Here is a 144179-nt window from a genome sequence, read left to right as displayed (position 1 = left end):
TATTCAATTAAGTGGATCACGTTACTGCTATTGCAGTTGGTATGGGAAACTTGTCTCCATACTTTTCCTACTTCAAGGTCCAGTGTTTTTGTGTTTCTCGTCAGATGGCATACGCTACAGTTTCCGCAGCGGTAGTGTCCAGTGACATCAGGGAGGCCCCAAGTTCTGGTGATGGATTGATTATCAAGAACTGTCTTTGTTTTGGGCCTGGTGTTAACCAGAGTGTCCTTTAAACTGTGAGACTTTTTAAATGAAAACAGGGGTTTCTCCCAGTGTAGATTTCCAGTGTTTATGATCGCCCAGTGTTTATTTATACTCCTGGTCACTTGATTTGATACTGCGTTGAATGTGGTCACGCATGTCAATGGTATAGAGTTGTCGGCGGTAGTTCTCTCTTCAAGGAGCGCCTCTCTGGGCTGATTTCTGGCCCTCTTCTGACATTTGATTACAATTTTATTTGGGTATCCACGCTTTTGTAGTTTCTCAGACAAATCTTTGGCTTGTTCTTTGTATTCGGAAAGTTTACTGCAGTTTCTGCGTAATCTAAGAAATTGTCCATACAGCAGGTTTTCCCTGAGTGGGCGAGGGTGGAAACTCTCAAACCTTAACAAATTGTTTTTTGCAGTTGGTTTATAGTGAGTTCTTGTCTCTAGGCGGTTGTTCTCCTTGCTGATGACCACATCCAGGAACACAATCTTTTCTTTGTCATAGCAGTTTGTGATCGCAGGTATTTATCCAGGTAATGAATTGGTTCAATTGTTCGACTGGTCCTTGCCAAATTGCTAGGACGTCGTCGATATAACGTTTCCAAAAAGTCAGATTTTCGCGAAAGGGATTAGCATCATTTAAGATAAACTTTTTTTCGAAGTCGTATACATACAACCCGGCCACGCTGGGGGCAAAAACGCTTCCCATTGATGTACCCCCCGTTTGTAAATAGAGGGTGCCTTCAAATTCAAAGTAGTTGCATTTCAATGCCATCTTAGCACATTCCAGAATGAAAGCTCTAGGTGTATTGCAAGACCAATCCGTGTTTTCCAAGGTGTTTTCAAGGACTTGGATGGTGTCATCTTGAGGTATGCTTGTATAAAGACTTTCAATGTCAAAACTTAGTAGGACAGTGTTTTCATCTACCACTAGATTTTGCAATAGGTTCAATAGATTCTTAGTGTCTTGTAGATAAGTAGCCGTATTTTGGACAATAGTCTTTAAGAAGAAATCACAAAACCTAGACAGAGGTTCTTATAAAGAGCCAATGCCTGAAACAATAGGGCGTCCTGGAGGGGGTAACCTGCCCTTATGCATTTTAGGCAAGGTATAGAAATATGGGATTTTCCCTTCTGTGGTACATAGGTAATCCGCTTCCTGTTTTGATATCCTGCCAGAAGTTTCTGCAGTTTCCACTAGTTGTTGAATTTCTGTTTTCAGTTCATTGGTGGGATCTGAGTCCAAAATCTGGTAATTTCTGCAAGGCTAGGCTCATGGTGGCCCTGTGCAGGAAGCGTAGGTGGGGGCCCCGGAAGAGGGGGTCCGGACGGGGCGGAGCCAAGTCTAAATATGGTTATTATTTCTATGCCTATACACAGTGGCGTCACTAGGGTTGGTGTCACCTGGTGCGGGTAACTCATGGGGTCACCCGCTCACGACTTACCGCATGGACCAAGGATACCAGTAAAAACCCTGGGGCTTATTTTATTTACAAGCCCCTTGCACCGCCGTTGCGCCACTTTTTCCCATATTAAAAGTGACTCACTGGTCGCGCAAGGGGCTTGTAAATAACCCCCCCTGTGCTCCTAGAGCATGATGTATCACATATCTGAATGCAATGACAGCAAAATACAAGTCAGTTGACACACCATGGTAAACACAGCTTTTTAGTGTGTTTTAAAACCACGCCCTTAATTAAATTTAAAATTAAGATGCGCCATGTTATGCTTAGCGTGTACACACACTTTTAATGGCAGCTGCACCCAGTGCAATAATAGCCCCCCAGGGATCCAGCACAACTCCCCCCAACCACAAAAAGCGTGATAATACTCCCCAATCAAAAACCTTGATTTTACATATTGCTTCATGCCTCGCTTATGCCATTTCAATACCCATATGTGACTGGGGCAGGTTACATAAACTTAAGGTGCAGATACCAGTGTCCAATTAATTTTGTACAATGTTGGCACTTTTCAAATATGAAATTGTCCCCAAAATGTTTGTCTGAGTCCACATTACAGAGAGATCTTTGTACCAGGGAAACGATTGTGGAACCATTGCTGACCATATCAACTCACTTTTTTTGCTTATAAATCAATTCATGCGATCATTGAGATTTTAACAGACAAGCCATTGTCCATGAGCAATTCTTCATTTAAAAGAACGAGCAAAGACACGTTAATATATAATATATATAAAATATGGAGCAGACTGATTTTCCTTCAGATGTAGTCCTAAATCGTGCACATTTGAAAAATGCTGAAAATGTTTTTTTCTTTACACATGCTTTTTAGAAAATAGTAACAACTGTGACTTCACTTTGTGTCTTGCTTGTCCTGGTGAAACCAGAATTTATCTGAATCCCTATCACAAAAGAAGCAAAAATGGTGCCAATAAATATGCTCTGATTTTGGGGTCTCAGTGGGGTGTTTCTGCAAAACGGTCAGTGATGTTTCTGTCATTTGACTTAATAGTGCTCAGTTTACTCACTTTAGGAAGATGGAACGCTGACTCGACGTTTCAAGGATTAAAACTCGTGCCCTGGTGATCATTGCAGAGGGCAGACGGAAACGCCCAACTCACTGGACCATCTTGACGGCTAGTGCTTTAAATGAGACTGCAATGTCGGGTTCTGAGTACCTACACTTATTTATTTGGAGAGGGAGAGTACCTGCACTTCATACACTTTATTGGGAAAGAACCGACCCTTTTCATAAGTAAACAGGTACTGTTGTATATAGGGTACCTGCACTTATTTTTCTTTTTAAAGCACTGTTGGCAGCATATATGAAAACATAAAAAAGGATGTCCCAAAGACTTTCTAAAGGTGGCATTTTGGGCAGCAGTCACCACCCCTATGCAACATACGCTTGCTACCCTTTGTAAACTGCTTGCATGCTCTGTGGTTTAACCCAATTTTATTTTTAATTAAGTGTTCAACTTTTTATAGTTGCAGTAACTATTTTGTCAGTGCCTGTTGTCAAATATTAGCGTGCTGCTGCTTCGTTTCACAAAACTTTAAAACAGTTATGTCGTCCACTGGTCAAGTGTTCTGTGATAAAATCAGAGAGTTTTTTTTCCGTTTTATATAGCGCGAGCAAGACCTGAAGGTATTACATGAGCACCAGTTATATTACACAAGAACACAATTTTTGGTAGGCACGGGGAGATTAAGTGATTTGCCTAGAATCACTGGATGTTAGCCGCTGCTGAGACTCGAACCTGGCTCCCCAGTGCCAACGTTGGCAGCTCCCTCTGGCCATTGCGCCACATCCTCTCTCCACATCCTCTCCTATAAGGGGCCTACAAGGTTGTTTCCGCTCCCAATTATTTTGCTAAAATGGTGTAGCCGAGTCTAGTCCTGTCCCCCCTCACCCTTCCCTTCTTATATGTTGAGAGGCCCTTCCAACAACAAGCAGAAGGCGAGAGCAGTGGAGCACACGCCTGGCACCATGCATGTTATTGTTGCCTCCTTGAGTGGGCAGGGAAACCACACCAAGTTCTCCTACATTATTTTTAAATCTCATCAAATCCTAGACAGAGTGAGCATGATGTATCACATACAGGGCTGATCACATATCCGAATGCAATGACAGAAACAGCAAAATACAAGCTTTTTAGTGTGTCTTAAAACCACGCCCTTAATTAAATCGGCCACCCGCCTTTGAGAGAACCCCCCCCCATTTTTTATATCCCACTTAAAGCCCTGTTGGTGTCTATACTACCCACTGAAAGCTCTCTTACCTTACTCGTGAATGATGCACTCCAAAGTCTGTCTCTATACAAGGCAGCCAGGGGTGGTTGACTAGAGAGCAGAACAGCGCCGACTGCCCCAGGCCAAAATGAGTGCGAGAGCGCGTAGCGGGGAAGCGCCTGACGCCAACTGCTACGTCCTACTCATCGTGACGTGGGGGCAGGGCCAGAAAAAATAATACATGATTTATTGTCGCCCCAGGGCCGTCATTGGTAGCGCTCGGGCGCTACAAGTCTGATTGACGGGCCTGGAGGCTGGGACGGACAGGCGGACAGTAGCAAATTAAAATGCTGGCAGCGATTTAAAACGCGGGAGTCGGGACCGGGATGTTGCGACCGCAATTTTTGAAGAACAGCTGCGCGCACTTTCAAACTGGGCCACCGTCACGCACAGCCTTTCTAATTTATTTGTGGACAATACACAGTGTCCCAAGGCCCACATAAGTAATAAAGGCCGCAAAAGGCCACAGTGCCACGCGACGCCCCCGAAATTGTGCCGCCTGGTGCGGACCCCCCCCCTCCTCATACTCATTAGCAGGGGAAGCGGCTGAAGCTGAAGAGATGGGACGGGCACCCCCTATGCAGATTGGATTCCAACTCCTTCCATAGGCTCAATATCCAACCCCTCGCGCACAACTGCAGTGAAGATGGTGACATGCAAGTCTTCATAAAACTCCAAAATAAAAAATAAAATAGACTCCGCCCAAAGGGTTTCCACTATAAAACCTCTAATGCGTGATAAAGTTTCCGTCGATGTGCACCCTGAAAAGATAGAGGTAGGGAACGATAAATCTTTACCATGCATGCCAACAATGCAACTGAAAATGGATGCTAAAGTAGTTTTGTGTACAACCTATCGGTGAAAAAAAAGCAGTATCCTGATATAGGATTAGGGTGTGAGGTGACTGAGGTCAAAAGTTAGGTCTCAGGTGATTCCATATCACGAAGGAAACAGTGTTATAGTACTGGAGTGGAGTTCAACCCTGTGCGTACTGGGATTCTCTTCCTGGTTCACGTCACTTGTCCCAATTGAACAACAAGATTAGAAAAAGAGCGATTTGCTCAAAAACAAAAGCGCAGGGCAGGAGCACGGCTTCCGTGGCGAGACATCATCTTGTAAGCATAGTCAAAGTGGAACAGAAAGAGAAGCGTGGTTTAATTGTTGCTGGTCAGGAAACCATCACATTAAATATCACAGTGTTGGTGTCGCGGAGGGGAGAATCAATAATTAGACCGAATTCACTTTGCACGATCGATATTTGTGCTCTTGAAGCAAAACAAAAAAATCCTATTTCATGCCTGGAAATAATGCCTGTCAATGAGCTAGCTACGCGGCTGCAGCAGTGAAAACAACAACATTGCCCGGAGGCCGCCAAATCCTGCCAGGGGGCCGCCAGTGATCCTTCCGATCCGATCCTCGTGGCGGCCCTGTGCAGGTGCACAGTTTGCACATGCCTTGGGCCGGCCCTGATTTCGGGTGTCACTGAGGAGTCGTTTGCATTCCTCGCGATATGTAGTTATATCCATAACCACCAAGCCTCCACCTTTGTCGGCGGGTTTTATTATGATGGTATCACAGGCACTTAGTTCAGTTAGTGCTGTGTTCTCGGCTCTACTCATATTTTGAAATTGGGTGGAGACCTGCATTTTTTCAGCATCATTATATACGGCCTGTTCGAAAGCGATCAGTTCAACCGGGGTAGTATGTGGGGGAGGCATGAAGGTAGATTTGACTCTTAATCCACTTTCATTTTCAACTTCGTTTTCTCTTGGAGGGCCCTGCTTCTCAAAAAAAGCTTTCAGTCTTAGTTTTCTGAAAAAACCTGCCAATTCGCAATGTAATTGGAATTTGTCCTAACGGGCTGTGGGGACAAAACCAAGTCCCTTATTCAAGACACTCTCCTCTGTGGTTGATAGTGGTCTAGAAGATAGGTTAGTAACTAGGGTCTCGCACTGCTTGGCCCTGCCTTGCTCTTGGTTCGGTTGCTCACTGGATCGTCCTCCTCCCAGTGTACCTGATTGGGTTGTCTGTTTTTTCCTCTTCCCCGTCGGCCCCTGTGAAAAAAAGGAGGCCGAAATTGGTTTTGTTGAAATGGGGGTGGTTGGAAATGTGGTTGAAAAGGGGGTTGCCATCCATACATTGGGAAATGTGTTGATTGGTTATAGGGGTCTTGAAACATTGGCAGATTGAAATTAGGCCAAAAATGTTGTCCTCTTCTACCACCTCTGCCTCGCTGTTTGTTATTGCTGGTATTTGACCCATTGCTACTGTTCGATGAGTTACTTGAGACATCAGAATCAGATGCGGGCTTCTCAGGTGGTTTAAAGTCTGGGTCTGAATAAGGATACGTTTTTTTAAAGGAGAACCTTTTCAGATCCTTCTGGAATTTCGTGACTTTTTGTTGAGTTAGGTTCTCCCTATATTCATTTATCTCCTTATTTATTTCGTCAAGTTTTCTTTTGTACCCAGTGATGCTTGTCTTGATGTGTGTTTCAGTTTTTTTGATTTCAATCTGGATAGCTTCTGACAATCTCAGAGCAGTTTTTAAAATTAACACAATCCAATCAAGCGTGCTGTGCCATGCTATTGGGGCCCAATCTTTTCTGAATGTTGGATCATTCAGAAAAATCTGTGGTGCATTCGTCACCAAAAGGCCCTTCGGGCCATGTTGTTTGTTACATACTCCTTTAGGATGGTACCATGTAGTATAGTTCTTATGCGATCCCTCTTCATCTCTGTCAACTTTTCCCAGTCGCCTGTCTGTGATATTGTTTGTGAAATACTTGCATCTGCAAATCCAGAAATTTCCCCCATGATGGTGTCAATCTCTTCTGTAGAATATGAAAGGCCTTGATTTTTTCCCATGTTGTCTACTGTGTGTTAGGTGAAGTGTTTAGAATGTCAAAGGATCAAAGAAGGACAAAACTCTCGCAGCTGTGCGCTGCTAAGATATACAATAAACAAATGGAGAGAGTAAAGGGATTTTATCCACCGGAGTGGACGGAAAAGTACTCCTGATCCCCTAGGCTAGGAATCTATAAAACAGAAAGGAGGAGTACCACCAGAAAAAAAAAAAAGGCTCAAGAAGCGATTTTGGTGGGATGGTTTTCTAATGAGAAAAAGAAGAAAGTCCTTCTTTGGTTTTAATAAACCCCTCACTCACCGACCTGGTCGGTGACATGCTTCATCATCGGGGCCACCTTGATAGCCGAGTGCCATCAAGGTGTGCTGCGACACCTGGAATACAGTGGAGCTGGTATATGAGTGATGAGTGCAAGAAAAAAGTAAGTGTGTCAAAAATTGTCCTGGTATGGCTTATAGGTGAAAAATATTATTCTTAAGACTACTGGACAATATTAAAAAAAGTGTGTGGAGATACAATAATAGGCTTAATTATGACCAAGTGTATCTGTAATATAAGTGGAAGGTCTACATGTTTCAAACCGTAATGGAAAATGCCGGTTTTTCTTCAGGAACAAGAAAGGAAATGGGTGGTCAGTGTACACTAACGCCCTGTCATACCTGCATTCCTTTGTTCCCTAGTAACAAAAATGGTTACAGGGCGAATGGAGCTGTAACCCGGGGGTGGTTAAGCTAGGAATAAAAAAAGACCTGTAAACAAAAAGAGTATAAGTCACAAGAAAACTCGTTATGTGCCTGCAACGTAGTGAAGTGACGAAATCTCTTGTCTCTGTGAGTCATCCCACACTGAATTAATGCGGACTATTTAAGTGCGTTGTGCTGCTCAAATACATGGAAAACAACTTCTTGGCGCAATACAGCCAGTGTGACTTCCTGGCACACCTATCAATGGTTGTGTGCTTGGTGAGAAACGATCCGTGATTCTTTTGTCACTCGCATCCATTAATTATAGGTGCGTGACTATGCAACAATCATATCCTTATAAGTGACAGGAATACCGACGTGCTATTGCTTCATCATGATCCAAACAAGACAGTACGAAACAAACACAACATGTAACACACAGTATGTTTAAAAAAGTGCTTACTCCTAATTAAGGGTCATTAGGCTGCACGTGATTAGAGGGAAGGGAGGCCACTGTTGAAAAACATATTCTGCAATGGAAAGGGAGAAAAGGCTTAGTACCGGGTTGTATACTCAATGGTACAGGAAAGGTTCGGAAAAAGAAACGGAAGGGTTCGCGTTTCACCCGGGGACAGCAGAGTTCTACTTACAGTTTTCGAGTGGCTAGTCAAGCCGTATACCTAGTCAGCCCCTCCATGCGCCCGTAGTGAGAGCGAGTGGCAAACCGGGTTAGGACTGCTGCCATCGCGGTCGGGGTGGGCGTGGTCTCCTTACCGTGATGACGTCACACGCTTCCCGAAGCCTTGGTACGGAAGCCTGTGAGGCACACGCCGGGGTGTTACTATGGAGACGCTGCCGTGTTTGGTAAAACAGTTGACATTGCGATAGGGATTAATACTACATTTTAGATCGTAATGGAGCAGTCAAGTGCTAGTTATTGGTGAAGTGTCTTTCACGAGTGGAGGATTTAAAAACGATCACGTTCCCTCGGTTGATGACCACAAAAGGGGGGTATAGTAACTTTTGCTTATTCAGTAAAGCAGTGTTACCTCAGGCAGTAGGTCAAAAATGTCAATAAACCGGGGTGCGCCTCATTGTGTGAAACTGGGCCAGACAGAGGTAAAAAAAGGGGGGGGGGTTGAGTTACAGATTTTTTGGGGGGATAAGCCCATGGGATCTTAGAGCTGGGTATAAATTGGTAAAGAGGAAGTGTCACAACGTTTTTTGAAATGCAGGTTTTCAAAGAACATTCGCCCATGGTATGCTATCATTTAATCCATTGATATGTGTAGATAGTCTGTAGACCCATCTTTGTTCCTTTTCATACAGACGTTTCTGTAAGTTGGGTCCAGGAGATATCTGTTCAATGATTGTCCATACCATGTCGTTAGGTGTATGATTGTTCTCTATAAAGTGGTCTGTTAGCCTGGTCGCACTTTTCTTGCAGGGGATGGTGCTGCGGTGTTCACCAATTCGTTGCTTTACCTTGCGGGTATTCATTCCTATGTACTGTTTTTTGCATGTACATTCAATTAAGTAGATCACGTTACTGCTATTGCAGTTGGTATGGGAAACTTGTCTCCATACTTTTCCTACTTCAAGGTCCAGTGTTTTTGTGTTTCTCGTCAGATGGCATACGCTACAGTTTCCGCAGCGGTAGTGTCCAGTGACATCAGGGAGGCCCCAAGTTCTGGTGATGGATTGATTATCAAGAACTGTCTTTGTTTTGGGCCTGGTGTTAACCAGAGTGTCCTTTAAGTCCTGTGAGACTTTTTAAATAAAAACAGGGGTTTCTCTCAGTGTATATTTCCAGTGTTTATGATCGCCCAGTGTTTATTTATACTCCTGGTCACTTGATTTGATACTGCGTTGAACGTGGTCACGCATGTCAAGGGTATAGAGTTGTCAGCAGTAGTTCTCTCTTCAAGGAGCGCCTCTCTGGGCTGAGTTCTGGCCCTCTTCTGACATTTGTTTACAATTTTATTTGGGTATCCATGCTTTTGTAGTTTCTCAGACAGATCTTTGGCTTGTTCTTTGTATTCGGAAAGTTTACTGTAGTTTCTGCGTAATCTAAGAAATTGTCCATACGGCAGGTTTTTCCTGAGTGGGCGAGGGTAGAAACTCTCAAACCTTAACAAATTGTTTTTTGCAGTTGGTTTATAGTGAGTTCTGGTCTCTAGGCGGTTGTTCTCCTTGCTGATGACCACATCCAGGAACACAATCTTTTCTTTGTCATAGCAGTTTGTGAATCTGAGGTTGTTATCGCAGGTATTTATCCAGGTAATGAATTGGTTCAATTGTTCGACTGGTCCTTGTCAAATTGCTAGGACGGTATCGATATAACGTTTCCAAAAAGTCAGATTTTCGCGAAAGGGATTAGCATCATTTAAGATAAACTTTTTTTCGAAGTCGTATACATACAACCCGGCCACGCTGGGGGCAAAAACGCTTCCCATTGATGTACTCCCTGTTTGTAAATAGAGGGTACCTTCAAATTCAAAGTAGTTGCATTTCAATGCCATCTTAGCACATTCCAGAATGAAAGCTCTAGGTGTATTGAAAGACCAATCCGTGTTTTCCAAGGTGTTTTCAAGGACTTGGATTGTATCATCTTGAGGTATGCTTGTTTAAAGACTTTCAATGTCAAAACTTAGTAGGACAGTGTTTTCATCTACCACTAGATTTTGCAATAGGTTCAATAGATTCTTAGTGTTTTGTAGATAAGTAGCCGTATTTTGGACAATAGTCTTTAAGAAGAAATCACAAAACCTAGACAGAGGTTCTAATAAAGAGCCAATGCCTGAAACAATAGGGCGTCCTGGAGGGGGTAACCTGCCCTTATGCATTTTAGGCAAGATATAGAAATATGGGATTTTCCCTTCTGTGGTACATAGGTAATCCGCTTCCTGTTTTGATATCCTGCCAGAAGTTTCTGCAGTTTCCACTAGTTGTTGAATTTCTGTTTTCAGTTCATTGGTGGGATCTGAGTCCAAAATCTGGTCATTTCTGGTGTCACTGAGGAGTCGTATGCATTCCTCGCGATATGTAGTTATATCCATAACCACCAAGCCTCCACCTTTGTCGGCGGGTTTTAATGTGATGGTATCACAGGCGCATAGTTCAGTCAGTGCTGTGTTCTTGGCTCTACTCATATTTTGAAATTGGGTGGAGACCTGCATTTTTTCAACATCATTATATACGGGCTGTTCGAAAGCGACCAGTTCCACCGGGGTAGTATGTGGGGGTGGCATGAAGGTAGATTTGACTCTTAATCCACTTTCATTTTCAACTTCGTTTTCTCTTGGCGGGCCCTGCTTCTCAAAAAAAGCTTTCAGTCTTAGTTTTCTGAAAAAACCTGCCAATTCGCAATGTAATTTGAATTTGTCCAAACGGGCTGTGGGGACAAAACCAAGTCCCCTAACCAGGGTCCCAGGCTATCTGCTCTCGCTGTAAAATGGACTCCATGTACCTTAGGTACATCTCCAATTGGATATTGGGTCACCTAATCAGCCCCTGTAGTGTGTACTATAGGTACCCAGGGCATAGGTGCATCCAAGGCCTACCAGGGACTGCAGCATATCTTTTGCCACCCTGGCTGCCATCCAAATTGACACAACTGGCTGATCACTCAGTTGGGGCAAGGTGGTGTAATCACCCCTTGCTTGGATATAGTATACCTATATCTAAACCTATATCTGGACACATATATACCTATAAGTCACTCCTATGGCAGGCCTTAACAATTCTGGAGGCAGAGTGCTTGGTTTTATGTGAGATGGTGCTCTAGCATGAGCTGAGCCTGTCTGCAGCTTTTGGAACCAAGTCCTTATAGCTGTTCTGGGATATTGCCATACCATATACTCTTAAGTGCATTATGAACCTCGCGGTTCACTGCTAACTTTGGTTTGGCTTTATCAAAACATGTCGTGTAAGGTGTCATTCGCTTTGGAATACTACCCCCTCGCCAGTCCTGGCAACGGGGGTAGCATTCCACCCTTCTAGATGGAGAAGACATGTGACTTTGCTTAAACGCGGTTAAATCTAACCAGAGCCTCAGCATCACAAAATGGATGCTGCTGCCACAGACACAAGTCTGGCCTCCTGCTGCTGACCAAAACTCCGGCAGGGGAGGCCTGTACAAAAGGTTTCCTGTCACAGGGAGGAGTTACTCCACCCCAGACAGGAGATAGTAGATTGGGGCAGGTAGGGCTGAATGAAACTAGACACTGCCTGGGGCGCACAAGGTGTCCCAGGCAAAGCCCAGTTCAAACCAGTGCTGGGGCACTCCAGCCCCAGCTCTGGCGTGAAACTGGACAAAGGGCAAGGGGTGTAACCACCCCGTTCCAGGGTCCCACCCATAGGAGGGACCTAGGAGGTGATCCAGCCCCTTGATTTGGAATAAAGGTAGGGGCTGTGCCAACGCACATCAGATCATCCTGACTGAAACTTTGAAACATAAATCTGGACCCTTCGACATCCTACTCAACATAGAAGACTGAAGAATCTCCCTTGTGGTCAAGGAGTGGCCACCTTATGCAAGCAGGCACCATCATCGCTCAAAGGTTTTCTTTGCCGTTGCTCCTGCCGGAGCTCGAACGACAGAGACAGATAAGACCTGGACTCCCAGACTTCCAACAGCCCGATCCACACTCCTAGTAAAGCTGAGACCCGTGGAGGCGACGTGAGACTTGGAACCGGCCATCTTGTAAAGCCAGGGAATTGCTTCCCGTGCAGCTCCTGAGGTCTCCTCGAAGCTGTGCATTGGGGTTTGAGAAGCCCCAGCCCCGAGCAGCCTGTGTACTGAAGATCACCTCTCCACACTCACCGAGTGCTGCGTGGGGCCCTTTTGCACTTTTCCTGCTCGACGCTTTGTCCAGTCATTTGCCAGTTGGCTAGTAGCCTCTGTAATGACGATCCATCAAAACTACACTGCTGGTCTGGTTTCTCCAGACTGACCCCAGCTCCCCTGAAAAGGCGCCACCAATCTGACCTTCCCGGTCCGATCCAGAAGATATTTTCGAGTCCTGCGAGGGTTGCATTTGCCAAGGCTTGGTGACTCCGATTCCAGATCCGACACCGCTGACAGTGAGAGCCTTTGTGGGACAGCCTGTGATCAACTTCTGGCCATCCTCGATCTTTCCTGGTCAACATGGCAGCGGAGACAAACTACTCTACAGCACCTGATCGCAACCCGACATTGCCTGGTTCCGTCCTGGTTCCATCATGGTCACTGACTAGTGACCTAGACTCTATCCCCTCTGCTTTCAGGTAATCTACTTCTTTGATCCACCCTTGGATCCAACCGGACGCTTCTCGCCTTGCCGCCTGCAGCATCTTTTCCTCCAGGCTCCATAGAACTCCACGAAGAAACCTGACGCACTTTGGCACCTATGCACCCGCTTCCTGTGGGTGAGGTAACGAGGGTACTCCGGGGCCCCTGTAGTGATTTACATCCCTAGTGTCCTAGTTTCAAGTGGCTAAGTTATAGTCCAGTCGGAAGTCTCCTAAACCTATAACTTTCTGATTTTTACGCACCATTGACTTGTATGGTAAACGCGGTTGCCTATAGACACTGCACCCGCATCCTGTGGGCCTCCTATGTCCTAACCTTCGTTAGTCCAGTGTAGGTCCAGCGATTCCCAAGGCCCTAGGCTTCTTCATTGTTCGTGACGTGGTACTTATACCACTTTCTGAATATATGGTTTGAGTGGCCACCCGGCAAATCCATAATTGTGCAGCTTATTGTATGTTATATTGACTTCTTTGTTTAATGCTTGTGCTTCTGTGCTCATAAAGAGTATAGGGGATTATTCTAGAAATAAATACATATATTTTGTAATATATAACTTGTGTGGTGTCCTTTCATTTGGTATTTAAAGGATTGCATATGGTAAAACAGCTGGCTTCACATGCCCTCTTGAGTTAAAGCCTAAGATTGCTTTTTGTCCATGCTACCCAGCTTGTCTATAAGGTTGACTTATAACCAATCACCATAAGGGTCGTTCGGACTGGTGCAAGGTGCTCATTAGAATTAGTGATCATCATATAACAGGCCAACTTCTCACAGAGGGGGAAGAGAGCTTAGCAGATAGCTCAATTCTGCTCAGCTTTAGGCAGTTTAACAGTTCAGGCAGAAAGGCAGTTAGACAAGGCAGGACAGGCCACGCGACAGTGGCAGTTCAGCAAAGGGGAACCAGGTGGAGTCAGGGAGTGCAGGGGTGACACGGTGCCAATACCTGGTTGATCCCCAGTAATCCTGTGGGCAGTTAGAGGGTCTTCTCGGTGCTTGATGGTTCCTGCACCCTTGGTAGGGGATTTCTTAAGGGGGGGGGTTGAGTTGTAGGCTGCTGCCAGGATTCCTCAGCAGGTCACTGCAGGTGGTCCCTGGGTTCCCCTCCTGCCGGGCCAGATCAGTGTGCTAGTTCAGTGTTCCTCACACAGCTTGGTGGGCAGCGCCTAAACCCTGTCACCCCCAGTGGTATAGGTTCCTGACTAGGCCCTACCGCCTAAGTCTACTGCGTAGGTTCCCCCAGGTCAGTGATGCCCCAACTGACTAAATACTTTCCCTCCTTTCATTATGTATGCCCCGGTCAGGTGACCACACTCTAAGGCGTCAAAAGCAGACCGTACCCCTATTCTATAAGGTTCCAGGAGCTTCCCAACTCCTTCTATGGGCAGGCAAGGCAGGCAAGTATTGCAACAATGTTTAAGGGTTCCAGCAAGCAACTAGGGTGCTACTAAAAAGACCACTCCGCAGTAGCAGGGGCCTGTGGCAGCCATGTTGGAAGTAGAGAGCACCTGCACCTTAGCATTGGTTAGCAATGGGAAGGTGCTCGGAGACCTAAGGCCAAATACATGGGAAAAACCCAACTGGGCTAGTTTACTTCGTAATAGATTGTGTGCCCCCTCAGAGAAGGGGTGGAGATAGAGAAATCTTACTGCGTAAACTAGAAACCAGATATATTATAATGCTCGATACAAAGATGCCCAACGGGTTGAACAACAGCGAGGACTGTCATACTTACCTGTAATATGTATGATTTGCCTTCACTATCGTATCATTTTATGATTAAGCCTATAGATCTAAAGCTGTACTTAAAATAACTATTGAACTACCCTTGTCCTTCACATTTTGTACTAATTCCTTTTGAAACATGAGATATTTTATCTATTTCTCTTACTGTGATTCACACATTTTTATTTTACATTGGTAGCACATTGATTTTACTGTTGTGTATTTTGCACATATAGCAGAGTTTGCACAAATAATAGGAGTATCCCACATGGGCAAGATTGTTTTCACGGATTATAACGATGTAACGCGTTATTTGGCATGTTTTGCACTAAAACCCCTTTTTCTAAATTACAGTATATAGTGGGCTTTTTTAGCATTTAGTCAAAACCGTGACCTATAAAGACATCAGTACAGATTAGTAATATTTATACGTTTTAAAACATTTTTACTATTTATGTTTTATCGTGTTTATTCTGTATTGTCAATATTGTCTGTAACTCTCCATTGTGCGATAACTTTTACTCTGTTTGTAGCGTAATGAAGTGTTATTAATGTATTATACAGTTATAAACGCTTTAGAATTGCAATTTGCACACTACGCTACATGCATTGATGCAAGTATTTTCGTAGTATTTTTACCATGTCTATTACGCAACAGGAACTCTTGCACTTTAAAAATAGGTGGCCAGCCCCATGACTGTGTCATGTGATCAAGGCTTTTGGTAACCAAAATGCGTCATGGCTGACTGGTGTTGGGCATTAAAATAAAATAACTTCATCAAGAATTGGGTCTCGCTTCATCCTTCTGCTCGGCTGAGTAGCTGTGTTTGGACGACTACATACAGCAAATATCTCTGGGACTGCTTACCTGGACACAGCGAGACCCCTCCACAATTGGGCAAGTACGGCTTGAAGCAACGGTCCCATTTTCTTGGACACACCCTTTCAAGACTACGAGGAGGAGACGCCGTCAAAGCCCCAGGAGTAGCAGAGGCTCTGATTGAAACGCGGGAAAGCACGGGAGTGATTCCGGGTCAGAGGTCGGCGTTCGCTGATCGAGAGCTGGAGTTGCACCGATAGTACCTGCGACGTTATCGGAGCCCCGCAGTAAATCCTGTGTGGAGTCTACAAGGAACAGACTCCCCAGCATTGTCGGGTAGGAGTATTGTTTTTCCTTGCATAATTTTGCGCCCATATCTAACGCCATGTCAGCGGACACTGTACGGTGGCGTGTGTAGGCATCCAAGGGCATGTTTTCGGACTCCCCGGCTGGGGAGTCCCTTCCGAATACAGCTTCGAGTTCGGTACCTGAACCGAGTAATACCACCAAAGATCTCTTTAAGGCTCTGGAGAAGTGCTGTAAGAAAGAACAGGCGAAATGGTGGGAGCACAGCTCCCTGTCTGGATATCTAGAGTTGGGCAGGGTGCCTCGTGGTCTCCGAATAATGCTTGCTCCTTCTTATGAAGATCCTGACCCCAAAATGCTCTCGGACTAGGCACAGTGCAATTTGGACTCTTCAAAACGTCTAATAGAAATCCTAGTCCAATATGCAGAGAGTGACAGGACAAAATTGCTGGTGGAAATAGAATGGATTGAAGCCGAAATAGAGAAAATTCCAAGTTCACCTACAATTACTAAATATCGTGAGGAAATGAATGCACGATTAAAGCGTGAAGAGGAAGTAATAAAAAGACGCAAAGCCTACAAATTCCAACAAGATCGTTTAGATTATGCACATGGGCAGATATTTACCTTCTCTAAAAAATACGATAGTATCAAACAGAACCAACAGAAACAAGATACTGCAAATGCTACCTCGTCAGGGGCAACCTCTAGCAATAACCGCCCAGAAACCCCATCCATTTCAGGGGATAGCTCGCAGGTGGACAGCGAGTCTGATACAAAAGCCAAACGCAACCAGAGGTCGGGGTTTCGCAAATTTTCCCCGGCCCAAGAGATGGCAGTGGTCCAGCAGGACCGAAAATTAACTCTTCGTTCAGGCACGCAGGGAGCCGCCGCCAACAACAGAACAGAAAGCGCTCAGAAAGGAGGAAGCGCAACAAGAGGTGGAAATGCAAGAGGGAGGCAAAGGAAGCAGAAAGCAAAGTGGCAACAAAACCAAATTCCAAAATAGTAGATGCTAAGATGGTGTTTAATCTAACGGACACAGTGCTCACTCCTGGTGAAAAAGCTATCTTGTCGCTGGGTCTCTCCTTTAGTGCACGGGGAGACTTCGACTATGCGGGCACAAGAATTGTCTTATTTATATATGTCCGAAAATTAAAATTGAAAAAACATCACAGTGTGCACAAAACTTCTGTAATCACCCCAGACCTCGAACACAACTCAACATCGAGCAGTCCCCCAATCATGGGACAAGCCTTAACTCAATAACTTTTGAAATTACAGGAAGTAGATATAGCAACTACACAACTGGCCCTAGGCGGGGAACCAGCGCTAGCCCTTTGCAAAACTCCCTTTAAACCAAAATCTGAATTTTGTCCACTGATGCTCAAGGACAATTTGGACATATTTCATGATCGAGTGGCATCTGAACTCAAGAAATTGCAAGTAAGAAATGCTAATGCTACAAAACGACGCAACTATAGAGACATGCAGTATCATAACCTGATGAAAAAATTGAGAAACAACAAACAACTGGTGATCAGACAATCAGACAAAGGCGGCAACTTCGTACTATGGCCACGGAAAATGTATTTGGATGAGGTTCTAAAACAGTTAAATGATAGAGACTGCTATAGAAGAACTAGCGCCCTGGAGGTACAACAAGCCAAAAATGAGATCTACTCCAAACTAATGGCCTGGAGAAGTAACGGCTTATTGACAATAGAGGAATTTAAACATTTGAAAAATGATTTCCCGGTAACTCCAGTGATATACTTCATCCCTAAAATCCATAAAGTTTGCCAACAGCCGCCTGTTCAGCCGATTATTTCGGCCCGAAATAGCCTCTTGGAAAATGTTAGCAGATACATTGACTTCTTCTTGCAGGAGCATGTCAGAAATCTGTCGTCCTTCATCATGGACACAGGAAACCTTTTGAAAAAACTTTCTGGTTTTGTGTGGAAACCAGGATTTCTCCTAGTATGTTTGGATGTAACCACCCTCTACACAAGCATCCACCATAGAGACGGTATCAGGGCCACACAACATTTCTTAAACAAAAGACCAGTAAGATACAGTGAACATTCCAAGATGATTATTTCTATGATCTCTTTGTGTTTGGAAAATAATGTGTGCTTATTCTCTACTCAACTGTTCATGCAGACTAGAGGTGTGGCTATGGGGGCCTGCTTCTCCCCGAGTTATGCCTGTTTACATATGGGCTATTGGGAGGAGCAGGTCCTTATGACTAACCACAATGCCATCATGAACTCTCAGGTTAAATGTTGGCTCAGGTATATTGATGACCTGTTTTTCATATGGGATGGTTCTACAAGTGAAGTGACCATGTTTATTGAACAGCTGAATATTAATGACCTGAATCTTCAATTCACCAGTACTATCAGTGCGCAGTCAGTGGTATTTTTAGATGTGGAAATAGTAGTGGAACACAACAAACTACAGACCAGGGTCCACAGAAAACCTACAGCTGGTAATACGGTGTTGCATGCCACCAGCCACCACCCAGCCCATCTAATAAAGAGCATCCCCTACGGGGAAATGCTCTGCATCAGGAGAATCTGCAGCAGTGAAGCAGGATGTCTTCAGGCCCAAAATGAGAGTAAGACCAGATTCCTAGCCAGAGGTTACAACAGGGCTACTTTTGATGAGGCCATCACTAGAGCCAATAGGCAGGATAGAATGAAGCTCCTATGCCCAGCGGACAATGGTGTTAGAATGTCTAAATTGAAAACTGCCAATGAAACACGCTTAATCATTGGTTACAGCAATCAACATAAGTCAATCCACAAGATAGTTAAAGATAATTGGTCATTAGTAACTAGCGATCCAATAGTTGGTAATTTGGTCACTAAAACACCTAGCATAACATATAGCAAAGCTAGGTCAATGCAGGATAGTTTGGTCTCAAGTAGCCCCGAAGTAGTCACGGGCTCGTGGCTAGGAGGAAGTAAGGGATTTCTGAGGTGTGCATCCTGCAAAGCTTGTAAAAATGGTGTCAGTAGAACAGAATACATGACACCACTTTCTCCCAAACCTATGAAAATGAGAGAGAAACCAAATTGCAGGTCAGAGTATGCAGTGTATGTTTTAGAATGTCTTTGCGGTCTAAGATACGTAGGGAGCACAAGACCTCAAGTGCATAAAATAATTCTGCAGCATTTAAGAGCATTTAGTAATGCAGACCCTACTTACCCGGTGGCGAGGCACTTTGAAAAAATACATGTGAAAAACCCAACTGGGCTAGTTTACTTCGTAATAGATTGTGTGCCCCCTCAGAGAAGGGGTGGAGATAGAGAAATCTTACTGCGTAAACTCGAAACCAGATATATTATAATGCTCGATACAAAGATGCCCAACGGGTTGAACAACAGCGAGGAATGTCATACTTACCTGTAATATGTGCGATTTGCCTTCACTATCGTATCATTTTATGATTAAGCCTATAGATCTAAAGCTGTACTTAAAATAACTATTGAATTACCCTTGTCCTTCACATTTTGTACTAATTCCTTTTGAAACATGAGATATTTTATCTATTTCTCTTACTGTGATTCACACATTTTTATTTTACACTGGTAGCACATTGATTTTACTGTTGCGTATTTTGCACATATAGCAGAGTTTGCATAAATAATAGGAGTATCCCACATGGGCAAGATTGTTTTCACGGATTAAAACGATGTAACGCGTTATTTGGCATGTTTTGCACTAAAACCCTTTTTTCCAAATTACAGTATATAGTGGGCTTTTTTAGCATTTAGTCAAAACCGTGACCTACAAAGACATCCGTACAGATTAGTAGTATTTATACGTTTTAAAACATTTTTACTATTTATGTTTTATCGTGTTTTTTCTGTATTGTCAATATTGTCTGTAACTCTCAATTGTGCAATAACTTTTACTCTGTTTGTAGCGTAATGAAGTGTTATTAATGTATTATACAGTTATAAACGCTTTAGAATTGCAATTTACACACTACGCTACATGCATTGATGCAAGTATTTTCGTAGTATTTTTACTATGTCAATTACGCAACAGGCACTCTTGCACTTTAAAAATGGGTGGCCAGCCCCCATGACTGTGTCATGTGATCAAGGCTTTTGGTAGCCGAAACGCGTCATGGCTGACTGGTGTTTGGCAAAATAAACGTTTGAAACACCTAAGAAATGGGTCTCGTCTCTTCCTTACTGTTTGGCTGGGCATGCTGAATTACCAGGACGACACATACCGCATGTATCTCCAGGATTGCTTCCCTGGACTCGACGAGACCCCTCCACGCTTGGGCTAGTGCGGCTTGAAGCTACAGTTCCAGGTTCTGGAACATTTCTACAACTCCGTGAAGGAGACACCGACGGAGCCCCAGGAGAGGCGGGGATTTCAGTGACGACGTGGGGAAGAACGTGAGTGGTTCCGGCTCGGAGGTCGGCGGTGGCTGATCGCGAGCTGGGACTGCACCGGGAGTACCTACATCGCCGCCGGAGCCCCGGAGGAAATCCTGTGTGGAGTGGAGCAGGGGTCGACTGCCCAGCATTGTCGGGTAGGACAAACAAACGACTTTTCCCTGTTTAAATTTTTGCCCCAAGTTTGACACGCCATGTCTGCTGACACAGTACAGGGCCGTGTGGAGGCTTCAAAGGGAATGTTCACGGACTCCCCGGCTGGGGAGTCCGTTCCAAGTACAGCCACAGCCTCGGTGCCGGAACCGAGTAGCAATATCAAAGAACTTTGCAGGGCATTAGAAAAATGCTGCAAGAGAGAGCAGGCGAAATGGTGGGAGCACAGCTCCCTGTCCGGCTATTTGGAGGTAGGGAGGGTGCCCCGCGGTTTGAGGATAATGCTAGTGCCCTCATACGAAAAGCCTAACCCCCAAATGCTCACTGATTGGGCACAATGCAATTTAGATTCCTCTAAACGCCTAATGCTAATACTCATCCAATACGCGGAAAGCGATAGAGTTAAACTACTGGCGGAAATAGAAAGACTAGAAGCAGAAATAGCGAAGATACCTAGTACCCCCCCACTGCCAAATATCGTGAGGAGATGCTAGCGCGATTAAAACACGAAGAAGAAATCATCAAACGCCGCAAGGCTTACAAATTTCAATGCGACAGGCTCAACTATGAGCACGGGCAGATCTTCACCTTCGCCCGAAGGTATGACAATTTAAAACAACACCATCAAAAAAATGACAATGAAAATACCACAACTGGCACACCTACTCAATCAAGCAGCAACAATCTATTAGATGTCTCTTCTGCATCAGGAAATAGTTCCCAAGTGGAAAGCGAATCTGACAATGAAGCTACACAAAACAAGAGGTCGGGGTTTCGCAAGTTTACTCCCGCCCAGGAGTTAGCTGTGGTTCAACAAGACCGAAAGCAAACCCTCTGCTCTGGCACGCAGGGAGCAGGTGCAAACAAGCCAACAACAAACGTGCAGAGAGGAGGTAATGCAGCAAAAGGCGGAAGCACAGGAGGGAGACAGAGGAGGCAAAGATCAAAATGGCAACACAATCAAACACCGAAGTAGAGGGTGCCAAAACTGTGGTTAACTTGAGCGATGTAGTATTAACCTAGAGCGAAACTTCCATCCTGTCGCTGGGGTTATCCTATAGTGCCAGAAGTGACTTTGATTACGCCAGCACCCAAATTGACCTATTTAAATATGTTCGGAAGCTCAAGTTGAGAAAATACCACAGCACACGAAGATCAAATACCACGACTCCCTCCAGTGCACCCGCCAGAACTTTGAACAACCCACCACAAATAGGACTATCACTCACTCAAGGACTATTCGAGCTACAAGAAGAGGAAGGGATAATTTCAGAGCAAGCCTTAGGTGGAGAACCGGCACTCACCCCCTTAAAACTCCATTTAAACCAAGATCCAAATTTTGCCCTGGGTTGCTGAAAGACAATCTAGACATATTTCATGATCGGGTTGCATTGGAATTAAAAGAGTTACAAATCAAGAATGCGAATGCAAATGTAAGAAAAAAAAACTCAACTATCGTGTCATGCAATATCACAAGTTAATAAAAAAACTGAAAAGACACAAACAGCTGGTAATTAGACAGTCGGACAAGGGTGGAAACGTTGTGCTCTGGCCCAGAAAGATGTACCTGGAGGAGGCCTTAAAACAATTGAATGACAGGGAATGCTACAGGAGAACCAACGCACAGGAAGTGCAAGCGGCCAAAAACGATATCTACTCCAAATTGATGGCCTGGAGGAGTAAGGGCTTGCTTACACTAGATGAATTCAAATACTTAAAGAATGATCATCCTGTTACCCCTGTAATATATTTTATTCCCAAAATTCATAAAAACTATCAGCAACCGCCAGGAAGACCAATAATTTCGGCCAGGAACAGTCTCCTGGAAAACGTCAGCAAATACATTGACTTTTTTTTACAAGACTTTGTCAAAAATCTACCATCATTTATATTCGACACAGGGGACCTGCTGAAAAAACTTTCCACCTTTGAATGTCAACCTAACTTTCTCTTAGTGTCTTTGGATGTTACCTCCCTGTGCACAGGTATCCATCACAGGGATGGGATAAAGGTGATACAATACTATCTTAGTAAGAGACCTGTTGAATGTGTAGAACATTCCAAAATGGTAGTAGACATGATTTCAGCGTGCTTGGAAAACAATGTATTCTTATTTTCGAACCAGCTTTTCTTGCAAACTAGAGGGGTGGCTATGGGGGCCTGCTTCTCTCCCAGTTATGGCTGTCTCCACATGGGCTTCTGGGAGGAGCAGGTCCTCATGCTTCACCACACTTCCACCATGAACACCAAGGTCAAATGTTGGTGGAGGTATATAGATGACCTCTTCCTCATATGGGATGGTTCTACAGATGAAATTACTTCATTCATTGACCAACTTAATGTGAGCAATCTAAATCTACACTTTACCAGCACTGTCAGTACCATGTCCATTGTTTTTCTCGATGTAGAAATCTATATTGATAAAGGCAAGCTACAAACTAGGCTACACAGAAAACCGACGGTCGGCAACACTGTGTTGCATGCTCACAGCCATCACCCAGCACACCTGATAAAGAGAATCCCCTACGGGGAGATGCTCCGTATCAGGAGAATTTGTAGCAACGACACAGATTGCCTGAGTGCACAAAATGAGTGTAAAACTAGATTTCTGCCTAGAGGTTACAACATGCATACCGTTGATAGTGCGATGAGGAGAGCGAACATGCAAGAAAGACAGCAACTGTTGTGCTCCTCAGATGATACTGTCAGGGCCTCTAAAGCTGACTCATCCAATGTAACCAGATTAATCATGATTTACAGCAATCAGCACAAATCTATTCAGAAAATTGTTAAAAACAATTGGTTTTTAATCAGAAGTGACCCTGTTGTAGGTAATCTAGTGACTCCCTCGCCTAACATTACATACAGAAAAGCTAGATCAATGCAAACCAGTTTGGTCTCCAGCAGCCCTCAACTAGTCACAGGCTCGTGGCTAGATGGCAGCAGAGGGTTCTTGAAATGTGCCACATGTAAAGCTTGCAAAAATGGTGTCAGCAAATCAGAATATATGATACCATTCTCTCCTATTCCCATCAAAATAAGAGAAAAACATAACTGCAAATCAGAATTTGTGGTTTATGTTTTAGAATGCCCATGTGGGCTCAGATATGTGGGGAGCACCAGGCCCCAAGTACATAAGAGAATATTGCAACATCTGAGGGCTATCACTAATGCAGACTCTTCATATCCTGTGGCCAGTCATTTTGAACAAATGCATGGTAAAAACCCAACTGGCCTAACCTATTATGTAATAGACAGCTTCCCCCCTCAAAGAAGAGGTGGTATAGAGAAGGGCTTTTGCGCAAATTAGAGACCAGATACATTATCTTGCTGGATAGCAAGATGCCTAATGGTCTCAACAATAGTGAGGATTGTCACACGTACCTATAAACCAGTCAGTCTGTAGAGAAGTAAATCCTGCACTGAGTCTGTCCCTGTAAACCTGTATTTCTATTTTATATTACCACTCTATGAACTTCCCTTTTCCTCCACAAGTTAAATCTTTGAATCATGAGTTATTTTATCCATTCCTTTTATTCATCATGCACATCTTTGTTTTATCACTGGTAGCAGTTTGATCTAACTGTTGCGTGATGTTGCACACTTAGCCAATTTGCACTGAACTTATTGCCCATTTGCACAAGAATCAACATTGACCACATGGGCAGTACTATTGTTATGGCTCAGAACCATTCTCAATGTACTTTCCAATTTGCATGTTTTGCATTGATCTTACTGTTGTTATTTGTACATACGGTTGACAGCTTGACATGTTTACAACTGGAGCATCAACAAAGTTTTGTTGTGAGGTGATTCTGGCACGGATTAGGAATATTTATATATTTTTTAATACATTTTTAACTATTTATGTGTTTTAATGTATTTTATTCCGAATGGCCGGTTCACTCCTCCTTTCTAATCTTGTGCCCTAATAACAGATGCAATAACAGTTTCAGTGACAATGAGTGATTTATTTGTATTCATACAGTTATAACTAATCCAGTATGTATTTTACACATATTATTGTGAGCTAAGTTTGCTTCACGACACTAATGCATTTATGCATGTAGTATGTTTTCCATGCTTACTACGCAGCAGGCACCTAGCACTTTAAAACGAGTGGCCAGCCCCCATGACTGCGTCATGTGAGCAAGGCTTTTGGTAGCCAAAACGCGTCATGGCAGACTGGTGTTGGGCAAAATAAACGTTTGAAACACCTAAGAAACGGGTCTCGTCTCTTCCTTACTGTTTGGCTGGGCATGCTGATTTAACAGGACGACACATACCGCATATATATATATATATATCCCAAACTTTGCCCTGCAAATAAGTCCTCACTCCAACACAGGTAGGTTGCACTAAAACTTTTATTTGGATAAAGCGAGCATTTCAGTCCAGGATTCTCCCTTTTAATGTCCCTGGCGAGACATTTAGTGTGTGGGCTTTTAAAATTCCAACCACACAATTTTTGCTGGCATTGGGTGTGCGGTTACGCGCACAATGACGAGCAGAGGTGTCATCTGGCTTTCCTCTCTCGTCATGGTGCACGCACATCGCACACCACTCGCCAGCCTGCTTTCACTTTTCCCCATTGCGCGCACTTTAGATCACCCTGGGCAACACACACACGGCTTCAGTTGTGCTGCAATCATGTAATCACATACAGAGCCACAGCCAGGAGCGTCGCTGCCACTACCTGATCCAGACTGCAATGAGCACTTGTTAACAATTGTTGCAGCCTTGCTGCTTTACCCTTCAATCCACACTTGTGTTTTTTGCATGATCTTCGCTTTAGAAGTAGCACCATTGTTCAGAAACTTTCGAACTTTGTGCTTAATTGTTACCTGCCTTAGTACTTGTAGCTTTTTTCACTTGTCGGCTAACGTTTTTTAAAAATAACAGAAAGACTTCTCGCACTCAAATCTGAAACACTTAAGTGTTATAAATGTCGAAGAGGCTGTTTTTGTAAAGTAACCTTTAAATGTTTGCCTCAGTCTTTGCTTCAGGGTATTCTGATCTCTTTTTTTTTTTTTTATTCTTTTTATTGAAAGATTTTTATATATTTACCACCCTCTGGAACACAGAGGGGGCGTGGAACAAGTAAACAATACAACATAGTCATGGAATATTCATACAGTACATCTCCATATACCAGACATAGATTAAGGTAGAACTTATTCTTCAAAACAAAATATAACATCAGTCAAAATTAAGATTAGCTCAATATCCTAAAACTTATGCATTGAGTATACACTAGATAATATCGATTATATACAATTTATATACAGTTTATATACAAATGCAATTTAGATACATTTTCTATATACATCATCCTTCTTCCTTCCATTTCGTTATGGCCTCCCATATTTTCAAACCAAGTTTCCTCGAATTTTTTCCCCTTCTTGAGTAGATTGCTCTTTCTAAATTATGTATACTCAACAGCCTGGCTAACCATTGCTGGAATGATGGTACCGTTTGATCTAACCATGCAGATGCTATACATAGTCTATACACTGCCATAGCGATAAAGATGCAATATTTCCCTGCTTCATCTTCATTACTACCATCTGTCCCTAATAATATAGTCACAGGTGTTAAATTAGCAGCTACTTTTAATGCCCTTTGTAAGAACATTTCAATTTCCTTAAGTAATATGACTAGGTTTGGACATGTTGCGAACATATGAATGGCATCCGCATTTGCACTCGTACACCTGGGACAATGTATACCAGTTGTCGCTCCCCATTGTGCTAATTTAGCCGGGGTGTAGTAAAGCCAGTACAAGGTCTTGTATTGCTGTGCCTGTAGTGATGCAGAACACAAAGTATTTATCCCTAAGTCTAATGAGTCTTTAAAACATTCTTGTTCTATACCCAACTTCGCTGACCAACTTTCCCCCCATTTGGCCATGTCATCTGATCTATGCTCGTTTAACTCTGCGTAGAACCTTTTAATAGTGCAATCTACTCCACTCTCTATTATTTCTAATATATTGTTTTTTTCAAATCCTCTCGTCCCCCCTCTTTTATTTTGTAGGAAACTTCTTACTTGTAAGTATTTAAAAAAATGACTTCTTGGCAAATTAAATTTTTTCTGTATTGTTCCAAATTGTTTCATCCCTTGTGTCCCCATAATGTCCCCCATTTTTATTACTCCATTTCGAAACCACTCTCTATATGTTGAATCAAAAAATATATCTCGCGGAAATGCCATATTATCGTATATCCTTGTATACCTATTGAATTTACCCAAACCAAATTTTTTCATAAACGCCTTCCATAATTTATAAGCTCCAAACATAGTCTTAAAGCGTGTTCTTTTAAAATATGCCGTGTCAAAATTTTTCAAAAAAATATTCTTGGTTTCTTCACCCATCAAAATACCATATATTGCTAATGACCCCAGATGATCCTCTCCTTCTTCTTCGGCTCCACCTATTAATCCTATCATATACTGTAGAGCAGCAGCCCAGTAGTAAAGCTTAATATCTGGTAGTGCCCAACCTCCTCTTTCACGTGGAAGTGCCAAGAAAATCGCCGCCCTTCTAGTCTTGCCTTTGGACCATATGAACTTGTTAATCATGTTCTCAATCTTTTTAAACCAGACATTATCGAACCATAGGGGGATTGTTCGAAAAAGGTATAGAAATTTTGGCATAATTAACATTTTTATAATATTTACTCTTCCAACCAAAGTAAAATGGAGATTGTTCAATCTATCGAGCTCACCCCCTACTTTCTGTATGACAGGATCAATATTTAGTTCTACTACTTTTTCTAGAGCTGAGGTTATAGTTATTCCCAAATATGTTCCTGTCAGTGCCACCCTAGAATCCTGACATAGAGCCTTGTTGTTTTTTATGATTTGTGTTTTTCCAGTGTTCAAGGAGTACCCAGACACTTTCCCAAATTCTTTTGCCTCTTCTTCCACATATCTTATAGCCTCCGTGGGTGAAGATGTTATAACCGCCACATCATCAGCGTACGCCAGGATCTTGCACTCCCCCCTGAGTGTGACAATTGGGGGGATATGTCTATTTAACTCCAATTTTCTAATTAGCGGATCTAAATATATAGCAAACAACAACGGGGAGCATGGACACCCCTGCCTTGTACCCCTATCAATTTTAACTTTGTCCGTTAGCCCCGCATTGATTCTAATTGCAGCGCTCGGGTCTCTATATAGTGTCTTTATCGCTGTCAAAAAGCCGCTGCCAAATCCCACTTTTTCCAGAACACTCCATAGATATACCCATGACACACGATCGAAAGCCTTTTCAGCATCCAGTAATAATACCGCAAATGGATCCCCATTAACCTCCGTCATGTCCATAAGGGTAATTAATTTTCTTACATGATGCGTGGTCCCACGCCCTGGAATAAAACCGTGCTGAGTAGTAGTAACTAACGGTGTTATTACACTGGCAAATCTAATTGCCAGTACCTTTGAATAAGTCTTTGTATCTGTATTCATAAGGGTAATTGGTCTGTATGACCCTGGGTCAGTCGGTATTTTTCCTTTTTTGAGAATGACCACTATTTCAGCCTCAGACCAGGTATTTGGTATTGAGCATCCCTTCTGTGCCTGCTTAAAAGTATACAGCATATCTCCTGCCAACTCCTCCCAGAAAACCTTATAAAATTCTAACGGGATTTTGTCTGGGCCAGCAGCCTTTCCTGATGGTAAACTCTTCATAGCTGCTTTTACTTCCTCTAGTTCTACCAAAGTGTCTATCCTCTGTTTCTCTGTTTCATCCAGCTGTCCCCAATCATAGTCATTCAGATACTCCATTATATCTTCATGATCTTTTATTTGACTCTCAGAGTAAAGCTTCGTATAAAAACTTCTGAAGACTTCCCTTATTTCTTAGGGTATTCTGATCTCACATGCCTTGTTTGTCGCCCACCAGCTCACCCCACTCATCTGCAGTCCGTCACTCTTGAGCGTTACTAACGCATCTGTACTCTCTCGCTCATTAGCGATACTCACCTGCATTCGCTCGTGACCTCTGCTCTCCTACAGTCTGTCACAAAGGTGATCCCGTCCCTTCACTGCAATCTGTCACTGACAGCATCTCCATCGCCAGCAGTCTGTAACTCATGAGTTCCACTCACTCACCTGCAGTCTGTCAATCATGAGGTCTAGTCACTCACCTGCAGTCTGTCACCCACTCGCAGTTTGTTGTTTAGTGGTTTCACCCTTAAGTTGGAGTCTGTCACTGGAATGATCACCATCCTCACCCGGGAGCACTACTCACTCACTTGCACTCGCTTGCTCATTAGCGATACTCACTCACCTGCACTCGCTCATGACCTCTGCTCACCTACAGTTTGTCAAGAAGGTGATCCTGTCCCTTCACTGCAGTCTGTAACTGACAGCATCTCCCTCACCTGCAGTCTGTCACTCATGAGTTCCACTCACTCACCTGCAGTCTGTCACTGATTAGCTCTAGTCGACCACACGCAGTTTGCAGTTTAGTGATTTCACCCTTAAGCTGGAATCTGTCACTGGCATCACCTCCCACACTCATGAGCGCTACTCACTCACCTGCAGTCTGTCACTCACTCGCAGATTGTCTTTTAGGTGGTCCTCCCATGAGTTGGGGTCTGTCACTTGCCTGCAGTCTGCCATTCAGACTCTCGCTGACCTGTATCTGACTATCAGTCATGGCCTCCCAACCTGACTCACCTGCAGTATGTCACTCAGTCGCAGTTTGTGGTTCAGGGGTTCACCCTTAAGCTGGAGTCTGTCACTCTCCTGCAGTCTGCCATTCACAGTTTGTCACTCACAGCCTCCCAGCCTCACTCATCCTCAGTCTGTCACTCAGGGCCTTCCAGCCTTACTCATCTTCAGTCTGTCACTCGCGGCTCCCCAGCTTCACTCACAGCAGTCTGTCACTCGCGGCCTCCCAGCCTCACTCCCCTGCAGTCTGTCCCTCACGGCCTCCCAGCCTCACTCCCCTGCAGTCTGTCATGGCCTCCCTACCTTACTCACCTGCAGTCCCTCTCGCCTCTCACTCCCTGTGTACGTCTGTATTTGCAGAATTCCCTACTCCTGCTGGCCCAGGCACATGTGTGTGCTGCAATGTTGTGCACTCCCCTCGCCACAGCAACTGTTGCTAACAGTGTGTGTGCACCAGCGACTGCAGAGCACACACACAAACCGCCCACAGACAGACACACACACAAACCGCCCGCACACAGACACACAATGCCTCTGCTATCTTTTCTGTCCACACACACACACAAACCGTTCACAGACAAACACACAGTGCCTCTGTGCTGCCTTCACTGTGCACACACACAAACACACACCCACAAACACACACCATCAGACAGACAGACATTCACTGTCTCTGCGCAGTACCCTCTGTCTACATACACACACAAACCACCCGCAGACAGACACACAATGCTTCTCTGCTTCCTCCTCTGTCCACACACACACACACACACACACAAACTGGTCGCAGACAGACATACAGGGTCTCTGCGCAGTATCCTCTGTCTACACACACACACACACACAAAAAAAATCTGCAGACAGACAGACATGCACTGCCTTTGTGCAGTACCCTCTGCCTACACATATACACACAAACCGACCGAAGACAGACATTCAGACACACACCCTGCCTCTGCGCTGCCCCCTCTGTCCACACACACACACACAGACACACACGCACAAATACACACTGTCGTTGCGCTGCCTCCTCTGTCCACATCCACAAACACATACATACACAAATTACACACACACAGTGCATCTGTGCTGTCCTCTCTGTCCACACACACAGCGTCCCCGGCTGCCCGTGAACTACACACTCCACTTGTACAGAAACTAGCCACAGCCTCCTGTGCACTACTCCTCTCTACACACACAGAACACAACCAAGGCCGCCTCTGCACTACACACCTCTCCTCAGACACACACATACCAACAACAGCTTCCCATGCACTACACACCTCTTCACACATAGAAACCAGCCACAGCTGCCTGTGTACTACACCTCTCTACACACACAAACACATTACGAACATTGGCAAAACCTATAGCTCTAGTTAAACACTTAAAAGTTTCCAAAGGTGAGACCTATTAGCTATGCAAATGCTTGTTCATTTTGTATCAGCATTTGTTTGTTTCCGATCAGCGTGCTTTTCGTATTTCCCCTCCCACCCATGCCGTTCTAAAATGCTGCTGCCTCTCTGGTGGTATTTAAACCTTTTGTTTGGCAGTATTATATAGCGTGAATTCAAGCGCTTTACAAGAGCACCCATTACATTACATTCATTTTTTTTTATTTGGCACCGGGACATTACATGAGTAAGCCTGTTGCTGCTTGCAGCCCAATCTATCTGCTTGCCACTCCCCCACGCCAACTTCCACAATATGTTTTTGGATGTGCTGCAGACACTGAGCCTGATTCACAAAGGTAAACTTAGACATTTGTTCTAAACTTAGACCAACCGACGAGTTTGGGAATTCACAATGGTCATTTACGAGTAATATCTTTATGTCTGCACTCTGGCAGGATTTCCTCCCTGAGTGCATACATATTCTCACTCTTGCCTGCCACAACAACAGCAATGTTATATAGCGCAAACTTGAGTGCTTTACAAGAGCACCAATTACATTACATTCATGTTTTTTTAATTAGGTTGAGGGATGTTACATGTGAGATACATGCTTGCCGCCAGTCATAGCTTCTTACTGCTCCCCCTCCCCTCTGTTCTCCTGTAATATGTTGTTTGAATGCGCGCTGCAGACTCTGAGGTCATGGATAAATATTAATATTTCCGTGGCGTTTCGTCTAGTCTAGGACAGTGTTTTGAAGTATGAACAGATAATTATAGATATGACTTTCCCATGCTGAGGGTCAAACATAACACTACAGATAAATCATCAGGCCAGGCTCCTCCCAGTGGATTTAATTCGCGGTGCCATCCAGCCTCTAGTGGAAATTACATCAAAACAAGAAGATCTCATTTCAAACCTAGGCTTACTGCAACAAAGGACTGCCAGGATGTAACCTTCACAGTGACAAAGGGTTGACTTAGGTGATAAGACAGGGACTCAATAGTAGCCAAACACAAACAAAGCCCCCTGGACAGCAGTAGGCACCTTCTCACAGGACGTCTGATAAGTTCCTATTTGCCTCTTTTTTTTACTTTTGCTAACCTCAGCAACAGCAATGCAAAGAAATAAATGGATCTAGCCCCTAATTATGTACATGCTGGAAAAGGAAACATTTTTATATACCTGTTTAGTTTTATAGAGCTATCATATTGTGGCCTGCAATAGGGACGCAGAAAGTTACAAACCTTTTCTTTCCCAAACCTCATGATGTTTTCTCAAAACTTTGCAAACTTTATGTAGGTAGCAAAGTTTGAGAAAAAAATATGTTGGTTATTATTTTTTTTTTAAACCTGAATTTAATTGTTTTACAAAATTATTTTAGTAAAAACAGAATTTCTTCAAATACTTTCTTCATAGGTTGATAAACATGATATCACATATTTATTTTTGCAGTTTTATGATAGGGCGATCTTGACTCTAGGGCATCAGAGCATTTTACATGAGCACCAGATTACAATACACATTTTTCTTAGGCATGGGAAGATTAAGTGATTTGCCCATAATCACCAGATGTTGAACTGAGGCTGGGACTCAAAACTAGTTACCCAGCTCCTAAGTCGGCTGCTTTGGCTTTTAGGACACATCTAATGCCCTAATCCATTTGTGCGTATGCATGAAGATGCATGCACCCATATGTTTGATGTCACTTTAAAAAAAAAGATTTTTGCCAGTGCATTTTAGCATTGCTCAGACAGCAAAATACATTTTTGTACTTTTCATGGTGCTGTGCAGCATTTGCAAAAAGCACAAAAGATGAGGTATTTTTGCTTTGCCAATGCTTGTTTATACTGATAGGTAACTCCTAATGTAGACCCTAAATGCCCATAGGCCAGAGTACGTGGTATTTAAAAAGTAAGGTATGTATATTTAATTATGTACATTTCCTGGCAGTGAGAAACCTTCAGTCTTTTTTCACTGTTGGCAAGATTGTCTCTCCTTTAGCACAATCTTGCGTTACACTATAACAACTTAGAGTCCTTAGTTTCAGTTTGGGAGCTCATTAAAAAAATGATTCCAGAAGTTATTTTATTAGGCATTTACCATCCAATGTAATGACCAAGTTGGATTTTTTATCACTATTTAAGAAATTGCACTTTTAGAAAGTTCTCACTTTCCTACCTGGGCCTTTCTATTGATGTCCCTTGTCACCTGACTGCTGAAGACTACCTTGTAGTAAGGTCTGGATTACACCCAGACTGTGAACAAAGTGCTTCAGTGAAGAGATTAGTTTTTCTTCCTTTATCAGGATGGCCTGGGGGCTGTGCCTAGTCCCTCCCTGAGCTACACATGAGCCTACCATGTCACTGGCTGATGTATCTCACACCTAGGTCCTTTTCTCTTTGTATTGTGTGAGAAGTTGGCCTGGCATATGATGTCCACTATTCTAGTGGGCACCTTGCACCAGTCCAAATGACCATAATGGATGGTAGGTTTAAGACCACCTTTATAGAAAGCTATCCTAGTGGTAGCTGTGGAGAGCAGCCTTCAAGCTAAGTCTTGAAGGAATGTAAAGCAGCTTGTTTTACCAGTCTATAATCTCTTGAATGATCAAATGAAAGAGAACCACACCACGTATTTATATAAAATATACATATTTATTCTAAAACACACCCCTCTAGTCTCTTTATGAGGCTAGAGGCAAAAGTACAATACTAGAACTTAAATAGCACACAGTAAATTAACACAGTATACGTTTTGCCCTAGGGGCCTCACAAACCATATACTAAGAAAGTGGTATAAGAACCACGTGAGGGATAAAAGTTAGGCCTAGGGTCTGTAGAACCGCTGGGGCAACCAGGAACCATCCAAAGTAGGGACGCAGGAGACCCATGGTGGACGCTTGCAGTGTCTAAACACAGCCGCTAATTATTATTGACTTCTGTGGCGAAAGTTAAAGTTACAAATTTAGAGTTTAAGGACACTTGGGAGTGGACTACGGTAAAACCCTTTCAGTACTGGACACTTCGAGAGTCAAGACCCACGGGAGCACCAAAGTACTCGTGTTACCTCACCCAGGGAAGCCGGGTGCATAGGTGTCTTTTCGTGTCCGGTTTCGTCGTTGTTTCGAATGGAGAGCCACAAAGAAGTGCTGCAGGCGACCAGGTGAAAAGTGTCCAGATGGATTCAAGGGTGGATCGGACATCTGAAGAACCTGAAAGCAGAGAGGACAGAGTCTGGGTCACTAGCCAGTGACCAGGAAGGCGGCAAGAGATGCCAGCCGAAATCAGGTGCTTTAAGGTGATGTAGGTGAAGCTTGACTCTTCAGCCACGAGGACCAGGAGGTGTCAACGACAACCAGGAGCTGGATTCGAGCTGTCCCACGTCGGATGTTGAGTGCTGCAGCGTCGGTATCTGGATTAGACCCAACAAGCCTTGGCAACAGCAACCCATGCAAGATGACAAGATTGGCTTCAGTGCAGACCAGCAAGAAAAGCTCAAGAAACAAAGGATTTTACTTCGTGGGGGCCCACCAGTCAACGGAGTAGGGATCGCGAAGGAGCCTTGAGCAGAAATGCTGAAAGCAGGCCCACGGAAAACTCGTGGAGTGTAGGCTCACAATCTTCGACCCAAAAGGTGCTCAGGGCTTTTACTACAAGTAGCCCAATGCACAACTTCGGGAAAGCTCGGGAAGTCGATGCACTAGCAAATATGCAGGATGTCCAGGAGTTCCGGTCCCACGTCTCCCATGATAGCTTCAAGTCTCAGCTTCCCTGGGGATTTGTGTCAGCCCCGGAGATGTCTGGAATGTTGCAGATTCTTCGGGATCCGGCAGGAGCCTCGAAAATGCAGACTGGCAAGATGCTTCTTTGGTGCCTGTTTGAACAGGGGAGTCGCTCCTTGAACCCAAGGGAGATTTCTTCCATCTTCCAGTCGATATGTAGTGTCGAAGGTCCAAGATTTATGTTTCAGGGTTTCGTCCAGCGTAATCTAAAGTACTAGGGACTGGGTTCCTATACTTATACCAAGTTTAGGGGTTGGACTAACTCTAGGGTCCCACTTATGGAAGGACCTGGGGAGGGGGTGGTTACACCCCTTCCCCTTTGTCCAGTTTCATGCCAGAGCTGGGGCTGAGTGCCCCGGCAACCGGTGTGTAATGGGAAATGTACGGGGACACCTTGTGTGCCCCAGGCACTGTCTGAAAAGTATTCACTGAATGCACACCCACCCTGCCCCAATACCCCTGTCTGGGGAGATGCTGGCCCCTCCCTGGACAGGAAACCTATTGTCCAGGCCTCCCCTGCCAGAGTTTTGTCCAGCAGCAGGAGGTCAGACCCATGTCTGTGACAGCAGCATCCATTTTGTGATGCTGGGGCTCTTTAAAACTATTACCAGGCAAGTTAGAGTGTACATGTCTTCTCCCTCTAGAAGGGTGGCATTCTACCCCCGCCGCCAGAGCTGGCGGGGGGTAGGATTCCAAAGTGTTTGACACCAAACACGACATGTTTTGATAAAGCCATTCCAAAGTTAGCATTAACCACGAGGATTATAATGCACTTAGTAGTATATGGTATGGCTATATCACAGAACAGCTATAAGGAAGGGATTCTGAAAGCTGCAGAGGGGCTCAGCTCATGCTAGGGCACCCTATCACACAAAAACAAGCACTATGCCTCCAGGATTTTCAAGGCCTGCCATAGGAGTGACTTATAGGTTCATATCTGTCTGTTTTAAAAGGTAGATATAGGTATACTATATCTAAGTAAGGGGTGCTTACACCACCTTACCCTGGCTACAAGTGCAGACCTGTGGTGCCATTTTGGAAGGCTTCCCAGGGTTGGCATAGTAAATGCTTCAGCCCCTGGTAGGTCCCCGTGGTACCTATGCCCTTGGTACTTAAGGTACCATATAATAAGGACTTATAAGGGTAACCCAGTAACCAATCTGAAGTGTACCTAATGTCCATGCGGTCAATTTAGAGAGAGAACCGCTAGGCTGGGGTCCTGATTAGCAGGGCCCCAGCCAGACTAAAGTCGATAAACCAGCGAGACACAGCAAAAAGTGGGGATAACCATGATAAGCAGATCCTACTTTCCAACACGCCCAAACGTAAGGACATGAAGCTAACCTTGACCAGTTGAGTCCTCATGTTCTAAGTGGAAATATCTGGAGAGTCCATCTGCGTTGGCATGGTTACTCCCAGGTCTATGGTCCACTGTATATTCCATCCCCTGTAGGGAAATGGACCACCTCAAAAGTATGGGGTTTTAACCCTTCATCTGTTTAGCCATAAGAGGGGCTTATGGTCTGTCTGAACTGTGAAGTGAGTGCCAAACAAGTATGGCCTCAGCTTCTTCAGAGCCCAAACCACAGCAAAGACCTCCCTCTCAATAGCTGACCAACGTTCCTCTATAGGGGTCAGCCTTCTGCTAATAAAATCTACTGGCTGGTCCTGACCTTCATCGTTCAATTGTGAAAGCACAGCCCCTACCCTTCAACTCAGATGCATCTGTTTGGACAATTAATTATTTGGAGTAGTTAGAACTTTTCAGAATTGGTGCAGTGCACATGGCCTGCTTCCGGTCATCAAATGCCTTTTGACAGCTGACTGTCCCTTGATGTTTCTTTGTCATTCTTTTAGAAGTTAAGTCATGCAGGGGTGTCACAATGGATCCATACCCCTTGACAAATCTTCTATAGTACCCACTCAGGCCAAAGAAAGCTCTGACCTGAGTCTGGGTGGTTGGAGCATCCCAGTCCATTATGGTCTTGATTTTGCTCTGCAATGGTTGAACCGGGCCTCCACATACAAGGTGGCCCAGGTACACAACCTGACTCTGCCCTATCTGGCACTTAGTAGCCTTGATAGTTAGGCCTGCTTTTTGAGGGCCTCCAAAACATTTCTCAGGTGGACAAGGTGATTCTCCAAGGTGGAGCTAAAGACAGCAATATCATCAAGATAAGCTGCACAGTAGTCTTCCAGGCCTGTTAGGACTGTATTCACCAACCTTTGAAAAGTGGCAGGTGTGTTCTTCAGACCAAATGGCATTATCACAAATTGATAATTTCCACTAGGTGTTCAGAATGCTGTTTTTGGCTTTGCATTATCAGCTAGTCTGATCTGCCAGTAGCCAGCAGTTAGATTAAATGTGCTGAGAAACTTGGCTGAGGCCAAAGTGTCTATAGGCTCATCTGCTCTTGGAATTAGATGGGCATCAGTCCTAGTGACTGCATTGAGACCTCTGTAGTCTATACAAAACCGCATCTCTCTCTAACCACCCTGGGTGAGAGGTTTTGTTACCAAGACCACTGGACTAGCCCAAGAGCTGTCTGAGGGGTCAATAACTCCCAGTTCCAACATTTTCTGGACTTCTGTCCTGATACAGTCACTGATATGATCAGGTTGCATGTAAATCTTGCTTTTAACAGGCAGACTGTCCCCATTGTCCACTTCATGAGTGCCCCAGTTAGTCTGACTTGGAGTCAGTGAAAACATACGTCTAAACTGTTGTATAACTTGTCTGCAATCAGTTTGCTGCTGTTCAGTGAGGCTGCCTGCCAAGGCTACTCCATCAACTGATCCATCATCAGGGTTCTGAGAGAGCAGGTCTGGGAGAGTGTCAATCTCTTCCTCCTGTCCTTCACCAGTAGCCATGAGCAAGCCCATGTCTGCCCTGTCAACATATGGTTTCAATCTTTTGACATGAAGCACCTTATGGGGAGTACTAAGACCTACTAAATAGGTAACTTCTCCCTTCTGTTCAACAATAGTGTGGGGTCCACTCCACTTGTCTTGGAGAGCTGCTGGGGCCACAGGCTCCAACACCCACACTTTCTGTCCTAGATAGTAAACAGTCAGTACAGCCTTTTGGTCATGCCAGGCTTTCTGTAATTCCTGGCTAGCCTCAAGTTTTTTAGTTGCCTTTTTCAGGTACTCCGCCATCTGGGAGCAGAGACCAAGTGCATAGTCCACAATATCCTGTTTAGGGGGTTTGAGAGGTAACTCCCATCCCTCCTTCACCAGACAAAGTGGTCCTCTGACAGGGTGTCCAAACAGAAGTTCAAATGGGCTGTAGCCAACCCCCTTCTGAGGAACCTCCCTATATGCAAACAAAAGGCAGGGTAGCAGGATATCCCATCTCCGCCTGAGCTTTTCTGGGAGAAACTTAATCATACCCTTTAAGGTTTTGTTGCAACTTTCAACTAAACCATTGCACTGTGGATGATAGGGTGTGGTGAACTTATAGTTCACTCCACACTACTTCCACATTGCAGTCAAGTAGCTAGACAAAAAGTTTGCAACTCTGTCAGATACTGCCTCCTTAGGAAACCCCACTATTGAGAAAACTCCCAAGAGGGCTCTTGCCACAACAGGTGCTGTAGTGGTCCTAAGGAGAATTGCCTCTGGGTACCTAGTGGCATGATCCACTACAACTAGGATAAACCTGTGCCCAGAAGCAGTCTGAGGATCCATTGGGCCAACAATGTCAATCCCTACTCTTTGAAAGGGAACCCCCACCACAGGTAGTCGTAGTGCCACCTGCCTTACCACTGGTTTGACAGGTTACACAGGAGCAACAAAACTACTTGGTGTCTTCAGACATGTGGGGCCAGTGAAAGTGAGGGACAATTATATCCCAAGTCTTGTTCTGGCCTAGGGGTCCAGCTAAGGGAATATCATGGGTTAGTGTCAATAGGAAGCAGCTGAATGCCAAAGGTATGACCAACCTCCTGGCTGTATCAGGCTTGGGGTCTCTACTCTCTGAATACAGGAGTCCATCATCCCAATAAATCTTATGGGTGCCACTAGCATTCCCAGCAGCCTTAGCAGCAACTTGCTATCTGAGGAGTTCAAGAGAAGAGCAGCTCTGCTGCGCCTGACTCAGATCTGCCCTGGACGGGCCCCCTTTACCTAAGAAGTCCACCTGATCAGCCTCGGGCTCCTCTGGGACAGTTTTTTTCAGGCTCACAATCATTTTCTTCAAAAGACTGATCATCACCATGAGTCAGGGGGGGAGGCACTGCCCTAACCCTACTGCTCCTTTTCTTGGTAGGCACCTGGTCCAGTGTTAGATTTTCTGACCTGTGACCTAGTCACTGTAAGGACATGTGCTGAGATTCCTAACATTTCTGCATGGGTCCTATACTCCACTTCAGACCAGGCTGAAGTCTCTAGGTCATTTCCAAAGAAGCATTCAACAGGGAGTTCTGCACTTATCATAACTTTCTTAAGGCGAGTTACCCCTCCCCAGGAGAAATTAACCCCTTGTGTGCTGATGACGAGCTGATGTGGTGTGTGGAGCCTGGCTTTGGCTGGCGGTGTGCGTGGACTTGCGCTTGGCTGGCGGTGTGCGTGGTTTGGAGCTTGGCTGGTGGTGTACGTGGCCTGGCGCTTGGCTGGCAGTGTAGGTGGACTGGCGCTTGGCTTGTGGTGTGCGTCGACTGGCGCTTGGCTGGCGGTGTGCGTGGATTGGCACTTGGCTGGCGGTGTGGGTGGATTGGCGCTTGGCTGGCGGTGTGCGTGGTTTGGCGCTTGGCTGGTGGTGTGCGTGGACTGGTGCTTGGGTGGAGCTTGGCTGGCGGTGTGCGTGGACTGGCGCTTGGATGGTGGTGTGCGTAGATTGGTGCTCAGCTGGCGGTGTGTAAGTAGTGACTTGCTGCTGGTCACTACACACATTGCTAGCTGAGTGCCCCTCTACATAATCCATCAGTTTTTGTATTTGCTGTGTCTGGAATGTGGGCCTGTGAAAGTTATGGGCCCTTAAATGGCGCTGTCTGCTGGTGTGAGTGTTCTAATGTGATGGGCCCGCGGCTGGCGGTGTGAATATTTTGTATGTGTCACACGTATGAAAGGTTCATGAATGGCCTGTAAAAAGGTTGGTGCCTTGTCGTGGCTTTACAGCTCACAAGCTGTGAGTCAATGGTTCAGTTTCTTGTCCTTTCAATTATTAATTATTATTATTAATTATTAGTGGGTTTAAAAGATACTACCCTACGCGCTGCTTGAGGTCTGCCAACCAGAACCAGAACGGAAGATCTTCTGGTGGATCCCCACCGAGACCAGGAAGACCGTCACCCAGGCCCTCGTCACCAGCCGACTGGACTACGGCAACGCCCTCTACGCCGGGACCACCGCCAAGCTCCAGAAGAGACTCCAGCGGATCCAGAACGCCTCAGCCAGACTCATCCTCGACATCCCACGAACCAGCCACATCTCCGGACATCTGCGAGACCTTCACTGGCTCCCCGTCAACAAAAGAATCACCTTCCGCCTCCTCACCCACGCACACAAAGCCCTACACGACCAAGGCCCGAGCTACCTCAACAGCCGAGTCAACTTCTACGCTCCCAAACGCCACCTCCGATCAGCCAACCACGCCCTCGCCGCCGTCCCCCGCATCCGAAGAGCGACTACAGGAGGAAGGTCCTTCTCCCACCTGGCCGCCAAGACCTGGAACTCCCTCCCGACCGACCTGCGCCTGACCCAAGACCACCTCTCCTTCAGGAAGAAGCTGAAGACCTGGCTGTTCGAGCAGTAGCGGCTCCCCCCCCCCCCCAGCGCCTTGAGACCCCACGGGTATGTAGCGCGCTTTATAAGTGTCACTGATTGATTGATTGATTGAACCTACTCCCTCTTCCTCGTTTCAAGCTGGCCACTAAAGGTGGCAAATCCCTTTTTGTGTTGGGCACTAAGGCTTGGAATAAGCTTCCTCTCTTCTTACGCTCTTTCTCTCAAGAAGCCCCTTTTAGGAAGGCATTAAAAACCTGGATTTTCTCTCTCCCCGACACTACATGTAGGGCTCTGGTGTAATTGTGGTGTAGAAAGCAGGACCTCCCCTTCTCTTCCAACTCCCCCATCTGAGTTGTGTGAGCGCCAAGATACCCCTTGGAGTGAAAGTTGCGCGTTAGAAATGTCCCTTACATTACATTACATTAACAGTGCATTTTACTTTTGTGAAATGACTTGCTAATTCAATTGTATATACTGAATCATCACTCGCCTTCCTGCCAAATCCAACCAGTATGTGTGTGTGTGCTTGAGGAGTAGATGGCTGTGTATTAATATTTGTCTTTTTTGTCTTTTTGAAGCAGGTTGTACTTTGTCCCTTTTTGTAAATGTAATGTCTTGGTTTTGCGAATGGTCTTGTGTATATCAGGTATAAAAGGTGTGTGAATGGCCTGTAAAACGGTTGGTGCATTGTCGTGGCTTTACAGCTCACGAGCTGCAAGTCACTAGTTCAGTTTTTGTGCATTTAATTATTGACGGTGCATTTCGTTTTAGTGAAATCTCTTGGTAATCAAATTAAAGGTACTGAACCATAACTCGCCCTCGTGCCAAATCCAACCAGTATGTGTCTGTGTTTGAGAAATTGATAGCTGTGCTGGAATCTTTGTCTTTTGAGTCTCTCTGTCAAGGTGTACATTCCATCTAAGAATAACCTCCTAAATGTAGATATTATTGTTAACCCATGGAGTATATGGTGATGTCTCTCTTGTGAATATCAAGTTATTTTTTCATCCACAATGTCCTGCAAACTTGACAATGTTTGTCACAATTTCCATGCAATGCTGTGCCAAATATCTCACGCTGTAGAACTGAAAACATAATTAAGTCAAAACAATTTGGTGTTGCAAGGGAGGTCACTTGGGTTTTTGGCCCTGTGCTCGACGGCCATCTAGGGAAACCTACCAAACCCATACATTTCTGAAAAGTAGACACCCCGGGGCTTCCAAGTAGGTATTGCTTGCATGGATCCCCCAATGTCCCCTTCCCCAGAATCCCTTGCAAACCTCAATTTTAGCTGAAAAAAACAGTTTTTCACACATTTTTGTGTGGGAAAGGGTGTCATCACCGGGCTCACACAAATCTCCTACCACCAGCGTTCCCCCAGATCTCCCGATAAAAATGGTGCCTCACTTGTGTGGGAGGCCCAAGTGCCCGCGACAGGCAAGGCCCCAAAACGTAGTGAGGCGACTTCAAAATTGTCAATGTCAAAACCACTTGCTTTTGCAAGGGGGTCACCTCGGGTTTTCTCCCCGGGCTCGGCCGCCATCTTGGGAAACTCCCAAACCTAAACATTTCTGAAAACTAGACACCCGGGGGAGTCCAGCGAGGTATGGCATGCCTGGGTCCCCCAACGTTTTCCTTCCCTGCAAACCTCAAATTTAGGTAAAAAAACACTTTTTCCATACATTATTGCATGGGATCATTGTGCCAGCACAAATGTCCCACCACCCAGTGTTCCCCTTGTTCTCTCGAGTAAAATGATACCTCACTTGTGTGGTTGGGCCAAAGGCCTGCGAGTAGGAAGAGCCCAAAACATAGGGATTTAGAGTATAGCACCGAGAATTCTAGGCGCTACATCTTTTTAAAAATACGTTTTTGGCCAGTTCTGCTTTGGCATGGATGGCATGGGATTGTGCTGATTTTATGTGTTTTTCGATTTTTTGGGGTGTTGATGGGGACTGGCCATGTGGGTGGGGGCCATTTTGAGTGCTGGTACAGGCAGGCCCTGGCCATGTGCTGGGGGGCAAGGGGCCATTTTGAAGGCAGGCATTGTTCTCAGGCCTGCACCCATTTTGCCTAGCTTTCATCCTTTATGCCCAGGTGTAGTGAGTGGTGCATGGGCCTAGTCTTTCTGTGGGGTGTCTTGAATTTTAACATCATTGAGGGCATGGATGGCATGGGATTGTGCTGATTTATGTGTGTTTTTCGATTTTTTTGGCTGCTGTTGGGGCCTTTTGCCCAGGGGTAGTGAGTGGTACATGGACTGAGTCTTTCTTTGGGGTCTCTTTAATGTAAACATCATGGAGGGCATGGATGGCATGGGATTGTGTTGATTTTTGTGTGTTTTTCGATTTTTTGGAGTGTTGATGGGGACTGACCATCTGGCTGGGGGCCATTTTGAGTGCTGGTACAGGCAGGCCCTGGCCATGTGCTGGGGGGCAAGGGGCCATTTTGAAGGCAGGCAGTGTTCTCAGGCCTGCACCCATTTTGCCTAGCTTTCATCCTTTATGCCCAGGTGTAGTGAGTGGTGCATGGGCCTAGTCTTTCTGTGGGGTGTCTTGAATTTAAACATCATTAAGGGCATGGATGGCATGGGAATGTGCTGATTTTTGTGTGGTTTTCGACTTTTTGGGGTGTATAACTGATGTTCCTCTGTCTTCCATTGCTTTTAGGTGCACAAGAGAACCACCAGTGCCAGGAAGAAGTCCTGCAGCAGTGTGTGCAGCATAATGTCACGCGACATCACGTGTGGCCACAGACAAGACAACTCTGCAACTCGTGCAACTGCGGACTGCTGTTCTGACATCTGAAGAAGATGGCCCCATAAAAAGTTCCCCGTAGCTCCTCCAGCAAGACAGTTGCCAGTAAGGAGCAGAAGAAGCAAGTGGCGCCACTTACCAAGGAGACTGGTGTGCCGCCCGCCACATTTTTTGGGAATAAAAAAAAAGTACGCCAGCAGCAGCTGGGGACCAAGCTGGGAGCAGCACCCCTGCTCCATTGGGCTCAGTGCCACCACCACCACGCCAACTTAAGTCCAAGCCCTTGAGTGCTTTAGAGGCAGCCAGTCTGGTTGTTCAATCACCATCGACCAGTGATGTTGGCTCATTGCAAGAAAGTAGCAGCAATGTCCCTCAATCAACACAGGTTGTTGTAACTCATCTGACGAGTGTTCAACAACCACAGCTGCAACAACAACCACATGTGCAAGTACAAGCCCAAGTACATGTGGAAGGAGAGGCAGCGCAAGGAGATGCGCAAGCAGAAGTGCATGGAGCGGCACAAGTGCCCACAATAGTTGTTCCTCCCGAAGTAGGGGCACATCAGGAAATCGATATTCAAACCGAGGTATCATTTGAGGAAGCCACTCCTCCTGATCATTCATTGTCTTCCACATCCCTATCAAGGAAAAGATCAAGGATGGTGTCTACATCTTCTTCAAACCCCCTTCCTTCTGATGATACGGATCCAACTTGGGAACCACCACTGCCGTCTGAGAGTGAGGCACACCATGATCTGACAAACGTAGCTAAGCGTAAAAGGAAGGTCCCCGAAAGTCTCATAGTTATGGGGTGTGATGATGACGCTGAAGAAGTGGCGTATACTACTCCTGCTGATGAAGACTCTCACGACGACGACGCAGTCATCATACACGCCACTCCAGCCTCAGCGGGCATGCAGCAAACAGACATTTTTACCCTAGCCCGAAAAGCTGCTGAGCGTGATGTTGTCGATGAGGAGGCAATGGGACCACCACCATTGGAGTTAACTAGTACACCACCACCTACCGCTTCCATATTTTCTCGCCAGAAGGGACCTCCATCAACCTCGACCTCCATTTCCTCAATTAGTGGTGCTGCAAGTGCACAACGTAGTAAAGTTCGGTAACACACATCCTCCACTTCATCTGGCATTAGCAGCATGACCAGTATCGCCTCCTCCGTCCCTCACAGACATTTGAAGTCCGCAGTTTAGGACTTCTTTAGTGTTTGCACAACAAGGGAAAACATAGCCATTTGTAGCATTTGTAAGCTTGCAGTTAGTCGTGGTAAGCTTGGTGCCAACTATGGTACTGGAGACCAGAGAGGTCATCTTGAGAGACAGCACACTGTCCAATGGCATGCCTACCTAAAGGAGATCAAGGAAGCCCGAATTGCAAGTCAACAAACTCTATCCGTTGATGTTTCATCTGATGATGACGAGGAGGAAGAAGCGTCAAACACTTCACTTACACCCAGTACCCCTGTCAGCAGCACACCCCCTGTGAGCCACACTAAGAGTGTTGGAGAGAGTGATATACCAATGCGAAAAAGTTAATCATCACCAAGCGTAACTGGGTCATAAAATCATGGTCCAGCCCACCATTAGAAGCATGTTGTTATCAGATGCGCCATTTGAACGCAACTCCCTTTTTCTTTTGTGGAAGGGGTTGGTTTTCTTGAATTAGTGGCAATGCTCTGCCCTAAATGGAAGGTTCCTAGCCGGTTCTATTTTGCCAGAGTTGCGGTTCCAGCACTACATGAAGATGTGCTGGAGGTGATTGGGGCAGCTTTGCAGAAGAGTGCTGTTCACACTATACATCTGACAACAGACATGTGGACCAGTTACGCAGCCACTGATTACATGTGCATCACTGCACACTGGGTCTCTTTTTCAGGGGTTAAAGCAAAGCTAAACGCAGGTGTTGACACGGACAACATTTTTAAAGCTGCTCGGAAACATGCAACATTAGCCATGTTTGGCATGGAGACAAGTCATACAGGAGAAAACATTTTGCAGGAGTTTAACACAAAGGTCTTTCAATGGCTGTTCCCAAGAAAACGCAAGATTGGTTACGTTTCCACGGATAATGGCGCCAATGTAGTTAAGGCCATGGATCTGGGTAACTATTTCAGAGTGCTGTGTTTGGCGCACTGCATAAACCTGGTTGTTAAAAAATTCTTGAGTGAAGAAAGTCCAGTGTGCGAGTTACTGACCACCTGCTGAAGAATGTGCACACATTTCAGCCATTCTTTTAAAGCCCGGAAGCATCTGAGGGGCCTGCTACATCACCATAAACTACCAGTGAAAGCATTCATCCAGGAGGTGGCAACACGTTGGAACTCAACCTTCTACATGCTTGAGCGTCTGTATGAGCAGTGTGCGGTAGTCGATCAGTATTTCTTTAGACAGGGTGCAGCTATGAAGGACCTGATGATACATGCGGAGCAATGGAAGCTAGTTCAAAGCCTGACAGACATGCTTCGTCCTTTTGAGGTCTTCACGCGTGCAGTCAGCAGGGAGGACTGTAATTTGGGAAAAGCTATCCCATTGTTGCGCATGCTGGAGCACCAACTGAAGGCGGTGTCTTCTACGTTTCAAAAAGATGAAGAAAAGCAAGAAGCTTTTGATTTGGCGGAAAAATTATTAGAGTGCCTACTTTGCGATGAACGTCTTCAAAAGATCCACACAGAACAGCATTACATTTGTGCTACTATTCTGGGTCCACGCTACAAAAAGGCACTGGCAGGCAGAGTATTCTTTCCTTTTGGTGACGCAGAAGTTTCAAAGTACAAACGTTGGCTAGCTATGTCAGCCATGAGGTTTGAAAGAGAATGGCAGGAAATTGAAGGAAAAGGCAGTACATCAGCATCAGCAGGCCATCCGGAGTCAAAAGAATCCACTTCTGCACCTGTGGCTGTGGCAGGAGTGAGCGATTTTCCCTCTCAGCCGTTAAAGACACCAGCAACCGGATCATCTGCACCAGACACAACAGTACCATTGTGTGAAGAAGAAGATTGGCTAACCTTGAGTCGATGGTGCAGGACTATATGAATGACTCAACAGAGGTCTATGTTCATGATGACCCATTGGCGTATTGGCATGGGAAAAAAGGATTGTGGCCAGAGATCTCCAACCTGGCTAAAAATTACTTGTCTTGCCCACCCGCAAGCGTGTCCTCTGAATGTGTTTTCAGTGCTGCTAGTGGCATCGTAACTTGCAAAAGGGCCCGCCTCTCGCCCAAAAATGTGGAGAGGTTAACAATGATCAAGATGAATCAGCACCTCATACCACCAGATTACAAAATATGAGAATACACGCAGGAAGAAGACGAGGAGGACACCAACTTAGATGAGGGAAGTTCTTCTCTGTTAGGTGACCTACTCCCGCCTGAATTCACAGAGTATGAGGACGAACTCTTCTTCCCTGACACCGAGCCCTTAAAATGAGCCAATGAATCAATAACTTTCTTTTTCGTCCTTATTCACTTTTATTCCTGTGTGTCTGTCTTTCTTTGTTTTACAAAGTCTATATAAAAAAATGTAATCTCCTAATCACAAAAACAAGCCCATCAGCAGAACTGTCTTCACTTTTTGCTTATTGATTTGATAGTGCCGCAGTCTGCATTCCTCAGGTTCACAAGTTCACAAGAACATGCTCCTCTATCCTCCTCCTCCAGACTCCTATTTCCCTCAAAGCAGATGGCTGGATTGCGCCCAATGAAGAAAGACTCTGCACTTGTGGGGGTGTTCTACTTCTTTGTGGGTGAGTTGACGGCTCTGGGGCCATTGCTGGGAAGGTCTAATACCGGATAAAAGTGGTTTAGAGAAAATCCATGAGGAAAAATTTTTCGCCTTTTTGCTCACTATCGTGTTTTCGGGGGCCTGTTTAGGTGGGTTCCTGGTGTTTGGGGTGGGTTTTGGGGTCTGGGAGCACTGCTGGCACAGTCTAATGTGGATTGCATTTGTTTTCCAGGACATCCGTGGTGGAAAAGTGGAGTTATGATCTAGCTGCCCAGCGCGTTTGGACAGAAGGCCGAAAAATATTGTAAGTATGAGATTTTCCATTTTTGCTTTTTGGCTGTTTGGGGGTGTTGTGCTTTTTTGCGGGTGGGTTGGCGGGTCTTGGAGCATTGCTGGGAAGGTCTAATACCGGATAAAAGTGGTTTGCAGAAAATCCATGAGGAAAAAGTTTTTGCTCACTATCATGTTTTTGGGGGCCTGTTTGGGTGGGTTCCTGGTGTTTGTGGGTGGGTTTTGGGGTCTTGGAGCATCGCTGGGTATGGATACTTTTGATTGCAAGTGGTTTGAAGCAAATCCATGGTGGCAAAGGGGAGTTGGGGCCTAGCTGCAGAGCGCGCGTGGGAGTGTTTTTGGAAATTTGCCTGAAAATTACTAAGTCCCCATTTTTGTAGTTTTGCTTTTTGGCTGTTTGGGGGTCTTCTACTAGTTTTCGCCTCGGTTGACGGCTCTGGGGCCATTGATGGGAAGGTCTAATACCGGATAAAAGTGGTTTGGAGAAAATCGGAGCAGAAAAAGATTTTGCGCTTTTGATTACTTGCCTGTCTTTGGGGTGCTGTTTGGCGGGCTTTTAGGTTGTTGTGGGTGGGTTTTGGGGTCTGGGAGCACTGCTGGCACAGTCTAATGTGGATTGCATTTGTTTTTCAGGAAATCCACGGTGGAAAAGGGGAGTTAGGGCCTACCTGCACAGTGCCTTTGGACAGAATTGAAAGAAGGCCGAAAATATTCAAAGTATGAGATTTTCCATTTTATTATTTTTGCCTGTATGGGGGTGTTCTGCTTTTTTGTGGGTGGGTTGGCAGGTTTCGGGGCATTGCTGGGAAGGTCTAATACCGGATAAAAGTGGTTTGGAGAAAATCCATGCTGAAAAGCGTTTTGGCACATTAACTTAGGGCTCGTTAGGGTTAGCACTAGCAGCAGGATTGCATGTGTTTCGGGGTGTTCTAGATTTTTGCTACTGAGTTCTGGGGTCTTAGAGCACTCGTGGGAATGTGTAATTTTGGTTGCAAGTGGTTTGAAGAACATCCATGGTGGGAAAGGGGGGATTTGGCCTAGTTAAAGAAAGCGTTTGCCACTATTCTTAACTTAAAGCTCGTTAGGGTTAGCAGTATTGTATTGCATGTGTTTGGGCGGGGGGTTGTTTGTGGGGGGGTTTGCGAGTCTTGGAGCGATGCTGGGTATGGATACTTTTGCTTGCTTGCAAGTGGTTTGAATGTAATCCACGGTGGGTAAGGGGGGATTTGGGCCTACTTTACTTTCAAAGTACGTTTTGTCACCATTTTTCTACTAGGCCTCGTTTTTTGAGATCTGATTGGGGGTCTTCTACATTTTTGCGACTGGGTTTAGTAAGGGTCTGGGAGCACTGCTGGGAAGGTCTAATTTTGTTCTAAAACACAGTTTACAGTACACCTAGCTTGAGGGGAAAGATCCGCTAAGTTAATTCTCCCATACTTATTTATCCCCCTGTCTCGGAGGAGTGCGGATCCCCACCCTGCTCTTCGCGGATGACACGCTCTTGATCTCCAAGACTCCGCAAGGCCTCCAGAAACTGCTAACCCATTTCCAGGATTTCGGTGTTGCAAAGGGACTAGTAATCAACGTGGATAAAACTAAGTTCCTAGTCCTAAATCCTCCAAGGAAACTGGGCCGCCCTCCTATTCTTAACTCTGTTGCCTTGGAGAAAGTATCAGAATTTGACTACCTTGGTATTCGGATTACGGATAGTATGAACTGGGCACCTCACATTGCTAAGATGGTCCTCAACCACAAGAGAGTAGGAGGAGCCCTCCTGAGGGAATTCCGGGAATCACCTAGGAGGTCGCTTACCCCAGTAATTGACATCTGCAAGGCCAAGGTAGTAACATCAGCCTTGTATGGGGCCGAACTGTGGGGGCATTGCTGTCTGGACGCCTTGGCAACAGCAGAGAGTAAGCTCCTAAAATCCATAATCGCCATCCCTCCGAGCACCCCGACAGTACCGGTGCTGTTGGATACAGGCTGTAAAAACATTAAAGACCAAGCCCGGCTTCACCCTCTCCTTCTATGGACACGAATTTGGAGGGGTGAAGAGTTAAAATCGTATGCTGATGGGTTGGCGGAGATAATGAGCATGGGCGGTTGGGCAAAAATAAGATGGTTGAGAGACACTAAAAAGCTTCTGGAGAAAATCGGACTGGGGGACTGTTGGCTATTAAGATCAGCTCCACCAAAAGAGGTGTTGAAGAGACTGTACTGGAACTGGGTTGCGCAACAGTTAGTTAGAAACCCGGAACATTGCAAGTCCACTGCTGCCTTTTTAACAGTAAAAGACGTTGTAGTTTTTGAGCCTTATCTGGACCTAATTACTCTTCCACTTGACCGAGCTCTGTATTTTAAATTTAGAGTGGGCTCGCTTCCACTTGGGGCCCTGGTATCAAAGTGGAAATCAGGTGCTCACATGTCCCCTTATTGTGCATGCTGTCCTAATAGGATAGAGTCCATTGCGCATATCCTATTCGAATGTCCGGATTATGCAAAGCCCCGGAGCCTTTGGCTTAAACCCCTCTGCCGGAATATGGGCACACGTAGTTATTTAGTAGCCCTACGCATCCTAATTATGGATACTTCTCCCCCTATTGTATGTGGTATAGCCACATTTTTTAAACAGTTTTAGTTGATCGATGCAAGAGACTGTCAGTAGCGGTTTAATTCATTTTTAGCTAATTTATTCTTGGCACTACATGTCCTTTTACTTTTTTAATGTGCATCTAATATTGCCTTTTTAAATGATGTTTTTTGTAGTTTTGTAAATGGCTGTATTGTGTGTACGCTTACAAGATATCTTGCATATCGAATAAAAGCTTATCAATCAAATCGAATCGAATGTTAGATTTCATAGACATACACCACTCACTAGTATTTTGTCTAGGAATGAAGAAATGTGAATACAGAAACCAATCTAATGATTTGTGACTGTCTACTCTAAAGTAAAAATTTCCCTTTTTCCAGGGAAGGGTGTTGTCTTGCTGCACTTTTTGGCACAACTGATGAATGCTTGCTTTTTAACACGCACCATTTTTCTGATAACAGACAGAAGCTTCACTTCTAAGAACAAATTATCATCATCACCACTAGGACAAAGGGACCAACGATTCAGCACCAAAAAGAAAAATTAAAGTTCAAACCAGGTGAGGGCTCGGCTCGCCCACAATAAATGTGTGAAATAAATCACTATAAGCACTTTTCCATTTTTAATCAACCGTTTCTATTTTATGACAAGCTTGATTTTAATAAATATTTTTACTTTTAATAAAGCTTTAAAACTTAAATAGACTCTGTCGTTTTTGGTCAAGAGTGAATGAGCAAAAGGTTTTGCAGTTTGCAAGCATGAGTCCGTGCCTCTGACAGTTCTGGACTCTGACTCCGTACTCTTGTCCTGCGTTGGATAATCATCATTGGGGATCAATCATCGATGAATTCGGGAGCTAAATGACTCTGCCACACTATCTAGTCAGTAAGGAGATTGGGGGTTCTTTAAAGACTGATATCACTGAGGTTTGTGGAAAGTCTACCTGCGCCTATTATAATTGATAAACAATGCACTATTTAGTGTCCATAGTTCTGTTTGTGCAGATTTGTCCCTGCAACAGTAGTAGTATGGATTGTCCTCCTATCCAAACCAAAAGTAAAGTACTATCTTATTCTTTCTTGGTGGTCATTCACCTTTTTATTGTTGGTAATTGTCAAAGAATAAACATTTAGAAGACTTAAAAAGACATTATGGACAATCCCGGAGGACTGCACTCAGTGCATAGAGAGGGATGTGCGACGTTACGACGCATGGTTTTACCACGCGTACCTATACAACGCGTTTTTTACAATGCAAGTCGTTACCACGACTTGAGTTGGAGGGGTGCGGACTTAGGAATTTTTTAATTTACTATTCCAACACCAGCCTACATACAGTAGGGAAGATGTTGGATAGTAAATCAAATTATTCCTTGTCCTGTAGCGCCCTCCAGCGCAAGTCGTGGTTACGACTTGCGTTGTAAAAGACGCGTTGTAAGGGTACTGTGGAGTAAAATCCGCGTCGTAAAGGATGTTCCCCATAGAGAGCTATTACTGAATAGAATGGGAGTTTCGTTTAACACCTTTGCCAAATGTGCAATCTTAGTTAGCTACACAGACAGACTAATAAGAATAATCTAGTAATACCACAGGGAGACATAGTCAAGGCAGGATAAGAATTTAGATACAGTCTACAAGAAAATCAAAGACGATTTAGAAAAATTCGAATGAGGAACGCTAGGAAAAAATAGGTATTCTATATTAAAATTAAAACTTACTGGGGCCAGCAAAGGAGCCCTCGCCTGACCGATCCTGGCCTTGTTCAACAGCAGCAGCCTCCTCCAATGTCCTCTTGCCCCTGGGGGAGCTGATGTACAACATGAAAGAAAGAAAGACCCGAAAACATGGATGATTGTGGTCAACCAAATCAAAGTATAAGATATAACAGAGAGAGACTCCCTGCACCAGGGGAATAGGGTACTTTTCTATAGTAAGATGAAAAATTCCCTTGGCAAGATTACTAAGAAAGTCCTTATTTCATATTACTTCTGAAGTTTTTCTGATTTTTCAAACTCCACGTCATAATTTTTGGTGAATCTGAGTGTCTTCTTTTTATTACTTCCACTCACACCACTGTTAAGGGATTTCGATAGTGCACAATCCCTCGATAGTATCCCAAACCTTATGCGTTATCATTGGGGTAGATACAACGAAGCCGTTAGCGGACGTGTTATTAACCGATTACAAGTCCCAGCCTCCGCGTCTCCACACCCATCCAGCGTTTACCACAGGACTCTTCTGTTCCCGAAAAAACTTGAATTTTTGGGGGAACAGAAGAGTCCTGTGGTAGACGCTGGATGAATGAGGACGCATAAGGTTGCGATACGAGGAAGAATTTAACACTTTGAGTACAGGGAGCAACGTTTTCTGAGAAGTTGGCACCGTACAAGACTGCAAGGTCAAAAGAAACAAGATAACGAAAAAAGCACTATCAAAAGCAGATTTTGATCGTGCACAATCCCCTTAACAGGGTCCCACCCGAGGGAGTAGCGCCCACGCTCCTCACCTCCTTGGAGTACAGGCAACCAGAAGATAGCGCTCACGAGGTGCTAGGCGGCAGGAAAGTTCTTAGGTGCTTGGATAGCGCTGCAGCCCTCACAAGGTGCTAGGCAGCAGGAAGAGCCCAGTCACTCCAACTATGGGGCCAGATGTAGGTATCCAAATACCGGTCGTTAACAGCCGAAAATACATATTTTCGGCCGTTACTGACCGGTATTTGGATACTGGGATGTAGGGGCATAAGAAAATGCAGATTCAATAATTTTACCGAATCGGTCATTTACCGAATCGGTAAATTTACCGATTTGGTAAATTTAGTGATTTGGTAAATTACCGATTCGGTAAAATTACCGAATCTGCATTATCTTATGTAGGTGGCACTGTAAACAGTGCCACAGGGCTTTAAGGATTCATTATTTCCCACCCACTATTAGTTGGTGGTAAATAATGAATACCTGTGTATATGCAAATGTGTGCATGTACACACACATACATGCCCTTAGGGCATGTATGTTTGCCACATGGCACACAAGCCCTGATCAGGGGTGCAACAGGGTGTCAAAGTGACACCCTGCCACCCTTGAATTGTTCGGTATTTACCGAATCGGTAATTACCAATTCGGTAATTCACATTCATTCCTTTGGGCCTACAGGCCCATAGGAATCAATGGCAAATACCAAATTGGTAAATACCGATTCGGTAAATACCGAATCCTACCTATTCGGTGTTTTTTACCACATTTTTACCTACATTGGATTTTATGAATCGGTAAATCCAAATTAACTACATCTAGCCAAAGTGCCCACGAGGTGCTAGGGGAACATGCAGGGATACTCCCTCACCAGGCGTTAGCTACAAGATCCATGCTCCTCCTCTCTTTGGGGATTGAGATATAGCGCTATGACAGCACAGCGGTGCAAGCGTCAGCTCCTCCTCTGGCAATCAGGAAAATAGTGCCTCCCAAGGGCTTGGGAGCTGGCAAGGATCCAGAGCCCCACACAATAAAGTAGTGCCCACACTCCTCACCTCCTTAGAATACAGGCAGTCAAAGTATAGCGCTCACGAGGGGCTAGGGCAGCAGAGCAGGCAAGCCAGGCTGGGCAAGATTAGCAGACACTGGGCACTCATCAGTACAGGACAGCAGCTCCCAGAAGCAGTCATCTCCCATAAAGTGGCATTCCTCCTGACATAGCAGCCTTCACTCCACTGTCCCTGTGGACAGCAGAGGGGTACAGATGGGCTCATGGGCCAGTGCACAGGCCCTTGTGGCGGTACCTCCTGTCCCCTCTCAATCCAGTCCACCTTCAGTCTGAGCACATGGCATCTCTACTGCTCTCCATATACAACCCTCCTTCCACCTACCAGAAAGGGCTGGAAGCTTCTAGAAGGTCCCTGGCAGTTCTAGCCTCAACTGTCACTGGGGGAAGTGTAGAGCACCTGTTCACTTCAAACACTAGACCGCCAACCCACCTCAGGCAGGTGGCACAAGCAGACAGAAATGGCATCCATTTAAAAGTGACATTTTACAAAGGTGCATTTCTACAATGGTGGAAATAAAGGTGTGTACAACATTTATTATTTTCAGTTCAGACACACCATGTCAGTGAAAAGGCTAGGAGGAAAAGCAAAACATTTTAGGACAATAAGGGCCAAGTCCAACAGTCCTTCATTATTGTGGGTTACTTAGCCATCTCACACATTGACATGTGTACATATTTGAGAGTCCATCACTTAAACTATCTGTGTACATAAACAACAATATCATAAGTGACATGTGAGGGCATGAGTAGTCATCAGTAAGTTAAATGTCACACTAGCATTGAATTACATTATCTAGTGGCATGATTCATAGTAAGTGTCTACTGCCTTACCAGCCATGCCGAGACGCCGAAACTGACGAATGCCATTACAGTGCCTTGCCCACCCAATACAAAACACGACCAGGGACGGGTATACTTTGGAGTACCGGAACTACTTTTTTGGACATGACCTATAAAGTCCACGCTAACAAGAAGAGACAAGGGAAGAGAGGTACTCCAGAAGAATTTTAAGAACCAGTTTGGAATAAGAAAACGACCGAAATATACCACTGTGACTATAGAGGGATCTTACAAAACATTTTACCAAAATATTTGCAGGGCCCGAAGAAACTCCTTGGTAGGAGTGAAACGCGTTGGCTGATCTCGCTACATGTTTTATTGACGTGCTTTTTTCTGAAAAAAGATAAATAAAGAACATTTTTCTATTTATTCTTTTTGGACTCTCATTTTGGTGCGCCCCCATGAGTACTTAAAAATTGCTTAACTGATCTGGAGAGCACAGCGACGCCAAACAGCAGCTGGTGTCGGGGTTGGCTGCACAAATATCTAACTGACGTGATTATAGACACCATTGGCACTGGAGTTTAGGTGCGGCATTTTTAAGGTCCGCTGCTGCTTTTTTGTACAAATTCATAGTAAGTGTCTACTGTTCAATGCTGAGAACTGGCCATTGCCATTGGCACAGCATGATGTGTCCATAGGTACTGTAAGCGTGTACTGCCACCACAATCACTGCCATTGTCACCAATTTAAAGATGCAAAATTGCGGTAGCGACCGCCTGGCTCTTGCGGTGTGACACCGCCAATGCCCATGCCCTATCAGCTAATTGCAACCATAATCACGGTGGTGAAATAAACATTTGAAAATCACAGTAGACGTGCACCGCCATCGCAATCACGCCCATTGGCATCAATTTAAAGATGTCAAATTGTGGTAGCGACCGCCTGGCCCCTGCGCTGTGACACCGCCAATGCCCATGCCCTTTCAGCCAATGGGAACTGCAATCGCGGTAGTGAAATACACATTTGAAAATGGCAGTAGGCATGCCCCGCTACCACCGGGCCGGTCATTGGAAACAATTGAAAGATGCACAATTGGCATAGCGACCCCCTGGGCCCCATGGTGTGACACCGCCAATGCCCATGCCCTTTCGACCAATTAGAACTGCAATCGCGGTAGTGAAATACACATTTGCAAATAGGGTAGGCATGCTCCGCTACCTTGGGGCCCGACATTGGTAACATTTGAAAAAAGCTGACCTGGAACACCAATTGCAGCAGCTGAGTACCACTGAATCAACCCAGGGGGCTATATACGTCTGGGAGAGAGCCACACATTTCCACAGCATCCAGAGACTGCTGCCTGACATTCTTCAACACCAACTGCTGCTGTTCCTGTCCACTGGACCCAGTGATGGCTTGAACTGAGAACATCAGGGCCCATCCTTTCACCACAGACGAGCTGGAGGTCCTGGTGGACAAGGTGCTTTCACAGTATGGAGGCTATATGGTGCTCATGATGTAATGGATGTGGTTCAGAGTGAAAGTTGGAGAGTGCAAACAGTGCTCACATGAAGTTGATCTGCTGTAGTATGTGCCTGTGAGTGCAAGTTGGTGTGATACACTGCCTAGCATGCTAACTTCAGGTAAATGAGGTTTGTAGCCTAATTTTAACAGATCCATGGCTGCATTTCAGGATGGGTGGGACATGCAGTGTTTTTGCACTCATACAGTAGCCCTGCTGGTTTGGAAAGTGGAAGTCAGAACAAATATAACCTGTGCTAATGAATGTCAGAGTCCAGGAGGTTTTAACATGCTTATTTGTTGCATTACAAATGTGTTTCATCCAGAGGGTACTGAAGGATGTGTGTATACTTTTAATATTGCCACCATGGATATGTAAGCATTATGCACAAAATTTAAATGCCTGAGGGTGACACTCTTGGTGGATATTCACCTTTGACACATCAGATTGATGTACTTCTGAAACATCTTCCTTCCATGTTTTTCATTATGTGTACTGACTCGCATGTGTAGGCACTTTTTTCCCTCTCATATTGTACATTCATGTGAATGTTCTGATGGCCCATGTTTTATCTCAGTGTGAGTCCCCCTGGCCTTCACGGATACTGCCAATTTTGAAAGGGACCCATCAGTAAATGGACAGAGTGAGACATATGTGTTGTCTGCCACCCTATTCATCAATGAAGTATCTTAGGCATGAGGATTGTGAGAACGGTTTGAGAATGTAAGCTCATGTCCCTAAATGTGTCCTCCATGACACAGTGAGCCATTCACAGGCCAAGGAAATTGAGGGGTGTGTAGTGTTGGTCACAGTGAGTCTGCCCTGACGCATCATTTTCAATGTAATGTATGTCTTGCTCCCTCACATACAGCATCACAGATGAGGGCCTTCTTCACATCACTTTCTGTGCTGGCGTTCTGCATGTGTATGAGATGCCCAGGTACTGTGTCCATCCTCATACCTGCATGCATGTCTATTCGATTATCTGATGCAAATGTACTACGTGTCAAGCTGTATGGCCACTGCACAACATTTCTGTATAGCTGTGTTAAGTTTGTGCATGCTCCTGTACTGAGAAACAGTGGTACATAACACAGTGTATACTGAAACTTCCTCTTCTCATCTCCCATGCCTGTAGCGTAAAGTCCACCAGCGTAAGGCCTTATGGAGGGCCATTGCATGCAAGCTGCGGTCTCTGGGTGTCTCCAACCGTAAACACACTCACTGTCACAAGAGGTGGGATGACATCTGCCAGCTGAGCAAAAACATGGCAGAGATGACGCTGGGGCTGCTCCCTCGGAGTGGCATGTTGTCGCGCAGAAGCATGACACCACTAATGACCCGCATCTTGGCAGTGACACAGCCAGAGCTGGATGGACATTTGAGGGCCCATCAGAAGCAAGTTGGGGGTGAGTATTCTGTGAAGGGGGACTTTGGGTGTGAAGTATCCCAAGCCTGAGCCAGTGCGGAGCTCTGTGATGTTTCTAGTTTGATGCATTGACTTGTAAGTGGCCTCTGTGTTGAGTGCAGCTGTCATGTATTTAATACAATGACACTTGACATTGCAAGATGAAATGTGGCCCTCTGACATCTGCTGCATTATAGGTGTCATAGCCATAACAGGGTACTGAACAGCAGCGTGCATCATCTTTGTGTGCTTTTGGAGATTTGTGCAGTGCTTAACTTGGAAATTGTGAGAACTACACATCTGACACCAATGTGCAACAGTTGTTGTGCTTCAAAGACCAACATGGTGAACATCAGAAGCTCATGGACGTTGTGAAAGGACATTTTTGAGTCAGTATCTCTGTTTTCTCCTTAAAGTGACTCCATATGTGACTGAGGCAACATTTTGAGGTGTATATCTATCTCACCTACAGGCACGTAGGTATGCTTAGAGAGATCAGTATGTTAGGTTGCAATGAGGTACAGGCTAGCTATTTGGCTTTGTGAACTTTACATGGGTCATTAATGTCAACAATACATGTCTCCATGCATCTTCTGAGTTTTGCATTAAGATTGTACATGTAGACCACACAGGGTGGTGTGCAACATTGGGGTATCATATTCTGGTTTTGGGCTTTGCTTGCATATGATGTTTGTGAGTATGGCACTGTACTGAACTTCTGTCTCTCTCTATTGCAGCATCTACTGATGGCACAGAAGGACAGGGGACAGACAACAGTGGTGAAGATTCTGGCACAACTGCTACACATGAGCTCACTGAGACTGATGAGACCAGTGCCTCAGATGGGGACAGGAGTGCCCTTGAAGACTCATGCCCAGAAACACCAACCTCAACATCATCTGACTCCAGTGGGAACTCCGCGATGTTGGCAGGCACAGGGAGTGAGAATGCTGCTTCTTCTTCCACCACACTCATCCAGTGCCCACCCTCCTGGCTACTATCACCAGTGCTGTCCGTGCCCATGGCTCTAGGAAGGGTAGAGTGTCCTTCCCCCTGGGCACCGCTGCCCCTGCCCCTGTCTCCCCTGCTGCCCTCAGTGTGGAGGCAGTGGAACTTTTGCACCAGCTGTGTGTGGGTCATAGTACTCTCCTGAATGCCTTTCAGGATCATGACAAGCAACTGGCAGAGGTAGTTGCCTTCATGGAGGGCATTCATTCTGACATGGGTGGGCTGCACCAAACTGTCCAGTCTTTGTTCTCCATAGTGACGGCAGCCATTCAGCTGTCATAGGCTCAAAGTCCAGCTCCAGTCCCTTCACCAACCACCCTGCCAGTGGCACCACCTGACAAAAGTTCCCACATACCACAGTCCTTAGGCTCCATGTACTCCACAAGCAGCACACAACAGCAGCACTCCAAGCGGCCCAGAGCACAGACACCATTCCCCAAAACAAAAATAGGCGCACAGGAGCGCAAAGGCAAAAGCCCTTCACTTGACATTCAGGGTTATCAGGCCAAGAGGCAGGCCTCAAGCCCACATTCATCCAAATCACCCCAATCTAAGGACACTTCCATCACCACAACTGCTCCCAAAGACAAACAAACAGTTGCCCTGCCTGCTGTGAAGCTGGTGCCTGCAAAGAGCCAGCACAAAAAGCTCTCTATGGCAGATTCACCCACAATCAATCAATCAATTATTTGTAAAGCGCACTACTCACCCGTAAGGGTCTCAAGGAGCTGGGGAGGGGGTGCTGCTACTGCTCGACCAGTCAGGCCTTGAGAAGTCTCCTGAAGGTTAACAGGTCCTGGGTCTGCCACAGGTGGATGAGGAGGGTGTTTCAGTTCTTGGAGGCGAGGTGGGAGAACAATCTGCTGCCGGGGGTTGCTCTTCGGATGCGGGGGATGGTGGCGAGGGTGAGGTCGGCGGAGCTGAGCTTTTAGTTTGGGGTGTAGAAGGTGAGTCGTCTGTGGTATGTGGGTCCGGTGTTGTGGAATGCCTTGTGTGCGTGGGTGAGGAGCTTGAAGGAAATCCTCTTGTTTATGGGGAGCCAGTGCAAGACCCTCAGGTAGGTTGTGAATGATGTGACTGTGGCAAGGGATGTTGAGGATGAGGCATGCAGAGTCGTTCTGTATTCATTGTAGTCATTTTGTTTCAACTTTCACCCACATCCCTATAAAGCTGGGACAGGAGAGCAATGTGGAGGGTTCACGTGGCTAACAGGGGATGGAGGCGAAAAGGCAAGGCTACTCCAAGCATATCACCAAATCCAGCAAATCCCCACAGGGAGAGCTACCTGCACCTTTCACACCTTTGGTGGAGAGTGAGGCTGTTGTGCCCGCCCCGCTTCCCACTCTTACTCCTACCAAGACAATTCTTGGCTATAGAATCCCCAAGAAGTGGAAAGGCAGCCCTCCACATTCACCCTCACAGACTGTTTCTCACAGCAGCATGTCTCAGCCTCCCGGTTCCACCATGCCACCCGGTCCAAGTAGCCCTCCGGCTCCCACAGCCACTGATACCTCTAACTCAGCTAGTCCCCTCTCTCCCAGGCCCAGTCCGACAACTGGCCCTGACAAATATCCACCTCCCAGTTCAACTGACAGTCAAGTCTTAGTCAAAATCCCTCTCCCAAACCCATCTCTCCCACAGCAGTGCCTGGACTGCCCATTGGTATTCCCGGAGCTGTGGTAATTCCCATGGCAGTAGATGGTGTTACCCATTCCCCATACAATTTCTCATTCCCACATGTACATCTTTTGAATTTGTACTGGCCAATGGCCTTGCTGTTTGTCACTTGGATGCCCATTCCCTGTGCAGTTGCTCATACACCCATGTACTTTTTTCGACTTTGTACTGGCCAATGGCCTTGCTGTTTATCACTTTGGTTTCCCATTCTCTGTGCAGTTTCTCATGCACACATGTACATACTTTGAACTATGTACTGGGGAATGGCCTTGCTGTTTGTCACTTTGGATGCCCATTGCCTATGCGGTTTCTCATGCACACATGTACATACTTTGCTCTATGGACTGGCCAATGGCCTTGCTGTTTGTTACTTTGGATGCCTATCTGGGTGATATGTAATAAAGATAGTTACTCCTGTAACTATCTTGCAACTGGTACAGAATTAGGCTGCCCGCCTGATCCATGGCCTGCCCAAACACCACCGGACCACCCCACTACTCAAATCATTACATTGGCTCCCTGTGAAAGAACGTGCCCTTTTCAAACTCGGTTGCCTCACCTACCAGGCCAGATCGGGCACTGCTCCCGAATTCATCTGCTCTGCCATTAAGCCCTACCTCCCAGGCAGAGAACTTCGCTCCACTCATTTGGCCCTCTTAACCATCCCCCGTTTTAAAAAACAGAAGGCGGGTGGAGCGAGATTTGCTGTCCTGCCTCCAGCTTTTTGGAACTCCCTCCCGGCTACTTTGCGCACCTCACCTTCTTACCTCCAGTTTCGGAAGGACCTAAAAACCTTCCTTTTTATGCAAGCCTATTCGACTTAAATCCCTTTAGCTGTTGCCGTCCACTGTTCACCACTAGCGCCATGAAACCGCTGGGTAAACGAGCGCTGTACAAATGTTTTTAAATTCAAATTAAATTCAAATTGTCTGCTTTGACTACGTCTGTGCTAAATAAAAGGTTTTATGAATGGGTATGGTTTCATGTGACACATGCTCTGTATGCCACTTCAACATTGCCAATTGTTTGTTTTATGTTTTCAGAGTTTGCCAGAGGTGACAGGCACTTTAGCTCTTCTTGACTCTGAGACTTGAGGGTGCAATGATGGTTGCTTGTGATGATCTACTCTTCTTCTAATCATTCTATGGTCAAGTTTGCTAAATTGCACACATGTTATGTTAGTATGCAATACCAGAACAGAGGTGAAGTCTATCCATAGGATTACTTGCGGGGTGGCCAGGGTCCATCATATCTGTGTGATATTTCTTGATGTCTGAACAGCAGTGTTGATGTGTGGTCATCTGGTGTAGGCCTGTCTTCCTAGTCACATGGGTACATTTGAATAAGTGAACTTGAATAGTCATGCAATGTGAATGGGCTGTCATTGTCAGTAGTGCTGATGTGTATGTGCCCGTGCCATGTCAACTGCACACATGTATGATATGTAATGAGTGCCTGTTTGTTTCAATAGTCTTGCTTGTACTTCAGATTGTGGGCACATGTAGGAGTTGTAGGTTGGGCACTGTGCAGTGTGTTGGTGTGTTCTTGCACTCCTGTGGGATACCTACTTGTTGTTGCTGCCAGTTATGAGTATGCACAATGTGGGACTGCCAAGCCTGTGTTGTTGTTTTTTTTATCAGCCATGCGTCTTGTGACTGTTTGTGCTCACTGTGCTGACCTGCGCAGCCACACTGACATTATTTGTGAGTTTTCTCATGCATTGCTGTCACTTGATGCATTTTTGTCTCCTGTATGGTATGTTGTATGTGGAGTCCTGCCATCCCCCATATGTGCTTCTGATGCCTACACATTGTGAGTAACTCCTCTATGTGTTTGTGTACTGTACACTCCTCACCTGTCCACTACTGAAGTACACATCACTTTAATCTCATGTCTTACACCCCATGGTTTGCCAGTTAGTTAGCCTCTCCACCACGTCATAGTGTGACACTATGCTGTGTGAGGCTGTACTGTGTACAGGTTCGATGTGATACTCAGGACAGTTTCCCAATAAGTGGTGTGTTATTTTCTTCTAATGGTTTACTGTCATGGTTGCTCGTGTGCAGGTCACATGTTTGAGCGGCACAGTCCTCTAGTCATGTTGTTTTCACCTGGGTGTCCCTGAGTTGTGCATATGTGGGTGATGGGTAAGCTAAATGTGTGTTTGCTGAGGTACTGCTACCCTTACCGAGTATGATCTTCTCTGTGTGATGTGTTGATATGTGTTGTGGGAAGTCATGGTGTGACACTCAGATGTGTGGGCTACTGGTTTGGCTGGTGTGCACACAATCTTCTTGGTGTGCATGCATTGCTGTGAGTGTATGTTGCCTTGTACTTGCCTGGTGTGCATCCACCTGATGTCCAGCTGAGTTTGCAATGTAATGGATTAATATGTGCATCTGTTGTGTTTTTGTTGTGAATGTATGCAGTGTTTGGCCTGTGTTGGCTCATTCTACTGACAGATGCTATGTGTGTGTGATGTTCTATTTGCATGACATTGTGTGGGAGTAGTTGTTGCTGTGTGACACATTCAGATGTGTGTTGCAAGTGTAATGTGCATTACTTGTGCGTCTGTCACATGAATTCTTGTTCATGAGCTTGTTTTGAGTGCACATTGGTGGTTTGTCCTCCTATTTATGACCTGTCACTTGTCAGGATTGTACATGTGCATGCTTGTGGTACACTATGACACCATGTTCACTTGATGAGTGGTGTGGTGTCTCTGTCTGTGTTAGCTGATTGTCCCATTGATCACAGTTAGTGTTCATGATTGTTTTGAGATGATGCAATTCTTGTTTTTGTTGGGGTATGGTGTATGTGCATTGGCACTGAGTGACACTGGTGTATACTTCTGTTCTGTATAGGGTCACATTGCCTGGGCGTGTTGGACTTCTGTGGCTGTTGTTTGTGAGCTTTGTCTTTGGCTATTGTTTTTGTGTCAGCATTGGTTCAGGCATCCCTGAGTGTGAGTGTGATGTTTGTGGATGCACCACAGGGAGTGTGATTGTTTGTCATTGAACTCACAGGACATCATTGAGACTGTTATGTTTGTTTCTCACAGGTGTTGAGTGTTGCAGGTGTGAGGTGGGTATAGGAGGGGTATGTGTAAAGGTTCTACTTATGTTTGACAGCCATAGAGCGTGACAATGAGCCATGTGTGTTGTGCTGCTGACATACACATGTCAAGGTAGTTGACACAGATGTGTGGCTGGTCACTGTATGACTTCTGACACTTCCTATAATTCCTGTGCCTATGGATGGCTTACCTTGATGCCTCCCTGAGTTGTTGCACAGAAGACACTTTGGTTTAATTTCACTCACTGTGCCACCTATGTCTGATTAGATGACATAAGGGAGGTGTGATATGTTCCTTCTCTTGCATGTGATGTACAGATGCTATGTGGCTTGCTCTATGGTTTGCCAACACTGTCCATTTCACTTTTGGCTGGCCCATTTATCGTCCTCCATTGCTGCTGAACTATGATATGAGTATGTGGCTGGGTTTCAGTGTTGGGTAATTGTGAGTGACTTGACAGGTATTGTGAACAGTTCAGTGGATGTTCATATGCTGTGTGAGTCTTCATTTTGTAATCTTCCTCAGTTTGCTTCACATGAGTGGAAGGTTGGTGTGAGGAGGAGGGTATTCCAGCCCCATAGCTTCTGTGCAGGGTGTTCCACTTCACCCCCACCTTCCCAGTCAATCTCCCTTGTCCTTTGATGTGTGAGGTGCGAGGTCTGGCTACACCTGGCAGATTAATTGTTCAGGGGGCACAGGAAGAGCATACAGCATGTTCCCAAATGGCTGATAGAAGCGTAGTGTGTGAAGGGTGAAGGTGGAGCGCTGTGAATCAGTCCGGACTGCCCATGCCTGGTGCAGGCCCTTCCTACTACATTGTGCACAGATTTCCCCGCATCTTCACCTCTGCGGTAACATGACATGCACATTGCAGTGATTATGGGGTTGATGGGTGACCCGGATGCGGATGGGTGAGTTTCTGAGATGTAGGACATGTGTTGGTACACAGGGGATATCTTCCGGTCCCCACCAGAGTGTCTGATGTGGACAGGAACCATATATCAGCGCATGAGTTGTGTGTTATGGTTGTGGGCAGAGTTGTGTATTTGCGTACCTGTGGCGTTTTCCACTATGGTTCATTATTTGCTGGTAGTGGATGAGGTACAGCAGCGGAAAGGCTTGCAGAGCTGAATCCATTGCAGTCAGGACCAGGTGGAGGAATCGGGAGTCTGGTTTAGCTCTCTACAGTAGTGCTTCCGCTATCTCAGGTGGGTGGATTCTCTGCAGCAGTGAGATGGGCTGGTTGCCGAATCATGATTTGTACGGCGGACGGGACGCCATTCCGCATGGTGGTGGGTCTCTATTGGCTCCTTCCCCTGCTGTGGCGGGTGCAAATTTCGGGCAGTTCACGTCACTCCGCAGTGGACGGAAAATGGGCTATGTTTGCCCATTGTAATATGGCGGATGCGAGGACCGCTGCTGGAGCGCGTAAAATGACATTTTCCACCAGCACCACAGTTGTGTCTCCGCCTGCCATCCTAATGAGCCCCTTAGTCTGATAACCAAACTCTCCAGTTTTACATAATCAACTGATTTTAACTACTTTTAACATGCATCCTTATCTTAGGACAGTTTAAAATTCACGGCACAGGTTTTTTTCTACACGCCTAAGACTGGATATCTTTCATAGGCTATGCTCATTCCCTGCTATGAACAACTGGTTAACAGATTAGGTAAACTGTCCCTGTAAGGAGAGGATGTCTCAGAATACCATGCACGTGGTCCTTATGGGTAAATTATAGTGTAAATACAGGAAGCAGTATATTTTTTCAATAATAAGACAGCTACGTTTTAAACAATGTCGTCCTGTGTATCTGTACCTCCAATCGTTGCCAAGGCTTGAGATCTGTTGCAGAATGTCATCTTTCCTCTCAGCAGTTTTTTTTATGCCAGAAAGAAGATAACATCAGGTACTAACTAGACTATGGTAATGGGATTATGTACTTAAAAGGAATGGACATTAAGGTCTTGGGGAACAGTTAGATTGGGACGGCAACATGAAGAATACTGCACTAATGCACTTTAAAAAAAGAATTGGATTACATTTGTTCAAATGTGTAGCGGAAGCTACGGTAGCTAGTTTTCTTTTAGCCATTTCTGATCACGTTCATAATACTTTTAAATGCACCTGAACAAACTTAACCAATTGATTTGGTAAATATTCTGAATTCACGTGTATATTACTTCCTAATCCATCACTTGTGTAATGAAATGAAATTGATTGATGAGTGTTCTCCTTTACCTTTGTTTATTATCTGTGTAAATGTTTTTATGGATGTTTTTTCTGTAACGCTGAATAAAGCTATATAAGACTATGAGTGGTGCCATCAAAGTGTTTAGAAGGCAGTGGTTTAGGAATTATATTCCCCATGAATATTCTGATTAGGAATTCGGCCCAATCATGTTCTTGGACGGTTGAGGTTATGATGTTCACTGGCCTGTTCAGGTTATTTATTGTTTCCCAAAAGGTACTTAAGCTGGTTTGCCCTTGCGCTGAACAATAATTTTGTTCAATATCTCTCATCACTATTTCTTTTGTGTTCTCATAACTTTTTTGCATTATTTCCTCAAGCGACGTACAGTATCCCATGCAGTGTGAGCGAGGTCAGTTGTTATTAGCTTTCCGCCAGCTTTCTTTAGTTCTCGTTTCAGGGTTTGAACTTTACGTCTAATTGTCCTGTGAGTTTTTGTGGTGCATTGTTTTGTATTCACAACATTAATGATGTCAATTTTGTTGTAAATTCTGTCCAGGTGTTGTTTTTCCCTTGTCACTGACTTTTATTAGTTCTTGTATTGTGTTGTTCAGGTCCTGGAGAGTGTCCTTTGTCGGATTTAAGTCGCTTTAGGTTGGTCGAATATATATTTGCAGCCATTTCCGAGGTGACACAGTGCTTTAAAGGGCTTAGATTAAAATGAATGTGCTTGTAGGAGTGCTCGCTCAGAGAGAATTCAATTGAGTACTTTGATAAGAATGGCATTAATGGTAAGGAGACTTCTGTAAAATCAAGTATAGATCATGCTTTCAATCCACGGTAGGTGAATTTTGGAGGGGTGTTGTCCATTGATTTGCCATTCATCAATCTCATTCACAGGTACTCTAATGTCTTTACTAGTGATTGACCTGTTTGGTCTGGGTGACTTGTTTTTAGTTGATACTGCAGCTGAACATTCCAGTATATGTTATCAGTTGCTAGTTTGACATCCTCATCTGGGGTATAGATTAAGTTGATATTGAAGTCTCTTGTCAGCACTATGTCTCAGGAAGTAAATGTACATCTTATATCCAAGATTGTTGTAATTAGTAGGGAGTTGAGAGCTTTTTTTTAGCTTTCTTTTGGGTGAGCTTATATATTGATTAACAGCACAGGATTTGATTTGTCGATGCACCAGTGAGTAAATTTGATTAGTTGCAAGCAGGGAACAGGAGATGATAACGGTCATATTTGATGTTTAGAGATGTGGACATGTAAACTGCCAGACCCCCTTTTGGGTGCCCATAAGGCTCATTTGTTTCTGTGGCTACATTTTAGTAAATGAAGCACTTTAGGGGTAGGTTGTCCAGTGCCCATTTCTCTTGGAGGGCTATTATGCCTCCTTTCAACCATGTTTTTGATCATGCTATGTTCCATGAGAGCAGATCTCTCTGGTTTGCATGTTTGTCCTCCCACAGATCAATTGCCCTTCCATGTGCTGAGGGTGGCAGGAAGCCAACTCCATATTCTTTGACCAGCGTCTATGTTTGTATTGATCATTGATGTATTTAGTTTCCTTGTGCATTCTGCAACAGGGAGTACACCGGCATCGTCTCTAGAGTTTCTGTTAACAATAGTTTTGGTTAATGAAGTGTAATTATGCTACTCAAATTGATAGGGTCCATTAATTAACATGAAATTAGTTAACTTAGTAGCTGAAGGTAAAATGATAAATACAATAAAATATAATGTTGAAATGACAGTCATAGTTATCCACATAAGTCATAGAAAAAGTTTTCTTTAACTAGAAGCAAACCAAATATCGCTGAAATGTAAACAATTTGAATTAGAAGCTTGACCTTTAAGTAACATACTTAGAAATTTTTGTCATGAGTGGAGAATGTTCCAGTTTAACAAATGTCTTACTATATAAGCAATATTTTGTGTCATATCATGTTTGAATAGAATAACTTAATTATTATAGACAACAATTGTTGTTCGTATAAAATGTAACGCATTAACTAACAGGAATTTTGCCTAGTTTGTAGTTCATTGTTTTCGCAGTGAAACAAATTGATATATAAGGTCAATCGGTCCATAAATACCCATGGGAACTAAGTCTAATGCTTCTAGAATCTAACTATGCAAGAATGTCATTAGCTAACTTTGCGATAAACCTCATAAGCCACATGTAATTTTGTGGGAACAGGTGAGCTGAACTTGTTTACCAAAGAGTGCTGCCACCCTATTAAAAAGCAAAAGCAAAGGGAACAAATGGTGGACGGAATGCTGACCAATGCAAAAATTCACCCCCAGTCACAAAAATCTGGATTTTTAATCCATCATTCTTTTGCTCACCACTCAACCCCAGTTTGGACCCAGCCATATGCAAACTAGTCTAAACCTTGTTCCTCAGGGGAACAATCCAGCCCGAACTGCCAAGCCAAATCCTCCCTGGACCAAAAACAAGCATCCTGGGTCTGGATTCAGGGCATCACCCCTCATCAGCCAGGTTAGCTTTAATCTAGTGGCGCATTGAGCATGGGAACCACGTCTGGGCATAACCTTTCCACTTAGGGAGACAAAAGCAAAAGATACAAATGATGGACAGAATGCTGAATAATATAAACATTCTCTCTCAGTGGCAAATATCTGTGTTTTTTTATACATCATTCATTTGCTCAGCATACCACCCCAGTTTAGACCCAGCGATATGCAAATCAGTCTTGACCCTGTTACTCATGGGAACAATCAAGCCCAAACTATCAAGCCTGGTCCTCTCTGGAACGGAAACAAGCATCCTGGGACCAGTTTCGGGGCATCACCCCTCATCAGCCAGGCTAGCTTAAATCTGGTAGCGCAGATTGAAGAACTTGACCTGGAAAGCAAGAGGTTCACAAATTGGAAGAGGGCAGAGATCGACAAGGTAGCTCCTGTGCAGAAGGAAAGGATAAGGAACAGAGGCAAGGGTGCCCCCTGGTTTGTGGAGGAATTAAGAGGAAAGAAACAAACCTTACACCAGTACGAAAGGCAGTGGTGAAAATCGTATGACCCAGAGGCTCTCAAGGAATAAAAAGCTATTGTAGCCCTCCACAAAAAAGCCATCATCACAATATCGCGGGGTTGAGAAGCAAAAAAGATGATCCCAGGTGGCTTAATTTGTTAAAAGACTACAACATAGTCAGTTTACAGAAGACCTGGGATATGGGTAGCAACTTCTAGGTTCTTGAGACCCTCTGGGTATGTAGCGCGCTATATAAATTAATTGAATTGAAAAAAATGGGTTTAAATCATATAGCGTTTAAGCACAACCTTCCCTGCCAGGCAGAGCAAAAGGGGCCTCCTAATGTTATTCTCACTCAAATTATCAGGGGTTCATAGAACTGTGATCGTGGGGTCCCACAACTGTCTGACAATAGAATTTATTGCTCAGAATTCAGCAAAACTGTTGTTTGTTAACTTTTATAATTCAGGCGAGAGTAGGTTTATAAATGAACATTTGGTTACATTGAAATGTTTTCTGGAAGAGTACTGATCGAAGCAAACCACTTATCATTCAATTATAATTATGGGCAATTTTAACATCCATTTCTGTGAACTGGACTGTGAGAGAGAAGATTATTTAAGGCCCTGTGAACGCCCCAACTCCCCATTTTAAACACTCACAGTATGGGGAATGTTTGGAGGAGCTCCTGGCTGCAGCAGATCTCTCTGAACAGAGTTTTATTAAATAGGATTCCCACTTTTAAAGCAAGAGGGTGGGATACTATCATTGATTTCATTTTTATCTCCTCTACCCTTCTATCACAAGTCATTTTTTATAATGCCAAATGGCCTCATTTTAGTGATCATAACCCTGTTACTCTCATCTTGGACAGGGGGTGTGATCTCAAGGAGAAATTGAGAAAGCTAGGGGGTGATATCTATTTGAAAACATCTGACCAGGGACTGAGACTAAAATGGGCCAAAGTAATCCTGGGCCTCTTCTTCCAGGACCTATGACTAAAGGTTGGGGATAAGATTGAAACCTGCCTTGATAATTCTATACAAGGGTCGATAGTACTTTCAGCCTTTGAAAGGTATATGTGGGCAGATAGCAACAGAACTCACCTTACCGACAAGATCTTGGAAAATTATAAATTATAGGGGAGAGATGGTTTGACAGCAATTGCTTTGAAGCTCACCAAAAATTGTTAGCTGCACTGAAAATGGTCCCACGGGATAAATACTATATAGCAAGGTTAAGAAAAGAGTATAAGCTTGCACTGTTCACTCATAAAAAGGAAATGAGAAAAGAAGACCAGAACGCTTTATTATCAGTAGAAATTATAAAAGATAACTGTAGATTCTTGGCAATTGTAAACAAACCCTTCTTCTCCGGAATAGTGAATGCAATATCACAGAAGCCCAATGGCTTTCTCACTTCGAAGCCATATATGAGGCCACCTCCAGCCCAGATGTACCCCTCAGTTTAGATATCAGCAGGGTTTCCCCTAAAACTGTTTTTAACGTAGGTGAAGTGGAATTGGCAATTATGGAAATGATCAGTAATAAGGCCCCTGGTCCAGACAGCGTCCTTGCAGCCTTATATTAACAAAACCTACATTTTGGGCAAAAATATTGACAAATGTTTTTAATGTGGCTAGTTTTCAGCGTTCCCGCTATCCTGGTTGTTGTCTACCATCATCCCTGTTTTTAAAAAAGGTCAGAGAGGGGACCCACGCTGTTATAGGCCGATATCAATAATAGATTCTGCAGTAAAAGTTCTAGGGAAAGTTATTTTAACTAAGTTAATGGATTGGCTAGAAGAGAATGAGGTTTTAATTAATCTTCAATATGGTTTTAGAAGTGCAAGGGGTACTTTGGATCAGTGCCTAAATTTACATTTACCATACGCTATAGCTAAGTGGGGACACCACAGCTGGCTTTTATGGATCATTCATCGGCTCTCGATCCCATAAGCTTTGGCCTATCCTGCTATACATGGTCATAAACCCAAGTCTTGTCCACTTCTTGGCAGACCAACATAGGGATCTTTCTGCTAGGGTGATGGTCAACCAAGAAGGGAAATGCACTAGGCACTTTAAATCTGGTAGAGGTGTACGCCAAGGTTGTATTTTAGCCCCTTTACTTTTTACTTTATACATAAATAATTTTGTAAAGTTTTAGATCTGGACATACCGCGGGCAGGAGACAGGGGTATTCTTGTGCTCCTATATGTGGATGAGGCTGTTTGATTAACCCGTGCAGCTGTAGGGCTCCAGAGGCTTCTGGATTCCTTTGGGGCCTATATGAAATCTTTGGATTCAGTTGTTAATATAGCCAAATCTCATGTTATGACTATGGCCTGGAAACAAAAAAAATGAAATCTTTTTACTGTGCTGGCATAGAGCAGACCAGGGTGACCTTGTTTACCTATTTAGGATTACTGTTTGACGAGAGGGGTTCATGGGTACCACAACAGAAAGTGTAAAAACAAATCCAATGGCAAGGTCAACAGCTGCTGTGCATGGATTTGATCAGCGATTGGGGGTGAAACCAATTGATGCCATGCTCAATATCTATAGGTACAAATGCTGAGCCATTGCTCCATATCGTTCTGCTATCTGGGGATATAAGCCAATGGAGGGGGTTCAGATAGTTTAAAATACGTTTTTACGTACTCTAAACCTTTATAAGACACCAAGAGATAGGTGTCGGCTACGTAGCAGATCAGTTGAGGCTGGCTCTGGTGGTATGCTGGCTTAAGACCTGGCTTAACCCAGAATTAACATTAAACCATAAGATCATAAGGGACAGTGTCACCCTGGAGCGAGCTTAAAATATTCCATGGCTTCACTATGTTACATATATATTTTTTCTAAACTTGGGCCCCAAGATTTATTGGATTTTCCTGATAAAATAAGAAGAGAGTACTTGGCATGGGTAAAAACAAAATTTTTTAAACTGAGGTCGGTTGAGCAGGAGAAAAGGAGTTGAGGAAACCTTCAGTAAAAGATTGCATCCTGTTGAAAACGTACCCCCAAACAGAACCCTACTTAAGAATAGTCACAAAACCCTTCCATTGCCTGATTTTAACCAGGTTTCATAGTAATTCAATACACTTTTTCCTGGGTAACGTGCAAGGCTGGAGTAGGGAGTGTGATTTAGATCCTTGAACCTGTGATAATTTGTCATTCCAGGACACCGTGCATTTTCTAATGTTCTGTGACTATTATAGTGTTATTCATAGGAGGTTTTTATTTTCAATTCTAAGGGGAAAAGGTTTTATACAGGTGAAACCCACTTCACTTTATCTTCGGATGCTGAATGACCCATGGGAAATTTTTAATATTGCAAGTTTTTTAGTCACAGCTGTTAGACTTAGAAAGAAACTGTACCCAATGATATCATAATGAGCATTTATTAAGTTTGTGTGATTACTCTTTTTAATAGTATTTTTAACCTAAATCATTGTTGCAGTGGTGATTCATAGACATGCATATTTTAATGGTATTCTGGATTTTATGTGATTTAATTAATTTTGGTTTTATACTATATATTTTTTATTCTAGGCTGCCCATATTTACTGATGATTCAGATTTTTGGATGTGTTACTGTGTGATGTATTGTATTTTATTTGTAATACTTTTATGGTTTTTAATTAACTGAATAGAGTGGTTTTGACTGACTGACTGACCATCATCACAAGGAAGTCGGAGTTCTATGAGGTCAGGATTAGGGAGGCGATTGACACGCAGAAGCAGACCTTTAAAGTGCTGAGAGAACTAAGCCAAACACAGGAGCTGAAGGCTGCTGCCAATTCAGAGGACTGCAATAAGATACAGACTTTTTTTCTAAACAAGGTCAACGATATTTAAATGGAAATAAGTAACACCCATATCAGTCTGTGCTCCCTGTTACTGGAAGAGCCACTGATTGCTCAGAGCAAGAAGCTCTTCACATTTCAATGCGGGACCTAGACTCTTTATCTCCCATTATGGTTAGAGTTAAGTCTGGGTCACCAGAGGATCCCTGCCCACCAAGGGTATTTAGGATGAATAGTGGGGAGGGATCTGCTTTGTTTGATTAACCAATCCCTTACAACTGGAAAGGCCCCACTCATTCTCTAGGAAGCCATGGTAACCCTGTTGCTGAAGAAAGCGGGGCAGAAAGTCATTAACCTGAACAATTATCAACCTATATCCAGGCTCCCCTTCCCAGCCAGAGTGGTGAAACAACATGTGCTCAGAACCCTCTCCCTGTTCATAGAGGAACATCGGCTACCTCACATGCGGCAGGTGGGTTTTAGGACCCACCACAGTGCAGAGCTGGTGATGCTCGTGGTGTCAGATGAGCTCAAGATTGCGGCCGACAAGAAGAAGCCTTCTGTGCTGATCCTGCTGGACTTAACTGCACGTTTGACACAGGGAACCCTGGTTCAACTGTTGGTTCGTATTCAGAAGTTGGGAATCTCTGGTGTGACGTATCAATGGATTTTCTCCTTCTTGAAGGGCCGGACACAAAAGGTTCAGCTGGTGGGCTGTGTGTCCAGTAAAGGTGACTGTCTTGTGGAGTTCCGCAGGGTTCTGCACTGTCCCCACGGCTTGTTAACATCTATCTCCAGACACTGGTGGTGGCCTTAGCACAAATGGACTGTTGAGTGTTCAACTATGCAGATCACACTCAATTGATGTTTCAGATTGACCACTTTCTTCAAGCGCAGCCTCATGTACAGAACATCCTTATGTATACAATGAACTGGATGACTGCCAACACACTTAAAATAAACCCTGATAATACCAATGTACTATCCATAACTATGGGAGGCAATCCCTGCTCTAATCTCTTTTGGCCACAAGAGTTTGGTGTTACACCCACACTGGTGCCTGTTGTGAAGAGCTTAGGCATTAAGTTAGATGCTAAGCTTACACTGTCAAACCACGTGACCACTGTGGTAGGGACTTGTGTGGGCCTATTGAGGCAACTCAGGAAACTGGCAACCCTCCTATGACTTTCAACTTTGCGCACTGTGGTGACAGCACTGATTTTATTGTGAATGGATTACGGCAATGCACTATACATTGGGATACCACACAAGCTGTTAGGTAAACTGTAAGTAGAAATGAACAATGCAGCAAGATTAATTTCCTAGCTCTCAAGGGGTTCACATGCTATACCACTACTGTAGCAGCTTCAATCGCTCCCAATTATGCATAGGGTCAGGTTTAAGGGTCTATGTATTGCACACAAAGCTCTCTATGGGCTGGTACCGGAATACATCAAGGAGCACCTAAGGAGATATGTGCGGAGACGTTACCTCCGCTCGTCTGAGGCATGCCTGCTGTCCTGTCCATGGTTTGACAAAGTCGCCATGGGCGGACAAGCTTACTCAGTTATGATTCCCCAAATGCGGAATAAGTTGCCAGAGAGTTTGCGTAGGGATACCACTCTCCTTCCATTCAGAAAAAAAATAAAGCCTTGTTTGTTCACACAGGCCTGGGAACTAGAAGAGCTCTGACCATGTAGGCTCGATGATAGGTAACTGCTATTATGGTTTTTCAATTCTCTCATAATTGCTAAGAGACCATTGGTGGTTATGTGCTTTACAAATGTCCCTTCACATCACATAACATAACAATGAGTCTGGGACCCACATCTGGTCACACCCTTCCCAGTTAAGGCAAAAGAAGCAAAAGGATCAAAGGATGGCGGGAATGCTGAACAATGCAAACATTCACCCCAAGTCACAAAGATCTTGGTTTAATCCATCATTCTTTTGCTCACCAAGCCACCCCCGTTTGGACACAGCCATATGCAAATCCGTCTTGACCCTGTTCCTCATGAGAACCTTCCAGCCAGACCTGCCAAACCTGGTCCTCCCTGGAGTAGAAACAATCATCCTTGCTAGCTTGAATCCGTGGTGCAGTGAGCACGGGACCCACGCCTAGGCATACCCTCCCGACTTAGGCCAATAAAAGCAAAAGGAACAAATGAGTATGGACTGCTGAACAATGCAAACATTCTCCCTCAATCACAAAGTTCCCAGTTTAATCCATTGTTATTTTGTTCACCACACCATCCTAGTTTGGACCCAGCCACTTACAAATCAGTCTTGACCCTGTTTCTTATAGAAACAGTCCAGCCCATACTGCCAAGCCAGGTCCTCCCTGGACCGGAAACAAGCATCTTGTTAGCTTGAATTCAGTGGCGCAGTGAGCACGGGACCTATGTCTGGGTATACCCTTCCCACTTAGGGCAACAAAAGCCATCATATTGGGCAATGGATAAATAAGCCTGATACAATGTTTTCAACAGGTTTACCTGTCTTTTGTATTAGTTTTTGTTCCCAGTTAGTTGTAATGCTTTTTTTTCCTTAATAGAACCTTGACTGTTGTTGCTACTGCTGCTCCTCATGTTACTCTTTTGTTTTTCTTTGTTATTTTAATATTTGACAAATTGCTACTGCAACTGTATGCTGATTTACTTGGATTTAACAAGACTAAGCTGAGTTTCATGAAGTACTCTTTATGGGAAGTTCCGCTTCTCCAATTTGGATTTGAAGCTTTATGCTCCTCTGATCTCACTCTGTCACCCTCTAAATTCGAACTCTACATGGGTTCTACAACAACTAAAACTCTCATCCTTATCTGTGAGATAGGGAATTATTGTTTTACAGAACAGGCTTTAAGCAAATTTTGATGCTTTATCCAAACGATTCTTTTTGATGAGATTTCTGGAAACTTATTTGCTTTATGGGCTAATCAAAATAAAAACGAAAAAAGGAAAAGAACTTTACAAATCTCTTAATGAGTATAAAGGTTTTGAAAACTTATCCCAAATCTCATAATTGACTGAACTTAAAAGTTGTTGATTTTGCGATGTTGAATTTTGCTCCTTGACTCATAATAAAATATTCAAAGATCCGTCACAGAAGGAAAGAAGAAACCAGTGCGGAAACATAGCTTAAGTCTGTAAGAGTGGGTAAACTATTGATTCAGCCTTGATGAGTTTAAAACATACATTTTTGGGTGGTGATAGAGGGCGGGCTCACCTGTTCATTTTACCATACTCACCTGGGCCCATATAACATATACACTTTAAACAGGTGTCCCTTGCTCTACAGTCAAGATTTTTTAATTTACCTTTTAGGACCTAAATCATTGACTTACCAATCCTTGTCGCTGATACCTAGAATCCTAAGGGATCAAGGGAGTTAGAATAATAGGTAGAAAAATAACATTTCATTTACATTTACAAAAATAACCCCAAACTCTGGAAAGCTTTAAACACTTTATCTATGTAAATTCTCAGCAACTATACAAATCATCCCGCATCTGGGTGTGGCCAGAGTTCCTCATTAAGTAACATTGATTTCCACAACGACAATACGGGTTCAAAGGTGATCTCCAGGAATATAGAGTGTCTTGTGAGCAAAATGGTTTCCAGTGAATGGTCCACATTTATAGAAGCTCAAGACATTGTTTTTATGCAGGAGACCTGGGCCGTGGAAAAAGTTTTTCGTCCGGGATATTTAAATTCTTCCAAAGTTGCCAAACAGGGAATGCGGGGCAGGCCCGAAGGGGGTCAGACTACATGGGTAAGGCAGTGCCATCAATTTAAGCTTGAAGAGATTTATATTGACTCCAGGGATATTCTTATCATCAAGCTACACAAGGGAAGCCTCCCAGGCTTGTTACTTATGAATGTCTATTCCAGGGGAAATCAAAGTGGCAAGGCTTCGGAAACTGTTGCCTTTTTAGATTCCTTTTTGTTCAATAATCAAGGGAAAAACAAGGTTCTTATAGCCAGGCGAATTCAATTGTAAATTTGAACCTTTGGGTATTCACAATATGTATTTCAGTGCAGAAGAGGATGAATCGTGGTCTATTCCCACACTGGATCTCCCCGTTATTAAAAAATGGTCTAGTGCTGCATTACAATTGAATGTTTTCTGCATGGAACATGGGGTGAGAGCAGAAAATGGGCGTACTAACTCGGACAAAACTGGGATGCCAACCTTTTCTAGCGGGCAACGTGCCAGTCGTATAGACTTTTTTTTGCTTAGTAAAGAAATCTGGCCGTGCCTAGTGGATATGGAGGTACTTGTCCGTCCCGAAAGTGATCATAACCCTTTGCTACTTTCTTTACGTTATTCTAACTCTATTAATGCAGAGGGTATGGTATGTGTTTTTCTAGACTTCAAGCAGGAGCCAAAATATGAGGGGTATTGGGATATCATTTCATCAACTCGTGATAGGAAGTTATTCGACCAGTTCAGAGTGAGAATGCTCCCCACCAAATATTTTACACTTAAGTGGGGTAATACGCAATCTAGCTACTGCCCCTTTTGTGTGGCCATGACAGAAACAATAGGTCATTTTTTTTGGTCTGTCCCGCATATAGTAAACCAAGAACGAGGTGGCTGAAACTTACCTGTGCTAATATGGGTATTAGGTCCAGCCTTGAGGCTCTTTGAATCCTCAAAACATCAGTGGCTGGACCAGTTGTGGTTGCAGTAGCTAAGTATCTAGGCTGGGTATGGGTGCTTCGCTGGAAAGAGAAGAGGCAGAGGCAATGGTCCACCTCTAGATAGGCCTCCCTAGCTTTGAAAAACCTATTTTGTATTATCCCCCCTAGATAAAATGTACCCTCTGTAAAAGCAGAGCATCAAATTTAGGACTATGGTCATGGTTTTTTAACATTTTAATGTTTTTAATTACATTTATAAATACATTTTAAATGTTCAGATAAGGTGCTAGATTAGACATATTGTATCATTTTTTCAATTAATATGAGCAGCTCCTTCTCTTGTTTTTATTATATATTATGTATATGTGTTTTAACTTTTGTGATTTTATGTAAATCAAAATAAAGTTATAAATGAAATGAAAATGTAAATTCTCAAATGTCAGAGTCCATACAAATTCAATCAAAGCTCGTTCGATAAGAAGAATGATTATAAAGCAGATGTATGCAGAGATTTGATGAGAAATGTCTTTAAACATTTAAACATAGGAAGGGTAGAAAAAGGACAAACAGTACAATGACGTACCCACATAGATGTATAATTACCTAGAATGGTGGGAAGACCAACCCTGGCCACGGGCTGGGATAAAGGACAGGACTTCTGATAGTTCAGGTGACTGCAAGACAGCACAGGTGTAGATCAGGACAGGTGAAAAACCAAATTAGGTTGGATGCAGGTTGGAAACAGGTACCCTCAGCTAAAGTGCAATGCCAGAGTCACACCCTCACTGCGGCTAACAGTTGGACCCCGATTGGGTTATCGAATCTTCTCCCACAGAACACCGATTGGGTTATCGATTTCCTACCAAACCCCGATTGGCTCATCGAATCTTCTGACAGAGTGCTCTACTAGCACCTCTGCTCCCGAATCTTCTGACAGAGTGCTCCGCCAGCACCTCTGCTCTCGATCCCCTATTGAGTGCGTTGGGTCAGTGACAGGTCAGCTATTCGTACAAGTCGGACAAACTAGCTAGCTAAGCCTACCGTAGTTATACCATTTTCTAGGGCAGTGTACCACCCCCCAATGTTGCAAATTTGTGTATTCCCGCAACTTTATTGGACAAAAGACGAGGAGAGGTCATCACACCATACCATAATGAAATCATTCCATTCAAATTTTAAAATTAGCATTCCCGCTCATAATTTTATTTTCTCATGCACTTTTTATTCCACCCGGCAGTGAATGTATCAATAAAAAATACAATGTTTTAGTTTGCTTCCTCCTGGAGGTTCAGTAGTTCAGGTTCCCATGAACATTGCAGGCAAGACGGTCATTGTCACTGATTCAATACCATGGCTTGTGGTCTCAAGAGAATTCAGCACAAGCGCAGTTTCAGGACCAAAGATGGAGCAACATTGTACTTGATTGGTCCATGCATGAGCTAATAGCAAAGTCAAAGAAGAACAGTTTTAGAACAAAGAATAAATGAATGCACTGTATAGCACTTATCTCTACTCTATTCCCATTATTTTATTTTAACTACAGCATTAGAGTTTAGTCAGAATGAACAATTTTAGTAAAAGCAGCAATGCAAGAGTTAGCATGTGAAAACATAGAGCAGCCATCTTTAGTTCTAGTACGCAGAAGCAAGAGTTTCCCACCAAGCAGAGAGTACGGTATGTCACGTGAGTGTGACATACGCATTCGCAAGACAGTTCCCGTGTTGTGGCGGCCATTTTAATGCAATTGTGTTACTGTTAGTAAAAGCACATACGCAAGCTTCCCCTAGATGCTACAAATATCATGTGGTGCGATAATTAGTAAGACAAAACATGTTTATTAATAAGTTATAAGTTATTTCGAGAGGATTGAATCCGAACAAGTCTCTTTTCGTGCGAACCCTTGCTCCATCCATCCCCTCTTTGATGGTATTTTATATCATCACAAATTACAGAAATAGATGCCATCTTTTCAACACTTTCACAACTCAATTTCTTCAAACATTTTGCTTGGAAATTTTTCATTATTCAGTTGAAAATTTTTCATTTTCTTGTAAAGATTTCCCTTCAACTCTTCAAGCTCAATTTCTTCAAAATGTCTTTTCTTTCCTTTCTTATTCACTGTATAAGTCTTTTTAGACTTGCAGCATTTACACCAAAGGGTTATCCCTAATACTAGTAGGGCTATTCCCAATATTGGAATCAGTATTCTACCTACAATACTTTTTCCTACGTTAGAAAACCAATTACCTACAGAGGAGATGCCATTAGTTAGTCTCTTCCATGCACTGTCAAACCCCAGTGGTTTCAATTCTTTGCTCAAATGTGTAATATTTCTCGCATACTTGTAAGTGCAACAATGTTGCGTTTTTAACATTCTACAGACTCCACCCTCTTTTGCCAATAATATATAAAGAGCAAGTCGATTTTGTAAAACCATTGATCTTACCACAACTAGTTTGGGATTGATCATTAGAAATCCACTAGCAGTGTCAGTCGATAAGCGATCCACCACTGTTGATAATTTACAAATTCTTTGAGTATTCAGAACCACTCCCACTGAAGGTATCAATGCATTAAATATGTCACCTACAATTTCAGCAAAACTAGCTCTTTTACTACGTGTTAATCCATTATTTACTTCATTGCTTCCAGTGATTTTATTCACATGGTATACCTTTGGAAATACTATTCTAAAATAGCAACTCCCATACCAATGATCAGGTAATTTGAAAAATGCCTTGTTCTCACAAATGTAATAGATACCAGGAAACACTGGCTCTGATCCATCTTTGAATCCCCAACCCCAAATTACTTTGACATTATGATCACTTTCACTGGAACCAATGAACATATTATTTTAGTAGGCTGTTTTCTCTCTATGGAGACAGAGTTTCCTTTTCTTTTTTAAATCCAGAAACAAAGCAGCATGAGTCTTGCCATTTGAGGTTAACTCTTTACTTTCAGCCCATTTAGGAATCTTTCGTTTCTGTTCATTGGCTTTTCTATGGAAATATTGTCTCCTTTTCTCAACTAAATTTAGGAATATCTTTTCTTTTTCTTGCAACTTACATGTTAGATTATCTTTGTGGTGTGCCTCAGCTATATCTATTGATCCTACTGTTAGAAAATGATCACCCATAAAGTGTGTAGAGCCTCTAGTACTAGTGATATGATTTAGACTCCTTCGTAAAGGAACTTCAGGAAAAACGACATCAAAGTTTGGGTAATAATATTGCAACCTTCCAGTTCTATAAAATAAGCTAGATAAAATGCTTCTATGAAATACCATATGACAGAGGTAAGTGATGATATGTGACCCCTTCAGCTACCGACGTGGGTAACTTCATACACACATAACAATCACTAATTTACATAGCTTCTACATAATACACTAAAAGATTAGCACCAACATTTAGAGCTGTTCTATTCTTTGCTCTATTATAGTGTAATTCTACTTCACCTGGTGCATCTAAATCTACGTCACTCTGCTTAAGACTCACTGCTTTCTCATGTGTTTCTAACTTCTTAGGTGTATCTACCTGCTCAGGTACACTAGTGTCATTTTGCATGTTTCTACTCATTAAATAAGGAATAGCTACTGTCAGTCCTAACCATACTATTATTACTATTACTATACTACATGTGCATATTCTACAGCATGTTTTTGGCAGTTTCTTTTCAGTCTTCCGATAACATTATAAGCAACCATGTCTGACTAAGAGACTTAGCCCCTCTTTGAAAGTTTTCCACAGATTGTAATCTGTGAACCTTTTCTCAAGTTGGTCTCACTTCTTCATCAGTCTGATCAGCAATTATTTCTTCATCACTTTCGTCACTTATTTCTAAGTTTTCGAAATCTTCAAGAATGACGTAGGTCCACTCAGGGCCTCTGAACCTGTATTAAGTCTTTTCAATCATGGACTCCTTCTTGGATAGTCCAGCTTGACTTGATATTTCATTTACTTGCTCTGGTTCTTCATTTATTGTTTTAAGGCGAAATTTTAGTCTTTTGACAAAACCGGGCCACTTATCTCCCTTTCTGGTCTCTTAGCTGGCACTGTGGTTTGACTTTTTTTAGATTCTCATTTATTTTCATTCAGTTGTGGCACAATTTTTCTTTGTCAACTTTTATATCCTTCTCTATCTGACTTGGTCCAGGCTTATATTTGCTTCTTCTGCCTGGATACCAATCGGGCCTTGTTTAGGAGTTTGTTCAGTTTGATTTTGACTTTGACTTTGTTCGCCTTCTTCTTCCTGAAAACCTTTTTCTACACCTATCTGATCCTGCTCAGGTCTTTCGATTTCTTGATTGTCTTCTGCCTGAGCTTTCACCCTAATACCTATCTTTCCCTCCTCAGAATCAGGAGTTCTGGTTGGTGTTTCAAATGTCTGAGTACATTGATCTCTCTTTCTCTGATCCTCCTCAGAATTACTATTGGTTTTGACTTCTGTAATCTGAGTGTGTTCATCTATTTCTAACTCATCCTCACTATCGCTCTGTCTATCTAAATAAGTTTGACTTCTGGTTCTTATGATTTCTGCAGTTATGTCAACTACTGGAATCCATTCATCCAGACTGGTGCTCGGTTGTTATTCATCAGCTACTTCAGGATCGATATCTTGGGACCCCTCAGCTGCACAACCTTCAGCTTCTGTATCATCAGGTTCGGTCACTATTTTTGTGTGACTGGCATGGATCCAATTAGGAATTCCCTTGCACTTCACATTTGTGGTGGTAACCAGTAATACTTGTTTTGGCTTTCCCCACCTTGGAGCTAGGCAAGATTCTCAAGTATGTTATTTTATCACTACCCAGTCACCTGGATTCAGGTTATGTGCTGGACTTGATTGTCTGGTGACAGCTTCTTCCCCAACCTGGTGTGAGAGATAGAACGCACTTGGTCAGCCAGTTCTTTGCAGTACTCTAGTACTAAGTCATCAGATATATTTATCAGTTTGTGTCCTGGCACCCAAGCTTGCCTCGTTGCTCTTCCCATGAGTATCTCATGGGGACTTAAGCCTGTGTTTCTGTCTGGAATGCTTCTGAGTCCCATCAGAACAAGAGGTAGAGCATCAGGCAATTCCAATTTGGTAGATTCCTATATCTTTCCTAATCTTGACTTGATTGTGCCACTCAGTTGTTCTACCACTCCAGAAGCCTCTGGGCAGTATGCACAGTGCAGCCTTTGCTCAATTTGGAATGCATCACAATTCAGACTAATTATTTCATTATTAAAATGAGACCCTTGGTCTGACTCAATCGTTACTGGAAAACCGACATGTGGTATGAGTTCTCTGAGTAAGACCTTGGCTACAGTGAAACTATCATTTCTTCTGGTAGGATAGGCTTCCACCCATTTTGAAAACATGCAGACAATGACAAGTACATATTTCAGTCCTCGACAAGGGGGTAACTGGATGAAATCAATTTGTAATCTTATAATTGGACCTTCTGCTTTCCCAATATTTCCTGGCAACACTACAGTTTTCTTAACAGGATTCATTTGTTGGCAAATTGTGCACCTCTGGCAAAGACTCTCCGCTACATTCCTAAATTTCGCATTGAACCAAGTTTGTCTGAAAAGCCAATTCATAGCATCTCGCCCTAGGGGGGAATCTCCATGGTACATCCTAGCCATCAAGGTAAACAATAACACCATCTCTAGCCCTTCTCAGAGAACCTATATTTTCCCATTCTTCCTTTTCTTTTTGCTCTGCTTCATTTTGCAAGTCTCTCACTTCCTTCCACGTTTTCACACCTCCAAGCAACATACGTTGGCAGCTGTTTCTACATGCATCGTTTTTCTTATTTATTGCCATCTTATGTTTGGCACAATGTTGGGCTAATTAGTCAGCATATCGGTTACCTGCTGTCACTTTGTCATTTCCAGATTGGTGAGCAGCACACTTGACCACAGCCACTGTTTCTGGCAATTGGATTGTTTCTAGCAAATCCTTTACATAATGTCAATTTTTAATAGGAGTACCTGAAGAAGTCAGAAACTTCCTTTGCATCCAAAGTTGGCCAACGTCATGCACAACACCATAACCATAATGACTGTCAGTGTATATGGTTACTTTTCAATTTTTCCCAATATTTCAGGCTCTTGTCAATGCAATCAATTCAGCTACTTGTGCAGACTTGACTCCAGGTAAATAGGATGCTTCAACTGGACCCCATAAAGTACACAGCATAAGCAGTACTCAATCCTCCTTCTTCATGTCTCATACATGAACCATCTACAAATAGCTCATATTCTGAATTTATTAATGGCTCTTCTCTTATGTCTGGTCTCGGTTTATAACTGCATTCAGTGAGGTCGATACAATCATGTTCGACTTCTCCTTTGACTTCTGCAAAATGTGAATCGGGTAACAATGTAGCTGGATTCAGAACAGTACATCTGGCAATGGTCACGTTTTCTGCACCTAGAATGATTTGCTCATACTTAGTCAGCCGACTAGGAATCAAATATTGAGTCTATGTTCTTGTTAACAAAATCACAACTGCATGTGGAACATGCACGGTTACAGAAGGATGTCCAATAATAATGGATTCACTTTGCTCAAGACTCATGCAGGTTGCAGCTACCACTTTCAGACATCCCAGCAATGCAGATGCCACTGGATCCAGTGTGGAAGAAAAATATGCCACGGGACGTCTCATTTAACCATATGTCTGGGTCAGAACTGAAAGTGCACAATTGTCACGGGCATCACATAACAGTGCACATTCTTTCGAGTAGTCAGGCATTCCTAATGCTGGTGCTGAACACAGACATTCTCTCAATTTCAAAAAGCAGTCATGCTCTCGTCATCCCACTCTGCTGGGTCCTTTGCTCTCTTCTTTGTCATCTGTATCAAAGGTTTAGCTAGGCCTTCAATCCCACAATCCATTGCCAGCAGTAACCTACAACTCCAAGAAACATTCAAATGTCTTTCTGTGTTTGAGGTAGATTCATGTTTCTGATTATTTTGATTCTTTCTGAAGTAACTCTTCTAACACGTCTCTCTATATGGTGCCCCAGATATTTCACTGATGTGGTACAGACTTGCAACTTTTCAGGTGACACTTTATGTCCACCTTCAGCCAAATGATTCAGTAATGAAATGGTATCAACAGCACAGTCATTTCGGGTCTTAGACGCCACCAATAGGTCGTCTATATACTGCACCAGGACAGGCTGTCCAGGCAGCACCAACGATTCAAGACATTCTTTCAATATCTGATTAAAAATCGATGGACTCTCTGTGTACCCCTGAGGGACAGGATTCCAAACGTAGACATGGTCGTCAAATTTGAACGAGAATAGAAATTTGATATCTGGATGTAATGGAATAGAGAAAAATGGATGGCACAAATCGATTACCATGAACCATCCGGCTTCCCACGGCATCTAATATAGAATCACTGCATGATTTGGCCCAACTGGACAACATGGGACGACAATTTTATTAACCTTGCGGATTTCCTGTACGACCCTGTACTTTCCGCTCGGTTTCTTTATGCCAATTATAGGGGAATTACATGGAATACTCATTATTTCTTGTAAAATGCCTTGCTCAACCAAACGCTTTATTTTTGCTGCAAAACCTGCTTTTATTTCTGGGCTCATTTTGCATTCTCGAATATTTGGGTAAACTGCACCTTCTTTCACTGTCACTTTTATTGGATCGACATTTGCCATTAATCCTACATCTTTTCCAGTAAAATCAAACACTTCAGATTTTAGCGTGTGCTGTAATTCTCTTGGTAGATCTTCTACAGTCATCTTTTTATTGTCAGTCTCCTGTTTAGCTAACATTCATTTATAAACTCCATCTTCATCTGGGGTTTGCAATTCAACACCACTTGGGATGCAAATGATTGTGCAGTTAATTTTGCACAGCAAAACTCTACCTAACAGCTTCACTGGACTGGAATCGCACACGACAAATGTGTGCATTTACTTAAAATTCCATATTCTAACTTCCATTGGTTCTGTAACTGGGGTACCAATTTGTTTATTAGAAACACCCACTACTTGGATCGCTTCTCCCGAGAAGGGTAGGTTTGGAACGTCTGCTGTTCTCACAGTAGAACGAGTAGCACCAGTATCCAACAGAAAGGTAAAATAATTTCCCTCGACCTTTCCCTCAATGTATGGATATGACTGATCTACCAGTAAGGATGCGCCAAGTATGCACTCCTCGTACTACCCTCTCAGGCGCCAATGGTAACTATCTTCGTCGAAGAATGAGTCACTTAAAAGAATTTGTGCTGTCACTGCGTCTCTCCTACCACTTCCCTCCCAAATTGTGGTATCCACACAACATTTTGCTTGGCTCCCAGAATCTGGCATAGGAGCAAGTGGTAACTGGTTCTTTATTACCTGTTGCTATTGTTTCCTTGACACCCCATTCTGAGTCTATGGATTAAAATTATCAGTTTACATATTATTGTTTAATACAGCTTCACACTTGTTCTTCCAATGCCCCAATTTTCTGCACCTGTGACAGGGAAATCTTTTCTTTTCCTCATCTCTGTTGAATTTTTCCCTTGGTTTGCCCCCATTTCCATCTTTTTGAGTCTGGTTATTTTTCATTTGACTTAATTGGAGTTCATGTAGTTCGTCTATTATCAACTTCATCCCCACAATATTTTGCATATTTTAGATTTTCATCAATAGGTTTGGCCTGCCAGCAAATCTTATGATCTTTAATCATTTGCAAAATGTCTGGCCTTAACCCTGACACAAATCGATAAATAAAATGTGTCATGTCTTTCGTATCAATGTTTTCCAACCTACTGTACTACTTGAATACCTGTAAAAGGCGCTCATAATATGCATGTACTGATTCATCTTTATTTTGGGTAGTCCTATCTATTCTTGTCCAATCTGTCTCTTTTGGGGGTACTTTTCCTTTCAAGGATGTTAAGACTTGATGGTATTTCTTCATAACATCATCGGAAGGTGCTCCTGTTTTTGGGTCTCTTGGATACTCATCATTGGGCCAATCTACTGTGATTTTGTATTCTGTCAATACATCAGCAGGAACAACAATATCGAATAACACATCCAAATCTTTTTACAACACTTTGGAGACCTTCATAAATCTTTCGACTTGCTTGTACCACTCTACAGGTTTTTCTCTGAGTTTCAGAAAATCATTTGTGAATGATAATATATCCTGTCGGGACCATGGGACATGCACATAACCTCTTCCTTGCACTTCTCTCATTGGGCACAACCTTTCCACTTTCACTGGTTCTTTTAATACATATTCAGATGCAGTGCTTTATCCCTGTGCTTCCTCTTTCTTCTTTGTCCATCTTGCTTTCCACCTTTCTAAATCACCCCATTTTTGCAACAATGATAATAGTTCCTTAATTTGTAATTTTCGTCCTGACGCATTCATATTTTCTAAATATTTGTCAGAAAATTCAGCTCAGTAAGGTTTTTTGTAACACTTTAGATTTGCCAATAAAAATTTCCATGTCAGCAGCCATATTCATTTATTTCTCAGGAAATACCCTTGTGTTTCGAGTAATACTTCGACATATAAACAACAATTCATCTTCATTGAGTGTATTTAATCTGTCTAATCCCAAATTTCCAGCAATCATTTCTTCTAATTCAACTCCTAATTTAAAAATATCCAATACTTTCGGTTGTGATTTTGGTTTTTCTATTTCTCGGGACCATCTCTATATTTCTTCTGGGGTAACTAAGGTAGCGCTCCTTGTTTTTCCTCTTTGTACCACTATCAGGTTCTGTTATAGGTAAATCTATTAGGGAAATTACTGACTCGCACTCACTTGCTTGATCGTTAACTATCAAGGGTTCTTTTCTAGGTTGCACTACTGGTGTAGTCAAAACAGGAGTTTTAGGACTACACTGTTTGTCTTCATTTAATGGAACAACAGGACCTATGGTTACCGGAATCGTTAAGGCTTCGGGACTCGTATTCAACTGGGAAATTTTCTGAATTAACTCACTTCTATGTTTATTTATTGCTTCCCTGTAACACTTTTTCTAATGAGGTCTCATGCACAACCTGCGGAATCAAAGGTGGCTTCAAGAACGGGGCACTAGGATTGACTCTAGCTGGTTTTTCATGATAAGGTGGTGGATTCTTCAATAACAAATCTTCCAGATAGTCATCATCTGATGCTCCACTAGTCATTCAATTTTTCGTCTTTCTGTACTCTTACCTCCTGTTGGTTCTTCTAAGGTTAGGACAGGATATAATCCTTCCACTAACATGGACTGTCTCCATTGTTTCATTTGCTTATCCCTTGTGTCTCGAGGGAATTTAGGATAGAACTTACTCAAGTTTCTGTCACTTCTGGGTCGGTCTCTTTCAAAAGTCTCAGTTTCCCATTCCTCCAATGCCTTGTACTGCGTTAATCTAGGTCTGGGATCAAACTCATTCATACAGGGTCTCAAATTATACAAAATCCTACCATTAAAGGTACCTTTTTCTGGAAATGCCAAAATACCATCTTCTTTAGTGTACTCCATCCAATTCTTCAGCCACACACAAGTGTGATAGCCCCTTTCTACCATCATGTATGATGCGGGGTATTAGGTGGTGGAATAATAATACCTTCTCTGGTTTTAATTGTTTCAACTTTCTTAAAGAAGTTCTTAACTTTCTTGAAAAATTACATTTTACTTTTACCTCCGTACATGATATGAGGTCTTCCTCTAATCTGTTGCTCTTTAGGAAAACCTTGATATTTTCTATCAGGTCGGTTTCCTATAAATGCTGAATCTAAATGCCACATATAAATTTATGCCGCTTAAATTTGGTGATGTCCCTCGATTGTTTACTAAAACGCTTCCAATACCAATAAGTTTCTTATTTTCAATGACAAATCAACAATTAGAATTCAAATAAATTCCAGCCGATAGTTCCGTGGCTTTTCTCGTGAGACAATTTCTCACGCTCCTGCACTCACCCCTCCTTTACAATTATTACCCCAGCTACACACCCGCTGTCTCAACCAATACCGATTCAGAAAAGGGGGTGGTGATGAACAGAGTGTCTGAATTAAGCAGACCACTCTTACCCAGTCCAAAGATCAGGGCTAGATCCATCACCGTTATTTATCTCACTGCACCATCCCAGTTCAGAACCTGGCTGTATGCAAATCAGTCTGTCCCTGGCCCAGTGCATCATGGGAACAGGGCAGACTAAACTACCAAGCCAATTCTTCACCAGAAAGGAGACAAGCTACCGGGGACCGGTTTCTGGCAATTCAGCCGTCTTTGGCCCCGGCTTGCCTGAATCCTGATGGTGCAGTGAGAAAGGGACTCATGTCTGAGTATACCCTGCCACACCTATAGTGGCCAAAAAATGATTCAGAAAAGGGGGTGGTGATGAACAGAGTGTCTGAATTAGGCAGACCACTCTTACCCAGTCCAAAGATCAGGGCTAGATCCATCACCGTTATTTATCTCACTGCACCATCCCAGTTCAGAACCTGGCTATATGCAAATCAGTCTGTCCCTGGCCCAGTGCATCATGGGAACAGGGCAGACTAAACTACCAAGCCAATTCTTCACCAGAAAGGAGACAAGCTACCGGGGACCGGTTTCTGGCATTTCAGCCGTCTTCGGCCCGGCTTGCCTGAATCCTGATGGTGCAGTGAGAAAGGGACTCATGTCTGAGTATACCCTGCCACACCTATAGTGGCCAAAAAATGATTCAGAAAAGGGGGTGGTGATGAACAGAGTGTCTGAATTAAGCAGACCACTCTTACCCAGTCAAAAGATCAGGGCTAGATCCATCAACGTTATTTATCTCCCTGCACCATCCCAGTTCAGAACCTGGCTATATGCAAATCAGTCTGTCCCTGGCCCAGTGCATCATGGGAACAGGGCAGACTAAACTACCAAGCCAATTCTTCACCAGAAAGGAGACAAGCCACCGGGGACCGGTTTCTGGCATTTCAGCCGTCTTCGGCCCGGCTTGCCTGAATCCTGATGGTGCAGTGAGAAAGGGACTCATGTCTGAGTATACCCTGCCACACCTATAGTGGCCAAAAAATGATTCAGAAAAGGGGGTGGTGATGAACAGAGTGTCTGAATTAAGCAGACCACTCTTACCCAGTCCAAAGATCAGGGCTAGATCCATCACCATTATTTATCTCACTGCACCATCCCAGTTCAGAACCTGGCTATATGCAAATCAGTCTGTCCCTGGCCCAGTGCATCATGGGAACAGGGCAGACTAAACTACCAAGCCAATTCTTCACCAGAAAGGAGACAAGCTACCGGGGACCGGTTTCTGGCATTTCAGCCGTCTTCGGCCCGGCTTGCCTGAAACCTGATGGTGCAGTGAGAAAGGGACTCATGTCTGAGTATACCCTGCCACACCTATAGTGGCCAAAAAATGATTCAGAAAAGGGGGTGGTGATGAACAGAGTGTCTGAATTAAGCAGACCACTCTTACCCAGTCCAAAGATCAGGGCTAGATCCATCACCGTTATTTATCTCACTGCACCATCCCAGTTCAGAACCTGGCTATATGCAAATCAGTCTGTCCCTGGCCCAGTGCATCATGGGAACAGGGCAGACTAAACTACCAAGCCAATTCTTCACCAGAAAGGAGACAAGCTTTAGGCGGCTCTAGGTGATGTCAGCGCAGTTCCGCAACTGACTCCCTCCTTTGCAAGGTAATACGACTACTCATTTCTTTTTCAATTTTTAGACGTAATTTCCATTAATTAACAACGTAAAAACATTTGCCACTGTGCCTGAGTGACTTATTCACAGAAAAGATACTTTACACTCACTCTGAGTAAATCCCTTCCGCTTACTCTTCACTCACTCTGAGTAGATCCCTTCCGCCTACTCTTCATATGAGCATTAGAGAACCTGTTACTCTCTTGGGCTTACCCTTTCTAGGTGATATAAAGCCAAAGTTTCACCAGCGAACTCCTTTGCTATCATTTATTCACACATTTATACAGAAAATCCCTAATCAGTGCTTCCAGTTTTACCTAACTATGCACTTATTTCCTCAGACCAGTGACCTCACTGCAGAGGGCTATTCTGCCCCCGGGGATTCCAAAACAAACATAAAACAGGTACAAACAAGTTTGGTTAATACATAAAATGTATTACAAATTAGATAATCCGAACACGACTAACTACCTATCTTAACTAAACCCTAACATAGCTCTGCTACCAAAAAAATACTGCTAGAGCGCAGGCTCACCTGTTCGTTTTACCATACTCACCTGGGCTCATATAACATATACACTTTAAACAGGTGACCCTTGCTCTACAGTCAAGATTTTTAAATTTTCCTTTTGGGATCTATATCATTGATATACCAATCCTTGTCGCTGATACCTAGAGTCCTAAGGGATCAAGGGAGTTAGAATAATAGATAGAAAAATAACATTTCATTTACCTTTATAAAAATAACCACAAACTCGGGAAAGGTTTAAAATCTCAAATGTCAAAGTCCATACAAATTCAATTAAAGCTTGTTCGATAAGAAGAATGAATATAAAGGAGATATATGCAGAGATTTGATGAGAAATGTCTTCCAACATTTAAACATAGGAAGGCTAGAAAAGGAAAAACAGTACAATGACGTACCCACATAGATTTATAATTACCTAGAATAATGTGAAGACCAACCCTGGCCACGGGCTGGGACAAAGGACAGGACTTCTGATAGTTCAGGTGACAGCAAGACAGCACAGGTGCAGATCAGGACAGGTGAAAAACCAAATTAGGATGGATGCAGGTTGGAAACAGGTATCCTCAGCTAAAGTGCAACGCCAGCGTCACACCCCTCACTGTGGCTAACAGTTGGACCCCGATTGGGTTATCGAATCTTCTCCTACAGAATCCCGATTGGGTTATTGATTTCCTACCAAACCCCAAATGGGTTATTGAATCATCTGACAGAGTGCTCCGCTAGCACATCTGCTCCCGAATCTTCTGACAGAGTGCTCCACCAGCAACTCTGCTCTCGATCCCCTATTGAGTGCGTTGGGTCAGTGACAGGTCAGCTATTTGGACAAGTCGGACAAACTAGCTAGCTAAGCCTACCTTAGTTATACGATTTTCTAGGGCAGTGTACCATCCCCCAATATTTCAAATTCGTGTATTCACACAATTTTATTGGACAAAAGACGAGGAGGGGTCATCACACCATACCAGAATGAAATAATTCCATTCAAATATTGAAATTAGGATTCCCGCCCATAATTTTATTTTCCCATGCACTTTTTATTCCACCCGGCAGTGAATGTATCAATAACAAATACAATATTTTAGTTTGCTTCCTCCTGGAGGTTCAGTAGTTCAGGTTCCCATGAACATTGCAGGCAAGACAGTCATTGGCACTGATTTCAGCCATGCACAGTTTCAGGACCCAAGATGGAGCAACATTGTACTTGATTGGTCCATGCACTAGTCAAAGAAGAACAGTTTTAGAACAAAGAATACATGAATGTACTGTATACCACTTATCTCTACTCTATTCCCATTATTTTATTTTAACTACAGCATTAGAGTTGAGGCAGAATGAACAATTTTAGTAAAAGCAGCAATGCAAGCATTAGCATGTGAAAACATAGAGCAGCCATCTTTACTTCTAGTGCGCAGAAGCAAGAGTTTCCCACCAACCAGAGAGTACGTCATGTCACGTGAGTGTGACAGATGCATGCGCAGTACAGTTCCCGTGTTGTGGCGGCCATTTTAATGCAATTGAGTTACTGTTAGTAAAAGCACATACGCAAGCTTCCCCTAGATGCGAGAAATATCATGTGGTGGGATCAATAGTAAGACAAAACATGTTTATTAATAAGTTATTAGTTATTTCGAGAGGATTGAATCCGAGCAAGTCTCTTTTCGTGCGAACCCTTGCTCCATCAGTGAGGCCCGGTTCACGCCATTGGAATCAGAGGCCAATTAACTACTTGCAAAGCTCAGGAATGCAGTTCTTCTATCACCCACCTTCTCCAAAATCCCAACACTTCATGAAACAGCATCAGAGGACCACTTAACTAGAAGGATATAGTTGAGATAATGGGTGTAGACACAAGTCTTACAACTTCCATGGCTGCTCACAAGACAGCAGAGGATGATTCGATTAGAGAGAGTAACTCCTAGCAATGTATTAAACTGTTACTTCACAAATGGCTCTCATACAGTGATCGGATGGGAGTAAAGAAGCTGTTAATCTTTAAGCAAATACAAGAGGGTGTGTAGGGTTGAAGCTTATTGGGTCACCAACACCTCTACAGCTAGCAACTAATAAAGCACATCTTAAATATGTGTCTGTTCCCCGGTACCTTATTTATAATAAAGAAAGGTTGATTACAACTCAAGGGGTAAACAAGCTTTGCAAGCATCAGAACATTATGGTTGTAGGTACCACATTGTCTGCTGAGGGTAAGAGCGGTAAGGGTGCTACATTTGACAAAATCAAAGGCAAGTCGCCCCTTGATGCAGATTCAAACACTATAGAATTGCCAAGAAAATACATTTGTACAAAGAAAGAGGATATTAATGAAGTCTTGGTGGAATCAATTAAGTCTGTAGGTGTTCCAGCAAACCCGGAGACTTTGGATGCTACTAACAAAAGTAATTTATTTATGATTTCACAAGGAAACAATACATCTAATACCAAGGTGCTGTTATTACAGTAACAGCGTATTGTGGTAGTTCAGATGTTGAAAGTAGCACAAGCAGAGACAGTTGGTAAAATAGAAACTAAACTGAATGTCATAGATTAAAAGTTATAAGATCTTAATATCAGATGTGAAGAAGATGAGTAGACTGTTTCTGCAATTGAGTCATTGAGTACAAACTCAATGACTCTAACATGATTCCAGAAAGAAATGAGTAGTGCCAAGTCGAAACTGAAGGACATTGAGGACAGGTCCCACAAGGTATACTTGTGATTCTGAAAACTTTTGGGAAAGTTAAAGGTACTGTCTAGGAGGTCTCTAAATTAATTTTTAAATATGTGCTTAACAGATCCTGCAAATATTTGTCGATAACAAGGACTCACAGGGTTCCCTTTAACTCTTTGAAAGAGGGATTACAGCCCCGGGTCATTGGGCCTATTTCCATGCTTTTAGAATCCACAAGAGAATTTTGAGAAAGACAATCCAATTAGAACTATCAAGGTGGACTCAGACTGTACTTTCAATATCTTTTTGTTTGTTTCATAGGAAACCTCTCAATGTTGCTAGTAATTTAAACAAATGATACAAAATATAAGATGGAAGGAGCCAAAGTACAGACTACTCAACCAGCTAAACTGAAAGGTATTTAGCCTGGATGCTTTCACATTTTTACCTAAGCATCTGAAGTTGAATCATTTCTGCTAACAAGGAGAAGCTCTAAGCATTATGGATGGACTCTGAGCAGCTACAGGTGCAAAAGAATGTAAGAATGTACCACTTAGATGGACTACAAGATGTATTTAGCTTTCAGGGGCTAGATAGATAGGGAAAGATACTTGCAACTAGTGGTGCACGATGTGCACCTTGGGGTGTGCCGGTGGGTTTTACAATGATGGCACAAATGGTATTGATAGGTGTCTGGGGAGTTCTTCTTAAGAAATCTGAGTAGGTTCATAAGGAAAAGAAAAGAGAAAGATCAGCCGAGAATTGTTATATTTATAAAAATTACTTCAACACGCATGGTCCACCTAAGAAGGATTCCACATTCATGAAATCAATGTTTATGCAAAACGTGTATGTTTTCCATTAGATGCTGCATTTCTGCACGTAAATGATGAAATTCACATTGTTACCCATGTTTCCAATGGCTTGTAAAACAAGCAAACGAGGGATGCTATCTTTTTATGGTTCTTCAGTGTAATCCTGCCATCATTATCTTGCAAGAGGCTCATTTTATTAGAGTGAAAGAAGTTGGAAAATTAAATTAGCCCCTGGTCAAATCTTTTTTTCATTGTCAGCATTAGCCCATAGGTGGTTTGCCATGATAACTGACAAGAATTTTGATATAATTTGTCACACTCCCTTATCGATAAATATGCCTTTTAGTTGACTGTACTAGACACCGTTTACTCAACCAGATAAAATATTATGTCTGATTAAGGTCTAATATTCGATACTGCTGAGCAACTTCAAACCTTAAAATAAGAACTGTGTTATTTACCTGGCACCACCATAATTGGGGGATAATTTAACTTTTTGCTATCACCCAATTTAGACTAATCCTATTTCATCCGTTTTCATCACAAAACAAAATAGAAAGAATATTTATAGATACAAAATGCAAATCAAACTGGATCCAAAGTGGCTTTTCTAAACTGGCAAGATAAAATCATTGCAATAAAAGATTTGTTCATGGGCAAAGAGATTGTAAACAATATTACCATCAATTGCATGGTGCATGGCGAGGGTGAACAGATTGTCAATTTTTTTACTTTGTCATCAAAGGAAAGACACACTAACAATCAGGTAACTGGTTTAAGGGATCCCAAACCGATAATATGACCAGAGACCATAGTGAGATCCAGAAGACCTTTTTAGATTATTATTGGTGATTTTATGAGGAATCATTAGCACACTTAGATCACTCAGAAATTGACATGTTCTTAGGTGAGATTGATTTTCCTGCTTTGAGCCCCAAGACATCAGACTCTTTAGAAGCCCCAATAACATCAGGTGAAAAACATGGAGTTCTAAAGCAGATCCTCTACACTAAATCTCCTGGGGAGCGTGACTTTAGCGCAGATTTTTATAAGATTCCACGCACATGCTTTTTAATTCCATACTACAAAGTTGAATGATTCTGTCCTCGTTCAAAAAAGGAGTGTTAATAAAAAAAATGTAAATGGTGAAGCCAGAAACAGAACCAGAGTCAAAGCATCCCATAACTCTTCTTAATTCAGATTATAAAATGTCCACTAAAATTTTAACCGATCAAATAAACACAATTATTCACAAGTTACGACATTGGTGCCCAAAATTGTTTTATAAGGTAAGAAGCTTAAGTGGTAATACTAATTACAGGCCATAGAAAGATACACTGCCCTTGGGGGCTATAAAACAAGTTAGTAAAAGATGGAAATACTGCTATTTAATAGCTTTCCCAAAATCCCACCTCTGCATGTAAAGGCAAACTATGATCTAAAACCAAAAATATACCTGGGGGACTGTTACTCAGATACATGAATGGACACATACATGTTCAATTATAAACTTTTAATGGATTAAAATGTCTAGTCTGTTATTTTATGTCTGTCTTGTGCAAACTGAATTCAAATATTTTTTCATAGATTGGAACATATTCTTGCAGCTTTCATTTGGAATTATAAAAACACCATGCCATAAAATAAAAAATCTACTGTTGTCAAAAACGGTAGGAGGATTAGGAATTATGTTATGGAGTAAGTTATTTATCCTAGGCAATAAAATAAACAAACGTACCTAAAATGGTCATATATAAATCCCTGCCGAACATATAGGTTTGTGAGCAACATTTTATTCTATACAAGATTCCAATGTTATATGCAGGAACAACCCCCAAAACTATAAACACCTTTCCCTCTACTTATCTGATGGCATTGTTGGCAGATTGCACCTATTAAAGATTACTAAAATAGGTGAATTGTCAACCCTTTTGGGTGCTAGGCCTTATCCCTCCCTGTGCTAAGCCTTTTTTTTGGGTTATTGGTGGTAGTTCACGCTGAGGCCCCTGTAAATGTTTGTCCACAGAAGTAAGCCCGGGTAGAGCAGTTGTAGTGCCTCTATGGGGAGTTCCACAGAGTTGGAAAACAACTCATTGGAACTCCGCTCAGCTCCCTTCCCACTCCGAAAGTAATTATTATGTTTAAAAAAAGGAACTTACCTGCCATGGCTGCCTCCTCCTCACCATGGCCACTCTCCTTCCTTGTCCTCGCCATCCTTCTTCTTTGATAACCCCCACATTATACGTCTTGCATGCGCGCATGAACACACACAAGATGTACAACGTAGGTGTTATCTAAGAAGAAGGATGGCGAGGACGAGGAAGGAGAGCGGCAATTGCAAGGAGGAGGCAGCCACAGTAGGTAAATACCTTTTTTTAAACATTATAATTACTTTGGGAGGGTGGAGGGACTGGCTAACTCCACTCCTCCACGGAGTCAAAGTTTTGCCTAAACTCCTAGTTCACAATAGAACGCGCAGTAGGCAAACCTCCGGACACTCCGCTGATGGAGCGGAGTTACCCACCCGGGGTTACACATATTATATCCACGTGAAATTTGTGTCTTTTCTTTCCAACTTCATGGGAATTTCATAGGTACTCAGGGTTTCTGGATTGCCCTGGAGGGGAACCAGAAATTATCCAAAAGACAGCAAAAGTTGTTTTTTTTAGGAAAAAGGGGAAAAAGTGCTGCAGAAGAAAGTGTAGTTTTTTTTCTCTGCAAATGGAATCAATGAAGAGTTTGTGGTGCTGAAATAACCATCTTCTCAGCTCTCAGAGACAGGGAGACTTTTGTCCAAAAACAACGTTTTCTCTACAGTTTTGGCATTTTACTGGGACATAGCCTCTTTTTGCTACTTTTTGTGCTTTCAACCTCCATCCAGTTAGTGATAGAAATGGCTGAAAAAGCCACAATGGATCCCAGAAAGCTATACATTTCTGTAAAGTAAAATAATAACTGAATTTTGCAAGGGGTCATTTGTGTTGATCCTTCAAGGTTTTTATTGAATAGAAACTAACAGTTGAAAATAAGACATGTTGAAAATGATTTGAAAAAAAGAGCCATTTGTGCAAACATTTTCACCTGTAACTTCTTCTAAGTATGACAGATTTTTAAAGCATTATGGGCTATATGTAGGTATCCCAACACTGGTCGGTAAAGGCAGAAATTACTGAATTTTGGCCGTTACCGACCGGTATTTAGGGTTTGAGATGTAGGTGGCAGGTTTAAGGATTCGGTAATTTACCGAATCGGTAATTTAAGGAATCAGTAAATTACCGAATTCCTACAATACTGAATCAGTAAATTACCGAATCCTTAATGTAGGGAGCACTCAAGTGAGTGCATTTCTCAGATGAGGATTTGTTATTTACCAGCATCTACAAGTTGGTGGTAAATAACAAAAACCTTTCAAAAAACAATTTTGTGCAATTTAAAAAATGCCATGTGGCAGACATACATGCCCTTAGGGCATGTATGTGTGCCACTTGTGCACACATGCCGATTCGGGGGTGCAACAGGGTGTCAATGTGACACCCTGCCACCCTTGAATATGTTCCCCCTATTATAGATTCGGTAATAGTGAATGGCTTGCTGGAAAGCTTTCTTTCGGGTCGTCTACAAGGAGTCAAGTGGGGCTCCCATAATTCCATCCAAAGGGAGCTCACCAAGGGAGTGCCACAGGGCTCATGTCTAAGCCCCACGCTTTTTAACGTGTACGTGGCCCCCTTGGCGGACATTGTAAGAAAATACGGGTTCACCCCGGTGTCGTATGCCGACGACACCCAACTCTTATTCCCCTTCAAGACCCTCACACCCGCAATTCAAAAATCTTTTGCAGACGGGATGAGAGCAGTGTCAGATTGGATGGCAGGAAACTGCCTTCAATGCAATGTAGCCAAGACGGAAGTCATGTTGTTCGGTGGGGCTACACTCCTATGGTCCCCAGAATGGTGGCCCTTGGAATTGGGACCTGTCCCCAGCCTGAAACAAGTTGTCAAAAATCCTGTAGTACGTCTGGATCAAGCACTCCTGCTCAAAGAACACACCAACCAAGTTACAGGAGCATGTTTCCGCGTTATCGGGCTGCTACGGCGTGTTTTATCCATTTCTGCCCGATAACTACAGGAAAACACTAGTCCAGACGTTAGTAATCAGTAGGATGGACTACTGCAATGGCCTGCTTATCGCGGCCAACGAGGAACAACTAAAAAAATTGCAAGTGGTCCAGAACACTGCGGCGAGGCTGGTCCTCAATGCTCAACCCAGAACCCCCTCTCGTCCTCTTCTACACCAGCTCCATTGGTTGCCGATAAGGCAACGCATAGAATTTAAGACGTGTTGTACAATACACAAATGTCTGTTTGGCTCGGGACCCAGATACCTGAAGGAAAAGTTTGTACCATACACCCCTGGACGCACTCTACGCTCCAGCAGTCACCAATTACTTGTGGTCCCAAGGTTTAGAAGAACTAGACAAGGAGGTCGCCCCCTCTCCTATAAAGGCCCTGTTCTATGGAATTAACTTCCCCCCATGTTGAAGCAAATCACCAATCTAGAATCATTCAGGAAAAATCTTAAAACTTACTTATTCACCCAGTCTTAAGAAACACTTTTGCTAACAGTATATGATCATGATTGAGTCTTTTTGATAGAAGCGCAAGCGCAGAGATATCCCTTCGGGGATCGATTCAGGCGCTATACAAGAACATAAATATTCATTCCTATGGGCCTCCAGGCCCATAGGAATGAATGAGAATTACCGAATTGGTAAATACTGATTCTTAAATACCGAATCTTACGGATTCAGTAAAATGTAACTAATTCTTTCCTACATACCATTTACCGATTCTGAAATACCGAATCGGTAAAATTCGGTATTTAAGAATAGGTAAATAGAGATTACCTACATATGGCCCTATATCATTACATATGCTGGACCTTTCTGGTATGAGGGATATATAGGACTTGTATGTTCACCAAGTACCCGAGAAACCTAGAGCCATGGTTTTTCATTGTGTCCAGGAAAATAGCAATTCATTTGGTAAAATATAAAGAGTGAAAAATATGTATCAAGGACACCTATGTATTTACAAGATGGGACAAAAATATAGAGCTTAGAAGCAGTAGTTATTTGCACATCTCCAAATTGTTGGTACCCACAGTAGGTTATAATTAGGGCTCCAGATTTCATGGTATTTATTTTTTTGTCATTTCCGTCTGTATTTATCCATATTTATTTTTTGGGTATTTTTTCTGTATTTAGCCACATATTATTTTTGCCACAAGTTAAAGACGACGCTACAGCTAGTATTTTTCCACATTTATTTAAATTGACAATGCACACATGTGCTCACAATGTGAACCACTCACCCCCAGTACAGCGATATGGGCCTACATCCATTGTTTTATTGCTCACATTTCCCATTCCATTCCAGATTGGACAAAGCTATATGCAAAAATGTCTAGACTCTGCTCACCATGGGATCAGTCCAGCCCGAACTGCCAGGTCAGGTCTTCCCCGAAGCGGAAACAAACATCCTGTGACTGGTTTCGGGGTATGACCTCTCAGCAGCCAGGATAGCTTGAATAGCTTGAAACTGGTGGCATGGTGAGCACGGAACCCTCGTCTTGGCAAGACGGATATGGCTGGGTGTAAACTGAGTTGGTATGCTGAACAAAAGAATGATGGGTTGGGATGCTACCCAGAGTGAATGCTACTTGGTACACAAATTCCAAACATTCTTCCCACCACTTTATGCTTGTTTTGTGTTAAAATGAACAAACAGCAAAATAATATTGCCGGAACATTTTACTTTGTGGCATCTTTCACATCTTCTTGTGATGTAATTCAGTCAACTTTTCTGTATAATTTGATGCTCAACTGCTGCATAATTCTAAAATGCCTGATCACAACGGAGTACACAAAACCACCCTTTTTTAGCAGTGCATAATTAATATTGCAAGCCTGCTAACAAACGACTCATTAATACAGCGGCTTGTGTGGCACATCTTACTGTTCATCCCACTATATAAACACCGGTACACTACTGCAGCCTATGTGAAAGAGTGAGATGATTGCTTTTCTGAGTGACTCAGATTGAGCCAACACACCCTACCACGAGCATCCTCTGAACAAATATGGGCATATCAAGTATCCCACTTACTAAATCTTTATATTGTGTATAACACATGAAAAAAGCTTAAAATACCAGAAAAATATAAAGAAATAAAACAAATCAGATCTAAAACCATGATCTGAATCATAAAATCAGGCTCAGCTGACATGTGCTCCATTTTTACCCTGTGCACACTAACCCCAGCCATACTTTTATTTCTCACTCAGTGCACACAAGGCTAGAACTTCGCCATGAGGATTAGTGGAAATGCCACTGACCTTCTTCTTTCTTTCTACATTGTCTGGGCAGGATCAATAGAGGGCTCGATTAGCAGAACCCTTCAAGTCCTTGAAACCCATTAGTTTGTTTACGATCGCAGACGGCAGCAGCCACCAGTGATAAAGCAAAATCACAAATATCATCTTTGCTTTCAACAACATAGTAGATGCAGCACGAGAGTGGGGGTTGTACATAGAACAAACACTAGTAAATCAAAAGGTCTGATCTGCATTAGTGTCTGCTGCAGCGATAAAACAAAAACACACTGCTTTCTGTATACAATGCAACTCTGAGCTAAAGACTGTAATGTGTGAAAATGCAGTGTACTTTTGAGATGAAAACATCCCTTCATGTATTCATGTCCTGGGATAGGAGGAGTCAGGGGCATTGGGGTGGGCTATGCCATGGGTTGAAACAATAAAGCCTCGTTAACAAGTAAATGGTCTTTCAAAATACCTGTAAAGTACTCGGGTGCGGCTGTGTTCGCGCCCAGGAAGGAATTTCCAGAAGCAGGAAGGGGGGTTAGCTGGATTCGAGCAGGGCAGTGTGGCAACATTTTCTCGTATTTTTCCATTTCTACATATCAATACAGACAAAGGAAATATAGATTTCCGTCTGTATTTATATGTAAAAATCCGTAAAAACGGAAAACTGGGAGCCCTAATTATAAAATAAGACATTTTTAAAAGTGACTTCTTTTTTACAAATTATCTTACATTTGGAAGGCAGAACGGCAAAGACAGTCAATAGGTTCCCCTAAGTCTCCTAATAAAAATGGTACCTTGCTCGTGTAGCTAGGCCTAGTGCCTTCGACAGGAAATGGCCCAAAACACAACATGGACATTTCAATTTTTTTTTGTGAAAGCAGACTTTTCCCCTATGTGCCTAGCTGTGGATTTAGGACCCTAGCTCAGCCAGCACCTGGGGAAACCGGGCAAACCTGTATATTTAAAAAAAAAATAGACACCCAGAGGAACCCAGGACGGGGTGACTTGCGTGCCTCTCACCAGGTTCTGTTACCCAGAATCCCTTGCAAACTTCAAACTTTGTAAAAAAAAAAACATTTTCCTGACATTTCTGTGATGGAAAGTACTGGGATCTGTTTGGAATCACAAACTTCCACTGACCCCGCATTTCCCAAAGTCTCTCAAAAGAAATGGCACCTTACTTGTGTGGGTAGGCCTAGTGCCCATGACAGAAAACGGACCAAAACCAAATGTGGAAACACCATATTTTTATACTGAGTCCTTATTTTTGCGAAGTGCCCACCTTTGGATTTTGAACCATAGCTCTGTCGACACCTAGGGAAACTTAGCCAACCTATACATTTTTAAAAACTATATACCCAGGGGAATCCACAATGAGGTGATTTGTGAGGCTCTCTCCAGTTTCTGTTACCCAGAATCCTTTGCAAATCCCAAACTTTTTTCTGTGATGGCAAATTTTGGAATATGCATGGATCCACAAAATACACCCACCCCGCATTTCTCAAAGTCTCCCGATAAAAATGCTACCTCACTTGTGTGGGTAAGCCTAGCGCCCGCAACAGGAAACGGACCAAAACGCAACGCGGACCCACCACATTTTTATAGTGAAAACTGATCCTTTTTTTGCAAAGTGCCTAGCTATGGATTTTGTACCCTAGCTCTGTCGGCATCTGGGGAAACCTAGCAAACCTATACATTTTTAAAACTAGACTCCCAGGGGAATACTGGATGGGGGGATTTCTGTGGCTCTCACCAGGTTATGTTACCCATAATCCGTTTCAAAACTCAAACCTTGTGAAAAAACACATTTTCCTCCCATTTCTGTGATGTAAACCACCCCACGTTGTCCGAAGTCTTCCAATAAAATGGGTACCTTGCTTGTGTAGGTGGGCCAAGTGGTCACAGCAGGGAAGGGCCCAAAACCTATTGTGGAAACATACAAATTACCTGTCACCAAACGTTAAGGTTTTGCAAAGGGGCTCACCTGAGTTTTTGGCCCCGGGCTCTGTGGCCATCTAGGGAAACCTACCAAACCCAGACATTTTTAAAAATACCCAGGGGAGTCCGTGGAGGCATGGCTTGAATGGACCCCCCAATATTTTCCTACTCAGAATCCCCTGCAAACCTCAAATCTTGCTGAAAAAAATCAAATTGTACCCATTTTTGTGTGGGAAAGTTGTGCAATCACTAGGGTGACATAAATTTCCTACCACCCAAAATTTCCCCAGGTTTCCAGATAAAAATGGGACCTCACTCATGTGGGTGGGCCAAGTATCTGTGACAGGTAAGGGCGCAAAACATATTGTGGGGACATCAAAATGACCTATCACAAACAACTGGGTTTTGCAAAGGGGCTCACCTGGGTTTTCAGCCCCTGGGCTGGGAAACCTACCAAACCCACACAGTTCTGAGGACTAGGCACCCGGGGGAGTCCAGGAAAGTATGCCTTGCATGGACCCCCTAATATATTCCTACCCAGAATCCCCAGCAAACCTCAAATTTAACTGAAAAAATCTAATTTCTTTCAAATTTCTGAGTGGAAAGTTGTGAAATCCCCAAGCTGACACACATTCCTGCCACCCAGCATTCCCGCAGGTCTCCCGATAAAAATGGTACCTCATTCATGTGGGTGGGCCAGGTACGCGCCACAGACAAGGGTCCAAAACTTATTGAGGAGACATCAAAATGACTTATCACAAAACTACCTGGTTTTGCAGAAAGGGGGCACCTGGGTTTTTGGCCCCTACAGAAACCTACCAAACTCACACAGTTCTTCAAACTAGACACCCAGGGGAGTCGACGGAAGTATGGCTTGCAAGGACCCCCCCCCCTATATTTTCCTACACAAAATCCCCTGCAAACCTCAAATTTAGCTGCAATTTTTTTTTCTTCAAATTTCTATGTGGGAAAGTTGTGTAACCACCAAGCTGACACAAATGTCCTACCACCCAGCATTCCCTCAGGTCTCCGGATAAAAATGGTACCTCACTCTTGTGGGTAGGCCAGGTACGTATGACTGGCACGGGCACAAAACATATGGAGGAGACATCAAAATTACCTATCACAAAAAACCTTGTTTTGCAATGGGGAGCACCAGGGTTCTTGGCCCTGGTCTCGGCAACCATACAGGGAATCCCACACACTTCTAAAAACTAGACACCCAAGGGAGTCCAGGAAGGTATGGCTTGTGTGGAATCCCCATAGTTTTCTTACCCAGAATCCCCTGCAAACCTCAATTTTAGCTGAACATATTTTTCTCAAATTTCTGTGTGGGAAAGTTGTGGGATCACTGGGTTGACACACCTTTTCTACAACCCAGCGTTCCCCTAGGATTCCCCATAAAAAGGTTACCTCTCTCGTGTGGGTGGGCTAAGTACCCATGACAGGTAAGGGCCCAAAACATATTGTGGAGAATTCAAAAATATCTATCACAAAACAACCTGGTTTTGAATGCAGGGGACCTGGGTTTTTTGACTCAGGTTTAGAACCACACAGGACAACCTACCAAACATACACAATTCTGAAAACTGGACACCTGGGGAAGTCCAGGGAGGTATTGCTTGCATGGACCCCTCAATGTTTTCCGACCCAGAATCCCCTGCAAACCTCAAATTCAGCTGAAATAAAGCTAATTTTCAACACATTTCTGTGGGTGGGAGATCACCACACCAGCACGAATGTCCTAGCACACAGCGTTCTCATCAGTCTCCCGAGTAAAATGATACCTCACTTGTGTGGGTGGGCCAAGACCTGTGACTGGGAAGTGCCGAAAACATAGGGATTAAGTGTATAGCTCAGCTAATCCTAAGCGCTACATTTTTTAAAAGAATACTTTTTAGGTGATTCCGCATTGGACACCCACATAAGTGAGGTTTCATTTTTATTGGGAGATGAAAGGGAATGCTATGTGGTAGGACATTCTTTAGAAAATGTTCCTTTATTATAAAAACACTTTTTGACGCCCAAAGTTTTTTAACAGCTGACCTTGTGAGAAAATAATTATTCACTTGACAATATCCATGAGATGATTTTCTTTTAATTGTTGCATTCTATATTATACTGAGAACAGACTGAGTAAGATGTTTTGTAAAACGAGCCAAGAATGTCCTTAGTGCTGTCAGAGGGTGATAGGGTACACATGTTTTGGTTATGTCCAGGGCTGTCTTGCTTTTGGGAAGAGATTTTTTGAGTGATTTGTTTTAGATTTTGAATAACCCATTTTTAATAATACTTACAGACCTTGTTTCATCAGTGGGTAAGAATTGTACTATTTGAATTTGTATTTCTATGACGATAATCTGCTCGTTCATTACCCAATATTAGAATTTGCCCTCTAGTCCCTCCTTTTTAGAATGGCAAACTAAAATGGAGTAGATAAGCAAGTCTGATATTGGTATTATGCACTTCTAATTGAACTATGGCCTACTAATATGGCTCGATTTGCGTCGCTCTTGCACCAAGCAACCTTGTTAGAGAGCGACACAAACCGTAAGTCATAATTTTTGAAGACACGCTAAGCCACTTTGCGTGGCTTTGTATGTCTCCAAAAATATGGAGTAACATAATGGAGTGAACATCACTGTGTTGCATTAATCTGCCCTGGGTAGGCATTCCATGGGTGTTGCATGGATGTTCCCACACAAATCCTATTGTTATTAACACATTCCCAGACCTTGGAAATTTGGGAATGCACCAAAAAGAAATGTGATAAATATCTTTATTTCTTCTTGTTTCTTTCCACATTCCAGTTGTGCTGCATTCTGCAGCACACATACAAAGAGTAAAAAGCCTCTCAGGATTGTTTTTTATGAAGAAAGGTGACCCTTCATGCACAAAAACAATCCTGCCTATGACACAGTGCCTGCATTGGCGGTCGGCTGCCAAAACGTCAACAGAGCAAGGGGAAAGGGGAGGAATGTGCTGTATTGGATAAATACGGCACATTCTTGCTCTTTCCTTGTGACACAGTTTACTGCAGCGAGGTGACTTACTGCCCCGCACTACATAAGTCATAATTATGTCTCTATGTATATTTTAGGACGTTTGGGGCAGCTGGGGTTATTATAATAAACTCTAGTGGATTAAGGGGCATATTTACTGAATGTCACGCAGTACTGAAGGTCACCTTTCTGCGCTGCACTTCATGACAATGGAAAGGGCAGGTATGTGTCGTATTTAACCTAATATGGTGTGTTCCTGTCTTTTCCCAGCGCTAGTGCTCAATATGCTTCCTAGCACCAATGCAGGCAGTCTTGTACCATGGTGCAATGGTGCCCGTGTTGTACGCAAGATTGGTTTTGGGCAGAAAGGGACTTCTTCTTGCACAAAAACAATCACTTGAAGCAATTTCCTCTTTTTATCTGTGCTGTAGAATGCAGGACACATAGAAAGTGGAAGTAAAAAGGAGGCATCAATATATTTCTCCTTGTTTCCCTTCCCCAGGATTGGTGTAGCAATCTGATACATTACGAGTTCTACCAGAATTGGTATATCTGGAAATACTTCAGAATTCATTGAAAGATGCGTAGGAACACCCAAGCTCCATCCATGGAATGCTATCAGGGAAATGTAACAGAAGGCAGTGATTTGCACTGCGTTGTGTTACTCTGGATTTATCAAGCCACTCAGGGCCACGCAAGCTGCTCTTGCGTGGCTTCATAAAGCACTCTGTTGCATGGTGCAATAGCGATACAACCCTATGCTGCATATGTGCCTATATATTCTGTATTATGGCTACCCATGTTGAAAAAAAAGGAAAAAGGGAAAGTAAAGGAGGCAACGTTTTTGGGGTAATGTGTATGACTATACAAACTGATATCCTGTATTGCGTTGCCAGCCACTTTGGTATGTCCGAATATGTATTTTTTAAACTTCGGACTGGGACTTATTTATTCATCATGAACTACAACATTGCACTTTGCACTGTCACTTTTGTATGTGAAATTCTTACTAAGCATGGGCACCTTATCCTTTAAATCTTCATATGAATGTGTTTATTTTTATTTTGGGTTAGTTGGGGAGTTTTTAATTGGACTGGGATTTTTATTGGGACTTGGTTATTTATCATGAATTACAGTATCACACTTTGCACTTTAATTAAATTTAGTATGTTAATTTTGCATAGGCACGTTATTTTTTATTGTTTATTATGAATGTATTTAGCTTCATTTTGAGGCTGATTGAGATGCTTCATTGGTTCTGTTTAGATGCATCATGACCTTGGCAGTCCCTTTTTGCACAGACTGCATAAAAAATAGACGTTTGGAGACTGACAATAGATTCAAAATTTAGGGGAATGTTCCCATTTTCAAGACTAAGGAATTGCACCATACACCACACCAACTGCCAAAATTTCCCTCAGGTTTTCCGCAACATATGGGCTCCTCACATCAAACCTTCCAAAGCCTGAGGCGGAACACAAAGGGCCTGATTTGGATGTCATTTGGAAAGCCTCTGACATCCAAGATTTAAACTCCAACCACTGGGGTCCTCTGGTCTTCGTGTCTCCACCAACACTATTTAGTTGTGGCATCTATTGAAGTTCAAAACAAACCTTGTTAATAATTCTTTCTCACCCAATGAAAAAATGCAATGAAAAGGTGATCACATGTTACCACATATAAACCACTCATGAAACTGTGGTCTAGGGTATGTACTTTATGGTCAAAGAGTCTTGGGGGATGTAAATGGATGTGTTGATGGAGTGGATCATGTGTGATTTCTGTGTATGTGTGAATGAATGAGTATGAATGTGTTTGAGAGCACGAATGGGTTTGAGTATGAGTGTTGCACCTGGGTCTTCTTGATCGTATTTTGTATATCATAGAATATTTATTAAATGTATATGAATCATGTCTTTCGTACCTTGAGAACCGTTGTAATACATTTAATATATTTGTTTCAATAAATACGGTCTCAAGTCTTTAGTGCTCTTTAGTATGTTTTGCCTTTTTGGCCTTTAGCACTCTGTACACACTGTACTTTTGTGTTGCTTATGTTAAATTTCAACCACATCATTACAAAGATGTCGCCCGCAGTTTATACTAGGTGGTTCATCTGACTAGCTTCCAAAGGGATACTTGAGCACATTAGCCAGTCGTAAGCTGCACAAAATCCCTAATGGACTTTTTTTTCGCCATAGGGATTATGATGTCGGTTTGAGACAGGCTTTCCAAGTCGGTGTTTCTGACATGGAAAGCCTGTCGGAAAGCGACTTTGGGGGCCCTAGTAGGGGCCCTTCCCTCCATAGCCTACAGTTGTGGGCCTGAGGGGCACCTATGGTGACCCACCAAAAATCCTTGCATTGTGTAGCAGGCACAGTGACACGGTGCAGGGATTTACACTAACTCTCATTTCTTTATGGGAGCTTGTGCTGCGGGCAGTTTCCGCACACCACACAAGCTCCCATAGAGAAACTGCATTGCAATTCAGTGCTCAGAACTTCCGACCTACGGTCTGGTGGTTCCCACACCAAGAAGGTGACACAGACCGACATCATAATAGGGCCCAAAATGTATTAGGGTGGTGGTGGACGTGCCTCTGACATTTGGCAGCAGACTAAAATCACTCTATTCATTAAGTTTGGATTTCACCAATGCACGGACTACGAGATTAAAATATTAATTCATGAAATGTTAAAAACTGTAGTAATGATTTATATAATGCAACAGTTAAAGAGACATTTGTGATACCAAATGCAAAGACATTTTGATATGTCTATGTTTTGTAGAATGAATAATAAATGAAGCACTTCACTACTCACTGGTGTGAAAGAGGAACAGTCATCTGCTCTACATAGCTTTGTCACACAATGCAGAAAGACTGTTGACATTTTCTGGTTTTTGTGTTTCACAAATCGAAAAACCTCAAAGGAAAACCGTCCCATCTGACTCTTGCCATTTTCAATAACAGTTGTCTGTGGATCCTTTTCACAGCTATGTCACATAGGAAAAACAGACCAAAAAAAGATTGTTTTAGTAAATGGTGGTAAACATTCTTTTCCAAGCTCAGTTTCTTCCACTTCAAAGAATATTGATGAGAAAGCATAAACACACATGTTGCTTTGTTATAGCTCATTCTGTTTCAGAATGGCACGCAGCTTTTAATTTGTAGTAAAAAGTAGCTTCCATATAAATTGATATTTTGGAAATTACCTTTGGTTTTAATATAAAAATCCCGCTGATGAATCTGTGTATGATCATGGGGGTCACTATGATGATCATCATAATAATATTAATAATAATAATAATAATACTAATAATAATAATAATAATAGAAATAGTAATAAGAACAACTTATTAACAGTAATAATTAAATTAGGTGTGTTTAATTAGCTCCTTTCAATGCTCATTCTGTTTGATCACTGTGATAAATTCAGACCTCATATATAACATTGAGTGTGGCTATCCCAAGACACATCATTATAAACTAATGAGTTAACCAGTTCACTGTCCGTGGACCTAGGTATCATACGGTGTAGAAAAACAGTTGGTCCTAGGACTCCTTTCAACATGCATTTAAGGCCAATAATGCTCATGGATTTAAGATCAAAAGCTGCAGTAATAAGTCAAGCAAGCAGTAAAATAGTTATGCACCTTAGGAAAAAGAATATGGTAACTACTGTATTTGTAAAAGGATGGTCTATTTTATTTATAGTACCAATATTAGAGGTAAAAACATTACCAAACATGAGATCATCAAGACGTTGCTCACAAAAGAAAAAGAGGGGAAAAGAGGGGAGCTCATGTGAGGTGAAGTTTGAGAAAAACATAGAATGGAGATAGTTCAACACGAATAACAATGATTTGATATGCTCAACTGGTTATAATATTAGCACCAGTTGGTTGTGGCCTGTCCAACACTCTCATTAGATCAAAATTCAAGGTAGTTCACAAGGAATGTGCCAGAGAAATATCATCTGTTCAACTAGAGGGATGAAGATATTGCTAGGTACAGGCCCTAGATAGGGGATGGATGTCGACGTTTCGGCGACTTAAAACCCAAAGGGTTGCTTTAACCTCTGCTTGTGGGTTATCGTCAGGACAGGGGTGAAGGAGGGGCAACCTATTCCAGGCGCAAGATGATGAAAGGCCCTGGTGACAGCTATCTTGATCGGGTAGTCTGCATCACAGTTGCAAATCCACAAATTGTGAGTTAATAACGTAGATTAATCTTAAAGTCAGGGAAATGAGAAAAATCTCGAACGACCATCCGACATGAAAAGCGGCAAGGCCCAAGACACATGTCTTCAATAGCGCAAGACTAATCCTTAATCAGTTGGCTGCTTTGGTAACCTTTGATAACTCTGGGCCAATTACACTCCCTGTGATGGAACAAAGTACATTGGGATATTTTATTTATTAACGTCCAATTGTACTTTCTGTGTGTAGTGTACTGCCAATGGGAAATCAATTGAGGATTCCAGAGTGAGCCTGAAGAAAAAAACTGATATCACATCCAATATATACACAAGTACAAAACCTAGTCAATAACGACTTAGGGGTTAGTGAATACAACATAATAATTCAGGACTCATTTGAGGCTTGCCAATAGTAATGATTATGCTTAAAATCTTTTAATTATGATCCAATGTAGTTACCCTACATTGGATCATCGTGGTGGTGCCAGCAGCTACAGTAATCCTAACTCTAATAATGTATATCTTAATTGCTACCTCTCAACACCTCTTTGTGGCTCATTGACCGAGCATTGTAGAGGTTCACACTGTCTATTTGCAAAAAAACGTAAGGTTTTCAAGGACAAATATTGACTAAACACTTTATCTATGAATAATAGAATATATTATATTATTATTATTATTATTATTATTATTATTATTATTATTATTATTATTATTATTATTATTATTATTATTATTATATTATAAAATATAGAATATTAAGTTCTTATCATAAACAATGCTGACTAACAAGCCAGTGGTGTTATTGTCATGATTTGCATGCAGCCTATGCAAAGCCAATGTTTTGCATACAAGAGGAAAGTATGGATGCAAAGCTGAAAAGGAAAACACATATATGAGAGGGCAATACTAGCAATTTCCCATAAAACCTCACCAATGCTAGAGATTGAGAGTTTTGACCTATTAATATTGCTTTCTTGATCACTTAGCAAAGAGATTAGGGGACTATTTCCCTACTAGTAGTGCAAGAGAGAACGACAGTCTCCTTGTTGAGTGATTTATATATTCATTGGGGGGCAGTGCTTGAGGCAGACTTGTTAATCTCTCACTAAAAGTGTAGAGCCCTTTCTTAATGTCAAGGGCAGGAGCATGATCTCTTTTTAGGACTCAATTATGAGTGTCTCGGAGTGGTTGATGATATTTATTGCACTTGATAACTACCAATACCTTGGAAATAGGAGTTTAACAAGTGCAATAAATATCACCTATTACAAGTTAAGTCCTGGAAATGAAGCATGTTGGAGAAGGCCCTTTTTGCAGTTATCCCCAAACATTTTGCTTAATCCTCCTATGTTTTCCTGACCTGCTGTTGTTGGTTTTAGGACTCTGGTCACTTTATCACTGCTGATCAGTGCTAAAGTGCATATGCTCTCTGGGTAAATTGTGTTATGGATTGGGATTTCCATGATTGGCATATTTGATTTACTTGTCAGTCCCTAGTAAAGTGCACTGAGTGTGCCAGGGGTTGTAAATCAAATCCTACTAGTGGACCGGCAGCACTGATTGTGCCAGCCACATAAGTATTCCTGAAAAGTAACTCAGACCTGCCACTGCAGAGTCTGCACGCAGTTTGTAACTGCCATGTCGACTTGGCAAGTGCACCCACTTGCCAGACCCTACCCTTCCATTTTCTTATATGTTACCCCTAAGGAAGGCCCAATGTACCCCTGTGGTCATGGTGAAGTGTATGTGAAAGGTAGGACATGCCCTGATGTGTGTGGCATGTCCTGATAGTAAAATACTGCCAATTTTGTTTTTCACTATTGAAACACTACAGGGCCCACAGGAAAGCATGGTAGTTAATTTATAACATATTATAAATATAACTTCCCATAGGGGCCAGATAGAAAAATAAAGTTAAGTATACCTGGACTCAGAATCTAAAGATGCATCTTTAGTAAAGGTGATTTTTACATTCTGTGTTTGAGAATACCACTTTTAGAAAGTAGGGATTTTCTTGCTTAGCCATCTTGTGTGCCTCTGCTAGGATTTGTATTGACTGTCTGGCTTTGGAGTGGCAGAGGTTAGGGAGGTGCATTCTCTCAGATGGCCACCGGGGGTGATGATGTGTGCCCTGCCTTTCATGAATGAGCCAGGGCTGGGCTTTATAGACCTGGGCTGCATTCAGAGTAGTGGGAGGAGTTTTCACTAGCACCTGAATAGGCCTAGTCTACATTTAGAGTGGTGGGAGGAGATTTCCCTTGCACCTGAATGGGCCCTGTCTGCCTCTGACAATGTTGTCTCTACCTCCTGCCAGGAAGCTGCACCAGAGAGAACAGAACTGGTTCTGGCTGGGCACAGACACTCTATGCCTGACAGGATAAAGGATTCTGGGCTATAAAAAGTGGGTCCTAAACCCCTAAACTTTAAAACTCTTTTGGCCCAAGAAGACTGCCAAGAAGAAGAGCTGGAGAAGCTGTGAGGAGAAACTACCACTTTGCGGAGTGCTTTGCTGTGTTGGCCTGCAGTGGCTGCTTTTGTCTTGGGCAGTGAAAGGGCTGGACTGGATTTTCTGCAATCTAATCTTGCGAGTTTCTCCAAGGGCTTGAAGTGGAGCTTTCCCCCTATTCAAGAAGTCTCAGGAACAGCAAAAACTTCAATTTCTTCTGCCCTCAGAACTGTGAACTGTGTGTTTTCTGCTGCAACAGAATACGAAGCAACCCGTTGCCGTCTACAACGCCGCTGCTGCCTCCATGTCCTGAAGGCACTACAGAGGCTCTGCCGCAACACCTCAGTGTGACCCTGGTCTCACCGACAATGCCTGCTGATGCTGCCATTGAGCTGCTGCTAGGACCACGACCTGTGGGCACTGCACTCCGCATCGCCTTGCTTCACGATGCAGCTTTCGTATTCCCGACTACACCGCTTCAGGCTGACATCGATGCCGCTGCTTGCACCGTGGTACGAGGGCACTGCTCCTAAGTTACACGATGCACCATCCTCACCCCGCAATGCAGCCTTGTCCTGCCGGCGCCATTGACTCCAGTTCATCAACTGAGACAGAGCTTCTACAACAACAATGACGCTGCCTGCACAATGACCTGCCAGCACCACATAGAGTACCACATCACTTGGCACAGCGGCCCTGGTCTCACCGATGATGCCATTTGACACCCCCACTGAGCCGCTGCTTGCACAGTGACCTGAGGGCATCAAACACCACACCAAGCACTTCACACTGCATCTTCCAACACCTGGCGATGCCAGCACTCCGCGAGGAGTTCGATCCGCAATGCGTGTGACCTCAAGGGCCCGATGACTCCTGCACGGAACCAACGCCTGCAGACGCCGTGCTTTCAGAAGTTCAACAAGAGGTTGCTGATTCCCTGCTTTTCTAAAGGTACTGTTTTTCTGGTTTTCCAGACATGTTAGCTTGTCAGCTAGAACTGTTTGGTTTTGTGTGTTCATGACACGTGATAGCCCCAGAGGGAGCTATTGACTTCAAGGAACAGTTTTTCAATGTTATTTTGATAACTGAAAATTTCTAAGTACTGTACTGTGAATTATTATCATTTTTGGTCTTGTCTTAAGTATATAACAATATTGGATATTTATCTAAACTGGTGTGGTGTCCTTTTGTAGTGCTTACACTGTATTACTGTTGGTTTTGTTCCAATGCTTTACACACTGCCTCTAAGATAAACCTGGCTGCTCGTGCCAAGCTACCAAGGGGGTGTGCAGGGGTTATTTTATCCTGACTAGAGAGAAGGGTCCATACTTAAACAAAGTTGCAAGCCCTTGCCATCCAGAGATCCTCATCTCTAACATTGATTGTCAGCAGTGAGGATAGGAATTCCATTCGCACTTGACTCACTGTGATTCGTGTGCAATACTACCCATCGCAGACCATTAGTTACCACATACTGTTTTTTCCTGTTTCCCTTTGGAACTCTGGTTAGTTGTTGCACCTGTGGGGTCTTGGCAAAATGGAAATCAACTTTTGGCACCTGTACATCTACAAGATGAGGGAACTAAAAGTATGTTGCAAAGAGAGGGGGCTACCTGTGAAGAGATCAACAAGGCAAAATCTTGAGGCAGACTTGCATAGCTATGAGGTACTACAATGGGAGGCAACACTATCAGATGACAGAGGAGGAGCTCCGTGAAAATTCCTTTGGGCACCAGTTATTTCTTGGAAGCTACCTGTTGTTGTGGGCGCTGTCATCTCCTGCCTGCTTCTTGCGCTGCTGTACCGGGCTTCGGGCTGTGTCTCCCGATCTCCCCCGTTGCCGCTTCCTCCATCTGTGCGGCCACCGAGGGGGGGACCACAGCCCCTAGAACGCACCGCGGGCATCGCCCCGCCCACCCATGGCCATTTCCGTGCCCGGAGGCGCTTAAAGCACAGGAGCTCCCTCGACGGAGTGGGAGCTCCGTGAAAATTCCTGTGGGCACCAGTTATTTCTTGGAAGCTACCTGTTCTTGTGGGCGCTGTCATCTCCTGCCTGCTTCTTGCGCTGCTGTACCGGGCTGTGGGCTGTGTCTCCCGGTCTCCCCCGCCACCGCATCCTCTATTTGTGCGGCCGCCGAGGGAGGGACCACAGCCCCCAGAATGCACCGTGGTCATCGCCCCGCCCACCCACGGCCATTTCCGCGCCCGGAGGCGCTTAAAGCACCGGAACTCCCTCTGCGTCGCAGGACGCGCGCGGGCGGCGCCGGGCTAAGCCCGGGCAAAGGGCGGGCCCTCTTAGGCCCTCAGAGGCCAGAGGAGGCTGGGCTGGGCCCACCTCTCTTCGACCCTTGGACTAACATTAGCTGACCCTTCTACAAGCGAGGTGTGAGACATTTCTTGGGCCGTTGATATTGAACAATTTACCTTAAAGAGATAATTGTTGATAGTAAGATTTAATATATTGTCATGGCTAAAACTAACCTTAAAGCGTGTACCGGGACTGTGGGTGTGGGGACTCTTGACGCCTACTTGAAATGTGCAGAATCTGCAGTGGCTAAAGAAATTGAGCTATTAGAGAGGAGTTTGTCCCTGGACCCACTTCAGCAAACAGTCTCTCCGTTACTAAATGCGTGTTGCCCTACCAGATTGTAAGGACCCCCATCAAGTTCCCAATGGGACAGTACTAGTTGATAGTTTATCTATTTCTTCCGCCCCTTCACCTGTAACTAGCCTTGTCCCTTCCCCTATGGTTACATGTACCAGGCAGTTATGGGTTAGGCCGGATACGTCGGCTACTTGCAGTAAAACTATATCAGGGAAAAGGAAGGCTAAGAACACCCCCAAAGGGAGTCGTCAACAGGCTAAACAGCCGGGGAGCATCAATTCCGAATCTGGGTTGGGTCGTAAGGGAACTAAAGCCTCCCATCAGGTTGCTGAGGACAGGGGTGCAGGAAGAAATGAATATACTGCTCCGGATGTAGAAAATAACAAGGGGGGGAAGATGTCTGACTTTATGAGACTTATGAATGAACGGCTCAGGCTATTTACCTCTCCACTAATGGATAAATTAGAGCAAATAGATGGCCGAGTTAACGTAATTGGAAAACATCTTAAAGACTACAAAAACCTAAGTTCGGGGTCCAATCCACCTGCAGTTCACTCTTTGAGTGCAGTCACAACCTCTGTTAATAATTTATTGGATTCCATGATCACCCCATTTCCCCAATCTGTACCACAAGCTGTAGCCCCGGTTGTAGTACTAAATATTTCATCTTTAGCCTCAGGAGCCATGGGAGTTACGCAGGGAGGGAAGCAAGGTCCTTGGGTCCAGTGGGGAGATTAAGCCTTCAGGCATCGCCCCCTAAAAGAGAGCTGCCATTGCATCTACCAGCAGAGGCATGCCCTTACACGATAATCCTGGCCAATGTCCCAAAAATCCAGGATGGCCACAACGAACATTGGACCTCATTAAAAAATAAAGCCCTTCACTACCTGTCAATAAAACAGTGTTAGGTGATCACCTGTATAACAATTTCAAAATGATAAGAAGAGTGCCTTGGGTGGGCAAGGCTAAGAAAAGTTTGGAAGGTGATTGCGTTGTCATATGTTTTAGGTCCCCGAGATGGTTGATGACATATTGAGGCAGGCCGGGTCAGTTACAATACATCATGAGTATGTAAACGTACTCCCATTGGGATTTTTTTATCCCCCTCACAATATTGGGGCAGCGCATAGAGACCCATTAAAGGGGAAAGGGCCATATAAATTCTCTGTACCAGTTTTGAATAGATTTGATACTTTTTGAAATCTGGGAGATAACGAGTGACTAGGTTCCCCCAAAGTTACCCTTACCTCTGTCACTCCATTTATAGCCCTTAGTTCGGACTCACAAGTAAGCAAAACTTGTCTCTTAGACGGGGTGGCACAACCAGCTATGGGTGCAAGTATCAAGCTTGCAACCTGGAACATTGCTGGCCTTAAAAATAAAGTAGATGACCCGATCTGGAGAGAATTTATAGGTGGGGCTGATATTATCGGGCTGCAAGAAACATGGGATACAGGGAAGATTTTTAGCTTAGATGGTTATTCTAACCACTTTATTACTGCAGTAGTATCCAATATGGGGAGGGCGAAGGGTGGGCTGGTTACACTAATCCTGGCTACCATTCCTGGCATCAATACCCAATTAGACACAGGATCACCACACTGCTTGGCAGTACAAATTGCTTGCAGTGGGGTGGGCAGCATCTTAATTATTAATTTTTATAATTTGTATGATAGAGTCATCACGACTGATCATCTGGCCACGTTAAATCTTTTTTTGGCAGATTACAAAGAGGTCAATAAAAGCCAATGTTTCTTCATAGTTCTGGGCGATTTTAATATTCATGGCTGCCCGGAAAATGTCTGGCATTAGATCAATTAGGCCCCATAGAGCAAGGGGATACCCATTTTGAGCACGCTGCAAAAGGAGATTTCCTTGAAAAAATTCTGGCAGATAACGGTTTAATGCTCCTATCTATGGTGGATGAGGAGATACCTACTTTTAAAGGGAATGGAAGGCATTCAGTTGTTGACTACATCTTTATTAGCTCCACGCTGGGGGACAAGATCCAAGGGTACTCAGTGGGCTGGTCACATTTTAGTGACCATAACCCAGTGGTTCTTAGTATCACGGACCTGATCAAAAAAGCCATAGATAGGCCATAATAGGACGGATACGTTTGATATCCGCCCGACAGACCAGGCCCGAAGAATAAGATGGAGCAGAGTTGTACCTGGAGACTTTTCTAATAACCTATTAACTAAAGTAGGAACTGAGCTGCACACGTGTATGAATGTGCAAGCAGGGACCAAGGAGGTTCTAGAGGCTTATTCAAAAATCTGTACCCAGGTCGCAGCCGATCTTAGATGACCAGGTAAAGCGGAGGACCCTGCTGGGATGGGCTGGTTTGACCAAAACTGTTCATCAGCTAATCAAAAGCTGATTGCCGCCCTGAAATGTAAACCAGTGGATAAGGCCGTTGTGGCCTCATTAAGGAAAGCCTATAAAAACGCACTGGAAGTCAGAAGATGGGAAATTAGGGAAGCGGCCTGGGAAGAATTAACCTCTATAGATGTCCTTAAGAACAGCTCCAAATTCTGGGATGTTGTAAATAAACCCTTTTTACATGATCCTTGTAATGACCAATTGGATTGTGGCATTCAGGAACAGGTGTGGTGCTCTCATTTTAAGTCAGTTTATGAAGGGGAAAACTCAGGGGAGTTGATTATACCTACCCCTATTGTGGATCCCTATACTTTAGTGGTTACTGAGACAGAGGTGGCAGACATCATCAGGAAGATGACAAGTAACAAGGCTCCGGGTCCTGATGGATTTCCAGCCGACCTCTTTAAATCAGACGTCAAGACCTGGTCTAGAGTTTTAACCAATGTTTTTAATAGGGTATTAAATCAGGTATTCCGGGTACCAGGTCTGAATCCGTCATTGTACCCAACTTCAAGTAAGGAAATAGAGGGGAACCTAGCTGTTATTGGCCGATCTCTCTCATTGATTCTGCCGTGAAAGTGCTAGGTCGGGTGGTCTTAGGTAAACTCACAGATTGGTTGGCTGAAACAAACACCCTTTCAGGCCTACAATTTGGGTTTAGGAAAGGACGAGGCACTATAGATCAAAGTCTTAATCTCCAACTATTAATTGGGAAACACACAATTGCCAACAGGGGCACACTATATTTAGCCTTCATGGACCTTTCCTCGGCCTTTGACCGTGTGAATAGGTCCAAATTATGGGGGTTGCTTCTTAAGCTTGGCATTGAAAAAAATATTGTGTATTTCCTTGCTGACCTGCACAGGGACCTCTCGGCCACAGTCAGATATGACCGTTTGGGTAATTGTACGGGTAAGATTGGGATCACTAATGGGGTTTGGCAGGGCTGTATTTTAGCCCCCCTACTCTTTACCCTCTACATTAACGACCTAGGTACTGTTTTAACTGAGGTGTGCAAGGATATACCGAGGGCAGGCAAGCGTTCCATTCCGGCATTACTTTATGCGGATGATGCCGCTCTTATAGCACGCACAGCAGTAGGGCTGCAATGTCTTTTAAATTAATTTGCTGATTTTATGAAAGCGCTGGATCTCAGTGTGAATTTTTTGAAATCGCATGTAATGATTGTGGGCAGTAAACCTAAAAGAATTAAGACTTTGCACTGCGAAGGGAATGTTCTGTCTAGGGTTTCAAGATTTACATATTTAGGGGTTATTTTTGCCAATAAGTCTACATGGTTGCCCCAACTGGCTGCAAAACATAATGCCTTTGCTAGGTCTATCTTGGCTGTCTTGGGTTTTGCCCGCAAACTGGAGGGGGAAGCCGTTGCATGCTGAGTTGAAGATATATGATGCCAAATGTATTTCATTAGCTCTGTACGGAGCTGATTTGTGGGGTTTTAAAAAAATAAAGGCCATGCAGGAGGCAGAGGATAAGTTTTTGAAATCCATCTCATCCGTCCCCCAGTCAACCTCCGGCTACATCGCTCATCAAGAGTGTGGGGTAGAATACCTAATTGATCGTATAGCCATAGCCCCGCTATTAAAATGGATCTTAATTTGGCTGAACCCCAAACTGGAGTTGAACCATGAGATTCTCAGGGATTGTCTAGCCCTTGAGCATGGCAACTCCATCCCCTGGCTGAACTATGTTAAAAAACTAGCAGTTAAACTGGGTCGCCCAGAATTGTTTGATCAGCCGAATAAACTATTGAAGGGGTATTTGAAATGGGTGAAAGACACATACAAGCTGATGGCATGTCTGGCCAGAGAAGACAAGGAGCTGGGTAAACCAACAGTAAGGGCTCAGCAGCTGTTAATAACCTCAAGTGAAAAAGAACCCTATTTAAGAATTGTTAATAATACTAATCATCGATTATTATTGACAAAGTTCAGATTGAACAAATTCCATCTTCTTCTTACAGAACGCCCAGGTTGAACTAAGGAGATAGATCTGGAGATTTGTTCTTGTGATGGATTTTCCATTATGGACACTGTGCACTTTATCTTCTTTTGTGAACATCTTCGCCCCATTCGCAAAAGGTTCATTATTCCTCTTATTATAGACAAGGGCTTTAGACAAGTTAAACCTGCCCTTTTGTATCTACAGCTGTTGTCTAATATTTGGGAGATTTTTAACATAGCGAATTTCTTGACAATAGCTATGAGACTCAAGAGGAAAATTAAGTGGACCTACTGTACATAGCGGTGAACTTATGAACTGTGATCGAGCGCTTTGTCTCTTTTTTAAAATTGTTCTTCGCGTTTTAATGGTCTTTTTATATGATATTTGTAGATATTCTCCCTTACCTATATCGTTAGTGCATGTTTTTACATATGATAATGTACTGTATGGATTGCTAATTTGCACAATTTTCTTTTGTATTTAATTGTGGTTTTGACTTTTGATGTTTAGTATACTTTTATGGTTTTTGCTATGAACGCAATAAAGTACTTTTGACTGACTGACTGAGGAGGAATCTGAGGGGGAGGATCCCCAGCCAGAATACCAAGAGGGCAGTGGCCGAGAGGAGAAAGTGTTCGGGGAAAGAGTGACTCACGAAGAGAGGAATCGGAGTCATGCTTGTGACCGGAGGCTGATGCATTTAGACGGGGAGTGCGAAGAGATGGAGCGAGCCTTAGCTGAAGAGAAAAAGTGTGCAGCTCATGAAGTGAGCTTGGCTGGGTTGGAGGTGGAAACCAGCCCAGATGGTGACAGCAAAACTGTTAGGTCCAGTACTAAGGGTGAGGTACACACACACACAGATTTAGTGCCGTGCTTCAAGGAGGGGGTTGACATGCACCAGGGGGTTCAGGATTGTGAGGCTACTCCAGTGATGCACAGTCTCCCTGAGGTGGATTGGGGAACTAGTACAGGGGATCATATTCCTGGTAGTGGGAGGGACACTCTACTGACTCTACTAGATGAGGGGTGCAGGGAGATGGGGTTCCCCCATGAAAGAAGCACTGGTAAGTGAGTATGGAGACCAACCAGAAGAGTATGGGTTGAGGGACAGCAACAGTCAGACACTGTCTCACCCGCCTTGTGAGAATGATGTGGTGTACTTTTATGGGGCACTGAATGGTTGGGTGAAGGGTAGTTTGGCTAACACCTGTGTGGGGCTGTGTGATTCAATTGTTGGAGAGCATATTTTAAGTCCCTGTTTTTCAGAGCTATGCCAACACCCGGTGGATTGTGAGTTCTCTGACCACAGGTAGCTTGCACTGGAGGCAGACCTTTTGGTAGATTCCAAAGAATATGGAAACGCATCTGGGATGATCATGAAGGAGGTGGCTTGGGTATTCCCTGACCAGGTGAGGTAGGGGAGGTTGGTAGTGACCTAGATAGGTCTCAGTGTAGTGGGATGGGTGAGATGTCCCACGTCCTGTCTCTGAGGAGAGGGAACGGGTGTGGGCTGAGTCCCAAGGTGCCCAAGACCCCATCCCAGGGCCTGGTAGGTTCCATGAGGGAACACCAGGAGTGGAGCCTAGTCTATAACCAGTGTCCATTCTCTGAGGGGGATCCCAAGGTGTCAGGGGAGCTGGGGGGTACAGCTGTAACTGGCGTGTCACCGGTTCTGGTGACTGGCAGAAAGGCTCCAATTTGGAGGGTGCATATGTCTAGAGAAATAGGTGAGGGGGGCTCTGTCTCCCATGAAGGAACCAGTGGGTCAGGGGTTACCAGCTCTGAGATCAGAGCACCACAGGAGTGACCCTGGGGATGCCACTTCTGGCCTGGGGGGTCTTCATGCTCTGTCAGGTGGACAGGAGGCTGGAGAACTGCGCCAGGTAGACTCTCGCACAGCTCATTAGGAGTGTGTTTATTTAGGAGGTTGGTGTACACCGCCTGAATTCCTGGTTTGCCAGGCCACGGTCCAGCCCAAGGGTAAAGACCCTGGTTTTAAGGTCCAGTTTCAGGGTTTCCCCCCTGACCTGGAGGAAGGGGCAACTGCTAACAGTACACCTTCGGTTTCTCTTCTAGGGGTGCTGCTCCAGGTGGGAGGTGGAGAGAGCCCAAAGGAGGAGGGTTGGGTGTGGGAGAGATCACCCCAGTCCTGTGTCCAGTCTCTGGGTACAGACCCTGAGCTGGCTGACCAGTTGCAGGATGTCATCCCTTAACTGGTGGGAGAATTGTACAGAACACCTGCCACTGGTGCCCTGACAATTCTGGAGTCAAGGGAGACAGCTCCTGGTGGAGGGATGGGCTGGGGGTCCAGTGTCAGAATTCCATAAGTAACTTGGCAGAAGGGATAATATTGAAAGGATGCCAGGCACCCGGGCTATAGCCCCATACCCACTGACACCACAGAGGATTAGGAGGCCTGGAAGGCTTAAGGCTTGCTCTCATCACTGACAGCTGTCAGTGGCCACTGTGGCTTGCCGTCCTGATAGACAGAGTTTCCCCTCAGAGGGGGACAGGAGTCACACCCTGGAGGTGGACTGGGCCACACCACTGTGTTGGCCTTGTGGGTACTGTCTGCCTGTTGGCGCACATCTGTGAGCAAAGTAAGTTTAGGTGCTGCACAGATGGGGCCCACAGGTGAGGAGACGGGTTCCCCATAGGTCATCTTAGTGGACCCTGAGAGAATGGATAGAGGGATCCAATTGGGTTCAGGGATGCATAGAATGGGAATAAAAGCCTGCAGTTGCGGGCCAGGTTCCATGTTCTATCTCCCCAAGCAGGGACACCCATCGAGGTATGGATTGGTCTACCCTGGCTTTAGGCTGGAAGGGGTTGTGTTGGAGATGGCCCTTTTTGCAGTGTTATCCCCAAACCTTTTGCTTCTTCCTCCTATTTTTCTCTGACCTGCTGTTGTTGGTTTTAGGACTCTGGGTACTATATCACTGCTGATCAGTGCTAAAGTGCATATGCTGTCTGGGTAAATTGTGTTATGGATTGGTGTTTCCATGATTGGCATATTTGATTTACTTGTCAGTCCCTAGTAAGGTGCACTGAGTGTGTCAAGGCCTGAAAATCAAATGCTACTAGTGTGAATCTCCACTTTCCAATGGTATCATTCCCTATTGAATCCCTGCTTGGGGATCTGCCCAGGAAGGTGAACCCCAAACAGGGATCCACCAACTAGGCACCAGGGAGGGGGGAGTGAACCCTTGGGCAAAGTCCTTTGCTACCCCTATTGAATAGCATATTCAGTCTTTCTGTGCTCCCCCAGGGAGGTAGAAAGCACCCTAGACACCAGGGATTCTTTTTATAGTCCAGAAGTGGGGGATGCCCAGATTGGGCATGCCTATGGCCCCATCAATTCCCCCCAAAAAGCAAAAGTCTTTTTGCCCCCCCCAGGAGGCAGATAGGTGCAATAGTCATTGATCTGCCCTCAAGGGGGCAGAAAGCCCACTAGACACCAGGGATTTTTTTTCATACATAGGGGTAGGTGCCAATGCACCTACCTCCAAAGAAAGTGCCACAGTCTTTCTGTTCCAGTTTCCAGTCCAGGGAAGACATGGCTTGGCAGTTCGGGCTGGACTGTTTCCATGAGGCACAGGGTCAGACTGATTTGCATATAGCCATGTCTGAACTGGGGTGGCAGAGTGGGCTAAAGAACGGTGATGGATTAAAGATCTTTTGACTGGGTGTGACTGTTTGATTGATTCAGATGCTCCGTCCATCACCACCCCCTTTCGTACCCCTTATAGATGGGGGCAGAAAGCCTGCTTGGCACCAGGGATTATGTTGTTTCAAATTTCATGTGGGGCTGCCCAGAAGTGGAATTTCACTGCCCCCACCCCACCTAAAAACATACCACTGGCTTTCTGCCCCCCAGGAGGCAGAATGGGGGCAATAGGCCCTGATCTGTCCCCCCGGGTGTACAGAGAGCCCAATAGTTGGGAGGTATTACACTGGTTTTTCTGTACATAGGGATGGGGCTGCCCAGAATGGGCACACTAATACCCCCCCCCCCCAAAAAAAAAGCCGCAATTTGTCTGCCCCCCTTGGGGCCATATCGAGGCAATAGTCCACTATCTGCCCCCACCAGGGTGGCTGAAAGCCCACTTGGCACTAACTTTTTTTGGGCATTGTTCTTAGCTGTGGATTTTGGGCCCTAGCACAGCCGGCATCTAGTGAAACCTAGAAAACCTGTACATTTAAAAAAAATAGACAACCAGGGGTATCCAGGATGGGGTGACGTATGTGCCTTTCACCAGGTTCTGTTACCCTGCATCCCTTGCAAACCTCTAACTTAGTTATAAAAACATTTTCCTCACATTTCTGTGATGGAAAGTTCTGGAATCTAAGGGGAGCAACACATTTCCACCAACCCAGCAGTCCCCCAAGTCTCCCGATAAAAATGGCACCTCACTTGTTTGGGTAGGCCTAGTACTTGTGATAGGAAATTGCCCAAAACACAACGTGTACACATCAAATCGTTCCAGTAAAAACTGACTATTTTTTTGCAATCTGCCTATATGTTGATTTTGGACCCCAGGTCTGCCAACATTCTAAGAAAACCTAGCAAACCTATACATGTTTTTAAAATATACACCAAGGAGAATCTAGAATGCGGTGACTTGTGTGGCTCTCATCAGATTCTGTTACCCAGAATCCCTTGCAAACATCAAACATAGTGATAAAAATATATGTTCCTCACATTTCTCTGATTGGAAGTTCTGGAATCTGCATGGATCCACAAACTTTCACCCACTCAAAATGTTGCAAAGTCTCACAATAATGATGGTACCTCACTTGTTTGGGTGCACCCAAAACCCAATATGAACACATCACATTTTTCCACAGAGAGCTGACGCTGTTTTTTGCAATGTGCCTATATGTGGATTTTGGGCTGTAGGTCAGCTGGCACTGAGGGAAACCGAGCAAAATGTTACATTTTTGTTAACTAGACACCCTGGAGAATCTATTATGGGGTGACTTGTGTGGTTTTCATTAGGTTTTGTTAGCCAGAATACCTTGCTTACCTCAAACTTTGGGAAAAAGAACACATTTTCAACATATTTCCGTGACTGAAGTTCTGGAATCGAAGGAGAGCAACAAAATTCCACCAACCCAGCATTTCTCCAAATGGTACCTCACTTGTGTGGGTAGGCCTAGTACCCATGACAGGAAACGGCCCAAATAATACTGTGGAGACTTCAAAATTATCCATTACATAAAGATCTTGTTTTGGGAGGGTGTCACCTGCATTTTTGATCTCAGGCTCGGCGGCCATCTAGGGAAACCTACCAATCCCAGACATTTCTTAAACTAGACACCTGGTGTCCAGGTAGGTGTGACTTGCATGGATTCCCTAATATTTTCCTATTCAGAATCCTCTACAAACCTCCGATTTAACTAAAAGAATCACATTTTTCTCACATTTCTGGGTGGGAAAATAATGGGATCACTGGGCTGACACAGATTTCCTACCAACCCTCATTCCCTGAGGTCTCCTAATAAAAATGGTACCTCACTGGTGTGGGTTGGCCTACTTCATGTGACAACCAAGGGCCTAAAAATATATTGTGGAGACATCAACATTATCGCAAAACAACCTGGTTTTGCAAGGGGTCACAGGCGTTTTTGTTCCTGGGCTCAGCGGCCATCTAGAGAAACCTATTAAATCCAGACATTTCTGAAAACTAGACATGCGGGGAGTCCAGGAATGTGTGGCTTGCATGGATTATTCAATGTTTTCCTACCCAGAATACCCTGTAAACCTACAATTCAGCTACAAAATCCCATCATCCTTACATTTCTGCATGGGATCACTGCACCAGCAAAAATGTCCTACCACCCAGTGTTCTTATTGGTCTCAAGATAAAAATTATACCACACTTGTGTGGGTGTCTAATGCTGTATCGCCTAAAAACGTAAAAAAAAAAATATAGTGCTTAGAGTTCGCTGTGCTATACCGTCAATCCATACGTTTATGGTCCTTCTCATTCACAGGTCCTTTCCCCACTCGCACAAGCGAGGCATTATTTTACTCGGAAGACTGAGAGGAATGCTGAGTGGTAGGACATTTGTGCCGCTGTGGTGATTCCAGCCAGAAATGTGAGGAAAATATGTTTTCATAGCTAACTTTGAGGTTTGTAGGGGATTCTGGGTAGGAAAACATTGGGGGATCCATGCAAGCCATACATCCCTGAGCTCGCCCGGGTGTCTTGTTTTCAGAAAGGACTGGGTTCGGTAGGTTTTCCTGTTGAACTCAGGACGTAAGTGGCCCCCGTGCAAAACCAGGTGGTTTTGTGATAGAGAATTTTGATGTCTCCACCACAAAATACATTTTGGGCCCTTCCCTGCCATGTGAACTTGGCCCGTCCACCCAAGTAAAGTACAATTTTTATCAGGAGACCTGGCGGAACGCTGGGTGATTGGAAATTTGTGTCAGCTTGGTAATCCCACAACATTCCAACACAGAAATGTGAGAATAGTTTTTCAGCTACATTTGAGGGTTGCAGAGGATGCTGGGTAGGAAAACGTTGGAAGATCCATGTGTGTCACACCTCACTGGACTTTCCTAAGTGTTTAGTTTTAAAAAATGTGTGGGTTTGGTAGGTTTGCCCGGATGGCTGCCAAGCCCGGGACAAAAAAACGCACTGCCAAGCCCGGGACAAAAAAACGCAGGTGCCTACATTGCAAAACCAGCTCATTTTGTGATAGATCATGTCTCTACAATATCCTATTTGGGCCTTTCCCTGCCGCGGGTACTTGTAACACCCACAAAAGTGAGGTACATTTTTATCAGGAGACTTGGGGGTACACTGGGTGGTAGGAAATTTGTGTTAGACCTGGGATCCCACAATTTTTCCACCCAGAAAAGTTAAGAAAATGTGATTTTTGTGAGCTAATTTTACGGTTCGAAGGGGATTCTGGGGAAGAAAATATGGGGGGATTAATGCTAGTAGCACAAGAAGGGTACAAAGTTCCCAGGCGTGAGTTTTAAGAGATCAAGAGTGCGTGCTGCAACTAGTAAAGAAGAAAGAGGAAAAAGGGAGGGAATTTCCCTCTTTGGAACTAAAACCCTCACACACCTGGCAAGCTAGATGTCATGCTTCATCATATGGGTTCTGCTCCTCGTCAGACTGGCGCTGCAATGTCTGACGGGCACCCATGAAGGGGCTCTTTATCGGAGATCTTTTGTTCCGGCCATATGGTGCATGTGGGATAGAGGGTAACTGAAGATGTAGTGATGAAGAGGTGGTGGATAAAAAAGGTGGGTCAGTCAACAAGGAATTTATTAGCGTGGCTGACACCCTTGGTTAAAAACAGCGGGAGGGGAGATATGTGCTGAGAAAAGTTCTCAGTAGGACATCTGCAACCCTCTAGTCAGGTCAACATGTTTCTTGCTCCAATGGCAATTCGTCAGGACCTAGGTGTTCAGTACTACACAGTGAAGAAAAGTGATTTACAACCTTATTTCAGGAGGTCAAAAAGGAGGCAGGCCGCCAGGTCCTGCTTTTGAAAGACGACCCTAAGTGATTAACTAAGGTGCCTCGTAGTCTGCTCTCGTGGGACCTGCGCCAATGGTCAGATACCGGATACGTGCACGGTCACAGCCGTCACAACCTACCCCCACGAGCCTGGTCAGGGCATCAGAGCGACTAGTGAAGCCAAGCCCGGGACAAAAAAACGCAGGTGCCCACATTGCAAAACCAACTCATTTTGTGATAGATCATGTCTCTACAATATACTATTTGGGCCTTTCCCTTCCGCGGGTACTTGTAACACCCACACAAGTGAGGTACATTTTTATCAGGAGACTTTGGGGTACACTGGGTGGTAGGAAATGTGTGTTAGACCTGGGATCCCACAATTTTTCCACCCAGTAAAGTGAAGAATTGTGATTTTTGTGAGCTAATTTTACGGTTTGAAGGGGATTATGGGTAAGAAAATATGGGGGGGATTAATGCTAGCCACACCTCCTTAGACACCCCTGGTAGTCTAGTTTTCAGAAATGTCTGGGCTTTGTAGATTTCCCTAAATGGCCGCCAAACCTTGTACCAAAAACGCAGATGCCCCCTATCTATCACAAAATGACCTGCTATCTATAGAAACCTACAAAACACACACATTTCTAAAAACTAGATACCCAGGAGAGTCCAGGGAGGTATGACATGCATGGATCCCCCTCCAGGGAAACCCACAAAGCCTGAGCACCTTTAGAATCCTCAATATGTCATGGATACCTTATGTGGACAAAAGGTTATAGAGGCCTAAGTGCAAACTACACCAAATAGCAAAAAAAAGGCTTAGCACTGGGAGCCCTAGCAGTGCAGGGGTAGTGAGCAAAATGGCACCAAAGGGGCACACATCCAATAAAGGGAACCAAAGATATACATTTGTAAAGGTTTAATTACATTTCACTGCCATAAAGCTCAACTTGTCACAAGAGCCCGGAACAGAAGTAAGGTTGAAGGCTGACCACGAAGGTGTGAGGATCAGGTAGGAGGACCAAGTTGGTCCTGGTCAGAGAGTTACTTTCTATCTTCTGAGAAGGTGGAGTCCTTAGCGATTCAAGGCAGTGGCTGGATCCAAAGATGTGGTCATCAACAACAAATTGTCAAAGAACAAGTTCTTGGTGAAGCTGTCAATGAAGGTTGGAAAAAACTCAGAGCGGGGGAATAGTGAGAGTTTGCACCCAGGAAGCTATCAATATCGATTGAGTGGTGCTTGTCATCAGGCTGTGTGAAGATTGCTACCTTCTATATCTTTTCTTGAAGTCGGGTTCCGTCAGTGGGACACAGTTGCAGGCTGAAGCTGGAGAGGATTCAATGGTAGTGGATTCCAGTTAGCATCTGGCCTGCTGAATTAGATTTGCTGCTGCGGAGACAAATGTAGCCAGAATTGTAGAAAAATCTGACCTACCAGCAATTAACTCTCACCAGATCTTTTGACATGGCAACATACCTTTTAGTGATCATTAAAAGTAAACAGGACCTTTTTACCCTGTGTTACTGGAGTGAGGACTACAGGCTCAATCATCATTTTAAAGGTTTTGCTGCTGTATGTGTAACTCATTATTGCCCTAAAGTATCAGGTAGATGTGGAGTGCTGTGAAGTGCAGAATTAGTGACTGCGCTGGATGTATGTGTGCCTGAGACAGTATAAGGATAGTGCAGTTTATGTGTGGTTAGTGAATGTTCTGGACGTATGCATGCCTGCGAGAAAAACAGTACATAAGAGCTGTAGTGCTGTGCAGTATGTTCAAAATGGGAGCATCTGCAGAGGGCATGTGTGCTTGCTTGAAGTACAATACATGAAGGGTAAGGTGTTGTGCAGTGCATACATGTATGTGTGTGCTGGCAGTGTGTGTGTGTGTTTGTAAAAGGCACACCCTGGTAAAATACAAAAAAAGCTATAGTATTTAGCAGTGCAGGCAGGTTGAATGTGTGAGTTAAATGTATGTGTGCTTGTATTGCGGTAACAGCACTGGAGATTAGGTGTGCTGTGAATATATACTGTGTGCAAATGTGGCTGAAATTGTACATTAGATTGAGGACCCTGGGCTCCATTTTCGGAAGCCTAGGCCTGCCTGGTGAAGACATGTGGATGAAAGGAATCGCCCCAGGAAGATTTAGGTATTGAAATAATCATGTGATCTGGGTGGGAAAGACACACGAGGAAAGGAGGAAAAGAGGAAAAGACTATCCCTTCAAAAGGCTGCTTTTTGGTTCAGTGATAAATCACAAGGAAGGGCCCGGGCACAACTCAGGAAGTAATGGGGCTGATAAGGGAGACATAAAGAGTAGGGCTGGGAGCTTGGGATTAACCTTCTGATGCACATGGCCCTGTGGCTGACATCCAAGTGTGAACTCTGATCACTCCCATGAACTGTGCTGTGGGTCAATCAGCTTCAAAGTCTTGCCTTCTGTGACAGACAGTCTTTCAAGAGGGAAGACGAAAAGGAAAAATGTACACTTCAAAAGATACAGAGCAGCAGGATAAAACTTCAAAGACTCAGACCGTAAATCACATTTTGGTGTCTGAAGTGGACTATAAGAAAGATATCCCAAACTTTAAGAATGGGAAGTCCTGCAAGACGTCTGCCTGTGGCCAGGGCTGGGGGTAAAGGCCTGCTAGTCACTCTTCTGGGTGTGGGGACATCACCCAGGGAACCGAGACCACCAGCGCTGGAGCATCAGTGCCTTCCTGCTTGCCAAAACTAGTGTTCCCTGTGAGAAAGAGAAGAGCATTGAAAGTAACAAAGTCCAATAGTAAGCCCTACAGAGAGGACTCCCTGGGCGAAGTGTGGGGAGTGCCACTGTGATCTGAGCAATGTATGGAACACTCAATCAATCAAAATTCCTTTATTCGGTTTTTGAAGGTACAAAAACCATAAAAGTTCATTATTAAAAATGAAATAAAACCATGGCTAAAATGTCATCTTCTAATTATAATAAATATTTTAAGACATTATACATTTTTATCAATGACAATACATAGTTAAAAGAACACAAGTGCATCATTGGAGTACAGAAAGATGGGAATCGACTAAGTTCTTACACAGTACATACAACATCAATCCTATTCTAATTTTTTTTTTTTAAACCTTTATTATGTAAAGAAAGAGACAGTTACAGACCTACAACCACGGAGGCTGGTCAGTCAAACACAACAACATCAACATCAAAGTACACAGCTCTTCAGTCGACAACCCAGGGGGTCCGGCAGCGATATCTCTTGGTCTTGTAAAAACAGGTGGTATAACTAGGATCAGTGAAAGGTTTCACATTTTATCTTTTATATAAATAAAACCAAAAACAAAACACAAAAAAGATCGAGGCATTGCCTCCCTCCCCAAGGCATTAGTATAAATATGTGCGGGCCTCACAGGACCCCCAAAACCCTGGGACTTCCACTTCTCTGGGACTTCAATTTGAAGTATGGACAGGGCCTTTCATTCAAACACTGCTTTGCTTTGTGGAAGCGAGAGCAGGAAATCTGCTCTTGCTTCCACCAAGCAAAGCAGATTGCTTTTGGACAAGGGGAGCTGCATATCAGCAGCTCCCCTTGTTCAAAAGCAATGCCGGCTCCCCCAGGAGGTGGGGAGCAGGCTGGGAGTGCGGGGCATTGGGGTTCCCCCCACAGTCCCCAACATGAGGCCGGGACCCAGGAATGGGGTCCCTAAAGCCAGGAGTGTCTAGGGAAGGAGGGCCACAATGTCCTCCTCCCATAATATATGTATTTATTTTTTAAGCAAGGCCAGGTCCCAAGGGATGGGGTCCCCAGGGACCATATTGGCCCAAGGAATGGAGGTCATGAGGCCCCCCTTCCATAATAATAATTAAATAAAAAAAGTTAAAAGAGGCAATGCCCCTAGGTATGGGGTCCCCCAAGGCTGACATCAGCCTTGGGAAGGGGGCCACGCAACCCCCTTTCCGTTTAAAAAAAAAAACAATTTTAAATGTCTCAGGGCCTCGGAGATTAGGTCCCCAGGGCCCACAACATATTAAGAGAAGGTGGGGCCACACAGCTTGACACATAAGAGCTGGTTGCTAGCATGCATCCCTGGCGCACCCCATGCTGTTTTGGTATTTTATCAGTTAATTTGCCTTGTGTGCCCCATCTAACCTGAGCATAATTGTTCTCATGGAGTCTGGCTATCAGAGTCACCAGTTCAATCGGGGCCCCTAGATTGAGCATTACTTCCCACAACAATTTACGTTGCACCAAGTCGAACTCAGCTCTTAAGTCGACAAATGCCACGTAAAGTTTTTCTTTTCTCAATAGCACGTATTTCCAAGTCAGTAGAGTAAATCAAAAAGCCTGGTCACATGTGCTAATTTTGGAGCGGAAGCCCGTTTGATAAGGGGACAGCACTTCCTTTGCATCCATCCAACTCTGGAGTTTATCCAGAACTTGACGGGCAACATTGTTTTGCAAGTTTTATATTAAACTGATTGGTCTGTAGTTGGATCCGACAGAAATATCACCCTTCTTGTGTTTAGTGATTATCTCAGCTCCCCGCCAAGTTGAAGGGATAACCCCTCCAGCCGATATGCAATGTGTTAGGGTGTTTATATAGGGAGCCCAAACCATAGGTTCGGCTTTATAAAGATTACCCGGTATTTGGTCAGGACCAGGGGCTTTTCCTGCCTTAAGTCTATTTATTCCTAAAACAGTCTCATCCAGACTAATGATCAGTACTGTGTTGATCTTTGGCATATCAGGGAAAATATCTGAATCAATTTGTTCATTATTTGCACTATGGATGCAATCGCCATCTGAGATCTTAGAATATAGGGTGGCAAAATACTCAACCCAAACCTCCGGCTGGATGTGACACCTAGGGGTGTTTGAGATATCCAAGTTGCCCATCGTGAGGGTGTGCCAAAACAGACGTTTATCTTTGCAATTAACTGCTAGTACAAGTTCCTGGCAGTTCTTGTCTGAGGATTCTCTTTTTGCTTTTGATATTGCAATTCTATATTTATTGCATGCTTGAACAACCCTGGATGGATTTTAGGTCTTTTTGGGTAGCTGGAGAGCACTCTTAGCGGATTTACATTTAGGGTTAAACCAACTATTCGTTCTTTTTACTGGCAGGTCTACCACTCAAACTTTCCTTTGTAACTACTACTTGAAGTGCTTCACCCTCTTCAACGTATACATGAGCCCCCTCGCGACCATCGCACGCCAACACAACCTCAACATCATCTCCTACGCTGACGACACTCAACTGATCCTCTCACTCACCAAAGACCCTAACACCGCCAAAACCAACCTACATGAAGGAATGAAAGAAGTAGCCGAGTGGATGAAGCACAGCCGTCTGAAACTGAATTCAGACAAAACAGAAGTCCTTATCTTAGGTACCTCCCCCTCCGCCTGGGACGACTCTTGGTGGCCTGAGGCCCTTGGAAAAGCACCCATTCCGACGGACCACGCACGGAACCTGGGCGTCATTCTGGACTCCTCACTCTCGATGACCAGACAAGTCAACGCTGTATCATCATCTTGCTTCAATATTCTTCACATGCTCAAAAAAACATTTCGCTGGATCCCCACCGAAACTAGGAAAACGGTCACCCACGCACTGGTTACAAGCCGCCTGGACTACGGAAACACCCTATACGCCGGTACAACCGCAAAACTTCAGAAAAAACTCCAATGCATCCAGAACGCATCAGCCAGACTCATACTAGACATCCCGCGTAAAGACCACATTTCCGGTCACCTGAAAAACCTCCACTGGCTCCCCGTCAATAAGAGGATAACATTCCGCCTCCTAACCCACGCACACAAAGCACTCTACGAACTTGGACCCGAATGCCTCAACACACGACTCTCCTTCTACACCCCCTCCCGCCAGCTACGTTCTTCCAACCAAGCCCTTGCTGCGGTACCCCGCATCAACAAAACCACCATGGGAGGAAGATCCTTCTCCTACCTGGCGGCTAAAACCTGGAACTCACTTCCCATTCACCTTCGCCTCACTCAGAACCACCTAGCATTCAGAAAGCAACTTAAAACCTGGATTTTTGACATGTAATTCCCCACCCATTTTTCAAGCGCCTTGAGACCCTCTGGGTATGTAGCGTGCTATATAAATCAATTGAATTGAATTGAATTGAAATTGTGTATGGAGAGTATTGGGGTTGGTCCACTTAGCTGTTTGCCCTCCTGACTACTTGAAAACCTTGAGATAAACTGTACAAATAATTCATAAATCCTGGTATATAAAGAGCAATTGGTAAGTACATTGGGCCAGGTCACTCTTCTGTGATTGTTAGTTACAAGGGGTTCATCCACCCTGGACAAGCAGCCAGTTGGTTGTCTGCCCAGTTTGGAGCCCCTAATTTTTAGCAACAAGGGATCATGGTCGCTATCTGACCTTGGAGCTATTGTCCTATCCTCGATCAGTGAACAAATTCTGACATCAATGAGAAAGTAATCAATGACACTTGAGCTATTACCACATTTCAAGGTAAATTTCCTATTCTTATCAGAGAGGGTCCTCCCATCACAAGCCCTCATGAAGTAATGAAGGATACAGTCTTAGCCACAACAGAGATACTAACAGATTATATATTAGAATGAAAAGCATTATTGGTTGTAGAGAGTGTAGGGTGAATGTCTGCAATAATTGGTTAAGGTCCCTGCTTATTAATACAGGGTACAAAGTGAACCTCAGGTATTCCTCTGTCAGGTTGGGGATCGCCAGGTGACCGCGTACATTGAGAAGTGGAATTCCCCCCAAGACTTCAGTGTTGCTTTTAACATTTTGATTAGGCACTTTTGGGTCCACAGAAGCCAATTTTAAACTGGGCAATTTGGTTAATATTATTCTACATTGAACAACAGGATTGGGTGTGAGAAACAGTCAATATACATCTTCCAAGGACAGGAGTTTGTCAGATCTGTTATGTAACAGTAGGCTGAATTGATGGTGAGTATTAATGGTTATAGGTGATGAGGGGGCTGGTAGAGTTGGGTCCCTGGGGATAAAAATATGCTAAAGGCAGAACATGCATTCCTCTTGTTAGCATATAGTCGCTACCATGTCTGAATATGATCTCACGTATCAATTTTGGAGATTTAAAGGTAAGAAGAATGCAGTCCCCCAGGGAGTGTTTTCTCCCTTCTCACCACCCAGCCTACTCTTCTCACCATTTTAAACTCGCTAAACAATGCCTCTGTTAGTCCAGTTTTTGTCCTGAGCCACCAGAGAGCCTTGTTACTCAATGCATCCCATGATCTGTTTACCTGAGGTGTAAGAAGCGGTACATTTGCCGAAATTATAGTTAATTGCGTAGCTTCAGGGGGCAGACTCAGCCTAACCTCCTCCCTATCCCTATGAACTGCGGGCAAGTTAGATAACAAAGCAATGACACAGGGCTTTTCATGAGCAGGAGCTAGGTTATATATTAGACCAGTAGTTGTCTTAGGATCAGTGGCCCCTTTGTCTTAACTTGAGGAACTGGGGCTGAAGGATCACCATCTGATACTAAGCGATTGAAAGAGCAGTCAGTTCCATAGTCCATTATTATTATTTTTAACAGGCAAGATGGCGCCTGCACGCCAGGCGTACCTGTGAGGAGCTCCGTTTGGGCGATCCACTTAACTACCTTATTGGAGGTTCAGCGGCTTTACTTTGGCTGTTTTGTGCTGCTGCTGTCGTGCTGCGACGCCGGGGTCGAGTTTGGTGGAGTCGGAGTAGGCGCCCATGCAGCATGCAGCTTATGAAACTTCAGCATGTACCTGTCGGAGGAGCAGCGGCTCAGACGCTGGGAGACGGCCACTGTGAAGGAACGCGGCCAGGGAAAGCCGCGGCGAGTACGAGCAGGCGAACGCCAGGCAAGGCGGGGCAGCTGTGTGTGGTTCCAATGAGCCGTGGCCCAGGCGCTGGGAAGACGCCGAGTACGCAGAGTACGGGTGTGCAAACGCGGTCAGGCAAGCTAGAGCAGCTGTGTGGATCCAACGGCTAAACGATGTTTGGGAAACGAGAGACACCAGCACACACGATGGGAAATCGGTAGCTGAACAACGGCAAAAAAAAAAAACAAGATAAATATATACAAACAGAGACGCTACCAATTTTTTGCAGTTACAGGAGAGTAAAGTTTTCCAAACCGAGCAACACTGAGCTACAGCAAGGTGATGCGAAAACGGGGGGAAAAAGGGGCTGGTGATCACTCTATTCTCTCCTTTCTTTATGCAAAAAGACTTAAACAACTAGCTGAATCTACTAATACTGGCATTGATACTATTTAAAGGCGAATATACCATTGTACTGAGCCACTCTGCATATTGTTGTCGTCAACCTGGATTAAAAAGACATAAGTCATAAAGAGTTAAATCCTCCCGAGTATAAGCCCCACTCTGCTTTGCTTTGTGTGTGTACCCAGCTTATTCAATATGAGTCCTAAAACAGCCCGTGGAGGTAAAACAAGACCTACCAGTGAAAACCAGATTGGGACTCGGGCTGCCCTCGCGGCAAAGTCAAAACAAGATGGTAGCAATAATGACGCCGATGTTAGCCAAACTGGTACCCAAAAAATACCACAAATGTTCAATACTAAAGCAAAAACAACAATGGTCAAGACTTTGACAGCCGGAGTTGGGGGTAAAAAAAAAATAAGGCTATTGATGATTTGGGAGGTCTAGATGTTGATAACGATCAAGATAAGACTTTGGTGGGGGCACTTGAACAGCTAGTAGTCTCTCCAGTAACTTCCTCGGCTCACCCACCTCCACCTGCACCCGCACTTTCACCATCCGCATCACAAAATACTGTGGTTTGTGATTTCAAAGCTGCCATCTAAGGGGAAGTTGATGTTGAGCAGGACCCATGCCGAGCTGAAGGGGTAGAAGGTGAAGGTGATCCTATCAGCAGCAAAGACAGTGAATTTTATTCACTTTCAGAACATTCCGAGGGCTCCGATCTGGAGGAGGATTTAGAGGATGAAGTGGAGACTTCTTCTCTGGAAAATACAAGCAAGGAAACGTCTGTTATTGCTACAGCAGATCTACATTTAGATGGAGATTGGAGCGAGGAAATCTCCAATGGAGACCCGACTATAGTAGATCAAGATCAAGATCAGGATCTAGCAGACTCTGCAGAACAAATTAGCTCTAGCCCTCGGTTTCCTAGCCAGGCACCAATAGATATTATGGTGAAAGCCATCTCAGATCAACAATTGGAGGTGAAAGCTGAGCATTTTAAAAAACCCACAATGCTTGTAAAAAACTTCAAAATACAGTGCGACGTCTGGCAAAATCATGCAATGATTTCACAGATAGAATGGTAGGAGCGGAAGGACGCATTTCTTCATTGGAAGATCAAGTAACACATATTAAAACTAATATCAATGATTTCAAGGGTCAGAAAGATGATGTGAACATAAAATTGGTTGATTTGGAGAATAGGTTACGCCGCAACAGTCTGCGAATTTTAGGTGTACCTGAAGGACGTGAGGGGCAAGACGTACGACAGTTTGTGGTCGAACTTTTTGAAGAAGCCTTTCCAGAGGTTAAAGACTGCCAGTGATCTCATGACATTCAGAGGGCACATCGATTTCCTTTTCGCAAGCAAACTTTACGGAGTACCCAAAGTAGTCAATATACTCGAGCCATTTTGATATCTTTAAATAATTTTCTGGCAAGACAAAAACTTTATGATCAAGCAAGACCTGATAAAAAGCGCTCTGGGAAGAGTATTTAATTTTTTGTATGCCCTGATTTCTGCCACGCCACCGTAGAAAATGGCTGGCGGTTGCGCCAGTTGATTGATCCATTTCAAATAAAGGGCGCTCAAGTTTTTCTGCTTCAACCATCTACACTAAAGATTGTATATAAGGGACAAAATCGATTCTTTACCGCTGAGTCTCCAACAAAAGAATATTTGAATTAGCTAGCATGAAGAGAATGTTATAAACTTTAGATAATTATTGTTTCTGTATGTGGTATAACTCATGCTTTTTTTTCCAGGTTAACGGATACGCCCAAACATGAGAGGGGCTCTCACATACATCAAGGGGGTGATAGGCCCCTTTGCCTTATTGTTGGGGGTGGGTCACAGGGGGTGGGGGGGCTGGTGTGCTGCGGGTGGGGTTGGGTGGGAACGGGGGGTGTGCTGGGGAGAAAAAGGGGAAAAATTCAGTCAAAGCCATAGAATATCCTGCTTAAATATATTGATTCTTTGTTGTTGGTGCAAAGGTGTAATGCAATTTTGTAATGAACCTATTTAGTTGTCATGGCTAGTTATAATTTGCGTATATGTTCATTTAATGTATGTGGCCATAACAATATTCATAAACGAAAACGTGTGATGCACAAGATCCGCCTAATTCAACCGGATATAATATGTCTCCAGGAGACGCATATACCTTGGGCAAATAGAAAAGTTTTGAACGATTTGGGGTATATAGTGTTTGCTGCCTCACAACAGTCTACTATGAATCGAGGAGTGGCCATATTGGGACGGCAGTCTATAGCAGCAACTGGGAAAATCAAAGTGGATAGTTTAGGACGCTGGGAAATTGCTGAATGTATCATAGGGAATGTTGTTGCTACGATATGTACAGTATATGGATCCAATATCGATGACACCGCAGTTATAGAATTCTTAAATGTAGAGCTGGCCTTATGGGGTACTCCATTATTTTTACTGGTGGACTTTGATATTCATGGGGAGCTGAACACCTGGGATACAAGGTTTAGTCGATACCAAGGTAGGAGGCCTAAGGTATTTAAGGAGTTACGTCAACTTTTACGTCAGCACGGGTTGATTGATGGGTGGCCTGTGGCGAATTCGAAGGATCCTGGTTTTACTTTTTTTTCTTCACCACATAAGAAATTTGTGCGTATAGATTACATTTTTGTACCTAGGCATATGGCATAAGGATCCCGAATGTCTGTTAAGCCACGTATTACATCTGACCATGCTCCGATTGTTATAGACATGCCCATACTTAAAATCCAGCGAATACAAAGGTCTTTTACATTTAATAAGAAATTTCTTTCAGATGAAACCTATTTGAAACAAGTTTTAGACTGGGCCCAGCAGTTTTTTGATCTTAATAGGGGGTTCTACGTCCTATGCAATGGTATGGGGCTGTTTTAAGGCAGTATTATGAGGTGAAACGTGTCGCTATGGCTGGAGTCTTCAGCAGAAAGGGAAAAACATAATGGCGCAACTATTACAAGATTTAATAAACGCGGAACATGATTTAATGCGCGATATTAGTTTACACCAAGACAGTAACGCCTCACAAGACAAAGTCGCTAAATACAAAGCTAAGATTAATGGTATTTGGAGCCAGGACATAGCACGCCAATATAAAAATCATTGTGCGGAAATATATGAATATGGGGAAAATGTGGGAAGATGCTTAGCTCAAAGAATGCGGGGGCGTCAGACTGCACAGCGTATAACTTCTATAGAAAATAGTCAGGGTATTTTTATTGAATCATCAGAGGGCATTCTTCAGGTATTTTATGAGTACTATACAGATCTTTATACCCAAGAAGATTTCTCTTTTGATTTACTTGATCATTATATAGATAAACTTGATGTAACTCAACTAGATTCTGTTCATCAGGAACAACTAGAGCTGCCAATTACAATGCAAGTACTTGAGACCTCCCTTAAAGAACTGGCCCTTGGGAAGGCCTCTGGCCCCGATAAACTTCTGTTAGAAATACACCATGTGCTATTTTCTATTATTAAAGATGATATGTTGGCGACGTTTATAGAAGCCCAAAATGGGAATCCACCACCATCATGGGATGATGCAAGTATAACTGTATTTAGGAAAAAAGATAAGCCTTCGCATCTTCCTGGGTCATATCGACCTATCTCACTTATCAATGTCGATGCGAAATTGTACTCTAAAATTCTTGCAAATCGGCTAATTCAAGTCATACCTGCTCTTGTCTCTGAACAACAGCATGGCTTCCTTCCAGGTCGTGGTACGATCAATCCTATACACTGTGTTATTGCAACGTTAGACTATGCTACCGCAAATCATCTGAACGTTGGATTGGTGTTTTTAGACGCCGAAAAAGCGTTGGGCATTTTTATGGGCGATCTTGGGAAAAATGGGGTTTGGACCACGATTTATATTTGCTCTACAAGTCATGTATAGACATCCAAGGGCCAAGGTATGTGTGTCGGGGCAAGAGTCAACTGCAGTTAATATGACACGGGGCACAGAGCAGGGGTGCCCCTGCTCACCTCTCTTATTTGCCATGTACTTAGAACCACTTTTAAAGACGCTGATGTCATCCCAACATATACAATCCATGGTTTTGCCCGGGGGTAATATACGTGTGTTAGCTTATGCTGACGAGGTCGCGGTCATAACATCTGATCCAGAATCTGCATTACGTGAAATTGAAAACGTGACTCGCGAATTTGGTACTGTGTCAGGGTACAAACTCAATATTCAGAAGACACAGGTTATATGCTCAGCAGGACTATGCATCAATGATAGCCGGGTTACCCCGGAGGCCAAATATTTGGGCATCAAAATTAGATTGTCACTTCAACAGTTAACTATGGTGAACTGGTCAGATATATTGCAATTGGTTAGAAATAAACTAGAGAAAATTGAATGTTTACACCTGTCATTAGTTGGGAGACGCAATGTTTTAAAAATGTCCATCTTACCAAAAGTTTTATACTATTTTCGGGCAATACCAATGGAGATACCTGCATTACAACTGAGGAAATTACAATCTATAACTGATCGATTCGTATGGAGTTGGAAATATGCACGAAGGGCGTCCAAATATATAACATTGCCAATTTTAAGTGGGGGATGGGGAGTTCCAAATTTTGCACTATATTACCTGGCATGTCTTATGCAAAATATTAAATATTTTGCACTTGGTGGAACCCCACCTACATTTGAAAGCCCAGATATCTTTTCTCTCTTACTTGGCCCACAATCTCGGCAAATGTTGCTTTGTTTTTTAGAACCCAGTTACTATAAAAGAACTAGATTCAAATTAGTATTGTCCGCCTTCAAAGGATGGCGGTCTATACGGAAGCTTATCTCTTTGGGACCTATTAATTTTTATACCCCCTGTAATTCTATAGAATTGCTTCCACCAATATTTAGGGATCGCACTGAGTGTATATGGCGGGAAAAGGGCATGATATCTATAGGTAATATGGTTAAAGATGGTACAATTGCTTCATTTCAGGAGCTAAAAGATATATATATATAGCCTTTCCCAGCATGACTTTTTTAAGTATTTGCAAATACGCAATGTTATTCTTAAACATCCAAATGCTTTACCGCTTTGTCATAATGACTTTATTGAAATACTTAAAAAACCATCACGTATAGGGACTATATATAATTATTTGTTAAATCTACAGCAGGATGATATTGATCAGCAGGAATCTAAATGGTGTATAAGATTAGGCACATAGGTAGTACCCTTTCAAGAATCAATCTATATAGCCGATACAATTATTTTATTTGCCAATTTATATTCACAGCATTACAAAACCTTATTTAATCTCTAGCATACACCATTTAAAATGCTAAAATTAGGTAATGCTAATAATGGGAAATGTTACAGGTGTCAATCTGATTTGGCAGATATTGTACATATTTTTTCAGACTGCCCAATATTAAAACCTTTTTTGTATCCATAGAATTTTTTTTAGCATATATCACAAAGTCTGATGTGATAATCTCAAGAGAGATGATTATTTTTGGTTTATCTAATGAAAATAATCTGTTTCCAGGTTATCAGAAAAACAGATATGTTCTATTTATGGCTATGGCGGTAGCTCGCCTATGTATATCTTCAATGTGGTTGAAGCCTGAAACACCTACATATGAAATGTGGCGAGCAAAGTTTTATAATGTTTTTTATTTAGAATTTAATCTTTATCGGATCAAATCAGTCAGGAAAATGCAAAAGGGGTACAAAATCTGGCAGGTAATGATAGACCATCTAGATCCCTAAGAATTACCACTCCCTTGGTTAAATGTGATAATCTGCTGTTTAGATAGTATTTTTTGATATTAATATTGCTCCTATTGTTTGTTTCTTATTTTCCCTTATTTTTAATCATCTATGTTAAATATCTGCACCACAAATCTGTGTGTTGGTACATTGATTTTGCTATGATATAATGGTTTAATATGCTTTTTTGTCTTTATGGCTTTGAACTGAACCAATAAAAAAAAATATATATATATATTATTTTTAAAATATCCTTGATAACCATTAACCTAGCCAGTACTTGTTCTAAAGAAACTATTGCTTCAGTAAGAGGTGCTGCAGCACCCATTCTCTCCCCAACAGACTGTGGAAGCCCATTAGGGCTAATCTTTTTGCTAAAAATTGAGTCCAATTGGTCTAGACGACCCCTGGGAGGGCCAAGGCTATTATCAATCCGTTCTTATAATTGCGCGCAAACTGATTCCATAGTAGCCCCCCCCCCAATCCAACGCAGTATGAACAAGAGCGTTGCACACTGAAGGTGCAACATCAGTTTGTGTGCCAATAGTGCGATTTTGGAGCACCTTGGGATTATTTCGGTGGATCCGCTTCTGCTGTTTGAATTTTAGGATGCCTGCCCCTCCCTTCGCTTCCCTGCAAGCTATCTTGGCTTGTCCTCACTGTCCTCAGTATCCTTGGTAAGAGGAGTAATAGTTTGCAACCTTGTTGCTATCATCAATCCAGACTCCAAGTCCGTAGGGGGAGTGTTAGATTTCGGAGGGGGCTGATGCTGGCTAGGGATGAAGGGAGGCGAGCGGATTAAAGATGCATCTCCCGGGCCAATGGGGCCTACAGATAAGCGCCTCTGCAAGGATACAGGGTCTAACAATAGGCGACGCTCAGTTAGTTCAATCTCATGTTAAATCATAGATTCCGCCCTCACAATGAAAGCATCCAATGTGCCTGCCTCTCTCTTGCATTTAGTCACTATGGATAGCACCTCAGAGCAGCGTCATATAATGCAATTCACTAGCATAATGGAAGGAAAAAATAAAATAAAAAATAACAGCTCGGGGGAATAAGCAGTAAAAAATGTGGTTCCAAAGGAGAGGTGCTGAATACTGGACAACCATAGTACAGCACAGTTAGTGAGGAGAAAGAGTAAAAGCAAAAGGTAATATCAGATTTGTATCAGTACCTTGTGGCTGCAAACCAGGATCAGCTACTACAGGGGTTAGAGGGATTGCCCCTCCCAGCCTTTTCTGGGCGAGGGCAAGCAAGGATGGGCCCGGCCTTGGCCCGGGCTTCGTGCGCACGCGTCCAATCGCCGCAGAGACACTGACATCGCTTAGGGAGCCAGTAATGATGATTCCTCCCCCTGGCAATCAGCTGGAGGTGGTGGCAAGCATTGCACCCTGGGACATGGAGTCCTTCCCAGGGTGTTGCTGTGCTTGGGGTCTAAAGATGAAGGTGCTGGGCAGGCTGGGGAGATTTCCCTGGAGCTCTGGGACGACGGTCCTACCATTGAAAGCCTGACACGATGCCTCTCCCCTCTTTGCTTGATTGCGCGTACTCTATTTGGCAGGGGAACTGAACCCTTGAAACCAAAACATAAATGTACATACTGGTTAGAAGCAGCCCAGCATAAATGAGAAGGTCTTCTCCACTGCAGGGTTAAATCCAAGGCACTGGAAATCATAGCAAACGTAGAAGTGGCCACGCTGCACAATTCTCCAAGCCACTCACCGGCTCCTGGTGCGCTTCAGCCCAAAATCAGCAAGGAAAATAAGAAACAGTTTCGAGCCTCACAGCGGCTCGACACAGCAAAGTACAACGTATTAATAGCCGGTTCGGAAGGTTAAGCTCATGTTTTGTGTTATATCAAGCAATTTTAAGTAAAGGATACCATATTTCCAGAAAACCTCATGTCTATGGGAACACCACTCACCACCAGCAGTTATAGTTACTTGAACTGACTATCAATCAGTCAAACAGGATTTTTAAAGGACTGCTTATCACCATCACCCAGGAGAGTATGCAGGTGCCAGGGGATATTATTCTGCTGGGCATCATCAGTCAAACTGTAACTTATGCCCCACAATACACTGCTTAAGAACTCACATATTATATCACTCATTACATGGTCAGTGACATCACTCATAACATCACTGATGACATCTCAAATTACATCATTGATGACATCATTTACATAATCACTCATACCCTCTGTCATCCCCATAAAACCTCTTATACACCCACACAACCACTCACAAACCCATTTACAGACCCATACTAGTACTTACACATCCACTCACTCACTTATTTGTACATGCACTCACACACCCATTCACTCAATCATACAGCCACTCACAAAACCACTCACTCACACAATTACACACACACCACTTTATCCACCCATAGAACCACTCACAAAGCCACACACTCTTCCATACAGCTAATTTTACCCTTATGTATTCTACTACACAGCCACAAATAGAGCCACTCGCATACCTATGCAGCCACTCACTCAGCAGTGCAGCCACTCAAACACCCAGACATATAGATATAGAGCCGCTCATACACTTAGTTACTTACCCATTTACCTACTTATGCACTCTCACTCACCCATTGAAGCACTAACACAACCACTCACTCACCCACACATAAACTCACATTCCCGCTCACTTAGTTATACAGATACTAACACATGTACTCAATCATCTATACAGTCACTGATACAAGCACACACTCACCCATACAGCTGCTCACTCACTCACTCATACAGTCAATAACATACCTACTCACTCGTCCACACAGAGACTCTTTCAGTCAGTCACTCACCCATACAGCTACTCACACACCCACTCACTCACACAGGCAGCCACTCACTCACCAGTACAGCTAATCATACAGCTACTCCCTCCCCCATAGATCTACTCACACAACCACTAATTCACCCATAAAGCTTCTCACACATAAAGCCAAATACACACCCCCACTCACTCATCAAAACAGCTTCTGATAGAGTCAGTTGCTCAAACAAACAACCACTCATGCACCAACTAGCTCACCAAACAATGGATAACATATGTGAGAAATAGTATCACTCATCAGTTCAACAGAAAGAATGGTAACTTAACTTAAGCAGTAGCTTAGTAACTACATTTAACTCTCAGAATTGTTTTTGAAACACTTTCACTCACAGGAGGATGTATTACTGATGTTATCAGTGACGTCATGTGAGATGTCATGAGTGATGTCACTAATCATGTCATGAGTGATGTAATATGTGAGGACATAAGCAGTGTACTGCGGGACATGAGTTATAGTTAGCTCAGGTAACTAACTGCTGAATTTCACTGGTTTTGTACTGGTGAAATCATCTAGGATTAACTTATAACTCTAGAAGTTACACATCATTTTGTATGTGTTCTCCTCTGGTGGATATTAGTTCTGCAAGTGTAATTAGATGTATTTTGCCAGGTAAATCACCTCTCACACATGTGTGGATTACCTTTTTTATGAGTTATTTACTTATACATCATCATCATCAATAGGCTTTATTTTGATAATACATGTCATAAAAGCAATAGAAAAACACATCCAAAACATTTATAAATAAGTGATTAAAATGTGCATAGTATAAAATCAGCCGTAGTATGAAATCCTTAGCATCACAAAATACATGGACCAATATAAATAAGGGTCATTGTACTTTTACTATCACAAACAGTAAAGCATGCCATAAGAATGGGTATATTAGTATTAAAAGTCTATTTGATAATTAAATACTGTAAAATGGTTAACAGAGGACCATCATAAATATTTGAGCATAACAGCTGAACTGGTCCAAAGTACACTAACTAAAAAGTTGCACTAAAATCATTGGGCACACTTGGAAGTTATTTCAATAATTTCTTATGCCTTAAAGCCCACATCCAGCCAAAATATTTGGCAACAGAGCAAGAAAAAAATGGGCGGGCTAGGTCAACAGGATTCTCAAAGCAGTTGAGCTATTTCGGATCTCCAGAGACTTGCATGTAGGGTTCGTGATTTCTTGCAAGGGGCTACATTTGCCGGCAAGGCAAACAAAACATGGGAGGTAGTTTCCCTGCAAATAAGACAGGAAGAATACTGATCATATGAGCTTGAGTGTCCTTTATTTGTAAATGATTTTAGAGTAAGAGATCTAAATCTAAATTGAAAATATAATTTCCTATCAAAAGGAATAGATATAATGTCACAATATGTTTCCAGGGAGGACCAACATTTTAGAATTCCAGGAATCTCCCCATCAAGGATAAGCTTTCCTCTGTGTTCATCTCATCTAGGGAAACTGCTGTCTAGTAATGCTCTTTCAGTTTATCTACTGAAAGTGTGGAGGCATTATTGGGGTTTTCTCAAAGATCTTTCATTCCAATATAAATCAATGTTTTTTTAAAGTTTTGGAGCCAGTCCATTTTTAGTGAGCGATTAGCATCCCTTACTCCCCGCAAGTCAATGGCATAGTTGGCAAGCTCTGGGGTCGACCGCAGCCTACGCCAATAGAGTAATGGATGGAGTCTAACTTTTCTAGTGACCGATTCTCTTCCTAAGTCTAGCATTAGAACATTTTAGGTAGTACTTTTAGGATGGTGCATCAAATTCCTCAAGAATTTGTTTTCGGGTCGTGTAAGGGAACCTTTATTAGAAATAATTATGGGACATAATTCTCAGCCATAGAGAACTGAGCCCAGAACCTTAGAGTCATATATCTGTAAAACTGGGATAATGTACTTTGTAAAAGAACAGTTGAATTCCTTTAGTAGTACACCTGAGATTTGATGGAGTTTAAAGGCCACAAATTCAATTTGAGGATTCCAGCACATGGTTGAAGCCATTGTAATGCCCAAGTAACTAAAGACCACAGTTCTATGAAAGGGCTTGTCCCCCAGCCAGATCCTACCCGTAAAGGATTTTTGCTGCTCAAATGACATAAACGTTGGCTATTCAGAATTTATTACAAGGTGTCACTCCCTACAGAAATCCTCAAAATGATACAATGCATATTCTAATCCATTAGGGGATTTTGATATTAGGACCGTATCTTCTGCAAACATTAAAATAGATATTTTTGAGCTGACAAGTGATGGGGTATCAGTAGGTAAACAGGAAAGGAACTGGATGATACCGTTTAGGAATAATAACAACAGTGTAGGGGCGAACATGTACCCTTTGAGAACCCCATTGCCAATGGGGATATGGTTGTTTAGTCCACCCTGAACGCAC

Source organism: Lissotriton vulgaris, chromosome 8 (assembly GCF_964263255.1).
Source record: "Lissotriton vulgaris chromosome 8, aLisVul1.2, whole genome shotgun sequence".
NCBI lineage: Eukaryota > Metazoa > Chordata > Amphibia > Caudata > Salamandridae > Lissotriton > Lissotriton vulgaris.
This window is presented reverse-complemented; position numbering follows the sequence as displayed.